The sequence below is a fragment of the Wyeomyia smithii genome, chromosome 1 (assembly GCF_029784165.1).
Source record: "Wyeomyia smithii strain HCP4-BCI-WySm-NY-G18 chromosome 1, ASM2978416v1, whole genome shotgun sequence".
NCBI lineage: Eukaryota > Metazoa > Arthropoda > Insecta > Diptera > Culicidae > Wyeomyia > Wyeomyia smithii.
The window spans coordinates 172,378,044-172,497,200 of record NC_073694.1 but is presented as its reverse complement, the minus strand read 5'-3'; the positions used below and the strand labels follow the sequence as shown (position 1 = coordinate 172,497,200).

Below are 119,157 nucleotides of genomic sequence, written 5' to 3'. Positions count from 1 at the left end.
TTGTGAGTAAGGGATGAAGTTCCAGAAGCCATGGCCTTCTTGGACCCGCCCTAAATACGGCAATGCTGATGCATTTTGTACAGTACTTCTATAGGGTTAAGCGGGGCAAGACCGCCCTGTTAAGCAATTCTGTTTATAGAAAAATAAGATGCAATTTCATTTTTCTTCGGAAAGAGGCTCCTCTATTCGATACCCGCATCTAAAAAAAAGAACTGAAATATTTTTGTTTATTTTCTAGCTTTTTTTTCAATTAAAAAAATGCATTGAAAATTTGCATATTTTTTCATGCGGGGTAAGCCCACCATCTGCTGAGGATAACAAATATTCCAAGGGGCCAAAACGGTTGATTTTAGTGTCTTTGGCGAGGTTGTAGATAGTAATTTTCTCTTAAAAAAATACACTGTATAGAAAATCTAAAAAATATTTTTTTTTCTAAATTTGAACTTTTTTCGTTTTTTCATTATCCAAATGAAAAAAACGTTCAAATCAATGTTTAGGTAACTTTTTGTGGTTTTCATAATAAATAGATTTTTCAGAATTGGGAGTTTTCAAGACATTCAATTTATAATATACCTTTGAGCTTAAAATGAATATTTATTAAACCTGTTTGTATGATTTTTTCGAAAACTCATTATATATAGACTAATAATAATAATTGATTATTTTCTCATTCCTTTTTTAATTTTTTTATATATATGTATTAATTTTTTTTTTTTGAAGAACAAAATTACTATCATAAACTTTACCGACGACTCTACACATTTAATAAAAACATTTTTGTTCGGTAATTTATTTTACAGTATCGTATCTGTAAAGCACGACAATACCAAAAATCGGATAAATTTCAATTTTTTCATGCCTGTTATTTCAAATTGACAGTGGTGGGCACCGCTAATCGAAAATTTAGCGACGCTAATCGCTAAGCCGCTAATCGGAAAATTTAGCTCGATAATCGCTAAACGCTAAACGCTAATCCCACATTAGCGGAACTTTCGCTAATCGCTAACTTATTAATATGTAAATAGTCACATCGCTATATTTATAGCTCGTGTTTTGTATGTTTTGGACGGGGACGGGACACGAGGCATATGGATGCTAGGCATATGGATGTTAGGTATAGTATGCTAGGCATACAGACGCGAGGCATAATGGATACGAGGCATACTTCCAAAAGGCATAACGGACGCGAGGCCGAATGGACACAAGGCCGAATTTACGCGAGGCCGAATGGACGCGAGGCCGAATGGACGCGAGGCCGAATGGACGCGAGGCCGAATGGACACGAGGCCGAATGCGATGTTGTACGATGTAGTTCAGGTGTTAATAGTTTCCTAAAGAGTTTAAGTTGGGTATAATACTTTTCTTGAAATCATGCGGCGAAGACGCATAATCGAGGGCAAGGAAACGAGGCGGCACTAAGCCGCCGTGGTTTCCGCAGTCCGAGCCGGCCGCCGACCCGCCGTCGGAAGCGGCGGCCTCTCGCACCCAAACGACTGATCTACTGGTTTGCTAGGTCTACTCAAACAGAGTTTTCTTCCCTTAGTTAAGTCCGAACGAGCGGTAGCGAGTAAGGACAGCATTCGCTCGAACAGCGAGTCGGCCGAAGGGCGCGGGTGTATTGCTTTCCAAATGACACTTTGAAGCGAAATACATGTTATTGAAAGGAGGCTGTGATGATGATGACGATAATAACATTCCGCATCACTTCCCCTTGGCCTTGTGTCCTTTTGGCCTTGTATCCATTCGGCCTCGCGACCATTCGGCCTCGCGTCCATTCGGCCTCGCGTCCATTCGGCCTCGCGTCCATTCGGCCTCGCGTCCATTCGGCCTCGCGTCCATTCGGCCTCGCGTCCATTCGGCCTCGCGTCCATTCGGCCTCGCGTCCATTCGGCCTCGCGTCCATATGCCTCGTGTCCGTATGCCTGCCGTCCATTATGCCTAGCGTACTATGCCTCGCGACCGTATGCCTCGCGTCTGTATGCTTAACGGGGTGTCATCGTTTTGGACCACTTTGATCTTTTATGGTAAAACGAACGAAAACAATTACTTTTTAGAGCTATTCACAATGAGAGGTTCACAAAACGGTGTTCATACTTGATTTTGTAAAAACGATGAATAACAAAAGTTATTCTCCTTGCATTTGAAATAAATACTTCTAGGGATGTTTTCATAAAAATTCAATTATTATCTGAATCGAAAAAGTAGAACAAAAGTTGTCATAATTTCAAGCGCATTGCAATTTACAAAAGTTCTTGGTGTCCCGAAAATTCAATCTAGGCCTTGAGTTTGTTCTTCAAAATGCTCCTGTGGCTTGTACGATATCTGGAACTCCATTCTAGGGTAAAAAGACTGACATGCACTTGTGTCGTAAAGTGAGGTACTTTAGACAATTAAGACAATTGAAAGTTGTTTGAATGAAACGTTCATCTTTCGAAGCAATTTACGTACGCCATCAGCAATTTAGTTTTTCTAATAGTTCTATCGTCGCTTCTCTACAAAGTTTAGCGGATTAGCGATTAGCGTTTCATAGGTCAAATTTTTAGCGACGCTAACAGTTTCGCTAACTAGCTCAAAAATTAGCGAAATCGCTTAACCGCTAACTGAATATTAGCGTCGCTAATTAGCGATTAGCGAATTAGCGGAATGGTGCTCATCACTGCAAATTGAATACCCAATCAGTAAAATTCTTAATATATTACAGTATTCTCTAAAAGCGGCACTAAACTTCGGTAAACATATGGAACTACCGGATTCCGTAACATGTTTTACCGAAATCCTTAAAGCGTATAGTCCCATCCTCCAAATTAAATAGCAGTATAAACTAACGCATTTAATTCTACGCCTTTTACAATAAAGTCTACTTGTTCTTTGGATTTTTATCAACTATACCCATCAGTAATGAACTTCGTAGAAAAGTGGGATCAGCTCGAACCAAAGATTTTATTGAAATATCGAGAGAAATTTAGAGATTTGAAAAATGGTAACTTTTGTACAGTATAATTACAATTTCCGTATTGAAAAGAGTATTTCAATTGGCAGATTTTTTACGAGCTTTAGCAATAGTTCGCATCAAAAGTCCTTCGCGTGGTTCTAAAAAAAAAAACAAAAATGCTAATTCTAGAGAAAACCCTTTGTATGGAATCGTTAAATGGAAAAAGGTAAATTTTCTTTAACACACGAGTGTTTAAAGATTACAGATGAGCCATCCAAAACACTTCAAGTTCCATTCATCGTGGTTCGAGGACAATTTTTAGATGACTCTGAAGACTGTGCCATATACTGCCGGTGTGAATTAGTGACGACAGTAAACCACAAGTCAGCGTTCAAGATTTTATTGCAGCTCTATTTAGTATTTAAAATTGCGCCTAGTCCATCTGATTAACATTTCTTTCTTTTTTCTGGGAAGCGATTTATAATATTCAACAAGGCCTGTAATTTGTATTCTTTATTTTTTGTTTTAATAAATGATTTTAATAAACGCTCAACCGAAAAAAACGGTTGAATATAAAAACAAACCTAATTTGAATTTTACTGAAAAACTGAAATTAATCCGAAATTCCGTTTTTTTTTCAGTACCTTCAGTAGGAAAAATCATTGGAAAATACGTATAATTTTTTAAAGTTCACGAGATCATCGGTACATTTGACATTTCAGCTCTGCAAATTTTTTCGGTAAATCAAAGATTTACAGAACGATTTACCGAACGTTCAGCTGTTTGAAATTCGGTAAAACTTTACCAAATTCGGTGTTTTTTTCTAAGTGTGTATACTAATCAAACAACCGGCCAAAAAATTTCTTTAGAAAATTTTAGCTATTAAAATTTTTATTGCTCCATGATCAAACAACCGCCAAAGCTCGGCTAAATTTTTGCAGATTTTGATGGCAAAAACATGATTATTTAGAAATAGGTTTTCAAAAATTTCTTTTCTAGCTCCATTTTTTATCTTTTTTTTATCACAATCACTGAAAAAACCAAAGGTATAAAAGTGCTCCAAAGGGTCGAGTTTCGTATGTCAATCGACTGAGTTCGACTAGCTGAGCATTTTCTGTATGTGTTTGCGTATGTATTCAACGCTCTCCTAATCTCACTCGATTTTCTCAGAGATGTCTGGACCGATTTACATGAAATTAATTTCAAATGAAAGGTCTAGTTGTCCCATAAGACTCTATTGAATTTTATTGTAATCGGATTTTTAGTTTCGAGGTTATGTTTCAAAATGTAAAAATCACAAAACTTCATTATCTCAGAAACTATACAACCGATTTGAACAAAATTGGTATCAGAAGAACGGGCTTATTTTTTGAACCATTTGTACAATAATTTTATAATGATTGGACATGTAGTTCAAAAGTTATACAAAGAAACGTGTTTCAAAGACTGTTTACACTCACTCACTTTTCTCAGAGATGTCTGGACCGATTTTCACAAAATTAGTGTCAATTGGAAGGTCTTGTTGCCCCATAAGACCCTATTGAATTTTATTGTTATTGGACTTTAACTTTGTCCGTTATGTATAATAATGTGAAATCAGGCTATGACAAGAAACATGTTTCTAAGACTGCTTGAATTTTGTTATAATCGGACTGTAACTTTGTCTGTTATGTATCAAAATGTAAAAGTTATGAAACTCCGTTCATTTGATACCTGTTTTGATCAAATCGGTTGTGTAGTTTCTGAGATAATGGAGTTTCATATCTTTTACATTCTGATTCATAACAGACAATGATACAGTCCGATAATAATAAAATTCAATAGGGTCTTGGCAGGCAACTAGACCTTTCTATTGCAACTTATTTCGTGAAAAACGGTCCATCGATCTCTGAGAAAAGTAGGTGAGTTCAAGCAGTCTTAGAACATGTTTCTTTCAATAGCTTGATTTCACATTATTATACATAACGGACAAAGTTAAAGACCAATAACAATAAAATTCAATAGGGTCTTATGGGGCAACAAGACCTTCCATATGACACTAATTTTATGAAAATCGGTCCAGCCATCTCTAAGAAAAGTGAGTGAGTTTAAACGGTCTTTTTTTATTGAGGAATTTGTTAGTAGCTTAAGTATTTATGATACATATTAGTAAATAATGAGTATGTGTGTCCAATCACAAAACGTGACTTCTCAACACTGTTAGTAATTAGTAATTTTAATTGTGAGGATTTGTTTGCTTTCGCAATTAGGACTTATCATTCGCAGGGATTTAAACCTACTTGTCAAGAAAGGAAAGTAAACTTACAACTAACTTAAATACTAACTTATTGGCTATAAAGAGAGCTTATCGTAGCAATTGAGGATTGCAACGAGTTTTGTCGAAAATTGTTAATAATTTTATTTGGCATAGCTTCTAATGGTTCAACACCAGTAAAACAGTCTTTGAAACACGTTTCTTTGATAACTTTTGAACCATATGTCCGATCCTTATGAAATTATTTTAAAAATGGTTCAAAAAACAAGCCCGTTCTTTTGATACCAATTTTGTTCAAACCGGTTGTGTAGTTTATAAGATAATGAAGTTTTGTGATTTTCACATTTTGATACATAACCTCGAAACAAAAAATCCGATTGCAATAAAATTCAATAGGGTCTTTTGGGGCAACTAGACCTTTCATTTGCAATTAGTTTCATGAAAATCGGTCCAGCCATCTCTGAGAAATTCAATAATGAGATTGGGAGACCGATACATACACACACACACACACACACATACACACACACATACAGAAAATGCTCAGCTCGTTGAACTAATTCGATTGATATACGAGATTCGACCCTTTGGAGCACTTTTATACCTTTGGTTTTTTCAGTGATTGCTATACCTTTCTAGGAGAAAGGCAAAAAGGTGGGCGAATTTTGGGTACTCGGATAAAGTGGGCGAATTATGGGGTCGTTACCCTATTGCTTCAAAGACAACATCAATATTCTAAAATCTGAAGAGTTAGCATTTCGAGCAGTTTTTATTTTTCATTTACAAATCGGAGGAAAACGATAAACATTTTTTTTTAATCACGTTTTGCTCAGAAAATTGCCCTCTTTCAGCTGATATATAAAAACTAGAAAACTGTGTAAAACTTTAGGACCCAATTATTCTCCAATCAAAAGTCTAGCTACCTCATGAAATCCTATCAAATTTTATTGTAATCGGATTTTTAGTTTTCATGTTAATAATCAAAATGTGAAAATCAAAAAACAAATCACGTCATATATTTGAAACATGTTTACTTCATGTTATTTGCTTGAGTAAAAGTATATGTGTTTGAATGTTTTGTTTTAAATCTTCGGTATAGGTTCACTGTTGGCTACCAAAAATTTGCTATTTAGAGTGAGAAATAAATCCAGCAAATAATATTAAGGTGTATTTTTTCTGAAATTTCAAGCGTTCGTGTAAATCCATTTTAACAAATAATAGTTTCAATTGAGAAAGGCTGGGTCTCACCGCTAGGTGGATAAATTTGGGTTTTTTTACAGTGTATACTTTTTTCGGAGGAAAAAACTACTATTTTCAACTCTGTCGACGACGTCATACCGATCAAACGAACCGTCCTGGCTCTGAAATTATTTTTGTTCATTAATAGCACTTTTACACAAGTTTACTTTATTCAAAAATTAGTCGTGACTCGCGCTTTCGATTGACTTTTCCGCAATAAACTATCAAAGTATACTCATATCGTATGGGCCTTACTCACACATCACCAACAATAACTGTTTTTTGCACCTTTTTTTCAATAAAAAACCGAATGTGACACTTATGCCGCGAATATCTATGACCAGGCGAAAAATGAACGCATATTCGTCACACTGTGAACTGAGAGCTTGTTGTTGTTGCTTAGTTTGACATTTCGCGTGGGAAATTTATATATCTTCTGAGTGGTTTTTCGGCTTTGGTACCTATAATGGATTATTTAAAGCAATACGGATTGTCCAGTGATAGTGAATCGGATGAGGAGTTCCGCGGGTTCGACTCTACAAATGCCACAGGTGAGCGATTTGCGTCTGCGCAGCCGGTGAATGATTTTGTACGAGTACCGGTCCCAGAGGCCGATCAATCGCTTCTTAGTGGCTGCGGTGTCGATTTAGAGCCCGGGACTAGTAGTACGGACAGCTCAAGCAGTTTTTTCAAGATTCGGCCACAGCGAAAATTTGGAAAGAAAAACAAAAAAGAAATGAAGCGTGAAAACGCGTATAGGAAACGGTGCATGTCGCACACGACTATTTTGGATAATTGCAGGTGTCGTAAAAAATGCAACGATAAATTTACGCGAGATGATAGACTAGAATTTAATAAGTCGTATTGGCAACTGAACCATATTGGTCAGAAATGTTTGATCCGGCAGTTCGTTCATCCAACACCTGTCAAACGGCGTCGTACCCGAGAAGTGTTCAAGGATTTGGTGAAACAGCTGGCGCTTACGTGCACGCTTCCGAGCTCAAGTGGCGACCCTCTTTCTGTTTACAGGGAATTTTTTTTAAATACAACTGGTTTTCGCGAAACTTGTGGGTAAGTTTTTAAAAGCATTGCCTAAGTTATTACACATAAATATATATCGAAATTATTAATGTGATTTATAGATGCTTCCGAGTAGCTCAGAACGAACCTCCAGTATACCGACGTGGGAAATACAAACGAGATGAGAAAGCACGCGAAACCATGAAGAAGCATTTATTTGAATATGACCCAAGCATTTCCCACTATCGACGAGCTCATGCTCCAAACCGTCTTTATTTACCTTCGGATTTAAGCATAAAGTCCTTGTACGAGGACTATGAGGCCAAGCAAAGGCATAAGGTAAGCTATTCGTTGTACTGCAAGGTGGTAAGGCAGAACAACATCTCGTTTGTTAAGCTGGGACACGAAGAGTGTGAGTCGTGCGTTGCTGCAGAGCAACGTAAAAAGGCCAATGAACACTTCAAAATTGAAAATTGTAGCTGCACCGACTGCTGTGAGCGTGCGCTACACCTTCAACGTGCAAAGGAATCACGGCTGGCTTATCGCCATGATGGGGACAAAGTGCTACCAGGCATAGCAGTTTTCTCTGTCGATTTGCAAAAAGTAAGTTTTGCAGTGCCTAACATACCTACTTAATTATTTCAATGATTAGAATTTTTCAGGTCATACAGCTTCCACGACTAGATGGCTTCAAAAGCGTTATCTTCTCGCAAAGGCTACTGGTTTTTAATGAAAGTTTCGCACCTGTAGGCGCCTACTCTCGAGCATTTCCAGTATCTGCACTAATATGGCCTGAGTCGGTAAATGGTCGCACAGCCAATGAAATCCTCAGTTGCTTTTTAAAGTTATTGAGAAGTACGCTAACCAGAATACAATTATTTTCTGGATGGATAATTGTAGTTCGCAAAATAAGAACTGGAATTTATTCTAACATGTTATCCTATTGATAAACAGTAACGAAATTCAGACCGAGCGTATACTATTCAAATACTTTGAGTCAGGACATACGTTCATGGCCGCTGACTCTTTCCATGCAGCAGTTGAATCCAAAATGCGCCATGAACGTGTAGTCACTTTTGAAAATTTCAAGGCTGCGGTTGGAAATGCTGAGACCAATGTTAACGTTATTGATATGCAACCTGCTGACTTTTTCCAAGCGAATCTCACCGTGTCGCAATACACGATAAATCAGTGCAAGCCCCGCCCGTACGTGGACACCATGCGGAAAGTTGTGTTCGAAAAAGGTCGTTATGAGCTTGGATTTACAGACAACATTAATAGCGAAGAAATAAAATATTGCAAGTTGTTTTCCAAAAAACAACTCAAGTTAGTTAAAAACGAAACATTTGAGATTAAGTCTAATGTACACTGGCAAAATGCTCCTCGAGGAATTGAAGAAGAAAGGAAAACGTCTCTTCTCAAAGTAGTTCTACCGATTGTAACAGAAGAGGAAAAGTTTCTTTTCGTTGATATTCCAACGAAGCAACAAGCAACCGATTAATCCATTTAATGTAAAATTAATTTTTGGTACCGTGTAAAACTTGTCACGAGTGCCAGTACTTGCGTCATAGCTTAAATAAATGCAATGATATGCGCCACGTTGTGTGTTTGTTATGTCTCCATTTTTCAGTGTGACAGATATGCGTACATTCTTTCCGGTGTTACAGATATGCGTCTAATCGTTTCAATGTGACAAATTGACTTCGAATTTTTTTCAAGTTTTCTAGAATAACCGTCATGTTTTGACCAAAAAATTTAAAAATACCTATCAAATTATGACGTTAGGCGTTAAAACCTCAAAAAATGTTAAATGTAACATGTGACGCGTATGCGTCACACGGCAGCGTAGCCGCAAAACAATAGCGCATTGAACGGTTGCCAGCTGAAAGGTTGTCTTTAATTATTTCTGTGATCGTTCTCGCACTTTCACAGCAGAAAGGGGTGCAAAATGTTATGTAATTATATTGTAACGTGTCTACTAAAGAATTTTTCTAATTATTATATAACTTGGCAGTAAAACTACGGTGGGCGGTCTTACCCTGTTTGCCCCTACCTTCATCCAAGGATCGTATACGTTTGTTTTGAGATTTCACTCATGCAAGCATGGCATATGTTGTTCCTGATATTTAACTGCTTTTCCACATAAAGATTCTAATCGATTTTTGCTGCGTTTTTAGTGTTTTACTGCCGTTCCAAGCATAAATGTCTCAGCGTGCATAAGGTTTGTGTAGAACATGGGACTACTATGATAGGAACGGCAATTTAGCATTCATTCCTTGAAATGAATTAATTGATAGTAGATACGCGATAATATGCATGGTCCAAATGTTTAAGGCTTTGTGATATCACAACGGTATATAAAATTCTACCGTACTTTTTAGAATCCATTACAAATGTTTCATAAGCGATACAAATTTCAGCTCAAGAGTGTATTCATATAACTTTAAAAGAATGCAATTATATAACTTTATAATGTAGAATAATTGCAACATATAAACAAATCTTATACAGATCGTCATGGTTTACTGCAGAAATCGAGACCCGCCAAAGGCTGAATTTTTATGGGCCTAAGTTCGACCAACTCCCAAGAACTAAAAGAGTACTATATTCGCAGATATTAGAAAAAAAACTCACATACAAAATATACAAATGACAATCACAAAGATACAAACAAAAAAAAACTCCTTCGAGGATAAAAAAAAAATCCTTACTGCTGTAACACTATAGTAAAAGTTGACTAACTTTCCAATGAAGCACTCTCCACAAAATAGAGTTGAATGTGTACCAGGATACTGTCATAGCTCAGCCGCGATTTTGTCTACTCAACGATAAGCTGGTACCGGTTGACTTCCTCGCACATGCTATTGAACTCATCAACAAACTTTTTGAACTCTTTCGACTGCAATTAGAAAAAGGAATAAACACTATTTCTCTCCACTGAAAATAGATCAATCACGGTAAATCGTACCTGTTCAACTGTTTTCTTCTTTCTATTAGTCACGATTCGTCTCTTCTTATTGTGTTGTTTCCGTAAATCCACATTCGCGTCTTCATCTTCCGTCTGCACTGCTTCGGTTCGTCCTCCATCGTCACCATCGCCGTCCTCTTCGTCGTCGTCTTCACTCAGTCCCAAATCCGCCAGATAAATGTTACGTTTACGCTTCGGATTACGGCGCGGTATCCGGCTGTACGTTCGGTTCTAATAAAAATGATGAGCTATTATTGATCGGGCTGAAAGTTAAAAACCATTCTGTACTTACCACGCAGCTTAGTGAGTTGGAGAACACTTCCTGTTCAGGTTCATCAAACAACACCAATGGTGGATTGACACTTTCACCAGTTGGTGGTTCCTGATGTTCTTCGCTATTGACTACCGATTTATCCGGGATGGCAGAAACGTTCAATTCTTCATCCCGGTTGGTTTGTGTTCGCTTCCCAACAGCGACTGGCGTCGATGAGGCAAACACATTTTGCACCGAGCGCAACTTAGTGGGACTGCCGATTACTTTTGGCATTCGCTGTGGCCGGGATTGAGTTTTGGTCGGTCGAACCGGAAGCATTTTGCGTACACTTTTCAAACGTTCTTTAAGGGTGTCTTTCGTAATCTTAACTGGTGTTGGTTCGACGAAAAAATCGTCGGTATTGTCATCGGCTTCGAAGCCGAACAAATCTCTGTTAGGTTCCGGGGATCTTTGCTGGTTTATTCCTTGAGCATCCGACGAAGAGTGCGATGAGTTTTGTGGATCTGGATCAACGAGCGTATCACCAATTTCTATTACACTGGAGGGTTCGGTAGTTGGAGGTCGCACCCCATGCCGACTGATTGGACGTTTAGTTAAACTTAGTATGCTGAATCGATCACGGCTTTTGCTAATGGAATTTTGTTTGCCACTGCTAGAAAAAGCATTGAACGCAGCTTTAACTAGTGGGGACTTCACCGGTGAAAAGTTACGAGGCACATTGAGAATATCGAGTGTCTTCAGTGGACTTCTGTAAGGATTGTTAATATCTCGCTCGGACAGAATAATGTCTTTGCTGGGATGCTTAACACTTCTAGTTTCTGTAGATTTTGAAGGAGCGATGTTTTCCACGTTCGAATCATTCATTGCCGATTCCAGTTCGTTTATCATCGTGACGAATCGCTCCGAGTGGCGATGAAAGTTCTGTAGTACCTCCTTTTGAGCCTGAGTTTTCGGTAGTGTGGAAACCTGTTTTATAGCCTGCATTGAGTGCGTAAGAGTGCGCTGTGACCGTTCGTACCATTGTCTCAATTTTTGGTAAGTTTTTTTCATGTTTTCTTCATACTCTCGGAATTTAGCGATTAGCCGTTCATCCTCCGAGAGACCATCAGGGCCTTTACTGAAAAGTGCAGTCTGGTTATGCACGTCCTCCTTATACTTCCGCATGGCACTGATGAGTTTCTCGCTCATTGCGCTTGTGACTTTAAGCTGTTCGTAGGACTTCTGAATACCACGAAACACGATCTCTGGAGGCGCACTCGATGGAACTGTGTTAGTTGGAGGGGTTTTTCTCGCTGGCGCAGGTGTAACTGTAACTTCAAGCTCCTTGACTGGCGATTTGGCGCGGTTATCGTCGTGACGAATAACGACGTCACTTTCGTACGACGGGAGCAGATCTTTCGAACGAGAGAAATAGAACGTTTTTGGCAGAATGTTTTCGTTCTGCACACGCCAGGGCGATGAAGCTCCCAGTGGAGAGAAACTGAGCGTTTTATTTGGTGTTGGTTCTGCCGGGTCTTTTTGCTGAGGGAAAGTTTGCTGATGCGGTTTTGGCATTTTTGGTGGCGAAAGAGCCACCTCGGGAATGTTTTCGATATCGACATCGTTGTCGAAATGATGATCGTCTGGATGACTGGAAGCCGGTGAAACACTTCGTTCAGTTGGGTTCTGGATGCGTGGAGAAGTTGGCCTGAGTACCAACGCAGCTAGCTTTGCAGTCGGCTGGAAGTATAGAAAGAATGAATTTACGTTTGTGGTCATGATAAAGTAATATGGCACTTACCAAAATTTCGTTGGCTGACTTGGGATGATGGACCGGCCCTCCACCGATTCTACTAACCACTTTTTTTATTTTAGCCATATCAGTACCGAATACCATATGATGCGCCTTTTTCGCTGGTGTTGTCCTTTTTCGGGTTGTGCTACTATTTGGTTTCTTCCGTGCAGTGCCGCGTTTTTTGGCTACTGTTTCCCCTTCAAGTGGTGGAGTTTGACTGGGAGAATCAAACGCATAGATATCGTCATCGACAGGCGCAGGCTGAACGATTAAATTCTCGAATTTTGTAGCATCTTTTGATTGGGCAGATTTGCCTCCTTCTTCTGCTTGTCGTCGATATACAGGAATGTGAGAAGAATCGCTTGTTGGTGGCTGTTTTGTAATTGGCGATAGCAGAGCATTACGTGGAACTGAACGGCTACGAGTTACTGGTGGTTCAAGGTTGGTGCGTAGGATGGACCTACTACGCGTGCGGAATCTTGTGGTTATGGAATTCGTTGATTGTTTAGCACTGAAGTCCGAGGCTTGATATGTATCGTCTGGCGCTTGCGAGGTAACATTGCTTCGAAGGGCAGATTTACTACGTACTCGAGACCGCGTTCTACTATTCCTTGGTTCGATGGTGTCGCCCTGAGAGTTGACATCTTTTGCAGAATTCGATATGGTTGCCTCATGCACTTGACGTGTGCGAGAACGGCCGCGTACTATTGGCACAGTACTACTTCGTGGAACGGAGTTGCTACGTGTTCGATAACCCCTATTGGGACTGGAATTCGAAATTTGTTGATGTATTCCTTTTGGAAAAGGCGATGCGCTAGCCGGAAGGTTTTGGCGCGTGCGCGAACGGCTGCGGATGGTCACTCTATTGTTATCTGTCACAACAGGTTCAGATTCATTTTCTGCGGGAATATCGATTCTGTTCAAAATGATTGAGACTGATTTTTCAGATAAATTAGATGGAAGTGTCCTCTCAATTTCAAGAGATCCTTCGTTCGTGATTTTCGTAGTTTTTTCTACATCAATTGAACTTCGATCACTATGAGAAGTCAAATTAGGTCGTTTTCTTCTTGACACATTCGACGAAATCTTATCGGCTACTCGAGAAACCTCATCTTCCAGAGGTACTTCGACCAACAACGTTTGTTGTGAGTCAGATGGTTTAAATGATGACGGTTCATCCGGAATACGCTGTGATTTTCGTCGTCTTCTACTTACATATTCGACAGCGGGGGAAGCAAGGGGTTGATTTGCGCATTCATTGATAGCTGCATCGATTTCTGCCACAACCAAACTATTTTGACTTGATTTATTTCGTAAGCTTTTATCGATTTCAGCCTCCGTTGCAGCTACACTGCGAGGAGTTACAACTTTTGGTCGTCTCCGTACTGAAACATACGAGAATTGATGTGATTCCATAGATTTTTCCGATTCTGTTGGTGGAACATCAAGCTGTGAAGAGGAAACAGACTCAAAAGATGCTCCATTTTCTTCCGTTAGCTGGGACGATACGTTTTGTTGCTGTGTACTATTCGTGATCGGTTGAACTTCGCATTGAGTTTCATTTCTCAGTGGCTCAGCAGCAATATTTTCATTTGCTAACGCAGAATTGAGAGCATTTTTACCTTTAGTTCTCGAAGGTTTACTTGTTTGAATGCGATTTGATTCATTCATGTTCTGTTTTAGAGCTTTCTGCCGTGTTCTGCCTTTTTTTGTTGTTTGAATAATGGGTTCACCCCTTGTAGGAACATGATTCTCTTCCGCTAACTGGGAAGATATGTTTTGTTGCTGTTCACTTTCCCTAATCGGTTGAACTTCTCTTTGAGATTCTTTTTCCAGTGGCTCCTTTCCTTTATTCTTTTCAGCAGCAATGTCATTTGCTATCGCAGGATTTTGAACATTTTTACCTTTAGTTCTCGAAGATTTGCTTGTTTGAGTGCGATTTGATTCATTTTTCTTCTGTTTTACAGCGTTCCGTCGTGCTCTGCCTTTTTTTGTTGTTTGAGTATTGGGCTCACCACGATCGTCATCAGTTTCGGGTGTAGCTAATGGTTTATCCTGTAACTTTAGTCCACCTTGAGATTTCAAATTTGCCTTTCGCGAAGCAGATCTTGTTTTTATTATAGAAGTATGTGTATTAGAATTAACCGGTGTTGCATTCAAATTGGTTTCATCAACATTTAGAGATTTTCTTTCACTATCGGTGATCACCCTCTGTTGTTTTGAGGTGTTTGTTGTGGTCTTTCGCTTAGCGATGCTTTGAAAATTGTCAGAAAAAATATTCCTATTCGGTTTGCGGTTCCGGGATGGTCGTACCGGCTCGTTCTCAATCTCGGGAGCAACCGCAGCAGGAACTTCCGTCCGCCGATTAACCCATGAGGATTTTGGTCTGTTTCGTTGAATGCATGGGGTTTGCTCTACGTTCATAACACTCATGTTGGTTTCGTCCGCATTCATATTCGGGGGTGGTCTTTCACTGGGGCGGAATGATGGTCTTACTGTGGAAAATAAAAATCTGCATTGGAAGTCATGTCGATTAAGTTGGTTATACTTACGCGTTTCCTCCAGTGTCATGTCAATTGCACCAAGCCGCGTTGATGGTCGCAACATTTCTACCGTCGACAGCATCAACAGTGACGGATCGGTGGATATCAGAGTATTCTCTGCGCTTGACAGCATAATAATGGAATCATCTTTCGCTGTCGATGAGACTTGAAGTCGGTTCAATTCGTTCTGATCGATTACAATGCTTAATTGAGGCAGTGAGTTGGCCTGAACCGTGTTCTTGCTACGTGCTGCGGCCTTTCTCTTGTGGGGTGGCATTTTGAAATCTGGGATACAAAACAAAAACGTCATTTACAGAAGCGCCATTTCTTCTTTTAAAATGTATAGCATAACCTCACAAATTGCGCTTCATTCAAAATCACGAAGCACAAACGTCAATACTTACCACTGCTACTAACTTGAGTTGGAAAAATATCCTTATGAAACAATAAACTGGGAAACTTTTACCACCAATAGAAAATAAAATCGTCGTTCCTCAATACGAGCAACTTTGTTCAACTTTTACTGCACTACAAACACGTATTTACGAGATTTTATTCGATGACCAAAAACAAACATTTTTGTCAGTTAGCTTCTCCGTTGTTTGCTTTGATATGAAATTTCGTTTTTCTTTCTTGCAGTCGAGTGAAACTGCATCCACACTGCTAGAATTAACTCGTCCCAGCTTGCACTAGTAGAAACCAGTCGATCAGTTTTCGCAATAGCATTAAATCCTCATCTGGTGGCGGTTAGCATAAGTTTCGGAATTATCACTAAACCGGGACAGACATTCGAGCACAGAAAACAGACGTTCATCTCGTTTTCAAATGATGTTTAAAACCTTGCAACCGTCATTTTATACGTAAGCGGTAATGCTCCCGCTACGTGGCGTTCACGTCACTGACAAACCAAGCAGCATTTACTGGCAATAAATTTTAGGTGTGTATGACCATAAGTGTTCTATGTGTTTCAATTGATTGAAAATTACACAAAATTTCAATTTTCAACAAAAAATACTCGAAATCACTTATAGCGAATTTCTTTATTCCACCAGCTCACCTCGTTTTGACCTGGAAGCGCACTAACTGCTGTCAAGACCCTTCTTTATTCGCTCGATTTTGACCCAGTTTTGACCTGCCGTGATGCTTGAAGCGCACTGTAAAATTTGTCAGCTTCAACCCACCACCGCACGTGCTAAGTTTGTAAACAATTATCTGGCATCTCTTTCTTACTTGCGTCTTAAATGGCGATGACGTTTCATTATTCCTCGGCAGTTTTGCCCGCACACAGTGGAATAAAGAAATTCGCTATTAGTTATTAGCGCCACCGAGAACAAACATTCATATAAAAAAAAATTGAAAATTGTGTATAAAAATTTGAATTGAAATACGTTGAAACACTAACGACATCTGCCTTGTGGTGCCCTAGTTGCACCTATGGGCTGGACAACTTTATTTTCAAGAGAAATATTTCGGTAATATTGTTCGATATTGGTGGATATATTTTGATATTTATCGTTTATCTGTCACATTCATATCACTCCGACAATAATGTGCTGTCAAGGAGTTGTGATACAGGTAGACGGGTGCCTGGAAATGCAACGATAAATACTTTGTAATATTGAATATTGTTAATATATCAATCTTGCCCCAAGAGTTGCACCACAGACTAACAGACAAAACACTGTAGTAGATTTGGTATTATTATATTGAAATCAATCCACAAGAATGAGAGGATATTTCTCAGTGTATGCAATGTTAGTACGCTGTCTAGTAAACGCACTATTTGAGAACCGTCAATATTGAAACGCTAACAGTGAACGCAAATTCTGGCGGAAACAGGCTGACGAGTTTACAGGAAGAAGGAGAAGATTCGGTGACGTTCGGAAAAGTGTTGAGCTGACGCAAGCAACTCGGGTTAGATTGACGGAGAGAAAGAGTGGTTACGCATTGGTTAAAAAGCGATAGGTTCGGGAGAGTGCAGGAATGCGTACAGATCGTGTCATGATCGAGAGAGAATTTCGGTGGAAAGAGATAAACGACGGAGCTAGAGACGCCCGATAATCCACCGAAGACCATCGTTCGACATTCTGTTGACTAAAGTTACCGCGATAAGACGTGTTTCGTTTCAGCTGATGCATAATGGCCGAAAAGCGTCACGACAATGGCGCAGTGGACGCTCCCGAGAAGTAAGTATTTTCGATTATCAGTTGTGGAGTTTACTTCACGTTTCGGCTGGCAACTATATAAGGAATATGCACCGCAGATAACCAAGTTTTACGGAACACAGAGAAATCCAGTATTTTTCTACATATTTCCCGAAAATAATGGCGGCTTACAGAAAAATAAAATCTGAGTGTGTGTTAAGGTTAGGAGACTGCTTCCCATAAAAAAAAAAAAAAAAAAAAAAAAAAAAAAAAAAAAAAAAAACTGGAGCGAGAGGACTCCTACACAAAAAAAAATGAACAAGCGCGCGATCGGACGCACTGAATAGAAAGAGTGGAACGTTTTCCAAAAAAAAAAAAAAAACTAGGAATGAGCGATAGGACTCAGATGGAAGGAGCGTTAGGACTCCTAATACAAAAATGATTTGTGCGAGAGGACTCTAAAAAAAAAAATGAATGAGCGATAGGACTCCTGAAACAATAATTTGAGTGAGAGTAGTCTAGTAAAAAAAAAAAAAAAAAAAAAAAAAAAAATTATATATATTGAACATGGTAGACACAACTTCAATTAACTTAAATTGAAGTTTTGTGAAACTGGGTTGTTTTCTAGCACTTTTTATCGTAGAATGGTCAAATATCTAGTGCACTACTACACAGTACTGCATTTCATCGCATACTGATATTGACGGAAAAAAAATTAATAATTTCGTTTATTTTCCGATTCGTAGGAAAATGAAGAAGAAAAGCACAAGTTCGAAACTGGATGCTGTCATGAAAGAGTTGGCAGAAGTTAAATCCTCCAATGTCATGATGAAGCAACAACTAGAAAAAGCACAGGAAACCATCAAATCGCTTCAGGCCAGCCTTCAATCTCCTCGGAGTGAGGGAGACGTTGAAAGCGTTGAATTCAACGGTAATGCTGGCCCTTCGAGCACGCGCCGTCAGATAAACGAGACAGGTACGGAATTGACGAGGTTCATGTCCTCAATGAACCAAATGTCCATATCCTCAATCAGCTTACCGGAATGCAAACCATCAGTGGAAGGTGAGCAAGTTGGAAGGCGTGATTTTGAAGCATGGAAGGATCTGCTCTTGGATTCGCTCAAGCTCGCTGGAGTTGATGACGAGCCAACTCAATTCGTCGTTTTTAAAGTGAAAGCCGGACCAATGCTTCTGGAAATTTACAAGAACACGAAGTCCACCTCTGAGGCTCCAAGTGACGTGATGTATCCGTTTTCGAATGCGTTATTTCGACTGAAAGCATATTTTGGCTCAGCGTCAGATATCATGCTTCAACGCCGCAAACTTGCGGTGATGGCTCAGCGACCGGAGGAAACAGATTTATCGTTCATCATGAGAGTGGGTGCTATTGCTCGTCTATGTGACTTCGCTGAGGGGAAAGAGTTCGAGGAGATAATTAGCACCGTTGCCGAACACGCCAGAAACAAACAGGTGCGCACCGTTGCTTTGAAAATGTTAAGCCGCCAGGGGTCATTCACGGATCTAGTAGATAAGGTCCGTGAAATTGAGGCCGTGACAATGAACGAAGAGTTTTACCACTTGAAACATGGCAAAACAGATCATGCAATGGTTGCTGCTGTTAGTGTTCCATATGCAACAGCAGGTCCATCCCGACAAGGATCATTTCGTGGTTCGACATCTCGTGCAAGATTCGGCTATCAGTACACCAGTCGCGGTGGAAATCGATTTCGAACACCCTACGAAAGAATAGGATTATACAAGCAACAAGAGTATGGACGGCCGGATCCATATCGGTGCTTCAGATGCAACAGCGTTTATCACAAACCGGAATCCTGTTTTGCGATTGATAAAGTTTGCTTAAACTGCGGCCGCAAGGGACATATTCAGAGAGCTTGCCGTACTTCCATGCAAAAGGAAAATGAACGTTTGACGGATTTTGCAAAACCAAATGTTGTACCGAGTCAGATTGCTGCGATTGAACAGAGAAATGGAACGAAGGCGGAGGACCCAGCCGTAGATAAAAATGTAGGTGATGTAACCGAGATGTAAGGTATCATCTTCAACCTTTCTTTATACATTGGAATGTTCGTCTTTCAAATCTTAAACAATATGAGATACTTGTTTGAATTAAAACTAAATAAATGTTAATAACAAAAAAAAAAAATAAATATAAAAATCTATCATGAATTGTTTTCAATGTTTTAAAGAAAAAGCAGGTTCGATGATACTATAGAATTTTCAAAATATTATTTGAAACTGATTAAATATAACTTTTAACAGCTGAATATCATGGGAATTTGGAGTCCTTTGATGCCCAAGAACGATGGATTGATAATAGCGAAAGTTACAGGTCTACCGTGTGAGTTCCTTATCGACTCTGGAGCTCAGGTAAATACATTGACTGAGAATCGATTCAACCTACTTTGGAGCAACGAGGTGTACCAAAAAGGGGTGTTCAACCTGCAGCACAGTACTGACAAGACTTTGAAGGCTTACGCATCAACTGGAGAAATACCAGTTGTGTCTACGTTTGAAGCATTCCTGCACGTTTCCGATGATAGGCCTGTCCTACTTGAAAAGTTTTACGTCGTTAAAGAATTCCGCTCCCTTCTAGGTAGAGCTACCGCGACTCGTTACAGTATCTTGTTACTTGGTCTGAAAGTACCATTGATCAATGAGAACCTTCCTTTGCAATCATGGTGTGAAACTGGTGATAACGAAATTGCCACAGTTCAGACGGATGCAATATTTCCAAGATTCAACGTTCCTCCCGTAGAAATACCTTACGACAAAACTAGACCACCTTGTCGGAATGTCTTTATGAACATCCCAATAGCGGTAAAGCCCATTGTTGAAAAACGGCTAGATCAGCTTCTTGCAGCAAACATAATAGAGCGCGTAACTGATGGTATGGATACATCCTTCTGTTCATCGATGCTAGCTATCCCGAAAGGAAGGGATGATATAAGGTTAGTGATCGATTTGAGAGGCCCGAACAGATATATTCAGAGATCACCGTTTACCATGCCTACTCTGGAAAAAATTCTTGTTGATTTGGACGGCGCTCAATGGTTTTCGACGATAGATTTGACTAATGCGTTTTACCATATCGAACTCGCTGAGAACAGCCGTCATCTGACGAACTTTTGTACGGAGTTCGGAATGTTTCGGTACGTTAGACTGCCTTTTGGATTGTGTAACGCACCGGACATATTCCAGGAAGTCCTACAAAGAAAGATTCTTGGAGGCTGCAAAGGAACAAAGAATTATTTGGATGATGTTTTGATCCACGGCAAGACTCAGGAAGAACATGATGAAAACCTGAAGGCAGTCCTAGATCGTTTCCAAGAACATAATGTTAGAATCAATACTAACAAGTGTACTTTCCGTAGTCAATCCGTCAAGTTCCTGGGATTCTTGCTGACGTCAAAAGGTTGGCAAATAGAGGACGAAAAATTGAGCACTATTCGGGACTTCCGCCAGCCGGAAACAATTCCAGAAGTTAAAATTTTCTTAGGCTTGGTTACATTTGTAGACAAATTTGTTCTACACCGGGCTACCAGGACCGAAAAATTACGCGCACTTGCTAATTCCAGTTGTTTTTATTGGACAGACGAAGAGAATGTAGAGTTCTTGGCTTTCAAAGAAGAGGCACTGGACGTGATTCGAACGCTCGGATATTTCAATATTTTGGATAGAACAGAATTATTCGTCGATGCGTCTGCAATCGGACTCGGAGCGGTCTTGGTGCAATTCAACAATAATGATGTGCCAAGAATTATTGCATGTGCCTCAAAAGCATTAACGAAAACCGAACAACGTTATCCGCAAACGCATAGAGAGGCACTGGCTGTAGTATGGGGAATAGAAAGGTTTGCGTTCTATTTAACTAGCCGGACGTTTACAGTCAGGACGGATGCTGAAGCAAACCAATTCATATTTGGAGGAAACAATCGAATTGGTAAACGAGCAATTTCGAGAGCGGAGGCTTGGGCTCTTCGCCTACAGCCATTCGACTTCACCATCAAGCGAGTACCAGGTAACGAGAACGTAGCTGATGTGCTATCGCGTTTAATAAAGTTTTCACAAGTTGCGGAGCCATTTGAAGATGACGGGGAAGAGGGTCATATGCTGTTTGCATTGGATACAGGAATCATGGACATTTCGCTCGGAGAGATCGAAGCTTGTGCTGAAGCAGACGATGAGTTAGTGGAATTGCGAAAGGCCTTGGAATGTGATAGCTGGCCCCAGGAGCTACGGAAGTATGAAGCTCAGAAAAAGAATCTGTACCATCTCGGGTCTCTGATTTGCAAGGATGACAAAATAATTCTTCCCAGGTCTTTGCGTCTTAAAGCAATGTCGTCGGCACACGGTGGACATATCGGCGAGGTTGCCATGAAGAGAATCATGCGGGAGTTCTTCTGGTGGCCTCGTATGGCTTCTGATACGGAGAAATTCGTTAAGGACTGTGAAACTTGCCGTATGCTGTCAAGAAAAAATCCTCCTTTGCCCCTTTCATCCCGTGAATTGCCTGAAGGCCCTTGGGAGATTATACAAATCGATTTTCTCTCAATTCCGGGCTTCGGGTCAGGTGAATTTTTGACCATAGTGGATACCTACTCCCGTTACCTGACAGTTATTGAAATGAAACGTACAAATGCAGAAGCGACCAACGCTGCTCTTTGTGACGTTTTCAAGCGCTGGGGATGCCCACGTATCCTGCAGAGCGATAATGGTCCACCGTTCGGCAGCCATAACTTCTGCTCTTTCTGGGAAAACAAAGGAGTTAAAGTGCGAAAAGCTATACCGTTAAGCCCGCAATCAAACGGCTTAGTGGAACGTCAGAACCAATCTATAATCAAGGCTGTAAGTGCAGCCAACATAGAGGCCAGTAACTGGCGTTCTAGTTTAGAGCGATTTGTGCACAACCACAACACATTGGTTCCCCACACAAGGCTCAATACCACCCCATTCGAACTCATGGTGGGCTGGAAATTCCGGGGCACATTCCCAAGCCTTTGGACTGACTTCAACACTAATGATTTGGACAGAATAAATGTTCGAGAACGAGATGCTGAAGCAAAACTCAACAGCAAGTATTATGCTGACGAGACAAGGGGTGCGAAAACCAGTAATATTAGGGTAGGTGACGTTGTGCTACTGAGCCAAGTAAAGAGGTGTAAGACTGACCCGACATTTTCTCGTGAACGTTACACCGTCGTTGCGCGGCATGGGGCCAAGGTAGTAATTATGAGTAGTAATGGAGTGCAATACGCTAGGAACGTACAAGACGTGAACTGATACCTTTCCCAATGGAAACTCATACAGACCCAGCAGTAGAAGAAATACACCCAAATGTAACCCTCGACGATCCTCCAGGCACTTCACGGATTGTCCGTTGTGTACCGGAGGAGAGTTCAGTAGCAGTAACAAATGAAGAAGATGATTCACGAAGCAATATAAAACCAACTCTTCGTCGACGTGAGGGAATCAGAAAACCGTCTCGTTATAATGACAATTTCGTTTATATTGTTTACGAGTGAAAGTTGTCTAGTATGTTATTAAAATTTTTCTAAGTACACAAAAAAAAAAAAAAATAAAATAAAAAAAAAAAAAAAAACAAAAAAAAAAAAAAAAAAAAAAATTAAGGTTGGATAACAAATAAAGAAACATGGAAAGAAAGAGTAGAGAAGAGGGATATTGTAGTAGATTTGGTATTATTATATTGAAATCAATCCACAAGAATGAGAGGATATTTCTCAGTGTATGCAATGTTAGTACGCTGTCTAGTAAACGCACTATTTGAGAACCGTCAATATTGAAACGCTAACAGTGAACGCTAATTCTGGCGGAAACAGGCTGACGAGTTTACAGGAAGAAGGAGAAGATTCGGTGACGTTCGGAAAAGTGTTGAGCTGACGCAAGCAACTCGGGTTAGATTGACGGAGAGAAAGAGTGGTTACGCATTGGTTAAAAAGCGATAGGTTCGGGAGAGTGCAGGAATGCGTACAGATCGTGTCATGATCGAGAGAATTTCGGTGGAAAGAGATAAACGACGGAGCTAGAGACGCCCGATAATCCACCGAAGACCATCGTTCGACATTCTGTTGACTAAAGTTACCGCGATAAGACGTGTTTCGTTTCAGCTGATGCATAATGGCCGAAAAGCGTCACGACAAACACTTCGAACAAATTTTCAATAAATTCATCGTTCGGATGATTCCAGTACTTTACGTTAGTAACACTAGCACCATCTGCTGTCGTGTTCGCGCTGCGTCATGTATTTCGACATCAGCGCCAGCGTTACTGCATGTGTCAAATGGGGAACCACAAAATATGTATGAGACTGCATGACAGCGCCCCAGACGGCGTTATCGCGTGATGATTGTTATTCGATTGGAAATTTGAAATGATCGTTTTTTGTGGCGATGGAGCTAGGTTCCAGTGTTACGTCTGTTAGTCTGTGGTTGCACTATACAAATGTTGCCATGTGACGCGAGCGCCACATACCACTTACGACCGCATTACCACTTAAAGCCCTATTTAGAGTTCCAAGCGAAGTGAAAATCTCATACACAATGTTCATTTTTTCACGCTCGTGAAAAATGCAACCTGCAATAATTTTACTTCACTTGGAGTGTAAACTCGTGGTTTTCGCTTCTCTCAAACTGTAAACTGCAGGCTCGCGAAATACCTGCTTGTTCCACAAACGGGTTTTCACGACAAATTTTGCGGGCGAAAATTTACCCCTTTTCACTTGTCAAATTTTTCACTTCGCTGGGAGCTGTAAACTATACCACAGACAGACGTCTAAGCAAGAACAACATTGATCAAAATTTCCGTGTAAATTTTCAAAGTAAATTGCGTTATAAATCACTTGTATACTAGCGCCGCCTGGTGACCTTATCGCTACAATACATTTTTTTTCGTTGGTGTACGAGGCTGGCGGTACTGGTAGCGCTATCTGATTACGGATTGCTACTACAAAAAACTTTACACAAGTTTGGAACTCAGCTTGGACGTCTGTCTGCGACTATATTCAAGCCCTATTTAGAGTTCCAAGCGAAGTGAAAATCTAATGCAAAATGTTCATTTTTTCACGCTCGTGCAACCTGCAAAATTTCACTTCGCTTGGAACTGTAAACAAATTCGATCCCGCGAAATCGAAGGTTGTGGATCTTATCTTTTTCACTGGGGTTTACTTTTTTCACGCATGCAAACGGTATAGTGAAAAAAAAGCAGCAGCAAGCGAAAACATGCGTACGTTTATATTCTGTCAGTTGCAGCCAATTTTCATTTCACTTGGAGTCTAAACTCGTGTATTTTGCTTCACTTAAACTGTAAACTGCAGGCTAGTGAAATACCTGCGTGTTCTACAAACGGGTTTTCACGACAGATTTCGCAAGCGAAAATTTACGCTTTTTCACTTGTCAATTTTTTCACTTCGCTGGAAACTGTAAACTATGCTTTACGATTAAATGACGGTTGCGTGCTTTTCACTCCTGCTCAGTGTTGCCCAATCTGCCGGTATCGCTGTTCATAGTAGTGTGAAGCATAGCAGTGTACAGGGTGGCAATATAGAAGTGATACACGTAAGTGCCCCCCGTTGTATTTTCTGTCACAGCATGACAAACATCTGAGCATGTTTTGAAAGAGTGACTTTACTGTTCGAGATCAGGAAGAAGCTGTCATATCTGAATTGAAGCAGATTATACGTCTACAGGACCATCAAGTATTTCAAAGAAACAGGCACGGTTGTTCCCAATAAAAAACTGGTAAAAACGGAGTGTTCGGACTCCAGCGGTCATCAAAGCAGCGAAGGAAAGTTTCCGGCGAAATCCAGCCCGTTCGGCAAGAAAAATGGCGTGTGAAATGAACATGAGCCACACTTCCATGCAAAATGTTATCAACAATGACCTTAGATATTCAGCTTTTAAGAAGCATAAATTCACGGATTGACTCGTAAAAATATTGCCGACAGTGTTGCTAGAGCTCGGTTGCTGCTGAAGACTCACGCAGGTCACAACATTATTTTTTCGGACAAAAAGTTGTTCACTCCGGAGGCAACTTTCAACAAGCAAAATGACCGTACTTATGAAGCATGTCTTCGCCTGTGAAAGAGCAGTCGAACGATATCAAAATGCGTCAGCTGTGATGGTTTGGGGAGGTATATTGACCAAAGGGAAATCACCGTTAATATTCATCGACAGGGGTGTGAAAATAAACAAGGAGTAATACTTGCAAAACGTTATCAAAGGCCATTTGCATCCTTGCGCTAAAATGTGTTTTGAGAAAGACAGTTTCGCTATCAACAGGATTAAGCACCAGCGCATGAGGCATTTGATCGTTCAGAAATTGCGTAAGCAGAATTTGTCTTGTTCCATCAGTTCATCTGAATGGCCTGCATCGTCACCGCTTTGAATCCGCTTAACTTCAGTATCTGGGGTTACTAGGAAAGTTGAACGACGTTAGGCATTTGAGTTTGGACACATTTGAAAAACGTTTGGTGAAAATTTGGGACGAAAAGCCGAACAAGGTGCGGCTTGCAATGACTTCGAAAAGTGTCTACGAACCGTTATCAAACATAAAGGTGAAAGATTTGAACTCAACTAAGTACATTGTAATTTTACTACTTATAGATGTTATTAGAATCGATTCCGAAAAGAAAAAAAACTGGTTTGAGTTTTATGATATAAATAAAGTGTATTACTTTCACGTTGCCACCCTGTAATATGCCTGTAGTACACTCTTTGTCTAATGGTCAAATATTTGACCTGCTGATATAATGGTCAAATTTATTTGACATCATGGTTGTTGTTTGCCCGTGTTTGCCCCATGTTAAAATTGGAGAGTGACAAATAATTATCTTTGACCAAATTTTTATCTGTCAAAAAGTGACAAATATTTGACGCTCGGTCAAAGAGTGTACTACAGGCTTAACAGACGTAAAAGCCCAGCACAATGGATACGTTTGCGTTGCATTGACGTTGATTTGACAGAAAATGTATGGGCTAACTGTCAAATTACCGCAAACGCAGCCGCAACGTATCCAATGTGGCATATAGTCGCTAGCCACTAGCCCAAATTTTTGTGAACTGTCAGGAGACAGTCCGCACAGAATGAAGAAGAAGACGAAGTATCCGAAGTGTGTGAGCCCTAATACTGGAACCCTAGAGTTGATTCTGTTTGTTCGGTATGTGAAAAAAAATCCTAGAAAACCGAAACACAATGGTTTTTGAGTTTTTTATTGAAAATAATTTAGTTTAAAAACTTTTTCAGTAGTATATCAATCAATAAATAAAATAAATTAATTCATTGGCCACGAGCTACAGCTATAGAACAGGAGTTGGTAACCAGAGATTGGAGACAAACTTACTTTGCACTTGAGACACTGGTATTTAGTACTACCTTTCAATCATCGCTTTATTTATTTGAAAGTAGATCGACTGGAAACGATGAAGTAATAAGCTCTAATAGTGGCGATGGTCAGTATTGTAAATCTGTCTTACGAATAGTACTAATTACCAACTTTACCAGCTGAGTTTTATTATGCATTTTTAATGCATATTATTTAGCACCGCAGAAAACAAGAAGCTTTCTGGAAACTGAAGGATATTAATCTAGCCGATGATTGCTATATTGCCGATAAATCTCACTTTCATCATCGGTATTGCCCAGTTCTGCACTTATGGTACTAGTATTGTCCTCACCAACAGGCACTTCTTCCAGCTGATCGGCATCCAATCGGCTGATGCTATCCTGCTTGACGTTCGGTTCCGTGTTATACAGATTGGCCACCTCGTCGTCTTCCGCATATTCGTAGTTCAGCTCATCCATACGCTTTTGGGCTTTGACCTGAATAGGATAGAAAATGAAACCAAATCAATCAGGATATTCTAGCCTAGGACAGGACGTGACAAGTGGCTTCTAGAAATTCTTTTTTTCTTTTAGCCCTCATGAAAAATTTTGATTTTTCGGTAAGCGCTTGTCAGTGTTACTAAAAATATATAACCAAAAAATATCAATATCTAGGGTTTTTCAAGCCCTACATTCCAATTATAATTATTTTATTTGTTAATTGTCCACTGAGTCTTAATTTGATTTAAAGATGTATTTTGGATTTATTAGAACTAGTCATAATTTCAACTCATTCCGGGTTCCTCTTGTTCTTCATGAAATGAAACTATTGTCAGAGGTCGCTAGTTGTCTTATTGCATAATTTCAGCACAGACTAACAGACGTAACACTGGAACCTGGCTACATTGCCACAACAAACGTTCATTTCAAATTTTCAATCGAATAACAGTCATCGCGCGAAAACGTCGTCTGGGGCGCTGTCATGCAATCTCATACTAGAGTGCCTATATATAACTAAACGCTGGTAACACTGAACATCCTCTCTCTTTTCCCCACACGTGTTTAATAGGTTGTTTGCTTAATTGGAATGACACTGACAGATAATTCCAATTATTATTCCAATTTCGACAGTGTCGCCACTCTATATATTTACAGGCACTCTATCTCATACATATTTTGTAGTTCCCCATTTGACACATGCAGCGACGCTGGCGCTGATGTCGAAATACATGACGCAGCGCGAACACGACAGCAGATGGTGCTAGTGTTACTAACGCGAACACTTTGCTGGAACCAGGTTGGTAAACATACCACGAAGATTGAATATGGTTTTACAAAACAAAGGACAAGCCACAAAATATTGAAAGTGAGTTTTGTAACGTAAAACGTCACTTTGCTAACGATATGTAAAGAAATAAAGCTTTTTGGATTGTTTTGTATATTGTCCGTTCACAAAAAAATTAGAATGCAGGCTATTTTCAAGAAAAAGAAGAAGCAACACCCGCAACTGTCATACATCTCAAACACTGGTAAAAAAGTGCTGTAAGGAATAGCAATCGATACACGTTCAACTGGGGATAGTAAAATGTTCGTAATTGAAATACAAAAATATCCGAATAAGTTTTATTCTCTACACCTCTACACCTCATTAGTTAATTAGACTCTTTTTATTTGTTTCTTAGGTATTCGTTTGTCTTGATCGAGCAAAGAATATCATATTCATCATCAAAGGCATGTACGATTTATTGCCATCAGCGATGGGCATCATTTCGCCTATTTTAAGATCGGTTAGTGAACATGGTACGGCGACATACTGGTTTGTTCAAGTTCGCATGCTTTTGTCGATTTGATGTATTTATCACAACAATGCCATGATATATAAAATAAAAGTCGTGGGACAATTATGTCTAACATGTTATGGTAGTAATAACGCTACATGTTATGATAGTAATAAAGCTCATTTTTGAAGACGCAAGTAACAGACAAAGTAACAATGCGCTGTACGCTTTTGCGGTACTAGAAAACATTTATGTTATCCAAGTAAACAAATTTCCAAAACAAGACTTTTTGGAGCTTAGGAATTCTCGAGCTGGAGCCAGTAGAAGTTATGCGGAAAATAGGCCTTCGAATTTCGTTCAGCGGTAGGGCTCAGAAGCTTCGGATTTTCGCTAGAAGTAAATTTTAAACATAGAATGAGATGATGTTAACTGGTAATTTTAGTGATTTTAGTTCCGTGAACATTGAAAAAATAATGTGGTATTCATAAGACTAATTTTTTTCTGTATGAAACTGATGCCCACAGTCTTTTTTCCTTTTTCTTCGCCGAGATAAAGAGAAGGTAATAGTAAATTGTTTCGTAATTTTTTCAGCCTTCCTGTCGATGTGAAAAGCTTCACTATGTATCCGAGAATCGAACAAATAGCATTACAATTATCTGAATTAGAAGGGGTTGCCTAAAGCCTAATTGGACCCTTCAACGAAACAATGTTAAGAAAAGTATTTTTAACACTGAAAGTTTTGAGCCATAAGCAAAGCATTGGTACGAATGTTTCCCTGTCGAAACTTTACCTTTCTGTTTATTGGATACAAACTTTACAGCCAATAATTTAGTATACAGGACAATGTCGGGGCTTGCGCGACGATCCTGTTGACACTAACAGTCTCTTCCAAACCGGGACTCGGACATACGGCGACTAGCTTGTTAAGCCAGTTTTGTATTTTTAGACCCCAAAGGCTAAGCCATGAGCCAAACGCCAAAGTTATGTGACAAGTTGGTTGACCTCGAAATTAGAGCGGAGACAACGCCATGGGACCATTAAATATCGAAACAGTATTTTGCAAACAGCTCCAAATGGTCGAACTATAACAATACTAACGAAGTCCGGAACTTCAACTCGTCGAAGCACAGAAGGTCATTTTTTTGTGAAAACTATGTTATATTGCATACTGTTTAAGCAACATCAAATAATGGATTATAACTAGTTTTTTTCGTAGAACATTCTGATTGCAAACCATATCAATGCGGCTCTGCTGCATAGTCAAGGGCAAGAAATCAAGGCGGTACTAATAGCGAATTATTTTATTCCACCAGCTCACCTCGTTTTGACCTGGAAGCGCACTCACTGCTGTCAAAACCCTTCTTTATTTGCTCGATTTTGACCCAGTTTTGTCCTGCCATGCTGCCCGAAGCGCACTGTAAAATATGTCAGCGCACACAGTGGAATAAAGAAATTCGCTATAAGTCAATGCTATTTATTCAATTTCAATTGAAGTGAATTAAGAGTGCATACGCTTTGACAAACAAGCTCTTGAGTCGCATTTTTATCGGTGCTGTCTGAGATTGTCATTTTCGGTTGTCAGTTGCGGTTGTCAGTTAGAGCGCAAAATTCTAATTTTTCTCTGAAATCACAATTTATATTTCAATATTGTATTTATTTTTTTCACCACTTTAAAAACACTAACTCACGCAAAAAATTTTCGGAATCACCGACAAAGAAATTTCTCCAGTTATTTCTCCGTTCTTTTTTTAAAAAGAGTATCTGCAGATCGTAATGACGTAACATCATACAACAATTGAAACCACTGCGCAAATATGAAAAAGTAGGAGGGTGGTATTCAAGACACGACCGCATGACGTTGACTTAATAATGAAACTGATGGGGTGAAATGTTCGAACGATACGTTTTATACCAAGGCTTCGTCAGGTAATTAGAAAGAGGGAGGGGCTACATAGATGATGGAATGGTAGAGACAAATGTTTCTTTAAGCTGCGCCGGCCACTGTCATAATATTAACACCAACACAAACATGCATTTTTGCAAGGTTTTTTTCCGCTAGCAGCAGCATTTGGTAAAACAGAAAATTCAATTTGCCGCTTCTGTAACAAAATTTCGAGGCACCAAAAGGTGCCAGTTGCCGATTACATTGTTGTTTTCTGGTTAATCTACTAAAAGCCACCAGCATAACGGGTGAAACCGGCACGAGATGACCGGTACTATCTTGTCTTTCCTCCTTTCAGCTGCTAACATCCTGGCGCTGTCGTGAAATTAACATCAACATAAACATGCATTTTTGCAAGGTTTTTTTCCGCTAGCAACAGCAATTGTAAAACATAAAATTCAACTAACCGCTTCTATTATAAAACTGCGAGGCACCAAAAGGTGCCAGTTGCCGATTTCTTGTTTACTGGTTTCCGTCCAGAATTCCAGCCATTTTAGTATTTTGCAGTAACCACCAGCATCACGGGTCAAACCGGCACGAGATGACCGTTACTATTTTGTTTTTCCTCCTTTTAGCTGCTAACACCGAGCGTCCGTATGTACCCGGTACGGTTTAATAATGAAACTGATGGGGTGAAATGTTCGAACGATACGTTTTATACCAAGGCTTCGTCAGATAATTAGAAAGAGGGAGGGGCTACATAGATGATGGAATGGTAGAGACAAATGTTTCTTGAAAGCTGCGCCGGCCGCTGTCATAATATTAACACCAACACAAACATGCATTTCTGCAAGGTTTTTTCCGCTAGCAGCAGCATTTGGTAAAACAGAAAATTCAATTTGCCGCTTCTGTAACAAAATTTCGAGGCACCAAAAGTTGCCAGTTGCCGATTACATTGTTGTTTTCTGGTTAATCTACTAAAAGCCACCAGCATAACGGGTGAAACCGGCACGAGATGACCGGTACTATTTTGTCTTTCCTCCTTTCAGCTGCTAACACCTAGCGCTGTCGTGAAATTAACATCAACATAAACATGCATTTTTGCAAGGTTTTTTTTCCGCTAGCAACAGCAATTGTAAAACATAAAATACAACTAACCGCTTCTATTATAAAACTGCGAGGCACCAAAAGGTGCCAGTTGCCGATTTCTTGTTTACTGGTTTCCGTCCAGAATTCCAGCCATTTTAGTACTTTGCAGTAGCCACCAGTATCACGGGTCAAACCGGCACGAGATGACCGGTACTATTTTGTTTTTCCTCCTTTTAGCTGCTAACACCGAGCGTCCGTATGTATCCGGTACGGTTTAGTAATGAAACTGATGGGGTGAAATGTTCGAACGATACGTTTTATACCAAGGCTTCGTCAGATAAATAGAAAGAGGGAGGGGCTACATAGATGATGGAATGGTAGAGACAAATGTTTCTTGAAAGCTGCGCCGGCCGCTGTCATAATATTAACACCAACACAAACATGCATTTTTGCAAGATTTTTTCCGCTAGCAGCAGCATTTGGTAAAACAGGAAATTCAATTAGCCGCTTTTGTACCAAAATTTCGAGGCACCAAAAGGTGCCAGTTGCCGATTATAGTTTCCTGTTTAGTCCGTCCAGAATTCCAGCCATTTAAGTGTTTTGCAGTAGCCATTTACTACTAACAGCCACCAGCATTACGGGTGAAACCGGCACGAGATGACCGGTACTATTTTGTATTTCCTCCTTTCAGCTGCTATCACCTAGCGTCCGCATGTCACTGGTGCGGTTTTGGAATCAGAATGATGGGGCGCCGGCCGCTGTCGTAAAATTAACACCAACAAAAAGATGCATATTTGCAAGGTTTTTTCCGCTAGCAGCAGCATAAACATCGGAAACAGAAAGTGACAACAACAATAACAACAAAGTCAGATCGATTGTATCCGTTAGTGTCAACTGTGCTTGGGAAGAGAGGTAGTGATTGGCTGCGCGGTATGATTTAGACAATCGATATTAATTACCAATTTTTCAATAGTGTATCTCAAACAATAGTTTGTTTTTGTTACATAAATTTAACCGTAAAAGAATTTCTGATCGATTGATGCCAAAACCTCGAAAACCTGATTATAGATGACTGCAAAATAAGCGCTCAAAACCTGACCACTTTTCTCTGGTTTTCCCTGGTTGAATTACTAGATTTTCAAATTCAGGGGCCTAACTTCGATATAGACGTTAGTCAACGTCAAAATTATCCAACACTGCAAGTGTATTTATTATTTTCTCCATGAATGTATATATTGTTAAGAGAAAGTCACGAAGAGGTGTTATAGATTTCAGCGTAAAGGAAGGGTACGTGGTGGGGAGTCTGAGAATGAACCCATACTTCAAGTCGAGTTTTGACATCGAATGGCCTGATTCTACTAAGATTCGAACCCACGACTATTCGCAAAGCGGACTCTGTAACCTTGCGGCTACACAGCTCCCCAAATGGTTCTTTATGTGAAATCGATTGATTTTGATGTCTGTGTTTGAGAAATGAGCCAATCGTATCTAAAATACACTAAGGTCACCTTTCACGCGGTTTTTACGCGGATTCCGGAATTTACGCGGTTTTTTTTTCACGCGGATTCCGGAATTTACGCGGTATTTTTTTTGCGCGGATTTCGGTTTCTCTTCACTCGGATTCCGGAATTTACGCGGATTTTTTACGCGGATTCCGGAATTTACGCATTTTTTTTCGCGGATTCCAAAATTTACGCGGTTTTTTTTTACGCGGCACGTATTCCCCACGCAAAAAGCGACTTTTGTGAGTCTGAGGACTACCTTGGAAATATATCCACAGACTAACAGACATAACACTTTGAGCAAATTCAAGAGTAGTTTACGTAGATAGCACTAGTACCATCTGCTGTCTACAGCAGCGTTAGCGTACGTGTTATTGTCAATTCGGGAACCACAAAAATGTGTTAGATTTGCAAGATTGCGGCGGAGGTGTCGCACAATGACTGCTATTCGGTTAGAAACTCAAAATGATCGTTCTCTGTAGCGATGGAATTAGGTTCCAGTGTTACGACGGTTAGTCTGTGGTGTATCCCAATTTACAAGCTCAATTTAGTTTTTACAAAATGTACCACAATGTAGTAAAAACGTAGGTTGAAATTATAACTTCAGAAGTTTCCAGAGGAATTATTGAAAAATCGTTTATATCTACAGGCTTATACTCACACTATTGGGATAGTCACTCTCGCTGTCCGGTACGAATATCCGAAGAGGACTTGTGGAACTTTCGGCGGTCTCGGCGGTCGCTCTCTTACTGTTCTGAGCGTCGCTGCCCAGTCCCAGAGCGTTTGCGACCGCCTGCTGGTGCTCCTGGAATGCAAGCAGGTAGTCAGTAGTTTGTGGTGACTGTGATGACTCGGTTTGTTGCTGTTGATAAGGATGTTGATGCTGCTGCTGCTGTTGGAAGAGATCTTGTTGGGCTTGGGCTAGGATTTTCTCGTTTTCTCGCTGACGTTCGGATAGCTCATAGAATGACAATGGCTGCTTTTGCTGAGACTGCTGGAGTTGAGGATGGAAAGAGTTCTGCTGCTCTTGATCAACCTGGTAGTGGTAGTAGTCGTTAGGTGATAAATGATTGTGCAGGTTAATGGTACCATAGTTCAGTAGATTTGCAATCTCAGATTCGGTGAGCTGATGTTGTGAGGCCTTCTCTTGTTGTTCAATAAGTTGCTGCTGTAATTGCTGTTCAAGTTGGCTCTGCTGAGGAATTTGCTGCTGGTGCAGTTCAAATTTTTCGTGTCCAACAAGTTGGGCGTAGGTTGGAACATCATGCGACTGTTGCTGCTGTAAATCATTCAACTGTATCTGACTAACGGCAGACTGAAGTTCGTGCAGTTGATCTTGTGTTGCGGCCAGAATTTGACCCGCGCTAGCTGCTGGTTCGGGGTGTTTGTACGAGTAAGAATTGAACAACACGTTTCCTTGTGCAGGTTGCGGCCCTGGTACTGTTCCGAGGAAGTTTGTCTCCGGTTTGAACAAATTCGTTTGCAGTTGCTGCTGGTGGTTATTGAAGAGATTATTTGACTGCGTCACGAGATAAGTTGGATTGTACAACTGGAATTAAATGTAAAGATTTTATTTTCATCAAAAGTAAATCTGCATGTTGTCGTCATGAAATTACTAACAGACAAAGGCATCCCCTGTAGCATCGAAGTCTGTTGAAGGATGTGCTGTTGCAGTTGCGGTTGCGTGGCTAATGGAATGCCGTATCCTGGTTGTGGCGCGGCTGTAGCAATGCCATAAAATGGTTTCTGCTTCAAAGGCGTTGTGCTAAACTGTGATAGAAACTGGGCTTGATTTTGAGCCTGTATCATAAGATCACCCGGTGGGTATTTCCCGTTACTTGGCTCGCTTAGAGGATCTTGGGTGGGTGGTAGTGACTTGCTAGGAAGAGATGGATCAGGATCAGGAGCAAAATATGTTTTCTTTCCGGAAAAAGGATCATTCAGTGTAACGTCATTGCTGTGCTCTTCTTTGACTTGATAGTGGTGCGCTGGTCCCGCGAGATAGGGCGCTTGGTGACGGAATGTTGTAATCGATGGCTACAAATACAAATGAAGTAGAAACAAAACAAAGAGAGATGTTCGGAAATTTGAATCATTCACCGCAGCATAACTTTTTCACTTTCATTACTACTGTAAAAGGCACAGCTAACAGTTGGCGGGTGCTTATGAGTGTGATTTCATGCTACACTGAACAGAGTAATGATCCTTTCCACCATACTCTTACCTGCATACGGCGCATAGTGAACCTATGAAATAGAAAAATAAAACTCACCGTCGATATGGCAGCGTATGTAGGTTTGGGGACAAACGTGCTCTTGGTTGGCAGTGCCGGCTTAGTCGGTTTGTGGATATCAATTTCTAAATGATTATTGTCATCTAATGAAGTGATTTGCAGTTGATGCACTGTATTTCCGTGACTGCCTGCCAGATTCGGAGCGGGAATTGTATGGATTGCACCATCTTTGGGAGATGTCAAAAGTCCGCTTGACTGTGATACCAGCTGCAATTCATAAAATATACATTTCAATTGATTTTTCAACAATTCATATTCGATGCTACCGGTTTAACTTTCTCGAAAACTATGCCTCCCGTTTTGGGGACCGGTGGAGAACCATTGAGTTTGTGTTTCAAATTCAGGTTCAACACGTAAGACGTATGGGGTGATCCCATAATTGGTCGTTTCATCAGCGGAGCCTTGAGTAGGGAATATGTTGGACTCAGAACGGATTTCACCGGACGCTTCAAACTAAAAGTGAGATTTAAGCTTTAGTATAGTGCTGGTTATTCGCCAATAAGACATAAAAGACCTCATCATTATACCCGGAAGTGGCCGGACTGCGACCGGAGCCAATCGGCTGCCGCTTCGCAACTGTACCATGTACGGTTTTAGTGCCGCCGATGCAAGGCTGTGCTTCAATGGCCAACCAGTATGCAACATTGGAGTTTTACTGAAGCTGCCACCGATCATTGGTTTCATATGTGAAGTGTAGTCTCCATGCACTACACTCATCGCCAACATCACAATAAATAGCGACACCTGAGGATGGTAAAATTGACCAAATGTAATAATTGCCTACTACATTGCTCACAATATTTTTAATAAAGTCAGGTTTTATACGCGATTTTTTTCGCGGATTTTTGTACAAGGTTTTTATTACACGGATTTTTTAATTAACGTGGTTTTTTACACAATACAACGCTCATTAAAAAAAAATTCCGATTTAATTTTCATTGAGTAAAATACTACCGCCTGGAGTAAATCTACCGCCCTCCGAGACATACAAAATGAACGTCGAAAAGGACAATTTTAAATACTGGTCGTAGAGCGTCTCGGGTTCTTTATAAAGCCTTTCTTGGTGGTATACTTCATGCGCGTTTTTGAAATAGCGCGATTTTCAAGCGGATTTTTTAATTAACGAGGTTTTTCACGAAGTATGTATTCCCCGCGTAAAAAAACCTGATTGTATTGAACGTGGAAGAATTGTGTATTATTTAAGTTTAGTCGAGAAAATGTATAAAATAACTTGTAATAAGTAGACTAATGTTAAGCCAAAAAAATCATCTATTTGCAAAAAAACATCAAATATGCATAATACCCTGTCTGTTTTTATGAATTGATTTACTACACTACTATGAGGTAATTTGCTGTTGATTGTTCACTACTTGTCAATCATTTCAATGTCACCTTTGAATCAAACCAATACAAAGCACGACAGAATTAACGATATTGTCATAGATGCTCGATTATATGGGTTTCAACCTCGGTATTTTTTTTTTTTTTGAAGAGGGAAAAAATGACAATCCTGTTGTCAAATCGGATTCAATGACGGCTGATGGAAAACATGAAGGCCGATTTGGGCGTATCGTGAAGCACAAGCCTAACATTTCATCCTAGTTTGGAGACTATGAAGTCTGCCAGACGATCACCTGATGGGCTGATGAGAAGAGTTAGTGCTTTAAAGGAAGCTGCGTCTATATAGCATCAGAAGATCAGTGAACCAGTTCTCTCGTTCTTTTCGTTCCACTTTTGCTATCAATTCTCCGCATTAGCAAAGATGACTAGAACAAGATACCTGACTTCCAGTTTTTTCATACATTTTGTACACGACACCTGTACAACGGTTAGTGCTGCCATCTGATGACTTAAAGATAGATGTCAGCACCGTATGAGGATATTGAAAATAAGATGGTCACACCCCGGGAGGGAGAAACGGATACGAAGCTGTGTGAGTGTCAAAATGAACCAGAATGAGCTGTCATTGACTGTCAATTTGAACCAAGGGAAAAAAAGAATTTTTTTGTTATTAGTATTGTTATAACAGAAAGGTAAAAAATATTCCTCGCAAACGATTTTTGTATTTATTGTCGTCTCACAAAATATTTGGTTTATTTTCACGTAAAATAATAAGTTTCATAAGCTTTCAGCAATAATCATGTTAGCGTACTTCGATTATTAATCTTGCGCTTTTCTGGATTTACTGGAAATTTACTTTTCTGGAAGACTTTGGTTACAATTTCGAACACACTTCATCACGGTCGAATGTTGATTCTCGTTTCACAAAATAGTGAGATGCAGGATTGTAAAATTTTTGCAACTGCACTAAACCCCGAAAAATCTGCCTCACAGATTATGCTCTCGCACACATTTTTAGAAAATCTGCGTGCGCAAATATATATATAAACTCAAAATTCCGAAGAAACTTTTATACAACGGCAAATTGAAAAAACATAGACTCGAAAAATTTGTGTTTTGCAGGCAAAATTGCAAATTCTGTATTCCTGATGTTACTTAATACTTCGTTTGAGTCATGCGTGCGTTACAGCAAGAAGATAGTTACACGTTATCAAAAAACCTAAATTAATCCACCTAGCGGTGAGATCTAGCCTTTCTCCTTCGAACTTATAATTTGTTAAAATAGATTTACTCCAACACTTAAAAAATACACCTTGATTATTTCTGCTGGATTTGTTATTCATTCTAAACAACAAATTTTTGGTAGCCAACAGCACAACTATACCGAACATTTAAAATTTAACATATCATCGGCTTCGTGCAACACTGGCACAACTCAAAATTTTGCATTATTGAGTTTTTGATGGCAAACGATGCCAAATACTGTAAAGTTTCATCACACGAAATCCCATTTCGAAAATCACAAAAATTCCAGGGTTATGAAGCCGTTGCTGCACGAATCGAAATTTCTCCATAAAGTTAGTAAAAATAAGGTTTTAACTTGTACAACGTGAGCACGTAATATGTGCATAATAGACCCAAAAATGTTAAATAAGGATTGGTAATCTTAAACTTTATAGTTTTCTTGAAAATCGAAAAATAAATTTTCGACGCAAATTTTCAAACGCGTTTTTCTCGAAACTATGTTTTTGAGTTGTGCCAGCGTTGCACGAAACCGACGATATGAATATAAATTAACACATATACATGCAAATAACATTAAATTCTTTCAACTATATGATGCGATTTTGTTTTTGATTGTGGTATAATCGATTTGTACTCATATACTGCCTATAAATATTCAGATTCTTTAAGTCAACGTTAGTCAGTAGATTTCAAATAATGTATAATTAAATGTTATTCCTTATACATTAATTTGAATGATCTCATCAGTGAAATTGTAATTCTTTAACGCAGTTGATATTACTGATCGTTTCTGAGAGGCATCCAATTAATGGCCAAATACCAATCAATGTGGGCTCTTGAAACCTGGATTATACCCAGTGGCCAGAATCCGACCTAAAACCCAATTTTCAATCCATATGACCATATCTGGTTGCATGATAATCATAAAATCCATCTTAAAATTGCCTGATCTGGGTATTTCTATGGCGAAGATGGCGACAGTTTCCAATCAACAGCCTAAAGTGACAAATATCATCCAATACGATTTGGGCAAGCGGTATGATACCCTGAGGCCAGAAATCATCTTCAGACGCCATTTTAAATTTCTAGACAGTAGCTTCCGGTTTCTACCAGTCTAAAAGGGACAAACATTACCCAATGTGAGTTTTTCAGTACCCGGGATGATGCTCAGAGACCAGAAATCAACTTCATACTTCATTTTGAAATCCGAATTTGTGACACCTGTTTTCTTTAAATAGGTCGTGTAATCTTTGAAAGAAGAGATTTTCATTATTTTTACAATTTAACACATAATGGATAAAATAAAAGTCCGATTGCACTGGTCAACACAAGTGTTGCCCCGAAGGTCAAACTAAGAAAAAATGAAAAATTATTTTCCTGTGAATTTTTTTTCTTTCTAGGGCAACATTATAAGCTTTAGAGCAGCATTTTTTTCGAATTTGTCAACCAGTGTTATAATCAAATTAAATGAGTATCAATAAAGCAACTAAACCTCCAATTTAAAACTAAGATTGTTGAAATCAGTGATGCCATCTTTGGCAAAACGAGTGAATTTGATAAAGTTTTTTGAACACGTTTCTTTTCATAACCTTCGAATTACATGTTCAATCATCATAAAATTCGTTATTTAGGGGTTTTAAAGACAGCCCGTTCATTTGGTACCTATTTTGTTCAAATCGGTTGTGTAGTTTCTGAGATAATGGAGTTTCATAACTTTTACATTTTGATACATAACAGACAAAGTTACAGTCCGATTATAATAAAATTAAAAAGGGTTTTATCAGGCAACTAGACCTTTCTATTGCAACTTATTTTGTGAAAATCGGTCCATCCATCTCTGAGAAAAGTGGGTGAGTCCAAACAGTCTTAGAAACATGTTTCTTGTCATAGCCTGATTTCACATTATTATACATAACGGACAAAGTTAAAGTCCAATAACAATAAAATTCAATAGAGTCTTATGGGGCAACAAGACCTTCCATATGACACTAATTTTGTGAAAATCGGTCCAGCCATCTCTGAGAAAAGTGAGTAGTTTAAACAGTGTTTGAAACACGTTTCTTTGCCTAACTTTTGAACTACTTGTCTAATCATTATAAAATTATATAACAAATGGTTCAAAAAAACAAGCCCGTTCTTTCGATACCAATTTTGTTCAAATCGGTTCTGTAGTTTCTGAGATAATGAAGTTTTGTGATTTTCACATTTTGATGCATAACCTCGAAACTAAAAATCCGATTACAATAAAATTTAATACGGTTTTATGGGGCAACTAGACCTTTCATTTGCAATTAGTTTCATGAAAATCGGTCCAGCCGTCTCTGAGAAAATCGAGTGAGATTGGGAGACCGTTACATACATACACGCACACACATACAGAAAATGCTCAGCTCGTCGAACTAAGTCGATTGATATACGAGATTCGACCCTTTGGAGCACTTTTATACCTTTGGTTTTTTCAGTGATTGCTATACCTTTCTAGGAGAAAGGCAAAACGACGCATGTGCGTGTTCTCTGTTTTGAGTGTAGTATTCGTTTCTCCCTCCCAGGTTACATCGTGCAGAATATTGAAGATCAGATGGCAGGACCATACAAGGATATTGAAAAACATTGCTTTACCCTTCGCCACCTTGCCGTCATCATCAGAGAAGCATACAAATTAGCTCGACTTTCGTTCACGCGCGGCGACAATCGTGGAGGGTCCCGGAGCAAACTATAGCAAATAATAACGCACAAATACCTGAACCGATTTACACTAAACTATGGCATATGGCATATTCTTTTACAAAGGAGGTGGTCATAGACGTACTATGCAGTCTGATAAGTACCTGAAAATTCAAAGAAATGGCTTTTTTTCTGTATGAACTCATCACTGCGACCAGAGATTAGGTCTATTGTCTAGGTCTATTGGGACATTGCCCAAGTGTTTTCTGTACTTTACATGGAATTTTCGATCAATTTTGTTCTTGCTTGGACGTCTGTCTGTGGTTTTACCCTCCGTTTCAAGCTTACTGCTCTACTATACGGAGCCTCTGTCCATCCTAACAATATCACCTAATTACAAATCCCTGGAGAGTACTTTCATATGTTACTCACACCAGTTTTATTATGATAGGAACTTATTTTTGTTAGAAGGCGAGTCAACAGGGGTACTGTAGAATTCAGATTAAAGGAAGGGTACGTGGTGGGGAGCCTGAGGATGAACCCATGCTAAAGTCCTTTTGACAACCAAATGGTATGATTCTACTAAGATTCGAACCCTCGACCACCCGCTTACTAAAGCGGACTCTGTGGCCTTGCGGCTACGGAGCTCCCCCAAGAAATAGCATTAGTATTCACGTATGTGAACAATTTTCGTCGAACTTGATCCTTCAAATGACGCTGCACTGTCGATTGGAACAGATCAAAAGTGGTTTACCGAGTTTCGTTGTGGCCGTACGAGCACAGTTGATTCTGAACGATCAGGGCGCCTGAAAGAAATCAATATACCAGAAATCGTCGAAAACATCCATGATAGGATGTTGAATAATCCCAAATTGAAATTGAGAGAAGTAGCTGTAGGCATGTCATTGGAACGCGCGGGCAATATCGTGCATTCAGTTTTGGGCAAGAAGAAGCTCTGCACGATGGGTACCGCGCTTGCTCATAGTGGACCAAAAACGAATACGTGTGACGACTTCCCGAATTTTTTATTATTTTCATGTAAGCCGACCAAGGATTCAGTCAACGCAACAGGCAAAATCGTGAGTTTTACAGGGCCAAAGTGCTCCGAAACGTCCAAAAACCCAACAATGGGCTTAAAAGGTTATGACCCCCGTATTTTGGGATACACATGGCATAATATTAGTGGACTATCTTGAAAAAGGTAAAACCATAACCGGAATATACTATTCATCATTATTAGATCGATTGAAAATCGAAATCGCTGAAAAACGACCGCATTTGAAAAAGAAAAGAGGGCTTTATTATCACAACAAGCAAAATTGCATGAAATTGACTTCGAATTGGTTCCTCAGGCACCGCATTCACTAGATCTGTCCCCAGCGACTATTAATTTCTACCTAATCTGAAGAGATTGCTCACCGGTAAACATTTTTATTCAAATGAGGAGCTCATAGCTGAAACTGAGGCGTATTTTGGAGGCTTTTTGGGCTCGCTGTTTCGGCCATTTTTGGAGCCAAGGTCACGCCAAGAAACGGTAAATCGGTGTCCGACGACATATTAAAATTAAGAAAAATCCAGCTTTCAAAAAATCTACGACAACCCTGTGACATGGAAAAGGGTTCCTTCCGAAACGAGAAGACGTCCAGGGACCAAATATCGATGACCAACGCTATTTTTGAACCCATGATAGCGACTTCCGTTTTTTGGGAAACTTGAAGTAAACCTACGGAAATTGTTTGAGTTCTCCCTAATATTGATATTTCTGCGATCCGGATTATGCCCAGAGACTGAAAACTTATGTCATTTTGAGTTTCAAAATAGCGGTTCCCGGGTTCCAGAATTTTTTTTTTCTTCACATATAATTTATTTGACACTTAGATGAAGAAAAAAAAATTATTTGACACGGCACATTGGGTTTCAGAAAGTTGTGAAAAGCTGAAAAAATATAAAGCACTCTAACATTAGTATTTCCAGAACCGGGAAGCGGTCCTAAACTCGAAAATTGATGTCCAAAAGTTTTGCTAGGTTAAGCTTGTTTTTCTACTTAAGAAAAAAGGGTTTTTCTACTTAAAAAAAAAGGTTGAGAGATAATTTCCAGAGACCAAAACATGATGTTCAGCGCTAGGGTTCAATTTAAGATGGTGAAAACGGAAACTTCAAAAACCTTTCAATAAACCAACGTTGTTTCTTTTATTATAAGATATTCTATAAATATCTAAATCAAGTTATGTTGCATTTCTAGCAATTCTTAATTTTTCGAGCGAATATATCTAGGGAAGCACTTCAAAACATCCAATCCGCTTTGATCGACTGATCTTTTAAAATTAAATCAAAAACCATCAATTGGCCATGACAAGAGCTTCTGAAATCTATTTTAACCGTTATGTACTCGGCAGGGTACCCGGGTACCTTTTCACACTTTATTGCTTGAAAAAACAAGGATAGCCTCAACTCAGCCAGCTGAAACTTATGGAATGCTCCTAACTAGTGGGAATTAACCATATTTCATTACAGACTGTTTATAGCAGCAGGGGAGGTCGAAGGGGGGGGGGGTCTTCGATTTTTTTTACCACGTAAGTACTCGGCAAGGTATCCGGGTACCCACAAAATGAAATGCTTCTTGCTTCTTCATTTCTTGACCGATGTTCAATCTTGGCCTGACAAAAGACTGGAAAATCTGTCTACTTTTAGAATCCGGGACTGACATGAACCTGTGATCACATCTGGTTCCTGTGGATCCGGATCTTCGGGAGCATGTTCCGGTGAGACAAATTAGTACTTTTGTTAATAAAACCGAACAACATTGGTATCAAAATTCATGAAACCACTCTAGTAGTTGATTTTCAATTATTTTGAGTCCATCTGATAAGCTGTCCGAAATGGCCATTTTTGAGCAGATTTCTTATCTTGAACCTGGTCCCGGAGATCCGGATTTACGGGAACCATGTGGGGAACAATGGCTATTTAGGTCCTAAAAATAGACAAATTTTCCAATCTTTTGACGGGTCAAGATCGAAAATCGGTCAAGAATTGAAGAAGTAAGAAGCAATTTATCTTGGTGGGTACCCGGGTACCCTGCCGTGTACTTACGTGTGTTAAAATTGCCTAGTACATAACGGTTAATAAAGAGGGACTGAGGGAGTGTATTTAAATGTATGATCCATCATACCTCCATAACAGCTAGACCTGTCTCTACCAAACATGGTTTCTTGACATAAGAGAATGGTCAGAAAAGCAAACCTAAGACTGGCCCTTGATTAGCAAAATGATCATCTTACAGTCCGGTTCAAAATTATAGATTCAATAGTAACTGACAATAGAAAACTGATATACCTCAGTAACTTCTAAATAACTACAACAACAAAACCTGGGGTGACATTGCGCATCTCGTGTCGAGTAACTTGAACAAAAATGAATGATCGCTGATAGGCGTTATGTACCGTATTCCGTATTTTTTTCGACTTTGTGGATGTGGATGTGTTTCCGAGCTCAAAGAAAAACTGGCGCGTTTGAATCGACCTGCGCAATGTCAACCCTGATTTTGAATCTCGAGCAATATCGGGTACATAGCTAGTCTATCAATAAGTCGAGTCGAATCTATACATTTAATAAGCCGCATCTAATTACAACCATTTCAGGTGAACAAATGGTTAAGATTCTACTACGATTTATTTATATGAAAACTAGTCATTTCGCATCCCATGTTCTAAACACATGTTTCAAGTGAAATATTATCCATCTAAGGTTACATAATCATTTTTTAGGACCTTTGTTATTTACTTTTTGGTTACAAACCAGTCAATATTTGAATGAAAAAGCTAAAGTCACTACTATTTAACTCCGGGTTTGGTAATAATACTGGTGCGGGTGCCTATGCCTTATTCTTTTTTTTGCGTATCTTTTACGAGACGTTTTTGCACTCAATTCATGAATGAAATTTTGACAGAAAACTCGGAACCGCTGACATAACGCACGTAAAAGCAGCATCAATATCAGCAGGATCCGTGATACCTGTCAGTTCGTAAAATGGTCTATTGTACTTTGAGCTTGTACGAGAAATAATGCTTGTTTTGTATACTATAAGCTGCAGGAACAACCCAGACAAGCAAAAACTAAGAGCAGACAGGTAGTACAAGTGGATTGTTGATAACTTCACATACGTCAAATGCACTTCTTCGTCACGATGAAATAGATTGTTTAACCGAACGACTTTTTTGCCTTTCTCCTAGAAAGGTATAGCAATCACTGGAAAAACCGAAGGTATAAAAGTGGTCCCAATGGCCGAATGTCATATACCACTCGACTTCTTTCGACGAACTGAGCATTTTCTGTATGTATGTATGTGCAACTTTTTTTTCTCACTCACTTTTCTCAGAGATGGCTGGACCGATTTTCATTAAATTAATTGCAAATGAAAGGTCCAGTTGCGCCATAGGTTGCTATTGAATTTCATTGTAATCGTATTTTTAGTTTAGTGGTTATGTATCAAAATGTAAAAATCACGAAACATAAATATCTTAGAAACCACACAACCGATTCCAATAAAACTGGTTCCAAATGATTGGGCTATCCCCAGAACCCTTAACTTTTGAATTTCGTTATGATTGAACATATGGTTCAAAAGTTATGTAAAGAAAAGTTATCCTGAGGTTGTTTAAACTCACTCATTTTTCTCAGAGATGGCTGAAGGTCTAGTTGCCTCATAGGTTGCTATTGAATTTCATTGTAATCGGATTGTAACTTTGTCCGTTTTTTATAAAAATGTGAAATCACATAATGAAAGTAAACATATTGACTTTCTCCCAACGATCACTGGCTAATTAAAAGGTAGAAAAGTGATCCAAATGGCCGAATGTCATATACTACTCGACTCAGTTCAACGAATCGAGCATTTTCTGCATGTATGCATGTATAGGTGTATATGTTTGTGTGTGGGTGTGTACGTGTGTATGTGCACCTTTATTTCGCACTCACTTTTCTCAGAGATGGTCTGACCGATTCTTTCTATCTTGATGTCAAATGAAGGGTCTATTTGCCGCTTAAGTTGCTTTTGAATTTCGAATTGTAATCAAACTTTTAGTTTTGGCTCTTTTAGCTCTGATATCTCAGACGCTATGAACATAGTTGAATTCAAATTAATGGGCAGTTAAACCCTTAAACATAATATTTAAACATGTGGTTTGAAAGTTATAGAAAGAAACGTAACGCGCAGACTGTTTAAAACTATAGCTACGATCAAAATATGTGACCTCAACATCATTTAAATTTGATATTGTACTATTTCAATGTTTGCGGCCTTGCTCAGGATTGAAGTTGAAATAAAAATACATTTCTATCATTTCACTTTTTGCCTTTCTCCTAGAAAGGTATAGCAATCACTGCAAAAACCAAAGGTATAAAAGTGCTCAAAAGGGCCGAATGTCGTGTATCAAAAGGGCCGAATGTCGTGATTTCAATGAAATTAATTGTGAAAATGAAAGGTCTAGTTGCCCTATAAGACTCTATTGAATTTTATTGTAATCTGATTTATAGTTTAGAAGTTATGTATCAAAATGTAAAAATCACGAAACATCAATATCTCAGAAACTACAAAATGGTTTCAAATGAACGGGCTACCTAAAAAACCCCTAACTTTTGAATTTTATGAAGATTGAACGTGTGGTTCAGAAGTTATGGAAAGAAACGTGTTCTGGAGACTATTTAATCTCACTCATGTTTCTCAGAAATGGCTGGACCGATTTTCATAAAATTAGTGTCATATGGAAGGTCTTGTTGTCCCATAAGAACCTATTGATTTTTTTTTTTTGCAAACGGATAAATACTTTGCCTGTTATGTTTAAAAATGTGAAATCCAGCTATGAAAAGAAACATATTCCGAAGACTACTTGGACTCACTTACTTTTCTCAGAGATGGTTGAACCGATTTCCACAAAATTAGTGTCAAATGAAATGTCTAGTTGCCTCATAACACCCTATTGAATTTTGCTGTAATCGGACCGTAACTTCGTCTGTAATGTATCGAAATGTGAAAATCACGAAACTTCATTATCTTAGAATAATATTGATATCAGATGAACGGGCTAGTTGAGGGTTAACTGATGAATTATGATTGAACACGTGGTTTCAAAGTTTGGCTGCCCTATACGTTCCCTTTTCATTTGATTGTAATCAAACTTAAGCAACCGTTATGTATTAAATTGTTAAAACAACGAAAGTCTATTATCTCAAGTATTACACGACTCATTTGAACTTTACTAGTGTCATACAAACGAGTCATATCTCAAACTTATACCACAAAAGATCAAAATAATGGTCGCAGTGGTCCAAATCTTACAAAAAAAATCTCAAACCTTCAAATAAACTTCATAACAATTTGATATGCTGTTCAAAAGTTTTGGAAAGAAAAGAAATTCAAAGACTATTCAACACTATACCTGCTTTGATCAATATATATGGGCTCAGCGTTCCCGGTATCGCTCGTGATTAAATTGTTCGAAATTAAGAGCAATTTCTTTAATTTCGCTATTTTTTAAGCACTAACATAACGTCAAATTTCATATTTTATACTTCAATTACAACATCAATATTTTAGAACCCAATGAGTGAATATAAATACCTTTATTGGATTTAAGCATTCATGTAAATCTATTTTTACAAATAAGTTTGAATGAGAAAAGCTGAGTCTGACCGCTAGGAGGATTAATTTAGGTTTTTTAATTTTAATTAATACAACTGCGTATGAACCGATAGGAAATCAGTACCAAAGCAAAGGAGAAAAACAAAATATTTGAACTTTACTTTCTGTTTTTTTACGCGGAGTTACAAACCGAGTGAGAAAAAATATGTGATTCACTGAATCTCATAAAAGTTATACCACAGACTAACAGACATAACACTTCGAACAATTTTTCAATAAAATCATCGTTCGGATGATTCAAGTACTTTACGTTAGTAACACTAGCACCACAGACTTACAGACGTAACACTGGAACCTAGCTCCATCGCCACAAAAAAACGATCATTTCTAATTTCTAATCGGATAACAGTCATCGCACGACAACGCCGCTTGGGGCGCTGTCATGCAATCTCATACATATTTTGTGGTTCCCCATTTGACACATGCAGTAACGCTAGCGCTGATGTCTAAATACATGACGCAGCGCGAACACGGCGGCAGATGGTGCTAGTGTTACTAACGTAAAGTACTGGAATCATCCGAACGATGATTTTATTGAAAATTTGTTCGAAGTGTTATGTCTGTTAGTCTGTGCTAGCACCATCTGCTGTCGTGTTCGCGCTGCGTCATGTTTTTCGACATCAGCGCCAGCGTTACTACATGTGTCAAATGAGGAACCACAAAATATGTATGAGATTGCATGACAGCGCCCCAGACGACGTTTTCGCGCGATGACTGTTATTCGATTGAAAATTTGAAATGAACGTTTTTTGTGGCGATGGAGCTAGGTTCCAGTGTTACGTCTGTTGTCGAAAAACATGACGCAGCGCGAACACGACAGCAGATGGTGCTAGTGTTACTAACGTAAAGTACTTGAATCATCCGAACGATGTTTTTATTAAAAAATTGTTCGAAGTGTTATGTCTGTTAGTCTGTGACTTAAGCTTTGATGTAACTTCTAACACTAAAAAATCAACAAAAAATGAACTTTCTCATCGATCTTAGAGGTTTAGCATGTTGGTTATTTTATTGTTGTTGCAATTAAGTGCTATTTATACAGATTTAAACACATTTTGTACACGAAAACTCTCCCAGCTGGTCTCAAGGTACGATGCTGGCCTAACAAGCCAGTCGTCGTAGGTCGAATCTCGGCTCGGGAGAAACTGTTAGTGTCAGTAGGATCGTAGCGCTAGCTTCGCAATTGTCCTGTACACTTAACAGTTGGTTGCGAAGTCTGTGTATAATAAACCGAAAGTCGAGTTCCGATACGGAATGAAGCATTTAAGGCTTGTACACGAAAACAAGGAGAATTTAGAAATCGGCTTTGATTCAAACTCCGAACACATCAACGTAATCGCTAAGAGATAGATAGGCAAACCGTCTGAATACCGACAGTCACTTTTTTTAACGCCTGCTGATTCCCCGGAAGTGGGCCTACAGTAAAGAACCATACATCACTGGATGAAGGACATTCCAAGGAACGAAATGATGTATAATAATCATGCTTTTTATTAAACTAATAATTCGGTTTTTATTGTGAAGTGGTCGAAGTTTGAGACTGTTCGAAGTTTGAATTAAAACGGTTTTTCCGAGTGAAAGGTTCCAAAAACCATTCTTGATAAAAAAAATTAAGCTGTTCTACCTTTTTTCTAATTTAGGTACAGCTATAATCCAATCTGCTATCAGCTAACTGTTCAGTAATATTCACAGTCAATTTTTCAAATAAATTCACTGCTAAGCGAAAATTCTGCCTATAATAACCGTTGCAACTCTCACTTCCAAAAAGAAATGTTAATTTTCCCAATGCTTCCTTTCACTGTCACATAATGTCACGTTTTTCAAGCCTCTTTCTCAGTGAAGAGCTTAATATCTAATAGGGACAGCCCCATTTGATTCGATTTCTCCAATAAGTTTTACGTATAGGAAATGCAAAACAATCGGTTTTTGTACAGTCTTCTTATTTCGGAGCTTTATATGGTATTGTGGACACAATTATAACTTCCCAAGAGATTATTAAGTAATTTTCGCTGGAACTTCTGTGATTTTTGAATATCTGCGACTGTTTGAAAAATTTGCATTTCCATCCAATATTTTTTTTAAATGAAAAACCCTGTATTGTGGCAATATTTTGTTTGTGAAAAAAGGTAATCTTAAAATTAACGTGTTGTTTTCATAGCAAATACGTAGAACTCTCCGGAAAATAAATATTTGTGTATCCTCAGGAACAACGATGTTTAGCTTAAAGCGTTTGCTCACCTCCATTTTTCTTATCTAGTTAAAAATTTTCACTGTTCTATTATTCCTCACTGTATCAGCTATTCTTCTTCATTTAAGCAAATTCCACGCAGATTTTCGGCCTAGTTGATTGTTTCAAAATTTAATTTGATTTTTTTATCACTATTCGTCGAAAATTTCACCTGTCATATCACTAATTGTAACCCGGAATAGCCCAAACCACACTCGGCAGCAATTTCCTTTCCTCACTAATAAATTCTCGTCACGTATCTGTTTGCACCATTTTCAATTATTTGCACTTGCACCGAAGTATTTTCAACCGACTTTTTGCTCGATCCGGACGGTTTTTATCACCAACCGTATAACGACGCGCTCGAATGCAGACTGCGAACTGCCAACCTAGACGATAGCCGTATAGCCGCCACTGACTGACTGGCCCAGCTGAACTTGAAATCTTTCTCTCATGCTGCCATGGCTGGAGATCGCTATAGCTGCTCACAGTAGGTAACACTTACTCCAGTCCGCCGACGATGCGCGACGCTATTCGCGACGAAAAATATTCATCCACTAATAAATGTAAACCATTTACGGCGATTACGGCGAGCTTTGCTTTCGATGGCAACAATTTTCTAAATCAAACCGGACCAGCTTCCAAACAGGAAGTTATCAATAGATCTATAATTCCAATTTTTAAGCGAGGCTCGACAGTAATCTCATTGTGTCATAATAGAGTTCAAATGATTGGATAATTTTCCCCTTGAACAAATAATCAATCTCCGGGAATGAAGCAAACGGAATTTAAAACCCATTCAGCGCAAAGCAGGTCTTTCGGCGTGAAAATGCATTTTTTCGCATTGGTAGGTAGGTATATAGCAGAGCAAACCACTCGCGAGAAAGGAAAATCCATAACTTCGGATCGTTAAACCGAGCGACGCCAAGCGATGCACCGATGCGGCCGCGCCGGTCGGTTATTAAATGCATTCGCTTTGGCTCTTTGCGCTGCTGCTTCGGGTAGATTGTCAAGCTGTCACGTGAAGGTACGAGAATCATTTCATTACGTTTATCATGTTGGCAGTGATTATGAGCAAGTGCGGAGAGTGGTCGAATGGCAAACAGGTAAGACAGGAACTATGTAAAGAAGATACAGTTAGGCAGCAGCACATATCCTGGCCGTAGATGAACTTGATCCGACTCAATGATGGACTGGGAGAAATGAGCACTGTGACAGCTGGATGTTCATAATTAGGTTGGTAGAAGTGTGGTTATTATTACAAGTATGCTGTGAACTAGTACAACCATCTATTCCCCAACTACTGCATGCTAGCTGACAGCTAATTAAAAAGTTATTATACATAATTATGAAGAAAAATCCTGCGATCGTCAATTCTAGTGAAGCATTTTAAAACGACTTAAGGGCCAACAGTTTATCAGTTTTTGTCGGGTATTTTTAATCAGAATGCGTTAATGTACAATTTGCTCTCAAACTTATTCATTGTTACATCGGTTCCGAACACTGTCTCACAATCACTGTGAGTTTTTTTCGAAAATTATTGTAGTATTAGTGATTTTGTTTTTTTTTTAATTCCTAAAATTTTTGTCATTTCCTTAATTTTTTTGTATTTTTTGTTATTTCTATCATTCATGTCATATTTGTCATTTCTGGAATTATTTTCTGTTTCGAGTTTTTCTGGCCATAAAAATTTCTTTGACCTTTTGGGATCATTTTTATTTGTTTATTTTTTTTTTCTGGTGTTTCCAACGATTCTTAACTTACTTTAGGAACTTTTCTTATCTATATAAGCGTTTATTATTTGTGTTCTTTTTTATTTGTGTACTAACCGCGAAGGGTTTATCAACGATTTGGAGCATGATTATTTTTTTCACCCTATATTTCCGACGATTTTGCATTTGATTTGTAATCATTTCCATTCGCCATTTTATGGCCTTTTTGGGCGTCTTTCTACACTTCTGAGCTCAATTTAGGATCATTTTTGATTTTAGCGTTTTCTGGACTCTAAAAGCGTTTTTCGACGATTCTGAGCTAAATTTGTAATTTTCTATTTAGGGCTTTCTGTCTGGCGTTTTTCGACGATTTTCAGTTGATTTTTTTCCAAAAAGAACAACTGGCTCAGGTTACTCCCTTGTGGCACTTTTCTAGATGTTGAAGGATAGCATCGCCATTAAAATTTGTCGGAGTTAATCAAAAGCTATCCCGCTAAAGTCACAGTGGAAAAAAAATACATGCGCAATCAAATACTTTGGAAACCGGTAAACTTGCAGAGGTGCCGAAAGTGAAGCCAAACTTCACTGGCACAAAGATATACACCTAGTTTGAGCGACATTTTCTTATTTCCTTTTTACGGTGAACGGTCTAATCATTGAGCTATATCTAGTCGCCTATTTCAAATGTTATCGTTTTTGTTTGTCTCTCGAACTCGAGGACTAGTCGCCTAGAGCGAACGCGTTGGCAACGGCTAACTCGAGAAGGAGAAAAGCCCGGCACATTCTTTGTTTTGCAAAATGCATCGGCCTACTTTTCACCGTCCGCCGTAATATGCACCTCTACCGGCTGCTCCGACGAAACCGATAGATGCCAGAGCTTCATATGACGTTTCCAGCGGCAAACTAGCACGTTGCTTGGCACTAGGAAACACGTTCATGCACCCCGGACGCGCGCACTTCTCCTTCAGAAACGAGAAAACTAGTGTCTCGTAAATGCACCTGTTGTGGACTATCATTTTTTTCCTTACGGTGCTTAGATATACACAGATGTAATATCGTCGGGCACTATGTAGGATCAACCGTACCGGACGAATCCAGCGACCATTTGTTACGATCTGTGATCCTCGTTGAATCACATATACAGAAGCTCGCTCATGTGTATAATACTACGCGGAGAGCAGGAGTTTCAAGCATTTTCTAAATATTTGCTACAGTTTAAGCGAATGGAAAGTGAAAATAACGCTTTACCGCCGTGATTTGTGGGAGGCAGTCGCAGTAAGGACGGGAAAAGATCACTTTATATGCTGCAATTTAATGGCGTGTCCGAGTGGTAAGCATGCACTTATAAATTGATGGCAGTAATAGTAAAATCCGAGCAAAAAGAAAGCTGTCAAGCAGGCCCTCGTCGTCATTCTTCAATGGGCACTACCGTGAACAACCAGACTGGCAGCAAGTGGCAGTTTATAATCGCGAATCTCATGTTCGGTTGTTTCGGTTGTTACTGATGTAACGATGTGGTAACACAAGCCCATTGATATCACTTTTTGTTCGAGGCTTTAATTGCTGGGTATCAGGTAATAATCGAAGTCAATGAACATTACCGTTTTGACCTGCAAGCTTCCCGTACAGCAATGCGAATTTTTGCTATGCGGAAAAAATATCATTAGGCAACATAGGATGGTGTATTAACGTCTTAATCCCAACCCTTCCTAGTCGAGGCAACGCAACTGTCAGTATACGGTATGAAAGGGTCGTTCCTTAACCATGTGGTTTAGAGAGGATAAATTCAGCGAAATATTCTACAAGTTATCGGCAACATTTTCAAGATAATCGACAAATGAAATGTCAATGCTTGCTGGTTTACGGTAGTCCGATATATTTGCCGAATGTTCGTAGAAAAATATTGCTGACATCACCGAGTTCGATCAGCTGTTGAAAAGTTTGCCGAGATTCAATTAAGTGTGAGAGCCTGTGTTCATCTCTCTTTTATGTATCATTACTGCCATCAAATACTTCTCGATCATGTCAAACATTGTTATTGCTGTCAGTAAACAACAAAGCATACTTATTCGATTCGCCGTTGAAAAATCATCATTATTATTAAAAGAAATTAAATTTTCATTATTCGTCGAATATTGTCAAATTGCACATATCTCAGCTGAATTCTGTTAGGGGCCATCCACATACCACGTGGACAGTTTGGGGGGGGGTCTGTTCTGGAATGTCCACGGTCCTTACAAAAAAAAAGAATTTATATGGGTATTTGTCCACGTTGTCTTAAAATCGTTAAAAATCTGTTCACGTGGTATGTAGATGGCCCCTTAGAAATTGATATACATTGCGTATGGAAAATTATATGAATTATATAACAAATAAATTGAAAGATTTCTCAACAAATCTATTCAAACATTGACTCTCCACTAGCTCGAAGGATAATTCAAAAAGAATATTTAAAGAAACTTGCACTTTGAAAAAAACTGTGCTCTTATTTCTTTCAATATTCCATGAAAATTTACTTTCAACCAATTTAAATGCATAAAGTTGCAACTTTTCATAGTTTCTACAGACATTTCATCGAGTTTCCGTTTCCGCATACTTTTAACACAGACCTACAGACATAACATTTCAAAAAACTTTTCCATAAAACCATCGTTTGAATGAAACCAGTACTTTACGATAGTAACACTAGCACCATCTGCTGCTATGTTCGCGCTGAGTCTTGTATTCCGACATCAGCGCTAGCGTATGTGCATGTGTCAAATTGAGAACTACAAAATATGTATGAGACTGCATGACAGCGCCACAGACAGAGTTATCGCGCGATGACTGTTATTTGAATGTAAATTTGAAATGATCGTTTTTTTTTGTGGCGACGGAGCTAGCACAGACTAACAGACATAACACGTCGAACAAATTTCCTATAAAATCATCGTTTGGATGATTCCAGTACTTTACGTTAGTAACACTAGCACCATCTGCTGTCGTGTTCGCGCTGCGTCATGTAATTCGACATCAGCGCCAGCGTTACTGCATGTGTTAAATGGGGAACTACAAAATATGTATGAGATTGCATGACAGCGCCCCAGACGACGTTTTCGCGCGATGACTGTTATTCGATTGAAAATTTGTAAATGAAAGTTTTTTGTGGCGATGGAGCTAAGATCCAGCGTTACGTCTGTTAGTCTGTGGAGCAAGGTTCCACTGTTACGTCTGTTAGTCTGTGCTTTTAATTTTAAGGAATATATGCAGCATCATCAACGTGCACTGTCCACATGAAAAAAGATTCGTCGACGAAAAGTAAGCGTTCTACGCGCAGCTGGAACAAGTCTACGATAGCTACCCGCGACGGGACATAAAAGTCGCTATTGGGGACATGAACGCTAAGGTAAGACGGGAGGCAATGTACAGACCGGTAATCGGGTCAGATAGCCTGCATGCCGTGTCTTATGATAACGTTCATCAATGCGTAAGCTTTGCGGCCTCCCGTTGTATGGTAGTCCGAAATACCTTCTTCCCCCACAAAGATATCCACAAATCCACATGGAGATCACCCGACCAACAACTAGAGAATCAAATAGACCACGTTCTCATCGCCGGCAGATTCTTCTCCGACATCATCAACATTCGCACTTACTGCAATGCCAGTGCGATTCGGACCACTACCTAGTAGCTGTATGCATGCGCTCAAAACTATCGACGGTGTGTAACACCCGCCGAAGTCGAACGCCGCGACCAAATATCGACCAACTGCGGGACGCCGGGGTTGCACAGGAATACGCGTAGCAGCTGGAGGCAGGGTTGATATTTGTTGACACTTTTGAGTGAAATTCAAAAAAGGCATCCATAAACGTTATTTTTTTACAATCCTTTCAGAGTTCTCCCTTCCCGCTTTTTGCATGAAAGTGAACTGTCAAAACACCTCATTATATTTCATGCGATGGAAGCAAGACAACAAAATCAGTTTATCAGTTAATCAGATCGACTTGAACTGTCCTACAGTACGGTCGCATTTTACCAACAGCTCGAGGCTAAGTCTTAGACTACCGAGAGATATTGAAATTTTGTTTTTCGCTTTCAACAGGCAATCTTCTTGAAAGGCTACCTGTTGAAACGCAAAGTAATAAATTTGTTTTTAACGTTAACGAGTGTTTAGTGAGTAAATTTGGTTTGAGATATTTCTACTTAAATTCTATAGTGAAGTGAAAGTGAGTTATGCCTGGAAAAAATAAAAAAGCTCGCTTTGATGCGGCTTCAAGGAAACGTGAGGCATCTCCTCCAAGTGACACTGAAATTTCGACTAACAGGTATGATATTCTTTCTTCCGTTGGGGATCAAGAAATTAAAACTTCTCATACTGAGCATAAAGCCGTTATGAAGAAGGTTAAAGTTCCACCTATTGTGGTATTTGTAGCCAATTTTAAAGCATTTCGATCAGAGCTTTCATCGTTTCTGTCAGATGTGAAAGTTAATTTTCAGATTGGCCGCCAAGGCGAAATTCGTATTTTGGCCGAATCTTTTGATGGCCATAAACATCTTTTACAGTATTTGACTGAAAAGATGTACAAAATTTATTCTTTTGATTCCAAAAACGAGAGACCGTTTAAGGCTGTTTTAAAAGGTCTTTCAAATGACCAAACTATTGAGGAAATTAAAGAATGTTTGTCAGAATCACTTGGTTTTGCTCCCAACCAAGTAATTTTGATGAAACGAAAGGCAAATGCCAAAATTAATCAAACTGGAATACACCAGGAAAATTACTTAGTACATTTTGATCGTACCAAAGTAAATAATTTGAAATGTTTGGAAAAAGCACGTGTTTTATTCAACGTACGAATAAAGTGGGAAAATTTCAAGAGACATGGAGAAATCCATAATCTTACTCAATGTCGGAATTGTCAAGCCCATGGTCATGGAACTCGAAACTGCCATATGGCGGCAAAATGTATGATTTGTGGTGACACTGGTCACACGAAAGATATCTGCCCCGTGAAAGAGACCACCAATAGTTTCAAATGTGTAAATTGTGGGGGAAATCACAAATCTAATTTCTTTAATTGTCCTGTAAGGTCAAAAATTATTGCTTCCAGACAACGTAGGAATTCTAAGCAACCTGTTGTCAATGTGGGTGTACAAAAGACTTTCAATACTGTTCAGGCATCACCAGCACTTTCACTAGCAGGTGTGTCTGTAGGTAATAATTTAAATTCAGATCACAAATTTCAGACAAAACAATCCGGTTCAGGCAACACCAGGCTGTTCATATGCCAGTGTCCTTACAGGTAATATTTCAAATTCAAACAGTAACAAACCATTCGTGTTTGGTGCTGCAAAGTCAGCCAGTATTGATTTAGGTAGTCCAACTCCAGAAAAGATTGAATACCTACAACAATCCATGCTGCAGCTAATGTCCGTTTTGTTGAACTGTAACTCGATGTACGAGGCTGTTCAAGAAGGTATAAAATTTACAACTAATATTGTTATGAAATTGAAATTCAGCAATGTTTTTAAATAATGCTATAAATTTTCTAAATTGGAATGCTCGCTCTTTAAAAGCGAAAGAGGATTAATTTTTCAATTTTTTAACAGTCCACGATGTGCATATTGCAGTTGTGACTGAAACGCTTTTAAAGCCAAATATTAAACTAAAAAAGAACCCAAATTACATGGTTCATAGGTTTGATAGAATTGATGTTGCCGGTGGTGGAGTTGCAATAGTTATCCACCGTCGAATAAAACATCGTGTTTTACCCCATCTTTAAACCAAAGTTATCGAGAGTTTGGGAATTGAAATTGAAACAAGTATTTGCACTTTATTTATAGCCGCAGTGTATTTGCCTTTCCAATGCACTGGTGAGCGAAAAAATTATTTCAAGGGAGATTTGCAAAAACTCACAAGAAATAAATCTAAATTTTTATTCATCGGTGATTTTAATGCGAAACATCGATCTTGGAATAATGCTCAAAGCAATTCCAATGGAAAAATATTGTTTAATGATTGCTCGGCTGGATTTTATTCAGTTTTATTTCCAAATGGTCCTACATGTTATTCTTCTATTAGGAATCCATCTACAATTGATTTGGTACTAACAAATCAAAGTCATTCATGCAGTGATTTATTAACTCATGCTGACTTTGATTCTGATCATCTTCCCATAACATTTTCTATTTCCCATGAAACTATTTTAAATCCCACTAGATCTGTGTTAAATTATCACCAGACTAACTGGGATAGATATCGTTCTACGATCGAAGAAAATTTGAATAATGATATTATTTTACAAAACAGTGCTGACATTGACAGAGCATTAGATAAGTTTAGCAGCTTAATACTCAATGCCCGGAATTTATCAGTTCCTAAGACTCGAGTGAAATTTAATGCACCAATTATTGACAGTGAACTTCAACTTCTTATACGTTTGAAGAACATACGGAGACGTCAATACCAAAGATCTCGTGATCCTGCTTTGAAAATTATTTTTCAAGAATTGCAAAAGGAAATTAAACATAGATTCACTCTTTTGCGAAATGAGAATTTCATGAGAGAAGTTGAACAACTAAAACCTTATTCAAAACCTTTCTGGAAGCTTTCGAAGGTTCTTAAGAAACCTTCGAAGCCCATTCCAGTCCTTAAAGATGGTGATTGCATTTTTCTAACGAATGAACAAAAATCTCAAAAACTTGCTCAGCAGTTTGAGAGCGTTCATAACTCCAATTTGAACGTAGTAAGTCCTATTGAAAATGAAGTAAACCAAAAGTATGATCAGATCACCACCCAAGAATTTCTTTCTGAAGAGGTATTGGGAACAAACTTGAATGAGGTGCGAACTATTCTCGAAAAATTCAAAAACATGAAAGCACCAGGAGATGATGGGATTTTCTATATCCTTATTAAAAGACTTCCCCGAAAACTCTTTAAATTTCTTGATAAAATTTTTTAACAGATGCTTTGCACTAGCACATTTTCCTACGAAATGAAAAAATGCCAAAGTCACTCCAATTTTAAAACCCGAGAAGGATCCAGCTGAGGCATCAAAATTTTTGAAAGAATAATTCTCAATAGAATGATAACACATATTAATGAGAACTCAATTTTTGCAAATGAGCAGTTTGGTTTTCGCCATGGGCATTCCACTACTCACCAGTTACTTAGAGTAACAAATATGATTCGAACTAATAAATCTGACGGCTATTCGACTGGAGCAGCTCTACTAGATATAGAAAAGGCATTCGACAGTGTTTGGCGTAAAGGTTTAATAGCTAAAATGTCAAATTTCAGTTTTCCGCTTTACCTTACAAAAATGATACAAAGTTATTTGACTGACCGCACTCTTCAGGTTAACTATCAAAATGGTAAATCTGATAGATTGCCTGTTAGAGCTGGTGTGCCTCAGGGGAGTATCTTGGGCCCAATCTTATATAACATTTTTACTTCTGATCTTCCTGATTTACCACCAGGTTGTGAGAAATCTCTGTTTTGTGACGATACAAGCATTTCCGCAAAAGGAAAAAGCCTTCGTGTTATATGAAGTCGGCTACAAAAAAGTTTAGATATATTTTCCAATAGCCAGCTATAAATAATAGTCTCTACTGAGTAAATGTACGAAGTGCGAGAATTGGATAAGCGATACAAAACTCGATTCTAGAACTACGTCTTTAACGTTCTGCGGTGGTGTAACGGGAACACATCTGACCGGAGATTGGAAGTTGTGGGTTCGAGTCCCACCTGCTGAACTATATTTTTCGTAGTTTCTACAATCATATTTTCAGTTAGTTTAATTTTCTATCTTCATTACTACATTTACTCCTTAAAACTAATATATATATATATATATATATATATATATATATATATATATATATATATATATATATATATATATATATATATATATATATATATATATATATATATATATATATATATATATATATATATATATATATGGCAGAGCTGTATGCCACCACGGGTCGGTATTTGGCGATCACCGTAGGCCACGGAAGTGCTAACTGCAAGAACGCAGTCCCGGACCATCAGCGAGAGCTAGCCTAGGTTGTGGTGAGACTCAGGCATTGGGCCGCCGAATTCTCACAAAAGTCACATTATCCGGAAGCAGCTCTGACGGAGCGAATAGTGCCGCTCCCACCACCCAAATGCACTAATTCGCCCATTGGGATTGATGCCAGTAAGTTCCCAATTACGGTAACTGGTCGCAACGCCATATGATAAGAGTCGGATTTCGTTTTCGTACCACGATTCTGGGCTGGCACCTGCGCCGAGCTCCCTTAGTAAGGTCGTGTGACAACGGCTTGAAACGGCGAGACAACAACCGGTGCAGGGGTCTCCGTCCCGTAAAACCTGGCAGGCCTTCCAGTACGTTCCAAATTCATTGCCCGGTGGGAACCGGGCAGGAGTGGGATCAGATGTCCTTTCCTGACTTGCGCCGGTCGGGGGTGTCATAGTTGCTCAAAAGGCGCTATGGCAGCCGCCCCTAGCCATGGCCTCACTACTTCGGCATAGACTACCATGGGACCAGATAGGCGACCACTCCAGTATGGATAAGGATAGCGGCTGGAAGGGGGACCCAATTAACAGGAATGAATATTGAAAAAAATGAAGATCAACAATTGGGCGCAGATGGGTTGAAAAACCCGTTTGCACGAGGAGGCATCCAGAGGTCTCCGCCGAGAAAGGCGGAGATGGATGCAGTAAAGGACGCCTGCGAAGACGGCAAAGGCAGTACGCCTACCGGATCGACGCAAGACATCGCAGTGGCTGGTCCACTGTTGATAAAGGCGGTCGGAAGACAGCGAGACACGCTACCGAAGGTAGTAGCGCTGTCGGAGCAGCTCGATGCCATAATCGAGTTTGCGAAAAGTCGCACCAACACGACGAAGTACCTGAAGCAGGCTCTCTACATGCTTCGGTCCTTCGTCGATGCTGCGAAGAAGGAGCACGCCGAGCTCAAGGCAAGAGCGGTGGCTGCAGAGAAGAATGCAACGGAGGTGACCGGAAGGGCGACGAAGTCGGTCCAAACGGACACCTGCACGTTTGCAGCGGTTTGCGCCTCCGGGTCAGCCACAAAAAGAGCAAGGCAGTCTCCGGGGGAAGCCCCCGAGAACAGCAAGAAACGGTTGGTTGTGCTAAGCCCGCGAGATAGCACACCAACGGCCTCCAAGTCCGCCGAAAAGTCTGCCGAAGTGGCAGCTACGGGAAACCCTTGGGTTACCGTGGGAGGAAGGAAGCGCCAAAAAGACAGCAAGCGCAACGACGAGAAGGCGACAAATCGTCCAAAAATGGGAAAGAAGGGGCGAAGCAGGGGCGACGCCCTCATACTCAAGACGGAGGGGTCCAAGTACTCCGAAGTCTTGAAGAAAATGAGAGGCGAAACCCAGCTCAAGGATCTGGGAGCGGATGTGCGGACCATCCGTCGTTTTCGCACCGGCGAGATGATCCTTGAGCTCCGTAAGGATGCTAAAAACAAGGGCGCTGCCTACAAGACGGTAGCCGAGCAGGTCCTCGGGAAAGATGTGCAAATTCGGGCACTCACCTCAGAGGTGACTCTTCAGCTCAAAAACCTGGATGAAATCACCGAGAGGTGCGATATTGCACAGGCCCTCAAGGAGAAGTGCGGAGTGGAAGTAGCCACTGAGGTAATTCGCCTCCGAAAGGGTCCAGCGGGGACCCAGGTGGCCACTTTCCGGCTTGCATCGGCCGATGCAACTCTGGCCCTGAAGACAGCCAAACTTAAGGTTGGCTGGTCAGTATGTCCCCTGAGCATACTCCAGCAGCCGGACGTTTGCTTCAGGTGTTTCGAGGGAGGACACAAGTCCTGGACCTGCAAGGGGCCCGATAGGAGCCAGTTATGTAGGCGTTGTGGTGGTGCTGGCCATAAAGCTAAAGACTGCGGGGAGCCACCCAAGTGCTTGGTATGTACTGGAAAACGGGACGCCAAGCACTTTATGGGAGGCCCACGGTGCCCAGCCGGTAAGGCGGCCACGAAACCACGGGCGTGAGGGTGACACAATTGAACCTGAACCATTGCTATGCGGCACAGCAGCTGCTATACCAAGCAGCGTCTGAGTCGCGGTCGGACATCGCAATCGTATCGGACCCCTACTGCATTCCTCCCGGAAACGGTAATTGGGTTGCAGATAAGTCCAGTACGGCGGCCATATGCACGACCAGCAAGTTCCCGGTTCAGGAGGTTGTGTCAACCTCAAATGAAGGATACGCGGTTGCCAAGGTGGACGGAGTGTTCTACTGCAGTTGTTATGCTCCGCCGCGTTGGTCTATCGAAAGGTTCACCCAGATGGTCGATTTGTTATCTATGGAGCTGACGGGACTAACACCCTTAGTAGTGGCGGGCGACTTCAACGCTTGGGCTGTTGAGTGGGGAAGCCGCCGCACGAACCGGAGGGGTCAGATCTTGTTGGAAGCTTTGGCAAAGCTCAACCTAGATCTGGCCAACGTTGGAACCAAGTGTACATTCAGCAGAAATGGTGCGGAGTCGATCATCGACGTGACGTTCTCCAGCCCAGGACTGATCGTGAACTGGAGGGTAGACGATGGCTACACCTATAGTGACCTCCAGTCGGTCTGCTATAGCGTAGTCCAGAACGTGAGGCGGCAGGCGACGGGTAGAGCCAATACTCCGACCGTCCGCGGGTGGAAGACATCGCATTTCGATGCCGAGGTATTTGCAGAAGCAATGAGAAGAGAGCGCGAGGGGGGCAGTTGGCTCCGCCCGAGTGCTGACCAATTAGTTGCCACATTATCGCGGGCGTGCGACGCCACCATGCCTAGGACCCGCCAACCTAGGAATGGTAAGTCACCGGTATACTGGTGGACCGACGCGATAGCGGACCTCCGTAGCGCGTGCCTCCGTGCAAGACGGATGTTGCAACGTGCACGTACCGATGCACAGAGGGTAGAGCGCCGTGTAGTATTCGGATCTGCAAGATCGGCGCTTAAAAGTGCGATAAAGGCGAGCAAAAGGGCCTGCTTCGATAGGCTATGCGCGAGTGCCAATACGAATCCGTGGGGCAACGCCTACAGAGTCGTAATGGCGAAGACCAAAGGCGTGTTGGCGCCTGCAGAGCGATCACCAGCGATGCTGGAGCGCATCATCGAGGGACTCTTTCCACGACACGAGCCAAATCCTTGGCCTCCGGTTGCTGAGTCTCACGTCCGACGTTCCAGTATCTCAGACACAGACCAGGGATGGTCGGCCAACCTGCCGGGCATCCAATCCGTGAGAGACGGCAGCCGTGCAGAGGTTGTGGAGGAGGTAAGGGTTACGAATGAGGAACTCATCGTGATCGCCAACTCCCTAAAGGTGAGCAAGGCACCGGGACCGGATGGAATCCCGAATTTGGCCATCAGGACGGCCATGAAAGTGGCCCCTGATCTATTTCGAGCAGTCATGCAGAAGTGCCTGGATGACTGCCTCTTTCCGGACAGGTGGAAGCGACAGAGATTGGTGCTGTTGCCGAAGGCTGGGAAACCGCCAGGGGACCCATCGGCATACAGACCTATCTGTCTGCTGGACACTACGGGCAAGGTGCTTGAGAGGATTATCCTCAACAGACTGGTGAAGTACACAGAGGGTGTAAACGGTCTGGCAAGTAACCAGTTCGGCTTCCGGAAAGGTAGATCCACGCTGGATGCTATTCTCTCTGTCACCAAGACGGCAGAGGTAGCACTCCAGCGTAAGAGTTGGGGCATTCGCTATTGCGCAATCGTCACGCTTGACGTGAAGAATGCATTCAATAGCGCCAGTTGGGACTCCATAGCGCTCGCGCTTAGGAGCATCCACGTACCGGTGTCGTTGTACAAGATTTTGGAAAATTATTTCCAGAATCGGGTACTAGTTTACAACACGGAGGAGGGTCAGAAGTGCGTCCCAATCACCGCAGGGGTACCGCAAGGTTCCATCCTGGGCCCGGTGTTGTGGAATGTCATGTATGACGGGGTGTTGAAACTAAAGTTCCCTGTAGGGGTTGTGATCGTCGGTTTCGCAGACGACATCACGCTAGAGGTCTACGGCGAGTCGATCGAAGAGGTCGAGTTGACGGCCGCGCACTGCATACGCAAGGTCGAAGACTGGATGCACTCTAGGAAACTGGAGTTAGCGCACCATAAAACGGAGGTTACGGTTGTGAACAACCGCAAATTAGAGCAACAGGCGGTGGTCAGAGTCGGTGACTGCACCATTACCTCAAGGCGTTCCTTGAAGCTCTTGGGGGTTATGGTTGACGATAAGCTCACATTTAAGAGTCACGTCGGCTATGCCTGTAAGAGGGCTTCAACGGCCGCTGCAGGACTATCTCGAATGATGTCCAATAGCTCAGCGGTATATGGCAGCAAGCGTAAACTTCTTGCCAGCGTGGTTTCGTCCATACTTAGGTATGGTGGGCCAGCGTGGTCCAAAGCGTTAGGTACCAACAGTCATCGTCGAAAACTGGAAAGTACCTACAGGCTCATGTGCCTGAGGGTTGTGAGCGCGTACCGTACAGTGTCATACGACGCAATCTGCGTCCTGTCCGGCATGATGCCTATCAGCATAGCCATTAAGGAGGACGTAGAATGCTTCGATCAACGTGACACAAGGGGTATACGAGGCACCAGAAGGTCATTCTCGATGATCAGATGGCAGCAGGAATGGTCCAATTCCGCAAAGGGTAGATGGACGCATCGACTTATTCCGGACGTATCCGGATGGGTCGGGAGGCGCCATGGAGAAGTTAACTTCCACTTGACACAGATTCTGTCAGGTCATGGTTGCTTTAGGCAGTATCTACACAGATTCGGGCATGCGGGGTCCCCCATGTGTCCCGAGTGCGCGGATGCGGAAGAAACTGCTGAGCATGTCTTCTTCGTGTGCCCTCGTTTTGTGCATGCGCGGAGCGACATGATGGTAGTGAGCGGGCCAGACACCACTCCGGACAACCTAGCTCGGAGGATGTGTAAAGACCCAAACATTTGGAGGGCGGTTTGTACAGCCGCCTCTCAAATAGTTTTAGAATTGCAAAACAGGCGACAGGTTGACCACCGACACGCCAGTGTTAGCTAACGGCCAGTCTCCAGGTTAGTTAGCTAAGTTAGCAAAGAGATCTATAGAACCAAGAGGGTGCACAGAGCACAAAAGCCGCTCCCCGAAGCAATACCTAGCGGTGGTCCCGGGGAGTATTATGGGCTGGAGACTGGAGGGGTTTTAGTGGGTCCGGTCACTGATTCAAACCAACCCCACACTCCCTGAGGTTGGTCACCTCAGGGGTTTGGATGCAAATTTCCCCTCCACCTGAAACAAAAAAAAAAAAAAAAAGTATATATATATATATATATATATATATATATATATATATATATATATATATATATATATATATATATATATATATATATATATATATATATATATATATATATATATATATATATATATATATATATATATATATATATATATATATATATATATATATATATATATATATATATATATATATATATATATATATATATATATATATATATATATATATATATATATATATATATATATATATATATATATATATATATATATATAATAGTGTTGAAATGTCACCATTTGTGGCAGAACACATAATACTAATTCTGAATAGATATTAGTACATAAATAAATCATTACAAACATTCCCCCCCCTATTAAAAAAAAAGTTTATCAGTTAACGAAGATTGTCAAGGCATCGGTCAGTGTCAGTAAAAAAGTGTTTCGCTGAGGTTCATTTTGGTTGAGTGGACTGTTTGTTTTTCTTTTTCGATTTGAAGTGAAAATCATTTGGTTGGATTTGTCGTCAAAATTTATTCCGTAACCGTGAACGATGCGCGCGATCTATTTTATCTGAGTATAACAGCACGTTACTAGGACGAAAAGCTAGTGTATCTAAAAGAGTGCTGCGATCATTGGAAGTGAAAATTTAAAATGATTGGCTGTAATTTTCGAAGAATTTTGCTGGGGAAAATGACTTTTATCAGCACTGGCTGGAGGCAGCGTTACCCACGAAAGAGCAGCTTGGCGCATCTACTCTTGAAGGTGGCTGGGGAGCATCCGATCCGCCATAGGTAGCACTGCTGTAGCGCTACTAGGTACAAGGACTCCGAATCATAAACATGACTGGTTTGACGGTGAGTGCAAGCAGTTAGTCGAGGAGAAGAACGCAGCACGGGCGAGAATACTGCAACACCGTACGAGAGCGAACGTGAAACGCTACCGACAGGCACGGAACAGCCAAAACTCAGTCCGTCGAAGGAAAAAGCGCCAGCAAGAGGACTGAGATCGCGTAGCGATAGAAAAGCTGTACCAAGCTGACGACACTTGGAAGTTCTACGAGAAACTGAACAGCACCCGTGAAGGCTACGTGTCGCAAGCCGACAGGAGCTAGAACGGGAACCTCCTTACGGACGAGTGTCAGGTGATCGAAAGATGGAAGCAGCACTCGATGAGCATCTCAACGGCAATGCAGTAGAGCGCGAGGACGGTATGGCAACTGATCATGGTGCACGAACAAATAAACAACAGGAGTTCTTTCCAGTGAGTTGTTGAAGTACCGTGGAGATACACTGGTTAGAGTCGTGCACTGGGTGATTGTCAAGATTTTGGAGGAAGAACGAGTTCCGGAGGAGTGGATGGAAGGTATTTTGTGTCCCATAAACTAGAGTGTTGCAAATACCGGGCAATCACTCTGCTGAACGCCACCTACAAGGTACTCTCCCAAACACCCAAACACCACTTGCGAAGTAGCTTGTGGGGCACTACCAGACAAGATTCATGGGTGCCCGCACCACCACGGACCAGATAGTCGCGATTCAGCAGGTAATGCAGAAATGTTGCGAATAAAACGTGCCTACACATCATCAATTCATCGCCGCCGCACCAAGGTAACCATCTACAAGACGCTGATCAGACCGGAAGTCCTCTACGGCCATGAGACATGGACTATGTTTGTGGAGGACCAATGCGCCCTTGCGGTCTTCAAGCGGAAGGTGTTGCATACCATCTTCGGTGGACTGCAGATGGAGAACGGAACGAAGAGAAGGCTCAGAAACCATAAATTGGAGGAGCTACTTGGGAGCTATCTATCGCCCACATTGCTAAGATTGGCAGATTGCGATGGGCTGGGCATGTCGTAAGGATGAGGGACGACAGCCCGGTAAAGATGGTTCTTGGTACCAATCCGTCAGGGACGAGATGGAGAGTTTCACAGCGGGTGAGGTGGAACAATCAGGTGGAAGACGACTTACGGACCCTAAGCAGACTGCAGGGCTGGCGAACTTCAGCCATGGACCGATTGGAATGGAGACGACTTTTACGTACAGGCCACACCACAGTTTGAGATGGTTTGGTAAGGTAAGGTATTTGAGCATAATTGTCTCAAGCTCCTTTTTTTCGATCTGTACGAGAAATTGAAAATCTTTCCATACTCTGAATTTATCAGAAAATTTTGTATTGTTATTCTTAAGGTGAAACGGTACGGAATACATGCAGAGGCAGACCGATGGCTTCCTCAAGCATACTAGCGCATTTCGGGTGTGCCTCATGAAATATCACAAACTGCTAAACTATCACCAGAGCTATGCTGTTTTTTTTTTCACGTCACTTCACGCTGGTGACCACTGGAATATTTTTTGTTCACAAATACCGGCACGTACGTTACACGGTGCGTACGTGACACAAAGTGACATCACTAGTCAAAGTATGTATACTTTTCTTATTACACTAAAAAAACATCGCGATCGTGAGTAAATTCGGTCGACATGAGCTAAAACTTGCCTCATAAGTGTATCTCGTCGCGAAATCGTAAGAAATTTTTCCGAACTCATTTACATGCTAAAACTTGGGCAAGTCTTTTGTCTATTTTTTTCAGTAAAAATTAGTGAACAGTTTCCAGAGCAGTTGTCCGATGAAACATGTTGCAGAATTTAGTAAACCTTAAATAAATTCATATTCAATATTCGGTCGTGGCTTTATGAACAACAAATATCCATTTGATGATATTTTATCAGTATATTATTGTTATATGAATATTTCTTATACTTTAGCTATTAACATATAGTAAAGATAAAATTTGAAAAAACTCAGATTTGTCAATTTCTCTGGAACAATAGACCATTTTATGAACTGACAGGTGTCACGGATCCTGCTGATATTGCTGCTGCTTTTACGTGCGTTATGTCAGCGGTTCCGAGCTTTCTGTCATAATTTCATTCATGAATTGAGTTCAGAAACGTCTCGTAAAATGGTCTATACGAAATAATGTTTTTGATTTGCAAGGACATCAGACACACTTCATAACTTATTAAGGTGAAATGGAACGGAATCATTGTATGGGAGGAATGATGACTTCCTTATGCATTCCAACACATTTCAGGAATGCCACTATCATCTATAATTTTTCTTAACATTATCGATGATAACTGTATTCAAAAATACTGTAAATTATAGACATCGGCTTGATTCTAGTGCACAAATGTTGTAAATCACAAAACTGTGCCTGTAACTTTCTCGAATAATCAACAGACTAACTCATACAATTTGTCACAAGAATATTGCCTTATTTTCTTCATCAATTGATCAACTTTAAATCGGATGTAAGATCCCAACTTATTATAGAGCAAGACCGCGTCAAATCACCAATGTTCGAATATCGATATTTTTTATTTGAATGAAACTTTGCACACGTATTTGGCTCAGCAAACTGAGTATTTTCCACAGATGGAGCGATTTTTTCACCCATGAGTTACATTCTAAAAGGGCGTATGCCTTTTGGCATAGGTTTTATTCGAAGCATTGTAGCCCATAAACCGTTGATTGTATAGAAAAACTGTCTGAGAATGAGTTGCAGGGAATTAAAAATGCATCATAGAAAAAATATACACTGTACAAAAAAAAATTTTGACCAAAAAAAATTAAAAATAAATATTAAATTTCAATTTAAAAAAAAAGAGTTCAATTTTTTTTTTAATTTTTTTTTAAAGAAACTTGACTTTAAAAAAAAGTCCAGGATGGAGAAATGAAAAATATTTTTTTATGGTAGATTAATTTTTTTATAAAAATTTTTATTCAAACATTTTTCAGAATATTTAACATTATTTAAGAATATTTAACAGAATATTTTAACATTCGGTTTTCGAGTTATTTTAAATTAGAGTTCGAAAAATTATCAATATTTATGAAAATACACGTTTTTCTTAATTTGTCCGTGGTTCTCCAGCAAAAACTATACGTTCATTGGAAAGCTTGATCAAAAATATACAGTTCATTCTTTGACAACAAAACGATTGGATAAATAACTCAGGCGCTGTACCTTAGCTTACCTACACGTATGTTTGTCGTGCAACACTACCTACTTGTTTACTAATAACAACTGTTTGTAAAGTAAGCTACCTACCTCCTGGGTAACCCATAATATCTGTTTCCGTATATAAATACGATTGCACTTCTCCAGAAGTGTTAGTAACAGTTTGCATTTTGTGAAGATGAATAAAGTGAAAATGGAATACACCAAGCCCAAGTGCTGTAAACCCTTTTCTGATCATCGATGCTCATCAAGCTTACGCAAATTAAACGAAAACGTTATTGCAAAATTAAAAATATTGAACAGTCAAGCTCATTTTAACACGTCGTCATTGGAATGATAGTCAAGCCACCATCATCCCTTCGTTGTTTACTATTCAGAATCTGGAAAACTTAAGAATATCAGCTTCATCATAATATCGGAAGTACTCCATCATGATACTGTTGCGGTTCAGGTGTTCATTGCCAAATTAATGAGTTTTTTGAAAACAAAAATACAGTTGAAAAAAGCGATATTTATGTCTGATGGAGCTGCCCCACAATATAAAAATAGAAAAAACTTTGCAAGTTCAAAACAAGATATAACGTCGATGCAGAGTGGCATTTTTCGCGACTTCTCATGGTAAAGGCCCATGCGATGCAATTGGTGGCACATTAAAACGAATGGCAAGAAATGCAAGTTTAGCTAAAGAACATGAACATCCCATTACAAGCGCAAAAGAATTGTATGATTGGGCTAATCAGAAAAGTAATGAAAATTCATCAAAAATGTCATTTAGTTGGGTATCATATGAAGAATATGAACAAGGAGTAACAGAATTGAGCAATATTTAAAAAAAATCTATAATAATAGCTGCCACACAAAAGTATTACTCTTTTGTTCCGATTTCAGAAAATAAGTTACAATCGAAGCTGTTTTCAAAAGATGACGAATCATTTACTTATGATGTATATAAAATAGAAGGTGAAACTAGTTCTGTAAAGTATCTATATCATAAAAAAATATGTTCCTAAGATAATGAAACTCGAAAATAAATATTTGATTTTTATATATATTTATATCACTTAGAACATTTAACTCTTTTCTTGAGAACCGTTCGTCCAATCGTTTTGTTGTCAAAGAATGAATTGTATAGTTTTGATCAAGAATTCCAATGAATGTATGGTTTTTGCTGGAGAACCATGAACAAATTAAGAAAAACGTGTATTTTCCTAAATTTTAATAATTGTTCGAGCTTAAATTAGAAATAACTCGAAAACCAATGCATTTAGAATGTTAACTACCAAGAGCTTTTTGATTTAAAATGACTCTCTGCATCTTTTAAAATCATCAGAATACAAATATTTTGAAAAATGTTTGAATTAGAATTTTCATAAAAAAAATAATTTACCATAAAAAAAATATTTTTCATTTCTCCATCCTGGACTTTTTTTTAAAAGTGGCGTATTAACGTCAAGTTTCTTTGAAAAAAAATAAAAAAAAAATCAGCTCTTTTTTTTTGTACAGTGTATATTTTTTTCATGGCGCATTTTTAACTCCCTGCAACTCATTCTCAGACAGTTTTTCTATACAACCAACGGTTTCTGCGCTACAATGCTTCGAATAAAACCTATGCCAAAAGGCATACGCCCTTTTAGAATGTAACTCATGGGTGTAAAAAATCTCTCCACCTGTGAAAAATGCTAAGTTTGCTAAGCCAAATACGTGTGCAAAGTTTTATTCAAATCAAAAATGGTCGATTAAATTTTCGCGTATTTCCAGGCGATTTGAAATGATTTTGCTCTATAGACAAATTTCGATATGTGCTTCATGAATAGATTACTAAACCGGAATTGTGCAAAATCTTTCGATATAGGTTTTCTTTTTTGCTATCTTTCGATATGAAACATCGTACTTAAACAATTTTTCTGCATTCACAATTACAGACGGAAGCAAACCAGCCGCCATGTGCCGTGCAGTGATGATAGTCGTCATAAAAATAGTTTTATGTGCCTCTCGGCACTGCAGGAGTCCAGTGCAGACATCGGTCTGGTACTTAGTGAAAACGCGTAGGTACAATGAACCGCTAGGTTGTCAAGTTAGCTGATGTGATTAAATTCACTCACGCTTCGATCGCACAGCGGATAGCTAATAGATATACAGACACATGTGCTCAAGTACGTCCGCATCGACATAGAGCCGCGATAGCTGAATATTTGGCTAAACGGATATTGCTCGGCTGGCGTTTTTAATGCGTTTTGTTAGGGAAAGTATAGTTACGATTCGGCACGTCCGCTAGTAGAATTGCGCCGAACAATTACAATTTTGTTACTCGAACAATTGTCCGAAACGTTTTCGGCCTGAACCCGAACGATTTGTGGTACAGTTTCCAACTCGTTGCAATGTTGTAATGATCTTTTACTTTCTAGCTATTTTCCCTTTAAAGTACTGCGGTTTTCAGCACACAATTTTGTTGGATGAATTACTCGACTTATGCACAAGGTATAAATGTATATTTAAGTTAACAGTCATAAAAACAATTTTTTTTGGTTCCGTATTTGAAGAACTATATATACACTATATGAAGCTTTATGAGCTAAACAAATTTGACCAAAATAGATCCTTAGCAAATTAAACGATTTAAAAAAAATCATTGGCATCCTAGAACACAAGCACAAGATACACAACGGTTTAGCTTTACATCGTTTTCTTATTGTGTTTTTTTTTCTGAAACATTGAGCCTTATTAAGTTAATCGCTTCATACAACTGATAGAAAGATTTCTCAAGCGGCACAATCATCTTGTCAGTACCGACAATTTCCGTCGAAATTTAAATAACCGATGCACAATTGGCTCGCTTCGTATTCAATCACGTACACAGGCTGATCGATGCTTGCAGCTTGTGTGAGCATTTTTTCAATTAGCGATTACAAACAAATAAATTAACCAGAATTGCACAAGCACCCACCCTGTCTATTGATGTCTTCCATAAAAAGACCATTATGTTTAACAACAGAACAAAGTACATATTCGTCAAAGCTAATCGCCCTGCTTGTCGGTTAGCTTCGCGTTTATTGGCGATCACAAACTGCCTAACATAGTTAAGATTTCTGGTAGTTATAAGGGCCCTACTGCAAAAGACCATCTCCCACGTGGAATAGGATGGATTGAATGTTGTTTCCTTTTTTGCAACAAATTTTGCTTTATTGTGTAACTTTTTAACATATAGCTATCCTACAAAATTTTTCATCATATTCTACGACTAGTAAACAGTGAGGTGTAAAGTGCGCTGCTACATCATGTCTGCAGAAGCAAATTAGGACGGCTTTTTTAGCGCTGCTAAAGGCTTACTTATAGATAATTAAGGATAGTGAATAACGTTCCATTTCGGTGCGTTGGTGTTACTTTTAGATAGGTTCTTCTGTGTAACGGCGGCAGAAATAGAACGGCCGACGATTTCCGTACTGAATGATGGTTTCCGCGATCCACGGCATACAATCTTGGTTTGTTCCGTTGTATTCAGCATCGATAGAGACGGAAGTGTTACGATATTCTTTGTCGGAGAAAGCGGGTATCGGGAGGAGGTAGCAGATTTAACCATACTAAACTTTGCATGTTGCTGGTCAAGCTCCGTTTCTAGTGACGGTATGGCGTTCGCATTTCTAACGATAAACTTTAAATTGGAACTCAATGGAGGAATGCGACTGTTTGTAGCTGATGCTGATGAGGATATCATTGGCTTTTCCAGCTGTGCAGGTCTTGGCAGCGGTCTTTGACCCAAAGGAGTTAGCTTCTTATGCATTATACTATTGTTGAAGCGTTTCATTGATTGTGCACTGCTATTTCTGATGTCAGACAGATCTACGCTGGTTAAATAATTGTAATTATTACTGACTAAAATTCCAAAAGATTGATTTTTTGCATTTTTCGCCTTTGGCGGCCTTTCAATAGTATCTATAAACGAAATTATAGGATCGCTAGTATTTTTAACTAAATCTTTGGCATTTCTATGATTGTTACGCATAACTTTACCAGAACTTATATGAAGATATCTTTTGATATCACTAGGAACAAGCTGTAATTCAGAATCTCTATGTTTAGCAGTTATACCACTTTTTGATGACCGTATACGACTTATTAAAGGGGGGTCTATCGCAAATATTTCCTCATGAAATGGATCACTGCTCTTTGCTGATGGACTCTCTCGCACAGCAACCGCTTTACCAAGCACCCTTATATGTGGAAAAGCCGTCATCCACTCCAGAAACTCCTCCCGGATTTTACAGTCACTTGGCAGTTCCTCTTCTCCATAGAATATACGCTCGATCCGTTCCCATTCCATCTGGTTCTGCTTGACCGCATCTTCAGCCCATGGAATTGATCCCGTACTACTTCTACCTAAGCTACTGGTAGGAGATCTGGAGAAGGACAACTCTGTCAGTGTGTCCGATTCATCATCCTCCTCATTTTCTCCGCCGCACTCATGACTCATTGATCGCCAGGATTCACGATGACTTGTCATAACTTCCAACTAATTGGCAATTTTCCAACAATGTTACATTTTCGGTGAAATGTTTAACTTCAAGTACTTTCTCTTTTTTCGATCACTTATTTTCGCAACCTTTACCAGGGTTTGTTTATTTTCTCATCACTGGTGACCACAACAAAACAAGCTCAGGCCACAAGCAACGAACGGGCCGATTGAAATCGCAATCCGACAAATACCGAATTCTTGCACTCAACACTAGCATGCAAGTTTCGATACGCAGAAAGCTACCATAAGTACTAGATTACAGTAACAGACAATGAGTTGTGCATGAGACGCATTCCTACTGGAATTTCTGTAATATTGCGACTTTTACGCCAGTTTGGACTACCTCGAAGTACACGATACAGTCGATTCTCGCACACGATTTCGCAGTTAAGGGTGATGGGTATCGATACTAGCGATATCGTAACGCTTGACAGAAATATTTCATTATATAGACGAAGACACTCTATCATGACTGCTACCTTGATAGGTTAAAAAGAAATCACTCTTGCGGCCGTTTTCCGAGAACACGTTTCTTTGAAGAGAAGAAAATTTATTCATTGAAACAATATGAAGAAATTTTCTTCTTTTCGAAGATATGTGTGCTCGGAATTCGGCCGCAGCAATGGTCAGTGCTTGATACCTATATATATTAATAAAGTAAACTTGAAACCATGAGGTCTGGTATCGATACAATGACAATAAGGCAATCCACGGGTGACGTTTCGCTGCTCGTACGTTTGTTATTGTTGCTGTTTTTCAAACTGCAAAACCAAAACACGACCATAACCGAAATCTTTTAATGTCGGCAATAATATCAAAATTGAATTTCTATTCTTGTATTTAGGATTGGCTCATGCGATACTAGAGCTACCGATCGGGTTACATTTGTTTTTCACGCTTCTGGATCCGGATTGCATCCAAGTTGCGACCGATCGAACATACGTAAAGCTGTCATAAGTTGAAAACAGACTGAAATCAGCTGATCGCAACTGTCTCGTGGATTACCTTATAGAGAAAGTATCGATACTCAGTATCACCCAATCAATCATGCAACACTTAGTTTTGTTTTGATATGCAACCTAATTTTCAACTAAAGCTGCTCAAAAATATATACTACATGTTGCAAATGAAAAACAAAACAAATGAACCCAAAAAAAACTGAATGATTATCACAGAAGTCTAAATAGTCATGCAAGGGGCAATAGTATCTTGTTATCAATATTCATGCATCTGTAGTTATCCACAACATAAAATCTATAAACTACGGCATTCATTTTCCATAAACGAACACGAACGAACTTCTTGCTGTCTCATAGTAAGGCCACAGACAGACGTCCAAGCAAGAACAAAATTGATCGAAAATTCCGCGTAAATTTTCAAAGAGAATTGCGTTATAAATCACTTGTATACTAGCGCCGCCTGATGACCAATACATTTTTTTCGCTGGTGTATGAGGCTGGCGTCACTGGTAGCGCCATCTGGTTACGAATTGCTACTACAAAAATCTTTACAAAAGTTTGGAACTTAGCTTGGACGTCTGTCTGCGGTAAGGCCTCGTTATGTCTGGTCAAAATAAAAAAAAAAACTTTTCTTGTTCGCACCTCTACACACCAGCAAGGATGCCAATCTGTATTTTCAATTGCAAAAAAACTTTTACACATTCGTTGTATCTGTATGCTGTAGTATTGATACCCATCTCCCATAACTGCGAAATCGTGTTCGAGATTCGACTGTGCCATTTAAGGCCCATTAAAGATCATTGCGTTTTTCTCACGAGGCTGGCATCACTGCCAGCTACCATACATTTGACGCACCTCCCTGACACCGTAATCCTATTACCTACACGGTAAGAGTCGAAAACCCATTAATGGTTAATTTTTTACCCATTTTTCACTGTCATATGCGGCTGTCAAAAAAATGGGTAAATTTAAAAATGTGAAATGGGTAAAATTTTACGCATTAGGAAGACATATTCTTAGAAAAAAAATGGGTCATTTTTTTACCCATTAATGGGTGAAAAAAAACTTCAAGTGTCTTTTAAGTTTGTTCTGTCGATTTGTTATTACGCGTTACTTTACGCGTGAACAAAGCTGTTTTGTTCACTGTTTTTTTTTCAATAATTGCCATGACTTGTTTAAAAACTAGTTACTTCTTAATAGATAATTTGCGAGGATGTCTGAGAATTCTGGTGACTCTGAGCAGAAAAGGTGTCAAAAGCCAAGCCGGAATTGAATGTTGGCGATTTCGGTATTCCTATTCGAAAAAAGTCTGTATGACTTGTTTGACTATTCTCTTTTTTCAGGATCAATCAAAATCCCTTCCAGAACAACTTGCCAAATACGTCGCATGGAATATGAATTCGCCCGTAGATCCACATTTAATAACTGATGGTACAAACTTTCACTTATATGTTGAAGGAGAGATAGTGGAGTGCGGAACTTCATCACTTCATGCTATGGACATCCTCTTCAAATGTTTTTGCGTTTTTAAGTTAAAAGTTCCACCTTCTTTAAAAAGGGTTGTTGAGTTTTTTGAAATTATCACATATAAAATTAAGTCTAATAGTACAACACAAAGTGTAAACAGACTAGTAGCTATGTTTAGAGAATCAATTGTTGCAGAGAATTGCGGTTCTGACAATTGATGATAGTAGTTAAGTAATCCTGTATTCGTTAATAAGCCTTTTTTCATATATTTGCAAATAATTAAAAATAATTGATTTCACTTTCACTTCTTTTAACTTTTTTGTGTGATAATCACCAAATTTCCATTTTTGCATGGATGCAGGTATAAAATAATGGGTGAAATTTCACCCATTTTCTTGAGAAAATTCGTTTCTCAAATGAGTAAAATTGTACCCAGTTTTTGACGTTTGATCGGAATACCCATTAATGGGTAAATCGAGTTTACCCATTAAATGGGTTGGCTCCCTTTTCCGCGAAATGGTTGAAAAAGTACCCATTAATGGGTTTTCCTTTCTTACCGTGTATAGTTTGACAGTACCCCCATTATGACGAACCCCTCGATGCTGAGCCCCAAACAACAATGGCCGCGAAGGGAAGACAGCTGATGTGCTCTTCACTCCTGTTCAGTGTTGCCTAATCTGCCGACATCGCTGTTCATAGCAGTGTGAAGCGCAGTATTGTAACATGCCATTTCATTCCCTCATATGCAAGTGCGCAGGCTACGAACGTGTCAGAGAGGTGATTTGACGCGTTAGCGTTACCAACATCACGGGCACTATAGAGATACTCAGAGAGAGAGATAAACGATGAACAAATCGCTAATTTGGCAACTGGGTTTCACATGTCAGAGGTGCCAGATCTCTCCTCAAACCGCTATGTTGTTAACTTTTTTTCGACTCGATGGTGACGGTGGAAGTCCTGTGGAATAATAATGTGCATCACAAAAACCGGGAAGGTGGTCAATTTTATGTTTAATTTTGTATACTTTCACCATAATTGATCACTATTTTGTTGACCATACAAGAGGTTTGTGAGCCACCAGTTAAAAATCACTGTGATAAAGCAATTTTAAACCATTCTCAATTCATTATTTAGCAATAAAACATAAAACACGTGTGAAAGTAAATGTATCCTCAGACAGACGTCCAAGTAAGAACAAAATTGATCAAAAATTCCGTGTAAATTTTCAAAGAGAATTGCGTTCTAAATCACTTGTATACTAGCGCCACCTGGTGAGCTTATCGCTACAATACATTTTTTTTTCGCTGGTGTATGAGGCTGGCGTCACTGGTAGCGCTATCTGGTTACGAATTACTACTACAAAAATCTTTACACAAGTTTGGAACTCAGCTTGGACGTCTGTCTGCGATGTATCCTTTATTGTACCTGATTGCAATACCCGCATAAGCAAATACCATACACGAATTGTTTCCCGTATAGTATCTTAACCATATATAAAAAAGTGACATAACCATTTACATACCATATCAGCTTCAGTTTTGACAATCTAGTTTATAGTAAACTGAGAAATAACCATTTGGTGAACTAGGCGTTAGGTATGGTTACCATTCAAAAACATCGATTTTCCCGAACATATTTTTTTCGATATTATACACGATATGGTAAACTAATAATCCAAAATTTTGTACTAAAACTATTCTTCAAATAGTATAAATATGTTATTTTGCAGTAGTTTCCAGTCGTTCAGGTATCATTTCATGAATGGTATATTTATATTGATTTATATTCTGATAACCGTTCGTGAAATAGTGCTGATATTGTTCTGAATACTATAAAGATTGTTAGTGGCGATTTCTTCATTTTTGCAAAAACATGTTTTTGTTTTTCACCTGCAAATATTATCACTTGCCAGCCATGTAGCACATTTTTCTTTGTGAGTAGTCATATTTGTATTATTCCAGGCTGCGAGGGGCGCTGTTTTTGCATTCGTCGTGCAATGTCGACTTCAACTCCGTTCTGCTTGGAGATACTGGATAGAAAAAATTATTGTATAAATACTAAAGCCGAAAGATTTGTGACCAATTTGATTACCTTCCATTATAGTTTGACAAAAATCTGCGACTACAGCATTTGCTGGAAGATATCTCTTCGTTTTTCGATGGAGCTCCGACCGTTGAAGGTGTGGTGAACAAATTGTGCTCACTATCCTATTTGGGGATACTGAATATAATATTGTAGCTCAACAGTTTAAGTCATTTAATTTAGTACAGTAATAACTGTTAAAAGATATTATCACGAACAGTTACCATACTTCATTAAGTACAGTTAAAGTCCTTACCGCTTCAGCAATGGTTTTTGATTATGCGGGATACCTTTCAATGTGTTACCTTTCTTGTTCGTTTGGCTCGGATTTTGACATGTTCGTTTGGCTTACAACATTCTCTTCACATATCTTTTCCTCTGAGTATTGCCAACTGGCACTGGTACCCTCATTTTACGTTGATTCCGAAGATTCCGAATCAATAATTCGGGCAAACCGACCAAATGTTGAATGCAATTATTAATGGCATATCAGATAGTTTTGAGCAATTTCTTAAAGTTTTTACATGTTATGTCATATTCTGATAGCAAATTTCTTGATTCCACCAGCTCACCTCGTTTTGACCTGGAAGCAACCAAACTGCTGTCAAAACTCAAAACCTTTTATATTTATTCGCTCGATTTTGACCCAGTATTAACCTGGGGTGACATTGCACATTTCGTTTCGAGTAACTCGAGCCAAACTCAATGATTGCTGGTGGGCGTTATGTTTCGTTTTTTCGTATTTTTTTCGACTTTGCGGATTAGATGAGCCGAAGGACAAATGACAATGACAGCTCCTATTGCTCACTCAATCAGATAATAAATGTTCGGTAATTGGGTTGTTCAGCTATTTACGGATTTCCGATTTTTATATTTCATCTGGAAGAGTGTAATTTTCTGAGCCAAACGTTATTTTTTAAAACTTTATATCATTATTCTTCGATTTTTAAATGAAGAATAAAAATTCGCTCTAAATCGCTACAATGACAGTTGGTATATGAGCGAACTGTCATTGTAGCGATTTCGAGCAGATATCGAGCAGTTTTAAATCGTGATTTAAAAAGCGAAGGACAACGATAAAAAAAATTTTTAAATCACGTTTTACTTAGAAAATGCAGATCTTTCAGATAATATAAAAAACTGATATAGCTAAACAACCCAATTATTATTACAATTTCGATCGGTAAGTTTGAGAAAATACAGAGTAGTTTGTAAAATTGATATAATCTTTACATATTTTCTGTATTCAGCAAAAGATTTTACTGAATACTGCTATATTTTCTACTGAACTGTTCGGTAAATTAAACTTTTACAGAATATTGGTAAAAAACTACTGGACCAACTATAGAGCTGTCAATTTTTTTCTATTCGTTGTTCTCGTTCTGGTTGTCAAGTCATATTCTCGGTTCCGTTTGAGCATTGAAGCTCCTACGAAAAAATGGAGGACTTTCTCCAACAACTTAAGCTAAAAGATGATTGCATAGTACAAATTTTTCGTAAGTATATATAATAACAAAATTTGTAAATTTTTCAGGCATCAAACCATCACATAATTTGCCTCTACTTCCGAGCATCTGTTGCATGCTACGTAAATAGCTTACACCGCCTTGTTAATGGACATAGCCGGAAGATCTTCGGCTTTGAAACTATGAGCACAACTGGCATGAAGGTTAATTGATTTTCACCCTGACAAATTCGGTGCGGCGAGCGTCAATTTTTGAATTTTTTTATTTTTAGTAGGTAAAAATTTTAATAATATTTGAATAAAAATATTTTTTGAAGTAGAATACTTCTCTCAGGAAGTTCGGCTACATAGGGATGTGAAATGAAAATCTAAAACCGAAAAAAGTGAGAAACATGTCCAATTTCAAATGCTATCAAATCGGTTAGTTTTCGATGGATTTCCTTCGTTATTGCAGCAATCGATTAGAAAATCTTCTAAGATTCCTACCAAATGCAGGAAATTGCAATTTTATTATTCGTACTATTGTACTATTGAAAATTCTTAAGCCTTGTCAAAACGAAAAATTCGACCTCTGATTGGTCGTTATACGATTGCTTTCCCAAGCACGGTCGACAGAGTTATGGACCTAGTAAATTGGGGATGCATTATTTGGCCTATATAAGAGCCTTCATCAGATATTAAACTGACATTTCATCAGATATTGAATTGAACAACTGAAATTTGAAGAACACAAATGAATATTTGAAGAGTTAATATTTTCTCGTTTTGCGCTATAATCCAAAGTTAATTATCTTCATCCACATGAATACTCTGACTATGTTTGCGTCGCTCAGTAGTTGGCTACGGTTATGCAGAACGCAAATGTCGGCGCGATGTGATTCGGCAAGACGAAATGTGTTGAAATGTATAGTTCTACTTCGTCGTAAAAAGAGCTGCACATTTCATCACGGTAAGGCGAATCGCATAGCGCCGCCATTCGCGTTCTGCATAACCGTAGCCTTTGTTCCGTTCCCGTTTAATGATGTCGTATTAAATGTGCATATTATAATTTGGCAGCACTTCAACTTCTCATTTGCGCAAAATTTTAAAAATATTCAATAAACTTCATTCAAAATATCAAACAAAGAGAAATTACAATACTGCCAATGAACGGTCAACGTTTGTTTACTAGAAAAAACGACTGACACGCAAATAACGGGGTTATCTTTCTTGCAAAAGTATTCTACTTCAACCTTGCGGTCGTGGCTTTGCATACAACCTTCCTGTGATTTTTTTTATCAAAACAATGTTACATCATATTTCTGGTTTACTTAAATAATTAAAAGTGAACAAATTACAAGTATCACAGATCTTTCGGTATTGTCTTACACAACTTACAGATTTGATCGGCGGTTTTGGCAACTAATTGCATTTGCCGTTTTCACAAATTAGGTCGGTAATAATGACAGAAAGCAACAAAAATTTGATTACTGATCGATCGGTAGTGGTTTATATTACCGAACGTTTTACCGAGCGCTCAGCTGTTGAAAAGCCGGTGAAAAAAAGACGAATTCGGTCTTGGGGCAAGACACTATTGATGTATTTAAAATATTCAATATTACAAAGTATTTATCGTTGCATTTTCAGGCTCCCGTCTACCTGTATCACAACTCCTTGACGATAAATACAAAGTATTTATCATTGCATTTTCAGGCACCCGTCTACCTGTATCACAACTCCTTGACAGCACATTATTGTCGGAGTCTGTCGGAGTGATATGAATGTGGTGACAGATAAACGATAAATATCAAAATATATCCACCAATATCGAACAATATTACCGAAATATTTCTTTTGAAAATAAATTGTCTAGCCCCTAGATCTGGCATCTTTCTCTTACTTGCTTCGTAAATCGCGATGTCGTTTCTTTATTCTTCGGCAGATTTGCCATGCCGCAGCGAGGGGAAAAAAGAAATTCGCTATAAGTAAGATTTAGTACATTAATTCTCGCGTAATTTTTCAAAAGGACCTAAGTAACAATGAGAGATTCTCTCCTTTCTTTCTTTGTTTCGTTAATTACGTCGTCATTATAAATATTTTCCAAGCTTTCTTCCCTTTAATCGAGAGATTGTAATACTGTCTTGCCTACTATGCATTGAGTGTTATGAAAAATGGAAAATATAACATAGTTATTGATCAAAGAGAAAGTAAACAAAGAGAGTCTCTCTATGCTAGATAGGTCCTTTTGAAAAATTACGTGAGAATTGTATCCCAAAACAAAGTGAAGCAAACTGTGACGGCAGAGAAAGTAATTTTGGGACGAACGATACAAAAATAAATGTTCATAACGCTTGAAGGCTACCCTCTTGGTGTTTGCTCAACCCTATTACTCAATACGACCTTTTTGTATATTATTCGTGAGCGTCCTGTCGGTAATGTCAAGTAACAAAATGTAAATAAATATAAGAAAGCGCAAAGTAAGATCATTTTTACCTTCAGCAGCCGCATCAAATCAATAACTATAAAAGCAGGTAAATTTTAGCAGAAAATAATTAATAATAGTTTAATTTAGTTTTAATTTACTTTAATTATATCCGTTTTCAAATCATCAATAGAACACTATGGGACGGCGCAAGTCAAAGAGAAAGCCGCCACCGAAGCGCAAGAACATCGAACCCTTGGATCAACAGTTTAATTGTCCGTTCTGCAATCACGAAAAATCCTGCGAGGTTAAAATGGACAAGAGCCGGAATACGGCGCGAATCACCTGCCGAGTTTGTATGGAAGACTATCAGACCACTATTAACTTTTTGTCGGAACCTGTCGATGTGTACAACGACTGGGTGGACGCCTGTGAAACCGCCAATTAGACGGTTTCATGTAGCGTTCTATATTAACAAGCTACCCCTTTTAAGTAAAAATAGTTCATAAAGAACTAGCGATAACGTTATGCGTGTATTACCTCATAATTTCAAATGATGGAATGACTTTTTTGAAATAAGATGAACCGCACACTGATGTGTATGGTTTTCGTAAAACATATCCTATTCAGAAAATCAAAGCATTAAAAATTTGCGTCCTGAGGTTAGGTAGGTATATAAAATATGTTATGTGTACGATTTCATCTATACAAAATTGGAATGAGTTCATTTAGAAAATTAAACAAGTTTACACAAGTGAGAATATATTGCCTCTGGTTTTGTGTTCTAATATATATTCATGGGATGGATACAATTTTCATTTTTTTCTAGATTTTTTATGATATTTCTGGTGAGTTATCAGTATGGACAAGGGGCCAGTTGTGTTCTAAAAACCCAAAATTTCCACAACCGGTAGGCGTGGAATTTTTTAAGAAAAGTATAAACCCGGTGGTGCCAATAATATCAATGGGTCGTTTATTATCAGGGGCCTATTTGGTCTCTGCACACTCTTTTTAAACCAAACTTAGAAAAAAAACATTTTGTTTAATTTTAATTAATAGCTAAACTGTCAGTAAGTAGTTCGGTAATATGTTATTTTGATGTACGATTGTTGAACTTTTTGTTTTTCCCAAAATGCCAAATAATACGGATCATTCGGTAAAACTTGTTTCCTAATAGTTGCCTTCCCAAACCGAAAAATATTGACTAAACTCCAGCGACAGCTACTACTATTACTATTAGTTGGCGAAACATAGATGTAGATTTTTCGGATTGTTTATGTCATTGAGCTTGAACAAAATGAGATCTAATATAGAGATTGAATCATCTGCTAAATTGCGGGGCTACCGCTGCGATCCTACTGACACTAACAGTCTCTCTCGAGGACTCGAACATACGATGACTCGAGACCAGCTGTATATTTTACTAGTCTGGCGGAGTGGATTCGGGAACCAACTTAAACTGTTATAACGGCAACCAGTCAATGGAATTTCTATACGACTGGTTCCCGTTATAACAGTTTAAACTGGTTCCCGAATCCACTCCGGTAGACTGTAAATATAGGGACTGTTGCTGGGAAGTTTAGTCCATATCTTATTCCTATTTGAACGAGATCGTAGTGCTCAACCAATTTTGGAGCCTACGATTTCGTACTAAATGGTCTGGCTGTGCAAGGGACTGCTAAATGTTACTGGCTAATTTTGCATCTTGGAGGTCGGCACCTGGTTCACCTTCCTCTCCACCTTGCGAGAGATTCTTCAAGTACGAAGGCTGCTGGTTCTTCTGGAACCTCAGGAATAGCGAGTCTTATCGCTTGGAAGTTGTACTCATTCAGCAGCATGGATAGTGGGAGGTTGGATAAAACTAGAGAACGTTTACAATTATCAAGGCGTTGTTTCAGCTGATTTGTGTGCTAGCAAATGAAACGTGCTGTATGCAATAGAACGTCGGTCTTTGCGCTCACGGTCGTCCCACTCAGTTACGTTGAGTTGCGTTGGTGGAACCCTGCGTAGACGAGATCATCTGCTTCGAACTCCCGTTTGATGGTGTTGTGGCGTCTATTGCATTGAGTGTTTCGCTTCGAGTTCACTTCAGTCGGGCTTGGAATCTGTGACGATCTTTCCAGGAAAGGGTCAGCAGGTAACTTTCTTTCGGGAGCTTTCGATTCGGGGTGAGCGGTACGTGCGTTTTCCCTCTCAACAAGCTTCTTGAGTTCCATCTTCAGTGTGTCAACCACGTTTTCAGCCTATCCATGGGTGTATATAGTCAGGTGATAGATTACTTCTGCTTCACAGAACTTCTTGAAATGTTCAACCGATGAACTGGGCACCGTTGTCTGACACCAGGGTTCGTGGATTTTCATGGATTCACATTATGCATGGATCTATATTATGTAATCTTGAACGATCTGCAGGCTGCCTCGTCTGGTGAAGAACTGGCGAATGGGTGGCTCCTGTAGTTCCGAGGATTGCTTTCAGATTCGATTTAGTTTGCTCAACAACGATGACGTAGTCTTCGTCGAACGTTCGTTGAACTCATCAGGCGTGACCAAAACGTGCAATGGCACAAATTGGATATCAATGTTGCAGAGCTGCATCGTGAGTGCCCAGTGTTGGAGGCGATTTACGGTGTAATCTGGAATACCCTTCTTATTTCCAAATATTGTAAAAACGGATAACAGCAAGAATAAGCGTCAGAGCTTCTCTCTTGATTTGTTCGTAGATCTGTTTAGCTGACATCAGCGACCTTGAAGCGTACGCGATGGCCTTTACTGCGTCGTTTGGGAATCGATGCATAATCACTGCGCCCAGACCGTTCTTGGAAGCGTCGCCAGCAACGATGATTTCCTTATCTGGATCGGAGAGGAGGATTGTCTGGAAACGTTCGAACGACCTCTGTCATTTGGCGGTCCAATCCAAGCGGGTGTCTTTCTTCAGCAGACGGTTCAGTACGCACGAAGTTCTTTCATATGGCCAACAAATCGTCCTTAGTCGTTGATTGCTTCCGGATAAGATCGTAGCAGCGAAACGTTCTTCGTTGGTTGCTGAGAAATGGTGCACGTCTTATCAGGATCAGGGTGAAGACCATCCTGGTCTACAATTTGTCTCAGGAGTTCAACCAGTAGAAGAGAGAAACGAGACTTCTCAATGCGGAGATGAAATCTGAATTGGTTCCAGGCCGACGTAAAGGTTGCGATCGTGCTCGTCTTGAGTTTTTCCAGCTATCATGATGTCGTTTCGACACCCAGAAAGTAACCAGGGGCGGACGGCAAACGTTTGTATTGGAACGATCCTTGATGAGGGTTGACGGTCAGCGTCTTACGGAATTTCTCTTCGGCACTTGGAGGTATGCATCTTAGAAATTGAACGGAGCTTCTCTACCAAGGGCTCGGACTTCTGCTGTACGGACTGGATAAGTGTGTTGAACGGGACCGACCAGAGATGTAATTGATCGACCGTCTCGATGCCGAAGACGTTAAGATTCGGGTTGCTGTTGTTAGGAATTTACCGATGATACCAATGATCGATTTACTGACAGCTACAACTTTTGTTGTAGCCGTTGTGTTTAAACTTGAAGAACTTCCTCTTCTTTAAGAGATTGACTTTTTAACCAATGAGATGCCTTTGAATTTGGTGGTTTTCTTTTTTCCTTTGTTTGTTGACCGGCTACAATAACGGTTTGATAGGAGCCCTCCTTGACAAAGTTTGGATCTTCCCACAACCAGCAGGGTGTTTTCGAGATCTTCTCGTTAGCAGGCTTCGAATGGTTAGCGATGGCGTAGATGTGCTTATCGTTTTCATCTTCGATCGTTTTGGTGTCTTCTTGAAAGTTGATGATCTGATTGCATTCTTCCACCAGGTTTTCAGAGGATGTCAGAGTGATTCCAGCTTCATCACGGAAGGTGGGTGCGGATCTGCCTCCAGCTTATCAATCAGTCATGCCAAATGTTCGCGTCGTGAGGTGACTGGAAACCACAGACGGACCGGAGTGTTTTAAATTGATTGTTGGAGAGCTTCGATAACTGGAACACTTCGCAGTGTTTGTTGATCGAACAGCATAGAAGGTATCTTCAGCGATATTCTTCGTGTACTAGTTTAATTCGACGCTACTGAAGCTTGGATTTCGCCGATCAAATCATGATTACTGTCTTTACGTGTCTACCATTGAAGGCGATGAAATTTATATGGTGCTCTACGTCGATGACCTTTTGATAGTTGGCAGGAGCATTCAAATAATTGAAAAGTTGAAACGTCGTCTTTCCGATGAGTTTAAGATGACTGATTGCGGAGAAGCAAGATTCTTTCTGGGCATACGACTCGATTACAACCGTAACAGTGGTGACCTGGAGCTGTCCCAAGATTCTGCCGTTACCAAAATTCTGGAGAAGTTTGATATGTCCAATTGCAACCCTGCCAAGAGCCCAAAGGAGAAAGGACTTCAGCTGAGCCGCGAAGGAAATGGTACTGTCCAACAATATCGAGAGCTGCTGGGCAGCATTATATATCTTATGTTGTGCGTCCGTCCTGATCTGTGTTATCTAGTTAGTTACATGGGAAGGTTCAAGCAAACACCAACGGAAGATCATTGAAGCGGATCATCAGGTACCTCAAAGGAACGACCACCATGAGTTTACGTTACAAGCGAGATGAAGGCAGCAAGCCACTTGTAGGATTCGTTGACTCAGACTGGGCCTCGGACACAGAAGACTACAAGTCGGTGACCGGTTTCCTGTTAAAAGTCCACGGTTCAACGGTTTCCTAGGCAAGTCGAAAACAACCAATGTCTTCGAGCGAAGCGGAATATATTGCACTAAGCGCAGCTGTATCTGAAGCAGTCTGGTTGGCCGCCTTAGCATTCCTAATCAAACCGTCAACTTTACAAGACCATCAAGCTTTATTTCACTTTCCCGACTTTAAAGCATCACACATCGAAAGTTTATAGTTAATTTTTCGCTGTATGACTTCTCATATATTCATTTTTTTTGTTTTTATTGCAGTGATTTTGGAATAAAAATATGTAGCAAGTTAGAATATAAAATATGTAGCAAGTTAGAATATATTTATCCATTGTAGTAACGCTTTTCAGCCATTCTACTGCTGTTAATAAAAAAAAATTATGATTTTTTGTGTCAAACTACATTAAGGGGTTATATACCTTTTTAGTTTTAGTAGTTGCAGTTTTTAGCGCTCAAAATGTGCATTTTTTGGGAAAAACGTTTCCGTTTGCACTGAAAACAAAATACTCATAAAAGCGATCGTTCAAGGACCCGGCACACTTCTAAACTAATGAAATGATATGAGTTTTTTTATTTCGGTTGACTCGCTGAGTCTCTATCAGGATCACCGCAAGCCTCTGCAAAAAAATAGTGTTTCGGGGAAACGGCCATTACTCCACTAATAATTGGTATATCTCAAAATCAAACGTATTTTTTTTTGTTAATAAACTGTACTTTCAGAAAAATAGCCCTTTGATGCAATGAAAATGGTGCTATGCACTTAAAAAAAGATTCAAACTTCCTTCATTTTTCTCGACCAAAAAGGTATATAACCCCTTAAAGACTACAATTTTTTTTTTAATTAATCATTGTGAATAACCATCCAGCTTGTGTTCGACTAACAGTGGCAAACTGTATAGCAACTGCTTAACTCTGGACACGCGGTGTGGTCTGATGAGATCGGTATAGAAATAGTTGGTGGCTTTTTTATCGTGACCGTTCACCTATATTTTACAACCTATCGATTAAGAGCTGTTTATGCACTAATGACGGTCACAAAAAGTTACCTTAGTTAATCATATACATAAATAATATTCAATACAATTTCCCAAATAGGCACTCAAACACTTTGAAACCAGCTCCAGAATGAAGGTACCAAGAGGATTCAAAACAGACAGTGACCATTTTATACTTACGCGCCACTGGCACGGCCATAACCAACGTTACCGGTAGCTGGCAAATAGAACGTCTGCACCTCATCGAATGGTGAAAATTCAAAAATAGCTTGCCCCCAGCCCTGCTTAGCGCGCAGCTTCGTTCCATAGTGCCATCCTATCGGTACGCATTCGCTCATTCGCTGCTATTTTCCCATCAAACCAAGAAGGAAAAGCGCTATCGACTCGAGCTCTTCAGAATAGTGTGTGATCTCGTCCGAAAAGGTACAATTTTCCGTTAGCTCCGTCACGGCTGCTCGGGTGGTACTCCAAATGGGAAAATTGTGTGTGTGTGAAATTTTCACTGATCGTTTTCGGGTCTTTGCGGTTCGATTTTCAATATAACTCCATCGTTCCCAGGTGCCCTACAGCCATGACTAAAGTAATTTGCATCGAAAGTGCGGACATTTTCATCAAATTCGTCGGAATTGCAGAAAATCGGATTTTTTCAGTTCTTCTTTCTCTTTTTGCCCTACTGGTGGTCTTGTTCTTTTTCTTCGATTAACGGATGAAAAGTTGTGTCATCTATAGCCCAGCGAGCTGCTAACGGTGGGAGAGGGTGGTAATCGGACCCTTGAAGAGCCTAGAAAAGAGCAGAAGAACAGTTGGGTCCTATCGCGAGAACAGAGGAGAGTTTTATCAAATTCTGCGAGAGAGTGGTTTCAGGATCCGAGAGTGCTGTGAGAATTAGAATGTGAAAGTCCTGCTCCACCGTCGTCTCCAACCATTCCCTCCGGTCGGGTGGTGAAGAACAGCGGAGCAGGGGTAGCACGTTTTCCATAGGCAAACATTCAGTTTGCAGTGCGTTTCCCACACACGGTGTTGTCACGATACCTATGCATGCTGGCTCAACACGGTTTGTGTTTGGCATAATTTTGATGAAACAAAAAACATAGAAACGGTGCGCAACTAGGCAAGCGGTGATTGTCATTGTGGCAAAAAGAAAACAATAAGTGTGTTAGTAGACAGTGAGCGGCATAAAAAGGGGTCATGTCATGTTGGGAATAGTGAAAAGTGTGTCTCATGTAGGTTTTCCGTGGAAAGTGAAAATCGGAAAAAATATCCAAGTGCAGTGCTACACTATGGGTTCAACCAATAATGGCAGTGCAGAGTGATTTAATTGGTCCGGTGGAATAGCGTGCCGAAAGGGCAATGCAAGCTTGAAACAGAAACATGAACAGCGACTGGCACACGAGTAACTGTTGGTATTTTGTATAAAAAGGGACAATTCGTGTAATAAGTGCTATCATGTTCAGTACAAATGTATGGCTTAGTCTTGACAGATAGCTCAAATAGTACCGACGACGTATTTAATAGTTCAGGTGTATTATGATATGTCCTCACTAAGAGAACGAGTATGCAAAATTGGTTATCAAATACTGAATGTTTGTATATTCTCTTCAAAGAAATTTTCTACTCAACTGCTCCGAGGTTTCAGATTCAAAAGGAATTGATTTCATCGAAACTCAGATTTTTAATTCATTTTTTGGTCTAGCTACTGGCTTAGTAATTTTACACGAAAACCGTTTGTTTTTACGAATGTAATAGGTTGTAATTTAAAAAATATAAATGTTGTCCAATGCTACAACAAATAAAATACACGCGCAACGCATACTATAGCAACTACACAGAAAATATCTGTTAAGAAAAAGTACTGCGATTTACAATTCTAAGAATCAATCTTGCTTACAGGTTAAATACTTGAATATTATAATATTTATTACAGTATTCAAGTTATTACTTTGTCAACTCTTGTAACCACAAATTATTGTTCGATCGGCAATTTCTCGCTTATTATTTACCGAGCACGCTTGAACTATTAAAATTGCTCATTCCGCGCTTGATTTAAAATAGCATCGGACTTAAACATGGCATATCGATACGTAATTGGTTCTTTCTCATAAAACTAGAGCGGATATCTTGAGAACTAATTTAAATCACAAGTCTTGCTTTGCGCCGCGATATTTTAGTGATATACCATAAACACTATCTGGATATTTTTAAATTTCAATTCTTTTTCAGTATTGTATTTATTATTCATACACATAAATACTCGGGAGTGTCTTAGAAAAGAATATTAGAGTTCCAGCTGGGGTTCACCAACTATTTTTGTGCGCTTGAAACCTTTCTTTTCTATTCAACGTTCCAATTTCTTTTTTTTTTTTCAATTCATTCAATCGGTAGTTTGTAACGAAACTACGATGAATGTAATTAAACGCTTTTTTGATATTCCAGAATAATCATAAGTACAATATTATATCAAATACTGTTATGATACTTTTGAATGTTTAAAAGGGTTTCCTAAAAACAACAGAAGCAATACAATATGAAATTAAATAAGTTATTACATACATCAACGATACTGTGCTACCTTGAGCGATATCCGTAAATATTTTTACAGATAGAAAATTTTAGACATTTCGCAGTTTCATCCCATCAATCAATGAACATTTGAGATTCTAAGTCAATCTAATTTAATCTATGTGTATTTTTATTATACAAACTGATAAGTTAACCGTGTAGATTACTACGCTTACTCATTGCCATAAACTGCTGCATTAAATGAAAGCTTTCTGAGTTACTCAATCAACCAAATATATCAGGATAATGACATATCGTGTTAATTTGTTAGGAACTAAAGAAGATTTTTGCATTTTGATTATAGCCTGTTTAGACATAAAATATATTTTGGTGCAAAAGTTGAAAATAATTCTAAATAACATGACTGAAGCAAAATCTGTAATAATTTTGTAGCATATTTATAACAAAACACAAGTTGATAAAAAACAATTCTTATTAAAATATCAAGATATATTATAATCCTGATATATGTGGCTGATCGGATTGTTACAACCTAACGGGAGACAACTGGGTATGGATTTGCATCCACTTTGAGAACCTCTCGCTGATTGGTTGAAATTTGAAACCCCGAGTGATTGAGTTTTATCATCAGGCTTACTGATTTGATTTTGGCAGTGTTGCTGAAAAACATTTTCTTGTTGTTTTAATTCATGGTTTATGTATGATTTCAGCTGTTATTATCTAAGATATTCAAGCGAACATTCAAAATAAAGTGCAAACCGTACGAATATGGACTAAGTAAGAGACCCCATTTGGATCATCGCTCATATAGATGTCCAAAAGATTCAAAAGTGTGCAAGGAGTAGATACGGCTTTGCGTGAAGCATGAGAACGATACCGTTGTTCAATATTGGAAGTAAATTATGTAGTGGGAGCTTAATTCCCCTTTTAAACCAATCTGGATTAAATACGAAACATACCTGTTGAGGCACATTTTTTGTGCGGAGGGTACAATTTATATGGGTATTTTAATGAGGCACCATAGTTCAAAACATTGAAACCGGCGCAGATTCTCCGGTAACCCTGAAGCAGTGAATCTTTCGCCTGCAGCAGGGATTGTGTATGTTAACCCTTAAATGCGCAATGTTGTTTTAAAACAACATTGCGAATAACGTTTCAAATCAGTTTTCTTAAGAAATAAAATTCGTATAAACAGCCATCAAGGTTTTAATAAAGAAATCAAAGCCTAGATAACTGCTCCAATTTATTATATTTGTAAAAAAAAATTAAAATACATTCATTTTGAAACATTATTTCCAATATTTTCTGAAACAACGCTGCGCATTTAAGGGTTAATAAAAATATTCAAGTTTTTTCCGTGTGAATAGCATCACTTCCGTAAAATACTACAGGGATCATCGAAGTGGGTGATGTTCAGACTACGTCGCACATCACCTAATATCGCCAGATGATATCGGATATCACCTTGGGTGTTCACACTACAGTGAGAAGATATGGTTTGACATTTGGTAATTGAAAAGAGAAGAAAACAAAAACAGGACAACAAGAGCAATGCAATTGGGTCGTAAAGCTTTACCAGTTTTTATATATCATTTGAAAAAGCCGCTTTTTCTGAGCAAAACGTGATTCTCAAAAAATGTATATCGTTTTCCTTCGATTCTTAAATGAAGAATCAGAAAAAACTGCTCAAAAGGTATTAGATGACGTTTCGCACATGTACGGTCAACTGTCATTTTGGGCATTTCGAGCAGTTTTTTATTCTCCAGTTAAAAATCGACGAAAAACGATAAACATTTTTTGAAAATCACGTTTTGCTCAGAAAATTTCACTCTTCAGCTGATATACAAAAATCAGAAAACCGTTTAAAACTTTAGGACCCAATTAGGATAGAGATGGCAGCTAGTTGGCTCGCACCAACGCGAACTCTCATATGCAATTGTCCAAATGTGCGGAATAACAAAAGCAAAAATATTGTAGGGTTGCGTGAATTGTCTTTTGACCATGTTGCCAACTGCTGCAAATCTGGTTTTCATTGGTTTCCGAACATGATATCCGCGATATCATGTAGCCGAGGTGATATCCGATGACAGCTCGATTGTATGGGGTATCAAGTGATACGGATGGTGCTATGACCTCGATAGCACGAATCGCCTGATATCAGGTGATATGCGGTGTAGTGTAAATGGGGTATAAGAAGCCAGTTGTCGTCCCTTAGGTTACCATTATCTGTTAGAAAATTGAAATTGAAAAGATTTGGTGCGATGGTCTATCGAGCGAGAACGAGAAGTAAAGCAATGAGTTGCCAGAACTTCAGCACAACTTGTAAATAACAGTGTTGCTGAGAAATGAATTGGGTCTGATGAAACCTTCAAGAACTACGAGTATTTTTAGAAAAACTTTACCGGGTTTACCTACGATATATTTACCCAGCAATTCTGGAATAGGCTTCCAACAATAATTAAAACAGAACATTCGTGTGACTCGAAGTACTTTACTACGAGTGAAAACATACAAAAATTAAAAATCGATTATAATCTTATAATGTATCATTTACTGGTTCGTCTCAAGCATGTGGAGCAAAAGAAAATCAACTTTGAATTTTTCATTATGCCTTTGTGGATTCTTTTACTGATATGTTAAAATTCACTCGGAGTTGCTAATAGCTCGACTCACTGCTCTTCACCTTTTATTGCCTCAAATCTTTTTCGGAAAAGTACGGTCAGGTTTTTCTTACGCGGGGAATACATTCTTCGTGGAAAACACGTTAATTCGAAAATCCATTACTTCGATGATCCATCCGTCAATTCTAAAATACACATAAAGTAAACTACCAAGAAAGGCTTTAGAAAAAAAAACCGAGACGCTTTACGATCAGTGCGTCTTGAGCTGCCCGACAGATCAGACGTATTTTCGGTTGCTTGTGGACTGGTCTTTGACTGCCTATAGCTTCAAAGTTTGTGTTTTGTCCAGGGGGGATTTACTGCTGTCAAAATTTATATATGTGTGCGTTATCGCAGATCAACTCTGGTCCATGAAGTTTGTTGGTCCATGACGTTTAAAAGATTTCCTGTGTGGCGAGGAAACTCCATGATTTTCAGCTAATTGCAGGCTGCTGCCACCAAATTTCACTACGCAACGCAGTATGAATAAAAGTTTTCCACGATTTCTAGAGTTTTGTTAAAAAAGAACGTTACAATTCTACTAAATTTTACTTCAATCAAAACGACAAAAACCAAAACAAGTGGACGCCTTGTTGCCAAATATGCTGGTCACGGTTACACGATATTTGACAGATAGATTCCCCCTGGTTTTGTCAGTGTGTCTTTTAAAGATTACCTGGAAGTGAACTTACATCAGTCTTTCTCAAGACTACCTATTTCTTTCTTTCTCAATACTTGCAATTTGATATTATTTTTGAACTTTTTTCGTATCACCTGAAATGGCAGGACGAAAAAAGAAACCACGCATCGCTACGGGGAGGAAAAGAGAGGCATCTCTTTCTGAAACTAGCTTATGCAGTGAAAATTTATATAATATTCTGCCTGAGCAAGAAGCCGGCGAAATTGAAATGTTCGAAAATAAAACTATTCAAAGTGAAATTTCTGTAAAAAAGGAGAAAGTTCCACCTATTGTGGTAACTATTGCTTCTGAACTTAATATTTTTAAAAGAGAACTTTCTACATTTCTCTCCGACGTCAAAGTTACTTATCAAATTGGCCGAAGAGGCGAATGCCGTTTACTGGCCCAAACATTGAAAGATTGGAATCGTATTATTCAGTATTTAACTGAAAAGATGTATAAATTTTTTACATATGACACGAAGAGCGCCAAATAGATGAGGAAAAAAAAAAAGAGCGCCAAGCCGTTCAAGGTCGTATTGAAAGGTCTCACCAACGATCAAACCGTTAATGAGATCAAAATTACTTTGACAGAATTACTTGGTATAGCCCCTACCCAAGTAATTCTGATGAAACAAAAATCACGAGGCGAAAACAGTCAGCGAACTGGAATTTCCCTTGTAAATTATTTGATTCATTTCAACCGCAGTGAGGTTAATAACTTAATTTTTTTTGAAAAAGCACATGCTTTATATAACGTGCGTGTAAAATTGGAATTATATCGAAAGTTTGGCGGAGGTGAAAAGCATATCACCCAATGCCGTGTTTGCCAACGTTATGGCCATGGTTCAAAGTTTTGTAACATGGACCAAAAATGCCTTATTTGTGGAGACTCTTCTCACAAAAAGGACACATGTCCTGTGAAAGAGAGTAAAAATTTTCGCTGTGCGAATTGTAACGGCAACCATATGTCGAATTTTTATCAATGCCCAGCCCGTTTAGCAATTGTTAAGGCAAGGCAAGGTAAACAAAATTCAAAACAAAATTCTCCAAGCGTATCAGTGACGCATAGTTTACCTACTCCTTTGCATACCCGTTTAACATATGCACAAGTTACAGGTAGTTCGAACATTCTACCGCCTAATGTTGGTAGTTCGAAAATGACCGGTAATATGGGTAAGCAAAACACGCTAGAAAATAATTGTATACCTATTGCCCCAGCTAATATTGCTACCGAAAATATTTTTTCTAATGTCAACTGCCTGGGGCCTATTACGGTAAGTAAACTTTCTTTTCTGCCATAAGCAATGTTCGATCTTATGAACGCCATGTTGCAGGCAAAATCAATGTTTGAAGCCATCCAAATAGGTACAAATTTTACAATTGTTTCTAATTTAAAATTTAGCAATGATTTTGAATAAACCAATCAAAATTTTGAATTGGAATGCTCGCTCATTGAAGGCCAATGAGAATGAGCTTTTTAATTTTTTAACAGTAAATAATGTGCATATTGCAATTATTACTGAAACATTTTTGAAACCTAACATAAAATTAAAATATGATCCCAATTACGTGGTTCATAGATATGATAGGATTCAGGGTTCCGGCGGTGGAGTTGCAATTGTTATTCATCACCGAATCAAATATCGTGCTCTTCCCCATCTTGAGACGAAAGTTATTGAAACTTTGGGAATTGAAGTTCAAACTGAACTTGGGATTTTATTTATTGCCGCAGCATATTTACCATTTCAATGCACACGCGAGCACAAAAATTATTTTAAAGGTGATTTACAAAAACTCACCAGAAATCGTTCGAAATTTTTTATAATCGGCGATTTTAACGCTAAACATCGTTCATGGAATAATTCTCAAAGTAATTCCAATGGAAAAATTTTATTCAATGATTGTTCTTCAGAATACTATTCTATTTTGACTCCGAATAGTCCTACATGCTTTTCTTCTGTAAGAAACCCATCAACAATTGATTTGGTGCTAACAGATCAAAGTCATGTATGTAGTGATTTGATCACACATGCTGACTTTGATTCTGATCATCTTCCAATAACTCTTTCTTTATCACATGAATCAGTTTTAAACCCTATTAGCTCTGTTTTTAATTATAACAAGGCTAATTGGGAAAAATACAAAACTCATATTGAGAGAAATTTCAATAATGAGCTTGATTCCGCTTTGGAAGCATTAAAATGTGCAATTGTTAATGCCAGGCATTATTCTGTTCCAAAGGCTCAAGTGAAATTTGATCCACCAATAATTGACGAAAATCTTCAACTTCTAATTCGTTTGAAAAATGTCCGCATACGTCAATATCAACGTTCTCGTGACCCTGTTTTTAAAACTATTTATAAAGATTTACAGAAAGAGATTAAACATAGATTTACTCTCCTGAGAAATCAAAATTTTGAGACTAAAGTTGAAAAATTGAAACCATATTCAAAACCCTTTTGGAAGCTGTCGAAGATTCTTAAGAAACCTTCAAAGCCTATTCCAGTTTAAAAGATGGTGAACGTTTTCTTGTATCCAATGAACAAAAGGCTCAAAGACTTGCTCAGCAGTTTGAGAGTGTTCATAACTCAACTTTGAATTTTGTGAGTCCAATTGAAAATGAAGTCACACGTCAATTTGATTTAATTTCTTCCCAGAATTTTTTACCTGCAGACATAATTGAAACTATCTTGAATGAGATTGAATCAATTATTGAAAATTTCAAAAATATGAAAGCACCTGGTGACGATGGAATCTTTAATATATTAATCAAACATCTCCCTGAAAGCACAATGGAATTTTTAGTGAGAATTTTCAATTGCTGCTTCAAAATTGCATATTTCCCCAAATTATGAAAATATGCAAAAAATACTCCAATTTTAAAACCGGATAAGAACCCAGCTGAAGTTTCCAGTTATCGACCAATCAGTTTGCTTTCTTCAATAAGTAAACTGTTTGAGAGAATTATTCTTAACAGAATGATGTCACACATTAACGAAAATTCAATTTTTGCAGATGAACAGTTTGGATTTCGCCATGGGCATTCCATTACTCATCAATTGCTCAGAGTTACTAATATGATACGAGCCAACAAATCTGAAGGTTATTCCACTGGAGCTGCTCTTTTAGACATTGAAAAAGCATTCGACAGTGTTTGGCATAAAGGTTTGATTACTAAATTGCAAACTTTTAATTTTCCAATTTTCCTAATCAAAATTTTAAAAAATTATCTTACTGATCGAACTCTGCAGGTTGTCTATCAGAATTCAAAATCTGATAGATTTCCTGTCAGAGCAGGTGTGCCTCAAGGTTCAGTCTTGGGTCCAGTCCTGTACAACATATTCACTTCAGATCTTCCTGATTTGCCTCCAGGATGCACAAAGTCATTGTTCTGCGATGGCACAAGCATTTCCGTAAAAGAAAAAGTCTTCGTGTCACATGCAGTCGATTGCAGAAAAGCTTAGATATTTTTTCTTCCTACTTGCAAAAGTGGAAAATCTCTCCCAATGCTTCTAAAACTCAAATGATAATTTTTCCGCATAAGCCTAGGGCTTCTTTCCTCAAGCCAAACAATAATCACGTTGTCGAGATGAATGGGGTTATTTTAAGTTGGTCCGACAAGGTTAAGTACTTGGGACTAATTTATGATAAAAAACTTATTTTCAAAGAGCACATTGAAAGTATACAAGCCAAGTGCATCAAATATACGAGATGTTCATATCCTCTCATTAACAGGAATTTTAAACTTTGTTTAAAGAACAAACTTTTGATTTACAAACAAATTTTTAGACCAGCAATGCTTTATGCTGTACCGATCTGGTCAAGTTGCTGTTCAACAAGGAAGAAAACGCTCCAAAGGATTCAGAATAAAATTCTAAAAATGATTTTGAAGCGTCCTCCTTGGTTTGGTACACTCGAATTACATAGACTTACTGGTGTTGAACCATTAGAAACTATGTCAAATAAAATTATTAACAATTTTCGACAAAAATCGTTGCAATCCTCAATTGCTACGATAAGCTCTCTTTATAGCCAATAAGTTAGCAATTAAGTAAGTTGTAAGTTTACTTCCCCTTTTCTGACAACTAGGTTTAAATTCCTACGAATGATAAGTCCTAATTGCGAAAGCAAACAAATCCTAACAATTAAAATTACAAATTTCTAACAGTGTTGAGAAGTCACCATTTGTGATTGGACACACATACTCATTATTTACTAATATTTATCATAAATACTTAAGCTACTAACAAATCCCCCTCTTAAAAACAACGCTTCACGACCGTTATTCAAAATTGTCCTCTTCGACGGTCATTCCGGATCTTTCGGAGGGCGGAGGTTTTTTTTTGACTAACTTTTGCGGTAAAAAATTAACTTTTTCAGATGGTAATGAAAAAAAAACTAAGACAGATAATTGAGTTGGATAAATTTCCCATTAATGGTAATTATATTATCTTGTTTGTATAAAAATTCTACGCCCTCGCGAGCGGCCTTCCGGCAGTTAACCGCAACATTCGCCATGGCGCTTTAAGCTCTTTCTTCGTTTTTTCATCAATTCCTTCTCCGTTTTCGCGACAAAATTGTTGGAATAGATCTTGCGTTTCAAGTTTGCCCAGAAATTCTCGATGGGACGCAGATGGGGGACGTTGGGCGGATTCGCCGACTTTGGTACCACATCGATATTCAGCCGCTCCATCTCCTCAAACGATCGCTTCGAGTAGTGGGCCGACGCCAAATCTGGCCAGAACACCGTGTCTTCGCCCTTATGGTATTTCTTGACGAACGACGCAACTTCTGGCAGGCACTTAGTTCTATGAATTTCCCCGTTCACGGCCAGCCCGGAGCGAAAGAAGAGTAACTTTGACATCCCTTTCTCAGTCACAGCCGCACCTTCTTGGGGAACTCGGTCTGTGAAATAAACTTCACTTCGGTGCTCACTTCCTTCGTGGGGGAGGTAAAATACGAAGTGCCCTGCTAATCGTTGCCATCCAGGGTGAGATAGGTCTCGTCGTCCATCATCACTGCCACGTCGCGATTCGCCGGGAAAATCGATTTGATCATCTTATTCAACCGCTGTCGCTGCGTCATTGCCTGCAGCTCCGAGACCAATGAACGGGACTGCCGCTTCCTGAAATGTATGTCCATGTTCTCCAGATACTGTTTCACTGTTTTACCGCATGCACCAACCTCCCGGCCAAGTACACGCAGCGATTTAGCAACTTTTCCCTCGGTCTTTCTCTTCAGCATCCTTTAAAACTTCTTGTCGCTCAGAGTCGTTGGCCGTCCGGAACCGGGCTTTCTTTCGATGCTCTGTTCGTTGTCCAATAGTGTCAAGATGTTGTAGATGCCGGAACGGGCATACCCGGCGTCCACTAAGTGCCGCACGATGTCCGTTTTTGACGCGGCGGGGTACCGTTCTTTGAACGCGCACACTTCTGAACGGAGTAGCTTTACTGTTTTAGACATCACAGTTAGAGTTTGACTGATAGAGCTGTAACTCATGGGTAAATATGATTGATGATGCATGAGTAGTTTCGTTAGTGCGATTAAAGGTAAACCCATGAAAAATCGGCAATCTTTGTCCATTTTTTTACCGCAAACGTTAAGTCTTTTACTCAATAAACACTCAGAGGTTTTGATTCCCAACTTGCGTTAATTAAAAAATCCGCGTAAAAAATCCACATTAAAAATATAGTTTTTATAGTGTATTTTTAAATTCAACAATTTGAAATTTCGTTCAAAATTTTCTATAAAATTTCCGCACGATAATCATTAACCTTTCCCGTTTGAATCCCTGGTAGAAGAGCTAGTGGATTCACATCAAGCGGAAAAGCCGGTGACAATTTTTTCGATGAGAACTACGATCAATTATTGCCGCAACAAGACCGACGTAGTTTTTGCTGTTTATGAAAGAATAGAACCCTGGTGAAAGACCTATTTACGTCTTTTAAACCTATATTTAAGTAGTGACTGTGATATTCTATTAAGCACTACGCTCATTTATACACTTGTTCTTGCTGAATGTAAATCAGCTTCAACCTCTTTATTGATTCTTCTATCAAATATTGATCTGTCTTCACCACACGCAGGCAGACACACTATCTAGGATGCTACACTGACTATCAACCTAAAAATTTCTGTTAACAACCGGACCTTTGGCAAACACAAAGTTATATGAGTTTTCTATTTTGATAGCTTTGTTTTGATTGTTTTTATCATAACTCAAAATCAATAAATGCTGATTTCTGAACTCAGAATTTCAGAATAATAACAATAACAGTATTGAACAGTACTTCAGATTTTTTTACGAATAACTGATATGAAATAAACATATTTCGTTTTCTGTATATGATAGCTGGGAATGTTGGGTACATGGAAATCATACCCTTACATTTCGTAGGAAGAGGAGTGTCTCGAGCAAATGTGTTCAAAACACAATTTTTCAATAATTTTCTTAGAGCTGAAAAAATAATAGAAACTTTTGATAAGAAGATTGTCTACTAGCTAGCAGATGACATTGTTTTAGTATCATTTATTAATGTTCTGCAAGCATTTTTTTTATGGTTGGACCTACTGTAGTGTAACACGAACAGTAAAAAACTCGGTTGTGGAAAGCCGAAAACATTTTTTCAGGATTTTTTTCCGGATTAACCCGAATCAGCCCAAAATTCCACATGAATATTTGACTTTTTTTTTATAACTACTGCGTACAAAAGTAAACTAACTTGATGTGATTTCCTCTGTCAAGCGGTACCTATTGGGGCTCGTGAAAGTTTTTGCCAAATAATGGAAATGTCGTTGAATTTCATTTTAAGCCGATAAACGTTCAATTTGTCAAATGATGCCAAATTCTGCTAAACTTTCCAATTTCTAATTTTTCTTAATTTTTGAGGAGCTGCGTACCGGCAAGGTTACAAAGTCCGATTGGACAAGCTGATGGTCGTGGGCTCGAAACTTAGTAGAATCAGGGCCATTCGATGTCAAATGGCTTTATCATTAGTTCCCCATCCCCCCTTACTCTTTCTTTTCGTTGATTTCTACAATACTGACTAATTCTTGACAAAATAAATCCCTCTTATGATAAAACTGGTTATATGCAAAGATAACTAGAACAAGATACCTAACTTCCATATTTTCCATACATTTTGAACACGACCGATTTTCGACGGTTAGTGCTGCCATCTGATGACTTAATTTCTCATAAATTGTCACTATGAGCAAACCCGATTTATCGTGCATAGTCCGTCATCGATCGTTGAGCTGAGCAAGATTGTGTATGAAAAAGGTATAGCAGTTTGGTCAGTTCGACGCTTAAAGATAACATGCAGATTAATGATATTGTCATTTTTTGCACTTAATGCTATTGCCATATTTTTTGCACTTCAAAGTACGAAAGAAAAGTGTGAAATTGACTGTCAGAGTGGAGGTTTATATTGAGGGGTTATATTTATTTTCAGGTCCCATTCTACCAAAACTTAAAGTTTGATATGTCGCAAGCCAAGTTTCAGTACCATTGTGAATATGGTCAGGTTCACCGGGGCACCCGATTTTCGCTTTATTAACCTTGGCAAGAGTGGAAAACTTGGATGTAGAGCGTGCTCATAGCGGTTATCAGAAAGCTCTGATGGTACGCTTTGTTTTAAATGATGCGCCGATTATTCTTGATTTTTTCGGAAAGTTTCATGTTTGAGAACTTAACATTCGTACACATTATTAAATATCATTTTTCGGTTGGCACAGCATGGTACAGTCGTCCACATGGACACTGAAAAAAATGTTTCACCTTTCAGCAGTCATGTCTTGGCGTTGTCGTCAGTTGATTTTGACGTTAATTATATGTACATCATATTAACAGTGTATAAATTAGTTCGACTTCTGCTCATGTCCGATGAATTCTACAAGAGTCAGGTATCTTGTTCTAGTCATCTTTGTTACAAGGATACATAGCTGAAAGAGAACTATACTGCCGTGGGCTGGCGTTTTGACGTAAGCGCCAGAAACACAAAATCGCTCCAGAAGCATCGAAGCACTCCTATCTCATCGTCATTTCTATACAAAATGGCGCTAACGTCACTTCTTGTTTTTGATATTTCTCAGCTATTTTTCAATATTATTGAAAACGGCAACTAGCATTTTGAAGTGGGCTATGTATACTATAGTATAACGTAAAAAAACGAAATTTGAAAATTTGGCGTTTACGTCAAAATCCCAGCCCGCGGCAGTATAATTGGCGATACTTGACAGAAGGAACAAGGCCTACTATAGTAGAACAGTTGGCGTAATAGAAAGGGCGTTTCACTTACTCGCAATAGTGGTATTGCTAAAAATAGAAGTAGGGCATTAGAGCCGTTGAGAGAAGTGGTACATGTGTAATTTTTTCTCTTTTTGTGTTTTTTGTATAAATTAATGAAGAACGCAATAATATACCATAATATCAAAGAAAAGCTGAGATTGATAACTTATACCAGAGTTATAGCCAAAACAATTTTCAGTTTTCTTCGTCTACGGTATCTCTGGATCTGAAAGGCAACCGGTAGTCTACCGAAAGTTGAACCTGGGTCCACCGTGTAGTTTTTATCGGCCAAATAACAATCCTAAAGATACCAGGGTGTTTTCCTTTGAATTGGTCCCAGTCGATCTAGATTATGTAAAATTTCTTCTATTACCAAGTACATACCCTTAACAAAATATCATCATCTTATAGTACTCTATCACTTAGACAAATCTGCTGCAGACATGAATGTCCTAAGATTAGCGAGCTATAATGCATCCTCCATGCTCAGACCGGACATGTACCACTTTGGCTCTAAACGTTTTCTGGTTGTCATTATTTTTCCCATAGAACAAAAGTGGTACATGTTTTTCCGTTGAAGTTTGTGTAAATTTCTCAACCAGAACTCGTTTTGTTTTCATGTACTGGCTTTTGACACCTTTCCAGACATCCAGGAAATAGATCAAACTTTCTGTTCGCAGTGACAAACCCAAACGGAAAAAATCAGTGGAATTTGCTAACGAACTAAATTTCTATCCCATATATACGAGAACACGATAATTCGGCGAAACTGTTACCGAGCTCGGTTGGCTTTGATATCACGGATTCCGTTGGTGTTTTAGGTGCCAAAAGTATATTAGAAACAGATTTTGGCAACATCCTTTTCCTGCGAAAAGTAGGAGTAAGTGTTAACTTAGACGTGGGGTTCTACTAAATTGATGCTGTAAGAGTTCTTTCATTGTGACTGTTTAAACATTATTGCTACGCCACTATTTTCATCTGAGAAAGAATCTCGCCAGTAATGATTTTCATTTTACCTACGCCTTCGTTTTTTTGCAGCTGGCTTGTGATTGTGAATTGTGAATTAAGACCAAAATTGTTCTACTTCTGAAATTAGGACTTTCAAAGTTCAGATATTCAGTTTTTTATGAGCCATTATGGCAGACGCTAAAATGATTGGTCGTAATATGGCAATCATACTTTCGATAACTTTGCTACCTTAGTTACATTTTTTCGTAATTTCATTGAATCGAATTTGGTAACTTTTGCGTCACCAGATAACTTTAAGTTTCGAAACTCATCAAGAACTGATGAAGGAAGTGTTGTCAATGAAATAATGAACATATTTTGAGTACACTTTAGAGCGTCCGCCATTTTGGTGTGTTATATTCTCAGGAAAAGTAGACCAACTCCAAATAGTAACCTAACAGTTGCTCAAAATTGAGTATATCTAACTAATAACTAACTGTTTTTACTCTGAAGTTGCTTGAAGTCCTTGTTATTTTTGATTTGCGTAGAATTTTCACTGATCGATGGTAAAACTTTTCAACAGCGGGGATGTTCGTTCCGTTTCATGCAGTATGTTAGCAACAATTCGTTACCCGATTTTTTTACATGCATTAAGTTTCTATTGACAGCCTCCCGCACACAACAGGTTGCTGCAATTGTTTTTTTTTTCAACAGCATTAAGCGAGTTGTCAGGACGGCATATTTTGACAGCAGGTGATATAGATATTTAGTCAACATTCGTCGATACCTAAAAGTAGATGGTAAAGAGTAGCGATTGAGCATTGCAATGGTAAATCGATGCTTAGACTGACAACTATCCAGGTCACGCTATTCAATTTCCGGTTGGGGGCCATCCACATACCACGTGGACAGCTTTGGGGGGGGGGGGGAGGTTGGCTAATGTCCACGGTCCATACAATTTTTTTAGAATTTATATGGGCAGTTATCCCCGGAGGGGGAGGGGGGGGGGGGTCGAAATCGTTAAAAATCTGTCGACGTGGTATGTGTATGGCCCCTTGCCTTAAATTGTTTAATTTTTCCTAATAAAATACGCCAAGCATTGACACTAATCTGAGAAGTCTCCATGGAATTGTCACACCAGTAACAGGTTAAAACAGCCGATACCTTTGAAGTTGATAAAACTTTTTTTCAATTTATGCAATTGTAGAAAAATTGAAGTGTTTGCTTGGCAAGCAAAATGTTATTAAAATACATTTTCTTCCTATCAATGGCGAATATCCATCAATTTGACTGTCACGCAACCAGCACATGTTCATTAGGCAGCTGAGAAAGGTTAGATCAGGTGGCCGCGTACCATCGAAAATCTCACGACACTTTGCACACCGTCGCTCAACTTAATTTGTAAGAATTGTTGAACAGACGAGACGGAGAGTCTCGCCCGATAAAATGTTTTTGGAGTTATGTTACGATAACGATTGCGGACGGTGGAACAGACTTATCATCTGGAATGCATATGAAATACGAACGCGAGAGAGAGAGAGAGAGAGAAAGAGCGAGCGCGCAATGAAAAAACGCAGCGATTTTAAAGGCTGCGGAAACACAGATTTTCCGCTTGTTTGTGTGGTCTATCTTGACTCTGCTGGTATCTCTCAGAGTGTAATCCAGTCAGTCTCTCGCAGTACAAGAACCGAGGCTCGGTTCAGGGTTGTGTTCAACCCTGCGCTATCGCCATCTAATATTGAAAGCACAGGAAATATCCGAAAGTTGGAAAACTCGGACAGACGAGTGATTGCTGTGTCAGCGAGTAGAAGTGGTTTGCCTTTTGCGTGCCGCGCATAATGGAGTACTTAGTGTATTTGGTTTTCATTGTGTGATAAAAAGCAAATTAAAGTTGATACCCGTAAATTGGTGAAATGGATCCCATCCTTATGTGATATGGTTCAAGCAACACTACAAAAGGTTAATTTTATAAACGAAAACTTGTCGAAAGCTCTGTCCACAAAAGCAATGAGAACTAATTTTCACGCCCTCATTTCCAACTTGCATCCCCCTGGGGGTTTTTTATGTGCTTTCACTGTGTTTTGATGAACCAGTGTGATTTTCATTACAAACTTCAAAATATCCAAAATGAAGGCCTTTGTTTTCGTCGTTTTATCGTTAATCGATAAATCACCTTTTACTTCCCGTTGCCACAGAGGCTGCCTTACTGCCTAGCTTTTGGAAAAGGAATAATCCACTGAATGGCGCCCACCCAAATTGTGCCCCATTCTTCGCTGATACTACTTCTGCTTTTGCTCATAGCTTCACCAGCTTGCCGACCCGCGCGTTGTATATTTGTATGTGTGACCATCGACAACGTCGAACATTTTGCCCCTCTTTTTCCTGTTGTAGCTTTGTCTCCTTTAATAGTCGATAGGTTTTTTTTTTTCACACATCAGCTAGACTTTACACGAAAGTGACGTCCAGTGGAGGAAACGAGGAAAGTGAAATAAGGCCAAGAGTTTAAAACCGTTTTATAGGTCATACTTTCGCATGAATTGTAAACGGTGAGTGGGGTGAGCAAAGATTTTCATGTTACTGCTGTTGCCGTTGCATAAAAAAGGGTTGCTTTCATTAATATGATCTTACATGTTGGTTACTTGTTATAGCAAACTAATTATTTGAGTACTAACATCAACTTCTTAGTGAAACGAAGGTTCTATAACAAAATAAATTGAATAAAAAGTATGGAGTCATTATTTCAGCACCAGTCAATCTGTTAACTTGGGCAGAAATGAATGGAAACTAAATATTCGTTTGATTTATTACCTTCTGTTTGTAATCGACCATTAACCATGCGCTTCCATAGCCAATCCAACTATGGGGTCGTACGATGTTACAATGCGTTGCGATACGCTGCTTTTCATTTAGTGATCCTCTGTTGGTTGGCAAATTGATTCCAGTGAGTTGGCAATCGTGTTCTTGATTTTTTTCTTCCAATAAATCTTTACATGCAGCAAAGTACGATACTGCAAACATTTTCTAGACAAAAATTGAATTTTAGTATGAAAATGCATTGATTTATTGTAAGCAGCAGAATAGTTTGGTATTAAGTGATGATGTGAAGCAAACTTGAAAAATAGTCGAAAAAGTTTCTTATCAAATTTAACGAAAGCAGAAATGGAAACAGTTCGGATAAAAAGCGAAACTCAGATATTACCTGCCTCGAGTGATTCAGTGGAAGAAAGATAAAATTTAATTCGAGGGTGAAAAACTCTCCAGGGTAGCGAATAAATTGGAATCATGCGAGAGCCCATCTCTTGCTGCTTTCTTCTCAAAAGAGCACACAACGAGAGAGGAGTACTTTTGCGGTAGTGATCTCCAGCGAGTAACGAAACCAATCTTGTGATGTGTAATATGATACCGTTTCAGAGTAACAAAAGAGAAAAAAAAAACAAAATCCTAGATGAAAGGAAGTGAATAGTGTAGTTTTTGAAATTGACTGCAATTGAAAAATTGAACAAAGTGAAATTCTCCAAGGAAAGGAAAGCCCGTCTCTGAAGGTTCATTAGATCATCGGCGGCGGCGGTGGCAAACCGTTGGGAAATGTCCAATGATTAGGAAAACGGTGTTCAGTGTTCAGTACGACGGCTACGTTACGGATCCCCAATCGTTATCTGCTAGGGGATGTCGGGCTGTGACGACGAGGCAGCAGTGTTGACCACAGAGCTACCTGCAAACGATCTCGATGATTGTCTCAAAGTGCGAAAATGGTGGTGTTTTCTATTATCAAGTATATTCACATTTTTGGCTGGACTGCTTGTTGTGCTTTTATGGCGGGCCTTTGCCTTTTTGTGCTGTCGAAAGGAGCCCGAGCTAGCGCCCAATGATCCGAAGCAAAAGGAGCAAAAGGCGTCCCGGCAGGGCAAACAGGACTTCGAGGGTACGTTTATGACCGAGGCGAAGGACTGGGCAGGCGAACTTATCTCTGGCCAAACCACTACCGGAAGAATCTTGGTGAGTATCAATATATGATAAATGTTTGGAAGATGTTTTCTTATCAAGTAGACATAATTTTTGCCTTTCTCCTAGAAAGGTATAGCAATCACTGGAAAAACCAAAGGTATAAAAGTGCTCCAAAGGGTCGAATCTCGTATATCAATCAACTTAGTTTGACGAGCTGAGCATTTTCTGTATGTGTGTGTGTATGTGTGTGTGTATGTAACGCTCTCCCAATCTCACTCGATTTTCTCAGAGATGGCTGGACCGATCTTCATGAAATTAATTGCAAATGAGAGGTCTAGTTGCCCCATAAGACCCTTTTGAATTTCATTGCAATCGGATTTTTAGTTTAGAGGTTATGTTTAAAAATGTAAAAATCACGAAACATCATTATCTCAGAAACTACTCAACCGATTTTAACGAAATTAGTTTAAAATGAACGAGGTACTTAAAAAACTCTTAACTTTCGAGTTTCATGAAGATTTAACGTGTGGTTCAGAAGTTATTTAAAGAAACGTGTTCTGGAGAGAGTTTAATCTCACTCATGTTTCTCAGAGATGGCTGAGCCGATTTCCACAAAATCAGTGTCATTTGGAAGGTCTAATTACCCCATAAGACCCTATTGATTTTTTTGCAATCGGACTGTTATGTTCAAAAATGTGAAATCCAGCTATGAAAAGAAACATATTCCGAAGACTGCACAAACTCACTCACTTTTCTCAGTGATGGTTGAACCGATTTCTTCAAAATTAGTGTCAAATGGAAGGGCTAGCTGCCTCATAACACCCGATTGAATTTTGCTGTAATCGGACTGTAACTTCGTCTGTAATGTATCGAAATGTAAAAATCACGAAACTTCATTATCTCAGAAAGTACACAACCGATTTGAACAATATTGGTATCAAATGAACGGGCTAGTTAAAGGTTAATTGATGAATTTTATAATGATTAAACACGTGGTTCAAAAATTGTGAAAAGAAACATGTTCCGGTGACTTTTCAAATTCACTCGTTTTCCCAAAAATGGCTGGGCTAAATTCAACAATCTTAGTGTCAAATGAAAAGTTTGGCTTTCCTATAGGTTCTCATTTTATTTGACTATAATCGTATTTTTATTCCAACCGTTATGTAATAAATTGTTAATAGAACAACGAACTTCTATTATCTCAAAGATTACACGACTTGTTTGAACATTACTAGTGTCATACGAACGAGTCATCTCTCAAACTTACAAATAACAAATTTCGTAACAATTTGATATGTGGTTCAAAAGTTATGGAAAGAAAAGAAATTCAAAGGCTATTTAAAACTATACCTGCTTTGATCAATATATGTGGCCACAATATAATTTAAATGTGGTATCGTACCATTTGAATGTTCCCGGTATCGCTCGTGATTGATTTGTTCGAAATTAAGAGTCATTTCTTTTATTTCGCTATTGATTGAGCATATACATTACGTCAAATTTCATATTTTATACTTCTATTACAACATCATTATTTTAGAACCCAAAAAGTGAATACACATTTATTGGATTGAAGCGTTCATGTAAATCTATTTTTAAAAATAATAAGTTTGAATGAGAAAGGCTGGGTCTGACCGCTAGGTGGATTAATTTAGGTTTTTTAATACTTTATCGTGCAGCTTAATCGATGTTTTCTATAATAAACACTAATTGCAAATTTACATTCGACCAAAAGATAAGCGAGATCAAAACTACCATTGTTTTGCGACCTAGACTAGGCCTGAGTGCTTCAAGCTAATTAGAGCTTAGTATACATTTATGCTGGGCAACGTCATCAAATTTAAATCAAATCACCAATTAAAAACCCGGAACAGTAAATTAATAGCTACATATTTTCAAAAGGAAAATCGATTAACTTTTTTGAAGATTGAATTTACACTCAAAATTATTTCAAGCGGATTTGAAAATTTGCGTGTTATTTCACATGGATTTTAGATTTCATACAACCGACTTACTACGGTGGCGGACCAACCTATGGCTGAAAGCCACCCTGATAAAGCAATAGAAAAAAAATTCAATCTACTTTAAATTTCTAACCAGATTAATCACCATCAACAGCAACATTGCAATTTTTCTTGATTGCACATGACTAGATCGTGTGCCGCTGCAATTATATACCAGCGGCGCTCTGCTTCACCTGTACTGTATGGTACTTTTGCCTTCACCAACGTGTTTGCCTTCAAGACATCAGTTTTTATTAGAACATCAAATTAATCTAAGTTCATGGAAGTCTAGTCTCGTCTAGTCTATACTAACACAGCCAGTACTTGAAAGAATCCTGGAAAATGATATTCACCAGTTTAAAAAATGGTTTCCACACATTTTTCTTGTCAACGGCCAGGCATACTGTATAGCGCAATATAACACAATATAATCTAAGAACGGGGACAATCCGTACCAACCGATCCGTATGTAAGAAGTAATATAATTCGTTGGGAGTGACAAAGCCAAGAAAGTACACTCCTTTGTTGACCAATCTCCTGGGATGGAACATAGGAATTTCCTTCTTATGTCCGGGTTTAGAAACCAAGGATATAGCGCCTTTACTCGCTTCAACTCTTACGGTTGGAACTTGAGTACTAACTCCAATCCTAGCATTTTTGCTTATGGTCATAGCGCCATTACTCGCTCTCTGAAAGGAATATGAATTAGGAAATACATTTGAGAGCAATATATGCCGAGGGTGTGTGTATATCCCCTGTTTCTTAAGCAAAATGTATGGCTCCCTTCGCTTGTGAACGATCACATAGAAATAACTCACCATCCAGGATTCCGTTCTTTCCGACGTTCGCCTTTGACGGACCCAAACTGCCACTGAAATCGAAACCAAAAATGCTTTGACCTTGAACGCCCGCAGCGACAGCGACGAAATGATGGTGGTCAATCTTTTTGATTTCCAAATTTTTAATTGTTGTCACTGTCACTTTTTCTGGGACGGCTTTTGTTCCAAAGCAACTCGACTCCGATCTAGATCTCCGATCTAAACGTGCAGCTGTGATGCTACCACGAACGCCTGTTTCTACTATTAGGCCAGATCGATCTGGGATGGCATTTTTTCTATTCCTGAAACACTTTAATGACAACACCTCAAGTACGCAACAATAAAACACCATTGCACTTCTGGTAATTGAGAAAATGTACCACGAAGAACATAATTTGCGAATTTTTATAGTAAAATTAAAACCACGTCGAAAATTCACGTCTATTCGCGCTCTTAGCTTGCTGCTATCTCCATTGATCTAAGTTCATGGAAGTAAACATTAATTATTCTGGTGTCTGTTCATGGCGTCTCACAGTGGGGTGACTTCATACAAAGGCTGGTCAAGCAAATAAAAGTGTCGATAAATGCGACAAAAATATGGGTTTTCCATAATTTTGGGGTGCTAAACACGAATCTGGCATCCATTTTTTATTTGGGGCCGTCCACTTTAACCACAAGCAACGCCACAGGGTGTCCTCCTCACTGAAGAAGATCAAGTAGTTTTTGCACGACCCCTCAAAGCAACCAAAATCAACAACAACGGTAATACAGAACTTCATTTACACGTGGTGATGTTGTGCCTGTAGTATTTTTTTTTTTGTGCAAACAACATTTAACAATTACAACGAAAAAAAATGTTCAAAAAGATTCATTTTTGTTTATTGTTTGTTTCATTTGCCAACAATTACATTCACTGTACTACGAAGACAGCTTATATAAGTATATTATTTTATTTGTAAAGCTAAAAACAAAAAAATATCTAACAATGTTGAAATGTAAAAAAAAAAAAAGATTCTGGATAGATCTTGAAAATGGCAAAAAAATTCACAAGCACTCGCCGGTTCTTACTCTTCTATAAATTAGTATTGTTAGGAACTTACTCGTTCGATATTATGTCGGTCACGATTATTTAGTGAATATCGAAGATAAAAAATACATATAAAAATAACTTATAACCGTTGCAAAAATGTTAAATTCTTGTTAAGTAATTTATAGTTTTTACGGTAATCATATTCATGAGATAAACTTTCAATCACCATCAGTAGCAGCATTGCAGTTTTGATTGCACGCGATTAGAAGTCGTGCCTGCTGCAATGATAGACGACGAGAAACTAGCGGCGTTCTGCCCCACATATATTCTACGGCACTGTTGCTGTTACCAGCATGTTTTCTTTCAAGACATCAGTTTCTTCTACGCTCTAACAGCAAGTTTAGAAATTGTTCAAGAAAAGGGGTTGTTTCAAACTTTTCGAAAAACTTTTACCTTCGAGACATCAAATAAGTCTAGGTTCATAAAAGCAAACATAAATTGACCTATTGGGACCGGGAGACTGTCATTTTTTTTTGATATTGATACAGAGAATATCACAGGGAGTGGTTGGTGTCTATTCATGTCGTCTGTGCTAGGAATGCTCACATGTGATTGAGTCATTGTTCGAGTAAATTTGTCCTTGACACTTTTTATCGATTTTTACCGCTTTGGAATAAAAAAAATAATGATAACAAGCGTATTACAAAACTGTTCGATATTTTATCTATCCAACAACATATTGGTTATTGTTATGCTGTTATTAGCGTTTGAAATCTGACGCAACATTTGCCAGTTTTATTTCCAATTTTACAGAATGCATACAAGTATAGAAAACAAAGACGTAGTCCCACGTCAAAATGCTATCACATCACAATATCTAATGAAAGAGATTTGTTTTGCATAGTATTTCGAACAACTTTTTTGACGCTAAGGATTGAAGCTGCAGAGTGTTTCAAAGTAATGTACTCGAGCACTTAAATATTATAGCAAGACAGGAGAAATATTATGAAACAGCCGAAGTAAAAAAATTTTTTAGCTGATGGCCAGCGATTCCCCACTGTGCGTCTGTGCAGGCCTACCCTTATATGATTAGTTCATTGTTCGCGGGAATATGCCCTTGAAACTTTCTATCAATTTTACCGCTGGGCAACGAAATTATAATGGTACCTAGCGTATTCCAAAATTGTCCAACAGTTTATTTATCCAACAACATATTTGTTATGGTTATCCATCCCATGCTTATGCTGTTATTCTCGTTTGAAATCGGACGGCCAGCTTAATTCTCAAATTTACAGAATGTACCCAAGTGAAGAGAACAAAGACGTAGTTTCACCACAGAGAACAGAAATTCACTATAATTGGCTCCGTAAAACATTAATTTGTATTGTGCCGTGTCAAATAAATGTTGTGTGAACAAAAAAAAACAGACATTCATGTTCATATTAAAAAATTTGAAAATCGTGTGTTAAAATTTGAATCGAAATACAGTAATACACTAACGACATCTGTCTTGTGGTGCCCCAGTTGCACTGCATAAATATTGCCGTATCGATATCTCATCGATATCGGTGCTTGGTTTGTCAGTGACGCTAGCGCCACATAGCGGGAGCATTACCATTCACTGTTAAATGATGGTTGCAAGTTTTTACACAATTTTTTTGAAAATAAGATGAAAGTCTGTTCGCTGTGGTTCCACGTCAAAAAATCAAGCCGTTTTGTTAAAGGGCCATCCACATACCACGTGGACAGATTTTTAACGATTATACATTGCAATCATTATAAAAAGTTCTCATTAAACGTCTCTTATACTCTTTTATGGCAAGTTTTTAATATTTCATTGTATATATATGGTTGTATATTCTTATGGTTTTGAATGGAAATGAACGTCCAGTTTCTTTTATTTATTAGTGAAATTTTTTTAAAACTGTCCTCAGTATCAGATTGGCATCAGATAAAGCATCGCCATTTTTCAACATTATTTCTTTTTTGAGCTTTGACAGACAGTAGCAAAATGAAACATCGAGGTCATGGGATAAAAATACCTAGCTGTGGCGAACAGCAAAACCTGAACGTGGTATATTTTATATCACACATTTTGACATCAACTGTCCGTTCTTTTGCCTCATACCAATACACCAACTTGTCCATAGTGATCGAGGTCGTTTGTCTCGCGCACTGGTCCAGTTTTTTGCATTTGACGAAACTCTGTCACAGTTAGTGACAGCAGATAACAACCGAAAAGCGATCGCTTTTTAGGATATTGGTGGTGAACCAGCTTGCAGTATGAGATAAAACTAATAGCATTAAATCAGCTGTACTTCAAGATGACAACCACCATGTTTGTGCATAAATACAAAACGATGGAGGCGCATGGCACCACACGAATAATGCGAACGTAAGAGTTTAATGAGAGCAATTCCATAGAAAAACGGGCAACCAATTTAATCGACCATATTTTGATTGGCTGAAACTTTGCATATATGTTTGTATGGGCAAAAGATGCCATTTTGTGATATTGGTTTAATTTTTTGAACTTGACTCATTTTTGGGAAGCTATTTAAAAATGCTATCTCGGGAATGTATTGAAGATTACAAATATTTTTAGAGCCAAAACAGCGTTTAAGTGTAGAAATTAGTACAATTATTGCATTTATGAGCGACTTACTGCATGTTTCTATAGTTATTTATAAAATAAATTCTCTAAAATTGTATACAATATACGCAACAGCCTAGTTTACAATGAAGCTTTTCTATGCATGTAAACATAATGTCTCTTCACTGAAATAATGAATGCTCTTTTCTGTGTAAATCCATATTATTCTGCAAATTATTCGCCACCAGATCTAAGTTATATACTGCCCATTACAAACCGTAAAAGTGCCATTGATCAGCACTCAATCATATTTACATCGAATCATCATCATTGTTCACTGTTTATTGCAACCTTCCACATGCCACTGAAGCATTCATAAACTAAACAAACAGAGCACGCAGTATACAAAATAACAAAATTCCCTCTTGAGTTACGAATGCCGTATTGCTAAACAAATCCAAGCGGCGAGATGAGTGCGAATGAGTACTCTCAAACAGTGCGCTCCCTTGCAAATTAATCATACCGCCCAGTTAAACAGCTTAACAACAAAATAAAGTTCGTAGGTTATGGTCCTTGACACCCTAGTGTACATATTCAAAGAAAACAGCTTCCCTGGTAACCTGTTTGCTACCGGGAAAATACGATCTCTGACATCAACCTAGTTTATATTAAATATTTCGCTACGGTGCGGCGACCGTCGGGCGCAAACAGGGAGTCTATAAATATCGAGTAGCATTGGATAAACAAATCTCAGCCGGTGAAACCAAGTGGCAGTGTTTCCCATCACAACCGCCTGAGGGTTACGATGATTGTTAAACAATGCTCAAGTGCTAACAGATGTTGATGGTGCATTGAGGATCGTCTCTAAACATTCGAGCTCAGCAGCAACAGAACCATTTGGCGCAGTGAAAGCGATCATCTGCGGAGAAAGTTACTTTTTTCATCTGAAGTAATCTAGGGTAGTAACATCTTTTTTGTTTAGTCACCTCTGTCAAACCGTATCTACCAAGAGATCTAAGAGTTTTTCCACTGAATCTGCAAATATTTCCACTGAATCACAATAATTCTTTCGAGTTACTTGAGTCAAAATATGGCAAGTACCCTACATTTGTTTTGATGTCCGGATTTACAGTAACTCACGCAATTGGGAGTACACCGGAAATGGGCAGTTTTATCCATTATATTGTTTTATAGTTTTGAATGTGTATACAGGCAAAACATTTCACTGGTGAAATATTTCAGCACTATACTAATATAAGTAAAGTCGAAGGAATACATTCCTATAACAAATAAGCATTCGCTTTGACGAGGTTGTTGACAATGAAATGAATGAAACTTTCTGGTTCTCACCGTTTTCACACAAAGTTTGATTATTTTTTCACGAGAAGTGGATAACTGGCGTTGCAATATCTATACCGGAATAGCTCGCTCAAACAGTACTGAAGTCTTTTCAATATCCGTAAAAGCATCCACAATCTTTCAGGGTGCTTACTTAAATTACGTAGCATTTTTTCATGATTTCCCCTCCCCCCATTCTCCTTCCCCTTCATCGTATTTGGTCAGAAATTCTTAGCCCCATGAAAAAAGTGGATCATTATAGTTATATTCATTATGGTATTTTGAAATTGTTGGAGATTCTGGCAACACGGCTAACGTTGTGCGCGTTTGAATTGTCTGCTTAGTTAAAGTTTGAATTTTAGATGTTTTTATCAGCTTTTTTGTACTGGAACTAGAGTGTTTCGTGTGAGTAGTAGTTACAGGCTAGTATAGGCGCTTGAATATGCAACGAATCCAATCGATTCAGACAGAAAAGTACAAATTATTGTTTCATATTCGTGAGAAGTTGATATTCGAGCACATACCCAATATATTGGGACACAGTTATATGGGGAAAAACATTGGTGTTATATTTTCACTCCTGTGCAATTTTCGTGTTCCTGAAAGGTTCTATAACAATTATGTTACTTTCCAGATCTACCGGTGGAACTATATTTTCGCGCCGGATTTTTTAAGTTTCCTTACTATTTTAGATGGAAAAATCCACTTTTTCAAAACAAATTCTCCAGAGATGTTTAGTTGTCTCCTAAAAAGATATCAATACATGATATTTATAGGAAATTTCCCTCTGAAAAATTCTCCTGAAGACTGTAAGACGCTACGATGTCTGGTTGTCTCTCAACAAAATAAATCCCTCATATAATGCGTAGCATGGATTTTTTCCTGATAGATCTGTTTCAAGTTTCTATTAGAGTTCAAATCATTGTGCCTCCGCGGCATGAGTCGGGGCCTTCAGATCGACACTGTCTATACGGACCTGAAAGCTGCTTTTGATCGTGTTGATCATGGCCTACTTTGTGACGAGTGCAACAAACTTGGAACTGCAACTGGAATGATGGCATGGCTAGACTCGTACTTGTGTAATCGTAAGATCGCCGTTAAGTTGGGTAAGTCACGATCTACCTGGTTTCGTAACCGTTCAGAGGTTCCACAGGGTAGCATCCTTGGACCGCTACTTTTTTCGCTGTTCATCAGGATACAAAAGTTTTACCACCTGGCATACGTTTATTGTTCGCAGATGATAAGAAAATTTTCAAACTCATCGAGACTGCTGAAGATTGCCGTAGGTTTCAATCGCTGATTGACCCTTTTAATGACTGGTACCATAGCAACAATATGATGCTAAGTATTCCGAAGTGTACCGGGATTAGTTTTTAGTGCAAAAATCAGCCTCTATTCTTTAACTTGGTACCACATTACCGGTACATGTTTACAACGTACCGATGTGGCACCGATTTGAGTGCATTTTTAGACACTCAACTAACATTCAGGCAGCATTTGTCGATGATGATCATCTCCAAAGCTAATCGTCAACTTGGTTTGATATTCAGAATTGGAAATGAGTTTGTTGATTATGGAACCTTGCGGACTCTACTGTTCATTAGGGCACTCTATCCTGAAAACTGCTGGCCAAAAGCATGCCTGACAAAACTTCTCCAGGGAGCTATGATTGGCGATATTTGGGAGGAGGAACGAGGCTTGGTATAGTGAAGCAGTAAGTGAGTAAAAGAAAGCGTAAAACACACACATAGACAAACACGGACAAATAATAAGCATCCCACTTCTCAATAGCGGCATTGCTAATAAATAGACGTGCGGGGTACAGCAGACACCCGGGCTAGGGTGCCAATCATCGTATGAAAAAAATGACCAGAAAATTTAAAAAAAAACCCTATACAAAATGTTCACCTGCTCGAAAAAACACCCTATGCAATTCCAGCTCAATCGGACTTTGAATGGGGTGGCGCAAAGCGATTGAAGTTTGGATTTTTTGAAAACCGAAAAATCGCCCAAGGGGGTACGTAAAATTTCGGTTTTCGAAATTTTTTTTCTATGTCAAATGACTTGAAAACGCATGAAACGCCGAGAATTGGTGTCATCTGAAAAAAAATTTTTTTGCAAAAATTTACTCTCTGAGACTTAGTCGTTTTTTTAATTGTGTGAGGTGGAGTTCAAAATGTTTAGAATTTATCTTTTGAAATTGATCACTAGTCTCTCGAAATAGCTTTTTTAATGATATGCACTATAACTAGCATCGAATACATTATTTTTCATTAGGGTGGTTCATTTATTCGACATAGGGTGGTTCATGATATTGTGTAAAAATGAGTATAAAATGGAAAAAAATCACTTTTCAATGAATACCAATAGAAAAATTCCTGAAAATATAATATTTGTTATATTATTTTCGTTAGGGTGGCAATGTTGAATCGGAAAAATTATGAGTAAAATGGCAAGATATTACGAAACAAATTTACAAAATGTATCAAAAAACTACTCTGTGCACAAAAAATTATATCAACCAAAATTAAGATTATGTCTTGCGGTAAATAGTGAATACTTTCATGTCATTTGCAAAATCACACACGGGAGGAACATGGAATTTGAATATTTGAAAAATGTTTTCGATTCCAAGTGTCTTAAACTTTTAAATGAAAGAGTGGAAACTGATGGAATATGTTTTATTTTATTTGTTTAAAAATCTACTCTCTAAGACACTTATACTTGTTTTTTCGAATGTTGTACCAGACAATTTATTCGTTCTATTTACCACAATAATGTCCTTTGCCAACACTTGATCGAACACACAGTGCTCGGGCTTATATAATCGGACAAAAGACTGTATCGATGTTATTCAGTGATAATGAGAGTATAGGGATCTCAATCAGATACGCAACACAATTGACTCGTTCTTTCTGGGTTTGCGTCGTTTTGACAGTTCGACCATACATTTTCTGTCAAGTTTACATCATCAGAACGTGAACGTGCCCATTGGCTGAAACTTTGCATATACGTTTTTATAGGCAAAAGATGCCATTTTGTGCTATTGGTTTAATATTTTGAAACACAACTCATTTTCGAAAAGCTATTGAAAAATGCTATCGGATTGGTATTGATGATTACAAAATTTGTTAGAGCCAACACGGTTCGTTTGAGCGGTGTGACATCTTCGGCATTTTTTTTATTCTCGCTTATTTTCCGTCGGTCTAGCTCCGCCACTGTTGTTGCGCCTATCACCGACGCCATCTTCGGCAAAGTTGTAGATAATAGTTTTGTTTTTCATAAAAATATATATATACACTCTGAAAATAAATTACTAATTTTTTGAAAAAAAAAAAAAACAAAAGAAAGTTCTAAATTAATTATCCCAAACAGCCCATTTAAAAAAAAACTGATTTTTTTTTTCATAAAAACTACGAAAGTTTACTTGAGCAACGAAACCGGCCATAAGGAAATCAGAAAAAAAAGTTATAATATTTTTCATATTTTTTTTTTCACAGGGTACATTTTTTTTGGAAGAACAAAGTTATTATTTACAACTTTGCCACATATACTATGCCAATCAAATAAACCGTTTTGACTGTAGAAATATTTTTAATTCCTCATAGAGTGCTCTATTGGAAATTAGAAATATGTCTACAGTCGAAATGGCATAGTGTCTTCGGCAAAGTTGTAGATAGTATTTTGTCATTCAAAAAAAAAATATGCCTTTTAATAAAAATAATTGAAGATATATTTTTTTTAAATATTTTTTCTCAAAAAATGATAACTTATTTTTCTTGATTCCTAAATGATCGGACTGGTTTCATTATTTGGGTAATCTTTTGTAGATTTTATAAAAAAAATCAAGTTTTTAAAAAATAAAACCCTTTTGAATAATTATTTTTTATCTTTCTTTTAACTTTTTTTAGAAAAAATAATTTTTCAAGTGTATTTTTTTTGGAAAGACAGAATTATTATCTACAACTTTGTCGAAGACCTCACACCAATCAAACGAACCGAAGTGCCTTTTTTCCATTTTTCACAATATTATGAACCACCCTATGTCGAATAAATGAACCACCCTAATGAAAAATAATGTATTCGATCCTAGTTATAGTGCATATAATTAAAAAAGCTATTTCGAGAGACTAGTGATCAATTTCAAAAGATAAATTCTAAACATTTTAAACTCCACTTTCCACAATTGAAAAAACGACTAAGTCCCAGAGAGTACATTTTTGCAAAAAAATTTTCTATGCCGTATCTATTCTGAATATTTTTGATGCAAACAAATTAACACATATCAAATAAAAACTTGTTTGATATACGTTTTACTGCCATACGGTTTCATTTCTGTTACGTGATATGTGTTTGGTTGGAAGCAACATTTTGAAGTGGTGTTGAACGTACAGGAAGGTGGAGAGTCGCCGAGGGAAACAGGATAGAAATTGGGGAGGACGGACAATCTGTGGACCCACCAACATTGGACGAGGTGAAGGATGCTTGCAAAGAGCTAAAGAACCACAAAGCCGCTGGGAAGGACGGCTTACCAGCCGAACTTTTCTAAAGTCGGGAGCGAGCGGCTACCTACGGACTGGTTGGAAGGACTCATGTGTCCTATTTACATCGACTCGATTGTAGTAATTTTCGAGGCATAACCCTCCTCAATTCCGCTTACAAAATGCTCTCTCGTATCCTGTTCCCGAGACTGAGGCCGCTGCAGGAAGCCTTTGTTGGAGAATACCAATGCGGTTTTCGAGTGGGGCGATCTACAACGAACCAGATGTTTACCCTGCGACGAATCCTCGACAAGTTTCGAGAACACAACTTGCAGACACATCATCTGTTTATTGACTTTAAGGCGGCGTATGATACAGTGAAACGCAACGAGCTGTGGCAAATAATACTAGAACATGGTTTTCCAACGAAACTAATTAAACTGTTACGTGCGACGCTTGAAGGTTTCACATCATGCGTCAGGACAGCGGGAAAATTTTCGGACGCATTTGTGACATCAAATGGTCTGAAGCAACTTGCTGTTAAACATAGCTTTAGAAGGTGCAATACGAAGGGCAGCTGTGCAGAAAAGCGGCACCATCATCACAAAGTCTCACATGCTTCTGGGCTTCGCAGACGACATTGATATAATTGATGTTAACCGTAGAGCAGTTGAGGAGGCCTTTACGGCTCTCAAAATGGAAGCTGCGAGAATTGGACTCACCATTAAAATGAAGTACATGGTGGCTGGCAGAGAGTGTGGTAGTTCTGCGGGTGTTGGTGCTGCGGCGGAGATGGATGGGGATAGCGACCGGCAAAGATGATATTTAGCAGAGAACCGGATAGAGGCCGACGACTTCGAGGCAGACCTCGCTCGTGCTGGTTGTGTGCTGTCGAGGAGGATGCCAGAGCAGAGGGTGTAAGGGGAGACTTGAGAGGAGCAGCCCATGACTGAGTTTTGTGGA

At 38.9% G+C, this 119,157-nt stretch overlaps 7 protein-coding genes across 9 annotated transcripts in view; 5 read left to right on the top strand and 2 right to left on the bottom strand.

Annotated features, from left to right (window-relative positions):
• Positions 1-9,816: 9,816 nt before the first annotated feature.
• On the bottom strand, positions 9,817-15,637 carry LOC129717714 (uncharacterized). The gene is made up of 6 exons (XM_055667812.1): positions 15,409-15,637; positions 15,014-15,289; positions 12,468-14,956; positions 10,706-12,406; positions 10,414-10,644; positions 9,817-10,344 (listed from the first exon to the last, which is right to left on the bottom strand). The coding sequence occupies exons 2-6, from the start codon at positions 15,279-15,281 to the stop codon at positions 10,264-10,266; spliced, it is 4,770 nt and encodes a 1,589-aa protein (XP_055523787.1). The 5' UTR covers positions 15,282-15,289; positions 15,409-15,637; the 3' UTR covers positions 9,817-10,263.
• A 1,217-nt stretch (positions 15,638-16,854) lies between these two features.
• LOC129734102 (uncharacterized) lies at positions 16,855-19,206 on the top strand. 2 transcript variants are annotated; one of them, XM_055695835.1, is made up of 2 exons: positions 16,855-17,190; positions 17,895-19,206. In XM_055695835.1, the coding sequence occupies exons 1-2, from the start codon at positions 17,144-17,146 to the stop codon at positions 19,195-19,197; spliced, it is 1,350 nt and encodes a 449-aa protein (XP_055551810.1). In that variant the 5' UTR covers positions 16,855-17,143; the 3' UTR covers positions 19,198-19,206. The 2 variants fall into 2 exon arrangements, with proteins under 2 accessions (XP_055551810.1, XP_055551811.1); XM_055695836.1 differs by lacking the exon at positions 16,855-17,190 and adding an exon at positions 17,546-17,655.
• Positions 19,207-19,437: 231 nt separating this feature from the next.
• On the top strand, positions 19,438-22,449 carry LOC129717366 (uncharacterized protein K02A2.6-like). The gene has a single exon (XM_055667244.1). It carries the CDS (start codon positions 19,438-19,440, stop codon positions 22,447-22,449), a length of 3,012 nt encoding a protein of 1,003 aa, XP_055523219.1.
• A 3,927-nt stretch (positions 22,450-26,376) lies between these two features.
• Positions 26,377-49,659, bottom strand: LOC129717660 (uncharacterized). The gene is made up of 8 exons (XM_055667728.1): positions 49,393-49,659; positions 49,232-49,332; positions 35,564-35,793; positions 35,316-35,502; positions 35,029-35,256; positions 34,377-34,793; positions 33,418-34,305; positions 26,377-27,003 (listed from the first exon to the last, which is right to left on the bottom strand). Exons 2-8 carry the CDS (start codon positions 49,235-49,237, stop codon positions 26,764-26,766), a joined length of 2,196 nt encoding a protein of 731 aa, XP_055523703.1. The 5' UTR covers positions 49,238-49,332; positions 49,393-49,659; the 3' UTR covers positions 26,377-26,763.
• A 20,351-nt stretch (positions 49,660-70,010) lies between these two features.
• On the top strand, positions 70,011-75,462 carry LOC129728536 (uncharacterized). Its single transcript, XM_055686981.1, has 4 exons — positions 70,011-70,127; positions 70,198-70,320; positions 74,945-75,032; positions 75,088-75,462. The coding sequence occupies exons 1-4, from the start codon at positions 70,073-70,075 to the stop codon at positions 75,140-75,142; spliced, it is 321 nt and encodes a 106-aa protein (XP_055542956.1). The 5' UTR covers positions 70,011-70,072; the 3' UTR covers positions 75,143-75,462.
• A 5,655-nt stretch (positions 75,463-81,117) lies between these two features.
• LOC129729935 (transcription elongation factor 1 homolog) lies at positions 81,118-82,407 on the top strand. Its single transcript, XM_055688864.1, has 2 exons — positions 81,118-81,268; positions 81,353-82,407. The coding sequence occupies exon 2, from the start codon at positions 81,359-81,361 to the stop codon at positions 81,605-81,607; it is 249 nt and encodes an 82-aa protein (XP_055544839.1). The 5' UTR covers positions 81,118-81,268; positions 81,353-81,358; the 3' UTR covers positions 81,608-82,407.
• A 21,373-nt stretch (positions 82,408-103,780) lies between these two features.
• Positions 103,781-119,157, top strand: part of LOC129724998 (calcium-activated potassium channel slowpoke) — a 119,927-nt gene continuing 104,550 nt past the window's right edge. Inside the window, exons 1-2 of one of the 2 annotated variants that reach the window (XM_055680359.1) lie at positions 103,781-103,945; positions 105,398-105,982. In XM_055680359.1, the coding sequence (XP_055536334.1) occupies positions 105,653-105,982 (330 nt within the window). In that variant the 5' untranslated portion in view covers positions 103,781-103,945; positions 105,398-105,652. The remainder of the gene's footprint in view (positions 103,946-105,397; positions 105,983-119,157) is intronic. The other variant, XM_055680368.1, reaches the window with a different exon arrangement.

What these genes read in the sequence shown, in the direction of transcription:
- LOC129717714 (XM_055667812.1), bottom strand. Translation starts at nt 15,281, where the DNA reads ATGCCACCCCACAAGAGAAAGGCCGCAGCACGTAGCAAGAACACGGTT. An exon ending in CCAACTCACTAAGCTGCGTG is followed by an intron (nt 10,645 to 10,705) that starts GTAAGTACAGAA and finishes CATTTTTATTAG; the next exon opens with AACCGAACGTACAGCCGGAT. An exon ending in AGAAGAAAACAGTTGAACAG is followed by an intron (nt 10,345 to 10,413) that starts GTACGATTTACC and finishes TTCTAATTGCAG; the next exon opens with TCGAAAGAGTTCAAAAAGTT.
- LOC129729935 (XM_055688864.1), top strand. Translation starts at nt 81,359, where the DNA reads ATGGGACGGCGCAAGTCAAAGAGAAAGCCGCCACCGAAGCGCAAGAAC.
- LOC129717660 (XM_055667728.1), bottom strand. An exon ending in CATACGCTGCCATATCGACG is followed by an intron (nt 34,794 to 35,028) that starts GTGAGTTTTATT and finishes TTGTATTTGTAG; the next exon opens with CCATCGATTACAACATTCCG. An exon ending in TACAGGGGATGCCTTTGTCT is followed by an intron (nt 34,306 to 34,376) that starts GTTAGTAATTTC and finishes ATTTAATTCCAG; the next exon opens with TTGTACAATCCAACTTATCT.
- LOC129734102 (XM_055695835.1), top strand. Translation starts at nt 17,144, where the DNA reads ATGGCCGAAAAGCGTCACGACAATGGCGCAGTGGACGCTCCCGAGAA. An exon ending in GCAGTGGACGCTCCCGAGAA is followed by an intron (nt 17,191 to 17,894) that starts GTAAGTATTTTC and finishes TCCGATTCGTAG; the next exon opens with GAAAATGAAGAAGAAAAGCA.
- LOC129728536 (XM_055686981.1), top strand. Translation starts at nt 70,073, where the DNA reads ATGTGCTTCATGAATAGATTACTAAACCGGAATTGTGCAAAATCTTTC. An exon ending in TGCAAAATCTTTCGATATAG is followed by an intron (nt 70,128 to 70,197) that starts GTTTTCTTTTTT and finishes TCACAATTACAG; the next exon opens with ACGGAAGCAAACCAGCCGCC. An exon ending in CTGGTACTTAGTGAAAACGC is followed by an intron (nt 70,321 to 74,944) that starts GTAGGTACAATG and finishes ACTTCTTAATAG; the next exon opens with ATAATTTGCGAGGATGTCTG.
- LOC129717366 (XM_055667244.1), top strand. Translation starts at nt 19,438, where the DNA reads ATGGGAATTTGGAGTCCTTTGATGCCCAAGAACGATGGATTGATAATA.